Genomic DNA, 144,179 nt, shown 5'->3' with positions numbered 1-144,179 from the left:
TGAGTTACTTAATAATACAATTAAGGGTGAATCAAGCAGTTGAAAATGGCACTCTCTAGTAAAGGGCCTGATTCAGCAGTGGACGCTAATGCAGCTGCAGAAATATGCTAAAATTCAAACCTTGAGGGGACAATCAGCCGACTTAACAGCAGAGCTGATGGAAATGCGCAAGAAATGCGCCAACTAACATGGCAAAAGTCTGCCACTTCATCAGGAACGCCGTACGGTCCGGATCAGAGAAGAGCCACGGATAGATACGATGCCCAAGGATGACCCATCTGTCGAGGATGCAACCAGAGTGGCCACATTGAACGAAATTGCAGCTATCACGAGCCATTAAACTCAGAAGTCCTGGGGTCGACGACCAGCCCTCAGGAGAGACAGACGGAATAGGTCCATTGTTGGAGATAGGCAACCCAGAGATGTGAATCGAAGCCCATTATCACAGAACCACATAAAATTTGTGAGCACTCCACCTGCAGGAAGAATTTCTGGAAAGGTCGTATGGTTCCACGTGGGATGCGGCTATGGATTCATCAACTGGGATGACACCAAGGAAGACATGTTCGTCCATTACACTGCTATCAAAAAGAACAACCCAAGAAAGTACTACGCAGTTTGGGGGCTGGAGAGACGGTAGAGTTTGATTTTGTTGAGGGAGAGAAAGGCCTACAAGCAGCCAATGTCATCGGTCCTGGTGGTTTTCCAGTACAAGGCAGCCGATATGCCGCCAATCATAAACGTTATTGGCGCTATTCACATCACAGAAGTTCTCCACGCAATTACAAGAGAGACCTCGATGACCAGGTGGGTAATAAACCATCAGCTGAAATAGATGAATCCGTCCTGGACAAACAAAGAGAAACAGTGTCGCAGAGTCCGCAGAACGTAATTAGGCCACAACCTTCTCCCAAACCAGAGCCCGAAAGCGAATCTACAGCGGAGGACATCTATCCTAAAACAAATTATCTCAATCCGGAAAATTCAAATGTCGTTGAAGGAGAAACAGACAACGAAAGGGTGATTCACACGGCTGTGGCGGAGGAATCAGAAATGACTAAACCCCAATGCCCAGATTCAGCTACACTGAAGTTTGAATCTGATATCCCTACCGATACTCCTAGTACAGCTAAGGAAGCAGTGACGTATCTCTTCCCAGAGTGGCATCGTCCAGACTACGAGTACATCACGATAAGCTCTAGACAGGTAGCCGCAATTTTGAAACAGGCATGTAACAAGACCGGGAGACACAAAAGGAACTCTGGGCCTGATTCAGACCCGGTCGCAAGCGCTGTGCGCTTGCAACCGGGTCGATGGTGGGCCAGTGAGTACTCGCGGCGTGCGCACTGCGTGTGTGCGAGCCCCGGAGCGAGCGCAAAAAGCGCTCGTTCCGGGACTCACTACAAAAGGGGCGGCTGTCGATGTTGATCGACAGCTCGACCCCTTTTGTAGGCGTGGCGGGGGGGTGGCTTCACAAACGGAGGTGTTCCCATGCGAACGCCTGCCGTTTGTGGGCGGCCTCACTGACATCACCAGTGTTTGTCACCAGTGATGTCAGTGAGAGAGCTTCCAGCTCTATTAGAGCCGAAAGCTCTCTGGGGTTTGCGGCCACGAGACCCTACCACAAGGGTCTCGACGCAAGCCCGATGGTCGCGATGGTCTTGACCATCGCGACCATCATCATGGCCGCTCGCATAAGCTGTGGGTGGTAACCCACAAATATGCGAGCGGCCAAGAGGCCGCAACTTAAAAATCAAGCACCCGCCCTCATTCAGAGCGAGCGCTCGCTTTTTGCGAGCGCCTCTGAATCAGGCCCTCTACCCATTAGGTACAGGCAATAGAATGCTCAGTAACTGTTGTAGCTGCTTAAAAGTATCAAATTAAATTGCCACTGATGTAATTGTTGAGAGTAACATTTGTGACTAACTGTTGTTCTTGCTACAATTGTTACAGAGTAGCTAAAAAGGTGATAGTTGCAAATACATTTTGCTGAAACTTAGGAAAGGCAGATGCATGGGGACATGCATCATTCTAGCGGGGGGGAATGTGATACCCCTAAAAGTGTTTGCTGTTTAATAAAAAAAAAACATTGCCATTTGTAGTGAGATATATATATAAATATATATATGTCAGGTCCATAAATATTGGGACATTGACAGAATTTTCATATTTTGTCCTCTATTCACCACCACAATGGCTTTGAAATGAAACAAACAAGATGTGCTTTAACTGCAGACTTTCAGATTTAATTTGAGGGTAATTACATCCAAATCAGGTGAACAGTGTAGGAATTACAACGGTTTCTATATGTGCCTCCCACTTTTTAAGGGGCCAAAAGTAATGGGACAAACTAAACAATCCTAAATCTAACTTTCACTTTTTAAAACTTTGTTGCAAATCCTTTGCAGGCAATTACAGCCTGAAGTCTGGAATGCATAGACATCACCAGACGCTGGGTTTCATCCCTGGTGATGCTCTGCCAGGTCTCTACTGCAAATGTCTCAGTTACTGCTTGTTCTTGGGGCATTTTCCCTTCAGTTTTGTCTTCATCAAGTGAAATGCATGCTCAATCGGATTCAGGTCAGGGGATTGACTTGGCCATTGCATAACATTCCACTTTTTAGCCTTAAAAAACTCTTTGGTTGCTTTTGCAGTATGCTTCGGGTCATTGTCCATCTGCACTGTGAAGCGCTGTCCAATGAGTTCTGAAGCATTTGACTGAATATGTGCATATAATATTGCCCGAAACACTTCAGAATTCATTCTGCTGCTTTTGTCAGCAGTCACATCATCAATAAATACAAGGGAACCAGTTCCATTGGCAGCCATACATGCCTACGCCATGGCACTACTAACACCATGCTTCACTGATGAGGTGGTATGTTTTGGATCATGAGCAGTTCCTTTCCTTCTCTTCTCTTCCCATCACTCTGGTACAAGTTGATCTTTGTCTCATGTGTCAATAGGATGTTGTTCCAGAACTGTAATGGGTTTTTTAGATGTTGTTTGGCAAAGTCTAATCTGGTCTTCCTGTTTTTGTGGCTCACCAATGGTTTGCATCTTGTGGTGAACCCTCTATATTCACTCTTGTGAAGTCTTCTCTTGATTGTTGACTTTGACACATATACTCCTACCTCCTGGAGAGTGTTCTTGATTTGGCCAACTGTTGTGAAGGGGTTTTTCTTCACCAGGGAAATAATTCTTTTGTCATCCACCACAGTTGTTTTCCGTGGTCTTCCGGGTCTTTTGGTGTTGCTGAGCTCTCCAGTGCGTTCTTTCTTTTTAAGAATGTTCCAAACAGTTGATTTGGCCACACCTAATGTTTTTGCTATCTCTCTGATGGGTTTGTTTTGATTTTTTCAGCCTAATGATGGCTTGCTTCACTGATAGTGACAGCTCTTTGGATCTCATATTGAGAGTCGACAGCAACTGATTCCAAATGCAAATGTCACACCTAGAATCAACTCCAGACCTTTTACCTGCTTAATTGATAATGAAATAACGAGGGAATAGCCCACACCTGTCCATGAAATAGCTTTTGAGTTGATAGTCCCATTACTTTCGGCCCCTTAAAAAGTGGGAGGCACATATTGAAACTGTTGTAATTCTTACACCGTTCACCCGATTTGGATGTAATCACCCTCAAATTAAATCTGAAAGTCTGCAGTTAAAGCACATCTTGTTTGTTTCATTTCATTTGTGGTGGTGAATAGAGGCCAAAATGTGAAAATTCTGTCAATGTCCCAATATTTATGGACCTGACTGTATATAAATTAGGGGTGTGCACCGGCCACTTTTCGTGTTTTGTGTTTTGGTTTTGGATCTGGATCTTTCTTCGTGTTTTGGATCTGGATTGGTTTTGCCAAAACCACCCTTCCGTGTTTTGGGTTCTGGGTTTTGTGTTTTGGATTTGTATTTTTTTGAAAAAAAGCATAAAAACAGCTAAAATCACAGAATTTGTAGGTTTTTCTGCTCCTATGCTATTATTAACCTCAATAACCTTAATTTCCACTCATTTCCAGTCTATTCTGAACACCTCACACCTCACAATAGTGTTTTTATGTCAAAAAGGTTGCACCGAGGTAGCTGGATGACTATGCTAAGCGACACGAGTGGGCGGCACAAACACGTGACCCATCTAGGCGTGAAACTGCAGTGGCAGACAGGATGGCAGTTTGAAAAACTAGGCCCCAAACTGTACATAATGCAAAGAAAAAAAAGAGGTGCAAGATGGAATTGTCCTTGGGCCCTCCCACCCACCCTTATGTTGTATAAACAGGACATGCACACTTTAACAAACCAATCATTTCAGCACCAGGGTCTGCCACACGACTGGCTGAAATGATTGGTTCGTTTGGGCCCCCACAAAACAAGCTGGCAATTAATCTGTCCCTGCACAAACTGGCTCTATGGAGGCAAGATGTCATCCTCATCCTCCTCATCCACCGATTCCTCACCCTCTTCAGTGTGTACATCCTCATCCTCACAGAGTATTAATTCGTCCCCGCTGGAACCACAGGTCCCTCTGTACGTTCTGGAGGCTGGTCTCCCTGGAAGAGTTGATAATTCATTTTATGAACATCATCTTCTCCACATTTTGTGGAAGCAACCTCCTACGCCTTTCGCTGACAAGGTTCCCGGCTGCACTAAACACTCTTTCGGAGTACACACTGGAGGGGGGGCAACTCAGGTAAAATAGAGCCAGTTTGTACAGGGACCTCCAAATTTCTTCTTTTCCCTGCCAGTACAGGTACGGACTGTCTGACATGCCTACTTGGATGCTGTCACCGATGTAATCCTTTAACAGACAGATGCACGCTTGTCGCTGCTGCTTTGAGGATGCAAGTGCGGCTACAGCCCACACAATTCACAAAGACAGAAAAAAAAAAAGAATATTTTTATTGTTTGTGGAGCGCACTTTGAGGGTTACACCACCCTTTAACAGACAGACGCACGCTTGTCGCTGCTGCTTTGAGGATGCAAGTGCGGCTACAGCCCACACAATTCACAAAGACAGAAAAAAAAAGAACAATATTTTTATTGTTTGTGTAGCACACTTTGAGGGTGTCACCACCCTTTAACAGACAGACGCACGCTTGTCGCTGCTGCTTTAAGGATGCAGGTGCGGCTACAGCCCACACATTTCATAAAGACCGAAAAAAAAGAACAATATTTTAATTGTTTGTGTAGCACACTTTGAGGGTGTCACCACCCTTTAAGAGACAGACGCACGCTTGTTGCTGCTGCTTTAAGGATGCAGGTGCGGCTACAGCCCACACATTTCACAAAGACCGAAAAAAAAAGAACAATATTTTTATTGTTTGTGTAGCACACTTTGAGGGTGTCACCACCCTTTAACAGACAGACGCACGCTTGTCGCTGCTGCTTTGAGGACAGTATCATGCAGTGACAGTAGACTTGTCAGAAATTGTTGGCACGTCCTTCAGTCCGGACCAGATGTCCAAACCAGCCCTTGACTTATGACACAGGCGCACGCTTGGCGCTGCTACTATGTTGATGCACGTGCGGCTACATCGCACACAAGTCACAAACACATTAAAAAAATAGTTTTTTATTTTTTGGAGCACTTTGAGGGTTACACCACCCTTTAACAGACAGACGCACGCTTGTCGCTGCTGCTTTGAGGATGCAAGTGCGGCTACAGCCCACACAATTCACAAAGCCAGAAAAAAAAAGAACAATGGGCCTGATTCAGACCCACTCGCGAGCGGCTGTACGCTCGCAAGTGGGTCGATGGTCTGCACTGAGCATGCGCACGACGGAGGGAGCTCCGTCGTGCGCATGCGCCAGACACGACGAGCGAAGGACTTTCCTTCGCTCGTTGTGTCCGATCAAAGGGGGCGTGCTGTCAATGTTGATTGACAGCACGCCCCCTTTGGTGGGCGTGCCGGGGGCGTGCCTCCCTGACGGGGGCGTTCCCACGGGAACGCCTCCCGTCAGAAGCCGGCCCACTGACATCACTAGTGATGTCAGTGGGAGTGATTTTGGCTCTGATAGAGCCAAAATCACTCCGGAGCTTGCGGTTGAAAACCTCAACCGCAGGCTCCGGCTCGCAATTTCGATGGTCGCGATGGTCACGACCATCGCGGCCATCAAAATGCACGCTCGTATAGCCTGTGGGTGGTGACCCACAGCTATACGAGCGTCCAGGAGGACGCTCCATGAAAAAGGAGCCCGGCCCTCATGCAGAGCGTGCGCTCTGCTCAGAGCGTACGGCTCTGAATGAGGGCCAATATTTTTATTGTTTGTGTAGCACACTTTGAGGGTGTCACCACCCTTTAACAGACAGACGCACGCTTGTCGCTGCTGCTTTGAGGATGCAAGTGCAGCTACAGCCCACACAATTCACAAAGACAGAAAAAAAAGAACAATATTTTTATTGTTTGTGTAGCACAAGTTGAGGGTGTCACCACCCTTTAACAGACAGACGCACGCTTGTCGCTGCTGCTTTGAGGATGCAAGTGCGGCTACAGCCCACACAATTCACAAAGACAGAAAAAAAAAGAACAATATTTTAATTGTTTGTGTAGCACACTTTGAGGGTGTCACCACCCTTTAACAGACAGATGCACGCTTGTCGCTGCTGCTTTAAGGATGCAGGTGGAATCTAGACGGGATTTGGAACCGGGGACACACTACCTCCATCAATTGTCTAAATCCCACTGCACTAATGGCGGATACCGGACGCACGTCTAACACCAACATAGCAGTCAAGGCCTCAGTTATACGTTTTGCTTCAGGATGACTGCTGTCGTACTTCATCCTCATCGCTAGGAACTGTTGGAGGGTCAATTGTTTAGTAAAAGTAGTGATGTTCCTACTTCCTCTCTGGGATGATGAACAACTCCCAGCAGCAGCAATAGCACTAGGAGGAAGTGGTTCTTGATCTTTCCCTATTTTATTTTTATCGGAGAAAGTTTGGTCCTCCATTTATGTTATATTGATATATACGTGCGGCTAAAGCGCACACAAACACAGAAAATATTTTTTTATTTTTGCTGGAGAATAGTGCACTTTGTGGGTTACACAACCCTTTAAGAAATGAGCCAGCCGGCTCTTTACTTATGGGACACAGGCGCACGCTTGGCGCTGCTCCTTTGTTGATGCACGTGCAGCCACAGTGCACACAAGTCACAAACACAGAAAATATATATTTTTTTGGTTTGGAGTGTACTTTGGGGGTTACAGCACCCTTTAACGGTCAAGCCAGCTGGCCCTTTACTTATGACACAGGCGCACGCTTGGCACTACTTTGTTGATGCACGTGCGGCTACTGCGCACACAATTCACAAACACAGAAAATAATTATTTTTTTGGTTTGGACTGGAGTGTACTTTGGGGGTTACAGCACCCTTTAACGGTCAAGCCAGCCGGCCCTTTACTTATGACACAGGCGCACGCTTGGCACTACTTTGTTGATGCACGTGCGGCTACTGCGCACACAATTCACAAACACAGAAAATATATATTTTTTTGGTTTGGACTGGAGTGTACTTTGGGGGTTACAGCACCCTTTAACGGTCAAGCCAGCCGGCCCTTTACTTATGACACAGGCGCACGCTTGGCACTACTTTGTTGATGCACGTGCGGCTACTGCGCACACAATTCACAAACACAGAAAATATTTTTTTGTTTGTTTGGACTGGAGCGTACTTTGGGGGTTACAGCACCCTTTAACGGTCAAGCCAGCCGGCCCTTTACTTATGACACAGGCGCACGCTTGGCACTACTTTGTTGATGCACGTGCGGCTACTGCGCACACAGTTCACAAACACAGAAAATATTTTGTTATTTGGTTTGGAGTGTACTTTGGGGGTTATAGCACCCTTTAACGGTCAAGTCAGCCGGCCCTTTACTTATGACACAGGCACACGCTTGGCACTACTTTGTTGATGCACGTGCGGCTACTGCGCACACAATTCACAAACACAGAAAAAAATATTTTTTTTGGTTTGGACTGGAGTGTACTTTGGGGGTTACAGCACCCTTTAACGGTCAAGCCAGCCGGCCCTTTACTTATGACACAGGCGCACGCTTGGCACTACTTTGTTGATGCACATGCGGCTACTGCGCACACAATTCACAAACACAGAAAATATTTTTTTTTTTGGTTTGGACTGGAGTGTACTTTGGGGGTTACAGCACCCTTTAACGGTCAAGCCAGCCGGCCCTTTACTTATGACACAGGCGCACGCTTGGCACTACTTTGTTGATGCACGTGCGTCTACTGCGCACACAATTCACAAACACAGAAAATAATTTTTTTTTTGGTTTGGACTGGAGTGTACTTTGGGGGTTACAGCACCCTTTAACGGTCAAGCCAGCCGGCCCTTTACTTATGACACAGGCGCACGCTTGGCACTACTTTGTTGATGCACGTGCGGCTACTGCGCACACAATTCACAAACACAGAAAATAATTTTTTTTTTGGTTTGGACTGGAGTGTACTTTGGGGGTTACAGCACCCTTTAACGGTCAAGCCAGCTGGCCCTTTACTTATGACACAGGCGCACGCTTGGCACTACTTTGTTGATGCACGTGCGGCTACTGCGCACACAATTCACAAACACAGAAAATTAATTTTTTTTTTGGTTTGGACTGGAGTGTACTTTGGGGGTTACAGCACCCTTTTAACGGTCAAGCCAGCCGGCCCTTTACTTATGACACAGGCGCACGCTTGGCACTACTTTGTTGATGCACGTGCGGCTACTGCGCACACAATTCACAAACACAGAAAATAATTTTTTTTTTGGTTTGGACTGGAGTGTACTTTGGGGGTTAGAGCACCCTTTAACGGTCAAGCCAGCCGGCCCTTTACTTATGACACAGGCGCACGCTTGGCACTACTTTGTTGATGCACGTGCGGCTACTGCGCACACAATTCACAAACACAGAAAATAATTTTTTTTTTGGTTTGGACTGGAGTGTACTTTGGCGGTTACAGCACCCTTTAACGGTCAAGCCAGCCGGCCCTTTACTTATGACACAGGCGCACGCTTGGCACTACTTTGTTGATGCACATGCGGCTACTGCGCACACAATTCACAAACACAGAAAATATATTATTTTTTTAGCACTTGGGGGGAGCACCCCTGATGGACAGAGCACCCCCTGGACAACACTACAGCACCCCTTTAGGACTGGGACACTGCACAGGACTTTGGAGTGGGCACAGCCCCTATGGAGAACTGACTGCACAACACAGTCCAGCCAGCCCCTATGGACTTTGAAGTAGTGGACACAGCCCCTATTAACAACAGCAGCACAACACAGCCAGCCCCTATGGACTTTGAAGTAGTGGACAACAGCAGCACTACACTACACTACACTACACAGCCCAGCCAGCCCTAACTCCCACCCTCCCTCTTCACTGTCCACAGCCGAGTGAGAAAATGGCGCCGACGCGGGTACCTTATATGGGTTCCAAAACCCGCGAGACTCGGAAGGCGGGATGATGACGTTTTGCCTCGATTTCAGATCCGAGTCAGGCGGGAAAAGTCGAGCCTGACTCGGATCGGACTCGGATCGGGGGGGTTCGGATTTCAGAAATCTGAACCCGCTCACCCCTAATATATATATAAAATCACCCCCACACAGAGGAGCTGGCTGTTCACTTCAGGTACCGGAGTTAGTGGGCACACGGCCGGGGACAGGTCAGTGCAGCCGCAGGAGAGGGGGGAGATAGAAACATAGAATTTGACGGCAGATAAGAAACACTTGGCCCATCTAGTCTGCCCTAGATTAGATGGCCCTAGGAGAAGCCTAGCATGTCCAGTGGGCTAGAGCGGCGAGTGCGGGTAGCGGGAATCGGCCCCACACGCTACCACTTCTATAAGAGAGCACCCACTGGGGCGCCAGGTAGAGGTGTGTTGAGAGCCTGAGGTGACAGGACCAGTGAAGGAGCATCGCGCTTTCCAGAGCACACTGAGGGAAGCTCCTGCTGGGACCGGTAGGCGCTGTGAGGAACCACAGCATCGTAAGGAGTAGTGCCGGCCGGCACCTGAGCAGCCAGGAACCTGTAAGGCCCTGCCGGAGGTAGCAGCGTCAGCAGGGGCCGCCCACAAGCCTACCCCTTCAAAATTGACTGGCAGCCAGCGGCTGGACTGGAGGAGAGAGCGCTGTCCTGGGTGCTATAGCTGAAAGATGAGGAGCAGGTCTGTGAGCTGCATATTAATCACACCTAACCTCACAATTTACAGTCAGAGCAGCCTGAGATAGTTTAAGAAGCCACTACACCAGCTTAAACTTGTAATTGTAATATCAGGAATAATAGACTCAGCTGAAATATTCCCAGTAACTACTAAGCAGCTTAATCTATTCCAACTTACCAGCATTAGATATTATTATAGGAACAGCCTCCTCCCCTAAAATCTCTCCCTCAGGAGAAATAGAGAGCTGAAGTAAAGAATATTTTGTAAGTGCTTTAGGAACAGTGCAGTGAGGAGACACAGCAGTCACTGTGAAATTGGACATACCCTGCAGCCAGGGGTGCTAAGAGGGGGTGAGTGGGTACAAATTGCCTGGGCTTAGTGGAGGGCCCCGGCGGGGGCCTGGGTCCGGCACCGCTTCCTCCCCTCTTACATCACAGCAGCCCAGCACATGCTGCTGTGTGCTGGGCTGCACTGGGAGACTGCTCGCGGCTGCTAAGAAGCAGCCACAGCAGTCTCCTATGCCTGTGGGGGGAGCGATCAAGCTGATTACGCCCCCCACTGGTTATGCGCGCAGTGCCGCTGCAAAACTTTTTTTTTAACCTAAGGGGGCGTGGCCACGCCTCCCGTGATTAGGCCACACCCTCTTTTCCCCAGGTGCGGCTCTTGGCGGGCCTTCTTGCAGCTTCAGTAAGGAGTATTCTGTTCTGATGGTTTGTGAAACCTTATACAGGACGTAAGGAAAAGTCCCATTTTTGTTAGTTTACCAGGAAGGAATCACAGCCTATAATCTGCAGTAAAATAGATTGTAGTTCCTGCAAAACCCAGCCCACCCTATTGCAGAGTGTGATTGAGAAGCAGGAGATTACACAGGCTTGAGCATAAGTTAAACAAGTTCAGGATCATCTTCAGGTGCTTTAAAAAACACCGTAATTCACAAGCCCAAGCTTGCAGCATTCAAGTGTCAGTGACAGTGTCAGCACTGGTGTTAGTGTAGCATCCGCAGCAGTGGATTACAGTCAGAAATCAGTACAGGATTTCCTAAATAGTGAGCCTTGCAAACACAGGAAGGCTGTTACCAGTTAGAGGGATTATTAACTCTGTTAAGCGACAACAACCCGGGGAACATTTGCAAACACTGAATACTATTTAGATAATCTCTAGCATGCAAAGAGAGAACTATAGTCTATTGCAGAGGTTCCCAAAGTCCGCCATTACAGTCCACGTTTTAGGGATATCCATGTTTGAGCACAGGTGACTTAATTAGTACCTCAATCCATTTGATTTAACCATCTGGACGCAAGCGTGGATACCCCTAAACAGTGGACTGTAATAGTGGACTTTGGGAACCTGTGGTCTATTGTGTTTTGCTTTATGGTGCACAGAGTAACTTATGGTTATAATTTTGCCATTCTTGCCATTACATGTGAATGTACTGCTATATGTTTGCCTGCATTTAACCTATTTTTTTCGCAGTCTGATCGACAATCCAGAGTTCCCGTTTAATAAAATTTGTGGATCCAAGTGTAAATTATTTGTTTAAAGTGTGTTGAACAAATCATATTGTGACTGATGTATCGTAATGCTTGTGTGAAAATTGCTTCTTAGTTAAACGAATATTGTTGAATAAATTACCCAATTGTTCAATCTATTGCCTATATCCGACTTGCATAATTGGAAATACTCCCAGACGAAGCAGAGACCCTGTGTTTGGTGTTTGGCACCACACTGTCCTTTCGGTGGGTGTTATACTAGTAACCACAAAAATAAAATATGGAACCATACGTCCCAAAATACAATCCCACATTTCAAACAAATCCTCACATATGGATAAAACATGTATTTATTTTATTAGTCGAAACAGTATCAAGCGTAAAAAATAAAAATAAATAAGCACTAATCTGTCCAAACATGGAGTCGGGGTAAAGTTCTTAGAATCTCAAACGGTTTTTTCTGTGGATTAGACTTCAACATGGGGATAAACTTAATAGAGACATTGGGCCTGATTCATTACCGATCACAACATCGATTACGCACGCAATCGGCTGATTGTTGCGTTCTACACATGCGTATGTATCTCAGTGCGCCTGCGCAAACCGTCCACTGCGATCGTGACAGTGATCGCAGTGACTATGCAGACCCATTGCAGAGTGATTGACAGGAAGTGCCGTTTGTGGGTGGTGAAGGGGGGGTGGTCAGTGAAACACGGCGTGTTAGGGCGTTTGAACGCCGTTGCAGGAGTGTGCATAAATTGGCCATATAGACTGCATTTAGCGGACTGACAGAGATCCATTAGGTCCACTCTCCCCATTCCCCTCAAAAAAATTAGCTGTTTGTCAACACTCAGACTTTTACATTTATGATACAAGAAATCCAAAAGCGACATTTGTGCGCAGTAATAGCCACCTCCCAGTCACCGGCCAGGAACGCTCATCACTTTTTCAAGACATTTCTGATACCGTGCTTATCAATCACAAATAGTCTTTGTGCATACACACAGTGTGACGCATGCACCATACCAATTTATAGTGATTTTCGTGCATGCGCAGTAGCAAAACATTGCTCAAATACGTCATCATTGGCTTTGTGTGCAGCCCTGAATCAGGCCCATAATGCATTATATACACATGTATTACGCACAAATATCAATGTTCAACATACATTGGATAAGAAATGGCTCACTTATCAGTGACCGTTACCAGCCATCCATTAATGCCAGATAACCACCTTGACAGAAATAAGAAATTGTCTTTCAATGGGTACTATAGAGTACCCAGAGGACACAAAGACAAGTATACAGAGAATATACAAACTCCACACGGCAGGGGCCATGGTGTGAATCAAACCCTGGATCTCAATGCTGGGAGGCAGTAATGCTGACCATTACACCATCCGTGTTGCCCCACAGAAAGAATGCTTGATTATGTCACTACCTGTGTCAGACTACATCCATGGGTTATACTGTTTCTTTGTTCTGCAAAGTTAGTAAGCATATACAGTATTCATGTATATATATATTATATATATATATATCTTCGAGTTTACACAGCATTGCTCCCACATATTTAATATTCAAAATATTACACCCATGCAGGGCTGCCACTAGAAATTGTGGGGCCCGGTACTAATAAAATATTCAGGGCCCCCCTGGGGAAGAGCATAGGGCAGGGAGGATTGAACCTTATTGGGGGGGGGGGGCAGGTTAGGAAAGGCTGGAGAAGGGAGAGGCACATGGGAGGGAGGGCTGTTAGGAGTAGGAGAGAGGCACAGGGCAGGGGAGGCTGTCTGGACTTGGGGGGGGGCGGTCACGCAGTGAAAGGCTGGCTGCATTAGGAGTACTTCAGCTGGTCCAGAGAGAGCGGGGACCTAGGTTGCAGGGCCACAGCAGTGCAGTTATGCACCGGCAGCCAACAAGAAAGCGTCGGAGACATTTCAAATACGGCACTGGCTGCGAGCCAATCACAGCTCGCGGATCGGCAGCCAATCAGGAGCGGCCACTGCTGATTGGCTGTCGGTCCTCGAGCAGCCAATCAGGAGCGGCCGCTGCTGATTGGCTGCTCGCGGGACAACGTTCTGCAAGCTGCAGTTCCGCGAGCTCTAATTGGCTCGTGGCTGGCAGCTTATTTGGAATGCTGCCAGTGCCTGCGCCTCGTCTTCTCTGTTGATGTTGACCACCAGGCCCCCTCTCTCACCAGGCCCGGGACTACAGACTCGACAGTCCCCCCTTGATGGCGGCCCTGCACCCATGCCACCAGTATACACAGCATTGCCCCCACAGATATCATAGGCAAACGCAGGGGGGGTTTCCCTCTGCCTGGAAACCCCCCCCCAGCCCACACCATGAGTACAATAGAAATAGTAATATAATAGAATTTTACAAGTGCTGCATGTTATTCTCACTATCACAAATGAAATAATTAGCACCACCTGTGGATCTTTTAACATGTATCAGTTAGTACTAAATAACCTGTGCATCAACTAGGAGATCTGGAAAACATTCACTGTTAGGGATGTGCTGCTATAGAGCCCAATATGTACATATATGTCCAGGGCAGTGCTAGGTCCTTCTGCTGCTCCTCCAGGCTCCCGGTCTTGCTCTAATACTCTGGAATGGTGACCACATCTAAAATAAAAACATTCAGATCAGACAGGATGACCTTACTGCCACATTTAATAGCTTATTATGATCGCTGGTCCTGTACATGATGAAATTATGACACACAATACACTTTGTATGATGCATATTAAAGCTAGTTAAGTGCTAATTCTACCCTCTTCATGGACTGGCCACACTCACTCTAAAATCAAGCATTTGGAAACCCCCCTCTAGAAATACTGCGTTTGCCAGTGGATGTTATATTCAGAATATAACACCCATGCCACCAGTATACACAGAATTGACCCCACAGATGTTATATACAGAATATTACACCCCTGCCACCAGTATACACAGCATTGCCCCCACAGATGTAATATTCAAAATATTACACCCATGCCAACACTATACACAACATTGTCCCCACAGATATAATACTACATCCATGCCACCAGTATAAACTGCACGGCTGGCCACAGCACAGATATAATACAAATAATATTTCCCCCATACCAGCAGTATGCATAGCAATACCCCCCCCCCCCCCATCTCTACCACACTCACATAGCTGGAATATATACAATATTACTCCCTTAAAAATAATATACACAACACTGCCTCCCATAGCTATAATAAACACAATATACTTTAACTCCCATACTAGCAGTACACACAGCATTTCCCCCACAGCTGTAATAAGTACATAACATAGTCACACCCATACCAGCAGTAAACACAGCATTGTCCCAGACAGATGTAATTTACACATTGTCCCATACCAGCAGTATACACTGTATTGCATACCAACAATATATATCGCTTATATATAGCCACAGATGTAATATACAGCATTGTCCCAGACAGATGTAATTTACACATTGTCCCATACCAGCAGTATACACTGTATTGCATACCAACAATATATATCGCTTATATATAGCCACAGATGTAATATACAGAATATTACTCCCACAATACTGGTATTGGGGTAATATTATTCTGTATATTACATCTGTAGGGGGAAATGCTGTGTATACTGCTGTTATGGGGCAAACATTGTGTATATTATATCTGTGTGGGCAATGCTGTATTTACAGCATTGCCCACACAGATACAATGTACACAATATTACCACAGCAGAATATATAGCATTGCCTTTTCAGGCAAAATACGTATAATATTGCCCCCGGCAATATTGCTCATGCTGTCTGTGCCTCAGCCAGTCAGCCTGCATGCCCCAGTTATTATCAGCAGCTGACCTCATCTCAGGCTGATTCTTCATGCAACTGCCGGTCAGCCCTCACGCAGCTGCCTGTGTGTATGTGCTGCTTCCGGGAGCGATGGGGCACCGTAGAGGCACTGTGTCACTATTAGTATTCCGCGCTGGGCTGCGTAGGAGGGGCTAGAGAAGCCCTTTACTGCACCGCCACGTGTAACAGCCACCATGGATGTGTGACCCACCGGTAATGTGTCTGGGTGGAAGGGGGGTCGCGGCTCATGGGGGCGGGGCCTTGGATGGCCACTGGCAGGCTGCTGTAGCAGGAACATAAAATCCTGAGATAAAAACTATGCTTCTGTATTGAATGTTGATGCCATGTGCATGGAGATTATCCACGTAAATCTACATACTTATCTAATGACAGGATAATTTTCAAGGTAAGGAATACATGGGTTTTTGGTAATGTGTGCAGCCCAGTGCTATTAATGCTAAAAGATAAGAGCACAAACTTTTATTACACTGTATTTAACTGAACAGACAATTCATGCTCAGTTCTGTGCCTGAAAAGGTTAATTTTATTTTACCAGATTAATCTTCTCCACTGAGCTTTTTTATTCTCCAGTGTGGAAACCACTAACATGGTTACTGCCTTTCTCATGATAAGTCACACGCATGTCCCTGCTGGTGGAGAGAACACATCCTCATTAACTCACTCTCACAGTAAAATGCATCTTTAATACCACTTTCAGACATATGACCTGGGAATGTCCCTGCTCAGACCCAGGTTTTTCACCTCAGCAAAGACCCGGATTTTTGCTGGAGACCCTACACCTGAGACCCGGGAAATTTTGACCCCATTCAGACATAAGCCTGTCTACCCTGGCATTCTAATAGTCAGGGCATGACAGGCTGCTCTCATGTCATGCTCATACACACATACATGTCATACACACATAAACACACATGTCACACTCACGCAATTACACACCCCTTCTCCAGCCACCAGACCTCACAACAGGCAGTGTCTCTGTAGCTTGTGTGCGCCACCTGCTTCTCCACACTGCAGCACGGACCAGACACCTTTTCAATCCATCGGGTACTTGGCCTTTACCCCTTATTATCAGGGCTCCCCAGATCCAGCGCTGACAGTGGTTTTTTAATTCTTTTTGCCCCCTCCAGGCAGCCCCACCCACAAACGGCCAATTAGAGGCCTCAAGGTGCAGCCCGGGAGTAAAATCCCAGGTTGCACCATTCAGACTTGAGCAGGGTTGTCCATCCCGGGAAATAACCTGGTCAATAGCAGGGGCCGAGCCAGGCCAAAAACCCGGGAATTTCACTATGTCTGAAAGTATTCACTTATTGTATTACACTAAGCAGTACTGCTAGAATACTGAGATGTGTTTGTCAAGTACATAAAAAAACATTTGCAGTAATAAATTCAACAATTATTTCCTATTTAAATAACAAGGAAACGGGAAAAATGGGTATAATTGCGATGATATTGAGTGAAAACATTCAATCAAATATCAGGATTTTTGCTAAATAAATTCCTAAATGCTCACTCAGGGAAGAGAGTATCCCATATATGGTCTCACAGGCCAATGAGCCCAGTGGTCAGTCCACATCTACACTGGGTACTGAATTTAATCAAATTCTGGCATGCACGCTATATATAAATAGATCAATAATATCTATTTTGTATCGTCAAGTATTTAATTGACCATATTTGATCAATCTATTTCAGGCATTTCTGTAACAATAGCGCAGGACCAGTGGCGTAAACAGAGCCGTAACTAGACTTTTGGGTGCTCTGTGCCAGAGAGAACATCGGCGCCCCCCCCCCCACACACACACATTTTGTAAATAGGGACATAAGAAAAAGGGCCATGGCCTCATGGGGAAGGGTCAGGGAAGAGATAGGGGAGGCCATGAGATGCTGGGATAAAAGAAGAGGTAGCGACAAGTGAGAATGATAATAAACAGGAAGACAGGAAAATTGACAAACCCAAACAGCCCCCCCTGCCCTGCGGCCCTGGGCGTAACTACCGTAGGTGCAGGGGGTGCAGCCGCTATAAGGCCCAGACCATCCCGGGGCCAGGCTCTCCATCAGCACCTAAAGTGTCATGCCTCGGTCTGCGCCCCCCCCGACACACTCTTCACATCCGGCACCCTCCTTACTCCCCTCTCTCCAAATTCCCAGGTCAAACAGTACTCAGAAGGATCAGTGAGGAGTGTACTGTGGATATCTAGCCCTTAAGAGGAACCTGCTGCTTTTAAAGTAGTGTCATTATGTTCATTAGGGCTAAAATACGGGCAGTGATAAATCATTCCCTACTTATGGGCCCATTAATCACAATTACAATGCGATGTGAACTCGATATTAGCACCCGTGATCGCATTGCATCGTCGGGATGTATTATAGAGCACCCGCAGGGACAGAGGCACCGAAAAGAGCCCGTTCCAGGGGAACCCTCTGCCGGCTGAATACACAATGTGCAGCCCATAGGCTACAATGGGCTACCGCCATCTTCAGATGGCAGTAGCTGCGGGGCCAATCTCTGGAATGCTTTGCATTCAGTAAATTGGGATATATGCATCCTATGGGGGATGTGGCTGCCGGCGTGAATGGACGGATCGCAGCAGATATAAGAGATACTGCTGCAGTCCCTCCTTCTGTCATACATCTGGGGAAAACTTAATATTTGCGGTTAACTCCTGAAAATGGGTCTTTTCGGGGATTAAGCCACAAATATACAATGATAACTGAGCACCTTAGACTGATGCATATTGCCTGTGAAAGCTCTTGTTTTTCCTGATCCTCACATTCTATGTAAGCAAAGTTTATTTGCATAAATACTATAGACATGTTTTGCATTAGCCTGGCATCTGCATTGAACCCAAATGTCAACAACATATGCACAATAGAAAGATTAGCAAGTCTGCTGCAAATATTATATGCATATGATATGGACAGTGCTACACCTGTTAAGACTACAGCAATAATTTCTATGACATGTCATAATTTCCTGATATTTATTTATATCAGTGAAATTTTATTTAAAAAATGTAATATACAATATATGCAATACAGGTAGTGAACATATACAATGTTAAATAGCTCCCATTGTTAAAGAAGCTACAGGATGTGTTATGGAGAATACTGTAATATATATATATATTTATATATATATATTAGCGACCCACCCCGGCTTAGCACAGAAGCAATTTCCTCTCGCCACAGCCCACTGCATCTCATAACAACCTGTGCCATGTTACCACAGTCCCCTGCATCTAACCACAGCCCCCTGCATCTTACAAAAAACCACCTGCTTCTTACTCCTGCCCTCTGCATCTCACAACAGCCTCCCGCTTCTCACTACTTCCCTCTGCATTTCTATACCGCATCCTATATTTCACCAAAGCCCCTTGCATCTTACCACAGGCCCCTGCTTCCCACTTCTGCTTCTTACCACAACCCCCTGCATCACACCACAGCACTCTGCATCTCACCACAACCCTTGCTTCTCACTCCTCCCCCTGCATCTCACCAATGTCACTATAACCCCCCCTGCTGCTGCCCTGCAGCTGGTTAGGGCCTGTCCACTGGGTTGTGCTGGGAATGGCAGGAGGATAATGGATGAGAGATTTGTAGTACAGCTACCGTAAGTATTATTAGCAGCATGACCCCGGGGCTGGTGCATCTGTGTATATTTCCGCACCCCTTCACAGCTGCCGATCATTGCGATGAGCATTGTCCTTTTTGCACAATGTACCCTATATTTCCTGTTGAGCTTCCTCACTATGGTGCCCCTGTCCAGGAACAGCGCTGACTTCCATGGGAGGTGCCTTTTGTTCACCGAGGGCGTGTGGCTGAGCGGGAACATCACGCTGAAGAAGGAGCACTTCACAGTGGAGGCATGGTGGCCGGAGTCCGTCTGCAGGTTCAGCATGGGGATGGACTATCAATGTTTTTGTTCTGAAGGTGTTTCTACCATTTGATAGTGGTGGTCCAATGTTTGCCACCGTCGAATGGAAATCATTTAATGGTGTTCTGACGGTTGATTTTTTTTTTTAAATTCCTGATAGCTATGCCTTCCCTGGCTTCTTTCTGGCTACTGTGCCTGCATCAGGGCAACTTCAGGGTTTGTTGGAGGCTGTCTCTCACTCTCTGTCTGCCTCAGACGTGACCCTGCTCAGTCCTTGTCTCCATCCCCTCTCTCTTGCTGTTTCAGCACCCTGGTCAGCTCATATACAGCAGCTTGGTGCAAGATTTTTTTTCTGTGACTTGCTTTACTAAAATTGTCACTGCTCGGCTTCCTTTTGTCACAGATGAATGGTTCATACACCTAAACCTTCTTTGACCAATGCTGTATAGAATAGTAAACAATCCCATAAAATTCAGTCTAGAGAACAGTCAGACACCTAAAAGTGGGACTTATATATATATATATATATATATATAAATTACATGGATTATAATGTGTGTGGGAGGGGCGGAGTTTCTTGCTGTTTCCAACTCTACACCATTTTGTGGGGAGTAGAGAATAAAGTGGAGAATCCTCACTGCCTACAACTGCACCCAACCTTTGGGTTCTGCCACCCTGCTGCTTATTTGAGCATTATGACTGTTGATGCAGCAATGTTTATAAACAATGTCCATGTTCTGCAATGTTCATACATGAAGAGGGGAGAGTAATTTTAGCCCTGTTCATTCTCTACGGATTCACGATTTCTGGTAATTGTCTCCCAATCCTGCCCACTTCACTAGGAAGTCAGTGGGATGCGGTAGATCAACCCACTCTTCCGAGGTGCGGGGGATCAACCAAGAAATCAGGAGTCTCCCACAATTACCGGGAGAGTAGGGAGCAAAAGTGTGCAGGAAGTGCAACCCAAGGCAGCTGCCAAAACTTAACGATCCTCAAAGTATGTCACAGTAATTCCAAGGGGCAAGCCTTGAAAGCAGCTGGTGCCTGGGAGGCACTTTTCATTGCCAGCTTTATCATATAGCCCAAGAATTGAGCACCCAGCAGAGGAGGGGCAGAAGAGAGGTCAGGGGGAATGGCATGCACCTTACATGCACCACAAATGCTGGGGCCCCTGAAAAATGGTGTGCAGTGTTCACATATGTCCTCTATTGGAATAAGTATTATACCACCCTGCCTAGGCTTGTGCAGATACCTCTTCTGGGAGGAATTTTTTTAATAGGATTTTTTCTCATTTCCTTTTCGCACAGCTCGCCAACCCCTTGTTACAGCCCTGTTGTGGGTTTCCTCTGAGTACTCCAGTTTCCTCACAGACTCCAAAAATATATTGGTAGGTTAAGAGGTTTCTGACAAAAATATTAACCCTAGTGTATGTGTGTCCATGTGAGAGTTAGCATAAATTGTAAGCTCCACTGGGGCAGGGACTGAGCGCTTCAGAATGTGTGAGCTATATAAATAACTGTTAGTAATATCGCCGATATGTACCTATAAAATTTCAAAGGACAGCTCTCCCAGTAAGAGCTGTCCTTGGCGATAGAGGGACTTCCGGGTTTATGACCCAAAAGTCCCTCTGGCATCATTCTGCACATGCGCAAATGAGGCACGCACTGCGAGGGGAATTGGGAGGGATCCGATTGTTCCCTCTCAGTGAGCGTTGTGAAAAGAAGCCCATAGGCTGCTATTGAGTAATGCTATATAATGATGCCAACAGGGTTCAAACTCCAGAATGTATCGCATTCCAGAGTTTAGTACATATGAAAAATGTGGCCAAGCCCCCCAAAATAGAATTTTCGGGGGGTTTTTACCTTAGTACATCCTGCCCAATGTATCTCTACAAAATCATGGTTAGTTCAAATATTCCTCTGAAAAAAGCTTAGTATACACACATACTAAGTATAGCTAGACATAGCATTATACTATGCAGCTGTGAGCTGTGCTTTTTTTATTATAGAGTTTGATACCAAGCAAATTTGTGAATTGAAGCTTTTACTGATATGCGTAGATGAAGCCAACCACACACTTGATATAATCATGTGCCTCTAGGTCTCTAATAACTGTTCTTTCTGCAGTAACATCACATCAGCCAAATGGGAACATATGGGATAACATGATACATTACTGGCAATGGTCTTCAGGACCTACTGGAATTATTCCCCCTCTATTCCTCTGCCAGTAGCACATGCCAATTTCAGTTATATTGGTTAGACCATATGACACTGGTATGTTTCACCATGTTTTACTGTCACAGTAAGAGCAATGACATTTGTTATATTTTTGTATTAAACATGTTTGAGTCATCCATTCAGAAACTACTCAGCTTCAGCTTTTAAAAATGGCATCTGTGGCCTCAGACAATTGTCTCACCATTTGATCAGTTGACACGGTTTTTTGGCTGATTAACTCACATATTGATCCTCACAGACAGCATCCAGGTAATATGGAACACCGGACCTGGGACATTTATTTTAATGGTACCATGGTAATGGCTGAGGTTCATGTACATTTTTTTTTCACCCAGTGCCCTCCATTAATTATAAACCACAGTATTTTGCAGGGGGAGCAAACTGTTTTCTCAATACTAAGTCACATTCCATGTAATCTTTTCTACAGTCATGTGAAAGTTTACTGAAAACATAGGGGAAAAAAACAAAGCTCAAACCTACTATGAAGTACAATATTTTCATAGCACAAAAATTCAGCAATGTTGCTTGCATTTTATTATCGATTGAATGCTTGAAGTACAGTTGTCCTGTACTTTCTTGATGGCAGGCCACATAAAAAAATTAAACATGACTACATGATGCCTTCCCTATAAGTTATTATTGTTTTTTTGTGTGAAAGTTTTTAATTTTATTAACTTGACTGTATTGCTGTAGTAGACTCCACAAGCCAATCTATATGTATTTGAGAAATGTTACCATCACCAGACCATAGTTACCTACCCTCCCGCATCTTGCAGGAGACTCCAGATTCAGTGTGGAGTCTGTTGCTGCCCCAGATTGTAAATCAAACCCCCAAATCGATCATTCAACTCAGCCGGCTCTGCTGGTGGACCACCAAGGAGTTTCTGGGCAAGGACAGTGATTTGCTGAAGTCACTATGACTGGTGCTGTTGCTAAGGGGCCCCTACGGTCCATTCGTAGCAACCCCTTGTTAGAGGCAGCAGCAGAGCATAGGTGCTCATGATCTCAGTGTTTTCTAATCTTAGCATCTGCTGCTAGAGTGAGGGTAACATTTTTTATAAGTGATCTTTAGTTAAAATACAGAAAGAAATATTACTCCCAAGTTCCTCACTGTGAACACACAAAAAAGGACAATACAACAAAAAAGTTTTAAAATGGTATTTAGGAGAATTATAGGTTCAAAAGTAATTGAACAATATATATCTAAAATAGAATATCAAAATAATGGTTACTTTGATAAGTGTGATCTAAAGGTAAGTATATTTTATTTAGCTGGTTAATAAAGTGATTTGTGGTGGACTAAAAGCAGTCTGTTTAAATAATTTATATCAGTATCCCAAATACAATTCCTTAAAGTAGCTTATGTGACTGAAAGGTATGCTGTAGTATTACAGATAAAAATCCATTCCTCGGATTGGAGTAAGTGATGTTTAATTAGAGTTCCTGGTAACCGTAATGATTTGGAGGATACTATGAAGGTATGGAAAACAGCACAGCCAATAAATATAGGTAAGGGCCTACAAGTTGCCGGCAGTCCAGTGTTTACAATGAAATAAAATCTAATACACCAAATAAAAATTATTCTCAGTCGACCCGACATGAAATATGTGCTAAGGGTTGAATTCATACATGGTCAAATTGCATTTGAAATTCATTGCATAGGCATCACATTTATCATATATATTGTGCTGAGTGAGAACAAAAAGAAATAACACAGTGAATAGTTGCAAACAAGAAATCGAGTATTGCAGGCAATAATGTTAATATCAATACTTGCAAAATTCCCCTAAATATATTGTAACTAATGTTAAATAGAAATATATAAGCATAGATATGCCCATAGATGGAGCTACAGGTACCAGCAATAATATCCCTGAAACTTGATTTCAAAAGTAAGCAAGTATGCAACAGAATTGAATTCACCAGTTAGATTTAGTATACATTACTGTACAGTATATTCAAATAATATATCATAAAGACAAAATTCAAAAAAGAGAAATTAAAATATTTAGTTACACAAGTTAATCTGGTTGAACTAAATTAGAACATTAATGTATACAAGCTGTACCATAAGGACATCTAAACAACGTTCTGTACAAAAGGGAATATTTTATGGATATTATTTGCATGTATAAAACAATACATATGGTAAACAGAGGATGTTGTTACCATCCCGGCGGTCGAGATGCCAATGCCAGAATCCCTACCGCCAGCATCCCGAAGGTAAGTATTAGGGTTAGAGGGAGGGTTAGGTATGGCATACTTGCCAACTCTCCATCATTGTTAGGGAGACTCCCTGAAATAGTAGCAATCTCCTTGTCTCCCCGAAAAGTCTAGCAATCTCCCTGATTGCACCTTACCCCCATTATGAGGCTATAATATTAAAAATAAACAGATATATACATTCAAATCAGATAATTAGTATAATTTCCCTGCATTGGTTATAAGGCACAATGATCGGTATGATATACTGACGGACGGGATGCCGGCGGTCAGAAGACCTTGGCAGGTAAGTAACCTAACCCTCCTCCTCTCCCCACCTAACCCTAACCTCCTCCAGGTGATGCCTAACCCACCTTCCCCCTGGTGGTGCCTAACCCTAACCTCCCCCCGGTGGTGCCTAACCACAACCCCCCTTCCTGCAACCTAACCCTCACCGGTCGGTGCCTAACCCCCCATCCCCAGCCTAACACGCATACTTACTTTCAGGATACCGGTGGTCGGGACACCGGTGATCTGGATGCCGACGTTAGTATCTTGATCCCTTCGAGATGCCATCGTTGGTATTCTGATGGGCGTCAGGATTCCAGCATCGGTATCCTGACGTCCGGCATCTTGACTGGATCCCCAATGATCCCTATGCAGTTTCTGAAAGTAAAAGTGTGTTTTCATGAACAAATAGATCTTACTAACTGCTTTTGAGCTCATTTACATTTGGCTGTAAGTCAATTTTATGGCACGCCTCAGATGTAGCAGTACACGTCTATTCTAACGCGCACTCATAGGTGATGCTTTCACAATCTCCCTGAAATGCTTTTTCAAATGTAGGCAAGTATGGGTTAGGGGTTAGGCACCAGGGGAAGGTTAGGGTTAGGCTGCGGGGTGAGAGGGTTAGTGTTAGGCTGCAGGGTGAAGGTTAGGGTTAGGCTGCTGGAAATGTGGGTTAGGGGGAGGGTTAGGGGTTAGGACAGTTACCTAATTGGGTCCTGATTTCTGATTGTATGGATGCCATTGTCGGTATTGTGACCGCCGGCATTCCAGAGTTTGGTACATATGAGAAATGCAGCCAGGCCCCCAAAAACAGCATTTTCTGGAGTTTTACCACATTTTTTACCTTAGTACATCCTGCCCACTGTATCTCTACAAAATCATGGTTAGTTCAAATATTCCTCTGAAAAAAACTGAATAATGGCAGCCTCTGGCACTTCTTGAATAAGCACATGGACCATCATATTCCCTATGAATCAATGCTGCGGAAAGAATACTACTGTAACATGTGAAGCTCTACAAAGGGTAAATCACTCCACTATTGCAATGTTCTTCAGCCATGCTATGAAATCAGATGAAATAAAAAGAACCTCTTCCTCTTTTGTAACTATTGTTCTAGGTATGTCATGAGGGCAGCCAAAAGAACTTCAACTCCTATATCTGAAAATGGTCCATGTCACAAGCTTTGTTCATGCTCACATACAGTAGAGTGACCAAATATATTTGGAGAAACTACCGTTATCAAGTGAATGATAAGTGTTAATGAAATCTTAGTATACACACATACTAAGTATAGCTAGACATAGCTTTATACTATGCAGCTGTGAGCTGTGCTTTTTTTTTTTTATAGAGTTTGATACCAAGCAAATTTGTGAATTGAAGCTTTTACTGATATGCGTAGATGAAGCCAACCACACACTTGATATAATCATGTGCCTCTAGGTCTCTAATAACTGTTCTTTCTGCAGTAATATCACATCAGCCAAATGGGAACATATGGGATAACATGATACATTACTGGCAATGTTCTTCAGCACCTGCTGGAATTATTCCCCCTCTATTCCTCTGCCAGTAGCACATGCCAATTTCAGTTATATTTTTTAGACTATATGACACTGGTATGTTTCACCATGTCTTACTGTCACAGTAAGAGCAATGAAATTTGTTATATTTTTGTATTAAACATGTTTGAGTCATCCATTCAGAAACTACTCAGCTTCAGCTTTTAAAAATGGCATCTGTGGCCTCAGACAATTGTCTCAACATTTGATCAGTTGACACAGTTTTTTGGCTGATTAACTCACATATTGGTCCTCCAGACAGCATCCAGGTAATATGGAACACCGGACCTGGGACATTTATTTTAATGGTACCATGGTAATGGCTGAAGTTCATATAAATTTTTTTTTACCTGGTGCCCTCCATTAATCATAGACCACAGTATTTTGCAGGGGGAGCAAACTGTTTTCTCAATACTAAGTCACATTCCATGTAATCTTTTCTCCCGTCATGTGAAAGTTTACTGTAAACATAGGAAAAAAAACAAAACTCAAACCTACTAGACCAGTGGACTTCAACCTTGGCCCTCCAGCTGCTATGGAACTACAGATCCCAGGATGCCCTGCCACAGTTTTAGCATGCTGTTATATCAAAATGGTGGCAAGGCATGCTGGGATTTGTGGTTCCACAGCAGCTGGAGGGCCAAGGTTGAAGACCCATGTACTAGACCATAGTTACCTACCCTTCCGTATCTTTCAAAAGACTCCTGATTCAGCGTGGAGTCTATTGCTGCCCCAGATTGTAAATCAAATCCCCAAATTGATCCTTCACTGTAGCTCAACTCAGCCTCCCCTGCTGGTGGACCACCAAGGAGTTTCTGGGCAAGGACAGTGATTTGCTGCAGTCACTATAACTGGTGCTGTTGCTCAGGAGCCCCTACTGTCCATTCTTAGCAACCCCTTGTTAGAGGCAGCAGCAGAGCATGGGTGCTCATGATCACAGTGATTTCTAATCTTAACATCTGCTGCTGCTAGTGTGAAGGTAAACATTTTTATGTGATCTTTAGTTAAAATGCTGGAAGAAATATTACTCCCAAGTTCCTCACTGTGAACACACAAAAAAGACAATACAACAAAAAGTTTTAAAATGGTATTTAGTAGAATTATAGGGTCAAAAGTAATTGAACAATATATATCTAAAATAGAATAAGAAAATAATGGCTACTTTGATAAGTGTGATCTAAAGGTAAGTATATTTTATTTAGCTGGTTAATAAAGTGTAAATCAAAAAAAGACAACCTGGCGCCTAGTCTAACTCGCAACTATGATAACCTGATCCAATTAATGCTGCAGCTTCCTGTTTAGAGGAAATTGCCAACCCTCTTACTTACAAAAATCAGAAAAACACAAACTGTATCAAGAAGTGCTGCAAATTGGTCAAATTACTCACACATTTATGCAATTAATACTTACGATATTATATTAAAAAATATAGATAAAATGAAAAAAATGGCCATCAATTATTCAAAATAGACAATATAATAGGTTATATCCATAAAATTCACAAATGCAGCAAACATACATATAATATTGGCTCAGTCAAGTTGGCATATACATATATCTGAAGTATTACTTAGTTCTTAGAGCCAAAAAACATCAATAGGTAACTACTAATCATTTAAAAAGAGCTCCACAATTATCTTACAAAAATAGAAAAATGCCCATACAGGTTTTAATTGCTGGTATATATGTTTCTTTATTTGACTGAAAAAAAAACATGCAATCACATCTCCACAGGTCTGATAACTACTCGTTGTGGATTAGCTCTCCTTTAAGTGAATATGGCTAATTCAATACTCCGGTTTAGGAAAAATCCCCAAATATATTGTTACAAATGTTAAATAGAAATATTTAAGCATAGATATGCCCATAGATGAAGCTAGACACGCACTTTGGGTGGACCATGACATACCCCGTCAACGGCGCACCTCTACTACCAGCAATAATCTCCCTGAAACTTGATTTCAAAAGTAAGCAAGTATGCAACAGAATTTAATTCACCAGTTAGATTTAGTATACATTATATTCAAATAATATATCATAAAGACAAAATTCAAAAAGGAGAAATTTAAATATTTACAGTTACACAAGTTAATCTGGTTGAACTAAATTAGAACATTAAAGTATGCAAGCTATACCATAAGGACATCTAAACAACGTTCTGTACAAAAGGGAATATTTTATGGATATTATATGTATGTACAAAAAATACATATGGTGAACAGGGGATGTAGTTACCGTCCCGGTGGTGAAGATGCTGGCACCAGAATCCCTACCGCTAGCATCCCGACGGTAAGTATTAGGGTTAGGGGGAGGGTTAGGTATGGCATAATTGCCAACTCTCCATCGTTGTCAAGGAGACTCCCTGACATAGTAGCAATCTCCCTGTATCCCTGAAGAGTCTAGCAATCTCCCTGATTGCACCTTACCCCCATTATGAGGCTGTAATATTAAAAACAAACAGAGATATATACATTCAAATGGGATAATTAGTATAATTTCCCTGCATTGGTTATAAGGCACAATGATCGGTATGATATACCGACGGACTGGATGCCGGCAGTCAGAAGACTGACACAGCATCCTGATAGTGAACATCCCGACAGGGGCAGGTAAGTAACCTAACCCTCCTCCTCACCCACCTAACCTTCCCCCAAGTGGTGCCTAACCCTAACCTCCCCCTGGCGGTCAGGGCCGCCATCAGGGAGACACTGCCAGTACTCCTGTACCGGGCCCAGACAGCTGAAGGGCCCGGCCACAGGCAGAGTGGATTGCTAATTAATCACCTGTCACACAGTACAGCTGACGCTGCTGTAGTGCTTACCAGAGACTTATATGAATGAATCATCGGACAGCCAAGCTGTGATGAGTCATTCATTCATTAACTCTACAGACATCACTAGCAGCACACAAGCTAGTGCTGTCAGGTGCTGGATTCCCCTAGCAATCTGTGATCCATTCTGCAGCCTGGAGGTCAGGTGGTTTTGTCATCCACACAGCCCAGGAAGAACGCTGCAGACACAGCACAGTAAGTACATGGATCTCACTTCTTGTGTCTGCAGCTCTATGTTCCCTCCCTACCACCTTCATGTCTGTCCCTGTCTGTACTTGTCTCTAGTCAACTCTGTGTAGCTTAGTATTTGTGTCTCTGTCCCTCCCCATCCCACTCCATTGATGATTTTGTCTCACACCTCCATGAGTGCCTCTATCCCTCCACTCCCCATGAGTGCCTCTGCCTCCTACTCCAAATCCCTATTGTGCCATTGCTTCTTTTCCACTTCCCATGTGTACCCATGCACCTTCTTCCCTCCCTATGAGTGCCTTTGCCTCCACTCCCACTTGTGTGCCTCTAACACCTCTTATTCCTGTGTGTCACATTACAGACCTGTCCAACTTATGGCTCTCCAGCTGTTGTGAAACTACAAGACCCAGCATACCCTCCCTTGATTAGCTGGTAAAACATGCTGGGACTTGTAGTTTCACAACAGCTGTAAAGTCACAGGTTGGTCAGGACTGCATTATGCCATCTTTCTCCCCATCCCATCTGTTCCCAATCTTTTTCTGTTGTCTGTCCACATTATTCACTTTCCTCTTATGCCATAACTTTCTACTCCCTCATCTACTGTACCACTTCTCCATTCCTTATGTCTGTCCATCCTCATCTTCTGAATTGTCTACATAGAACCCAGGCCGTTGGCTGGCAATGAGAAGAGGCATGGATGAAGGGGAAGAACAACCAAGTTCAATGCCACAATCTAAGGATACCAAGTAAGTACGATTCTCCTTTATTTAATCACTCAGCACTCTACACTACACCTTTGCACCCTCAGGGCTTTGGGAGAGGGGGGGCCCTGCTTGATCCACTTGTACTGGGGCCCATGATTCCTGCTGGCGGTGCCTAACCCCAACCCCCCCTCCCCGCATCCTAATCCAAACCCTCCCGGTCAGCGCCTAACCCTAACCCCCCCCGGAGGTCCCTAAACCTAACCCCCCCCATCCCCGGCCTAACCCGCATACTTACCTTTGGTATACCAGTGGTCGGGATGCCGTTGTCGGCATCCTGACGTCCTGCATCCCGTCCACCAGCATCTTGACTGGATCTCCAATGATCCCTATGCATAAATCATAGGGATTTTATGACATGCCTCTCAGATGTAGCAGTACACTGGGATCCTGTACCCAACCCGGTGAACAGGGCAGCATACGAAATGAACATTACATAGATATTAAGGTAAAAAAAATACATACATACACAACACCTGTACATGGAGCCATAACTATAAAATAAAGAAATCAATACATCTCAGACTAAAGGGGGATCTCTGGCAGTAGTAGACTATAGTAGACTATAGCTGCATAATCCCTGCAGATGACAGCTGAAGCAGGGACCAGTGAGTAGCGGTGGAGAGTACAAAGCTAAAGCCAGAATCAAGCAACACAGGGCCTGACTCAGCAAGGAACGCAACTGTGAATGCAATAGCAATTACACATGCAGTCTCACTGCGAAAGTATGCTAATCTATCAGCACGACATAAGGACACCCACCTTACCTTACACATATCAGTAATGTTCTAGTTGTGATGATTTAAGCCCTCCTGCTTGTAGAAGAGGTACAAAAAAAATTGAAATTGTCTCAGAAAAGTCACAGATCCCTGAGGAGAGTCCAAATGTGTCCGCGGTTGCCATGTGTAAGCCTGACCTTTCTAATACCGTACTTGAAGAGGATCCTCCTTTCACCATTTGTATGCCCTCTGCAAATGTGGGGATGAGCAGCACAAGTCAACATGCTGACGTAGAAATTGAGGATGCTTCTGTGGAATTTCACCAGAAGGATGAGGAGGATATTTACGTAGTTAGCGATAACAACAAGGATAATGAGGATGTTGATGCCGAGGATGTTTGTGTAAAAACTGTAAATCAGGCAACAGTTGTTGCCCATGGTGGGAAAAATCCCATTGTTGCCATACATGGACAAAGGACAAAAAAAATCCACTTCTCATGTGTGGAATTATTTCCACCCAAATACAGACAACCTTTGCCAAGCCATTTGTAACCCTTGCCATGTAACAGTGAGTAGAGGTAAGGACCTTAAGCATCTAGGAACCTCCTCCTTGTTATGTCACTTGCAGTACATTCATCAAATTGGAAAGGGTATTTCAAATTCTGAAACTTTGGGGACAAAAAACCAAACAACAATCAGTCCAGTGTCACCTATTTGCTCCCTTCTCTCTGGATCCAAGAGCCTGCAATCTCCACCACCAACACCTACATCATCATCAACATCCTCACTCATGATCGGAAGTAGTCCTGCATCCAATTTCATAAGAATGACTGACTCCTCTCCTTAGAAGGATCCTTGAGTGCTACGCCTGTTGCTGCTGCTGGGGGTGGATCTTCATCCCAGAAAGGGACCAAGAAGACTACTACTAGTAGTAATTAAAAAAAACAATTGACTATTAAACAGTCCTTTGATAGAGGAAGTAAGTATAACAGCTGTCACCCAGTTTCACAGCGGATCACTGATGCCATCACGGCTGTGCTAGTATTAGATGGTGAAATAATAGAAAATGAGGATGATAGTGTGGAGGAAGTGCAAAAGGAGTATGAGGGGGAAATTTGTGTCCTATCTGACGGTAACGAGGATGTTGATGATGTTGTTTGCGTAAATCAGCCACCAGTTCTTGCACATGATAAAAAGAAAGCCAGAAAAGCTACGTCTTGAGTGTGGAACTATTTTAATCTAAATTCTGACAACAGTCTGTTCCATTTGTAAAGCCAAAGTTAGCAGAGGAAGGGACGTTAACCATCTAGACACCTCCTCCCTGTTACGTCATTTGCAGCGAGTTCATGCAATTTGTATAAAAAAATAATAATAATTTGTAAATTAATAACAAGCAGTCCAGTATCAGCTACCAGCAGTTTGGACCAGCACATGCAATCTGCACCACCAACACCATCATCATCAACCTCCTCCTTTATAATTGAAGGTAGTCCTTCCACAAAATGTTTTGTGGAGGCCCATACAAACCAAGGAGTTCAGCCACGAAAGTGTCAGTACTAGTCGCTAAAGTGCTTGGTTTGTTAAACTGTGCATGTCCTTTTTAATATCCCACATAAGAGTGGGTGGGAGGGACAATTCCATCTTGCACCTCTTTCCTTTACATTTGGCACAATTTGGGGCATTGCCGACTGACATTATTATAGTTTATTAAACTGCCATCCTGTCTGACACTGCTGTGTGGCAATGTTTCATAAATATCCTATATTTTTTTAAACTGCCGTGGGTTTGTGCCGCTGCTCTGTTGCTTACTTTGGCCAGCCAGCTCGCTGCAGCCTTTGGCCTATATTGGTGAAAAATAGTAAAATCAATATTGTGAGGTGGTTAAAAATGCAAGGAAATGCTTGAAAATGATTGTTATTAAGGTTAATAATACTGTAGGAACAAAAACAGGCCCAAATTATGTGGTTTTAGCTGTTTATATCATTTTTTGGAAAAAATCCAAATCCAAAAACAAAAACAAAACCTAAAAACAAAACACCAAGGAAAAAGATCCAAAACTAGATCCAGATCCAAAACACAAGGAGATACAGATCCAAAACCAAAACACGGGGGTCGACGCACATCTCTAGTTGTGTTAACACGCTGTGTTTTCAGTTGTCCAAAAAGACTGTCCTGATCTGCGCATGCCCCATCTTTGTGCAACATGAGCGGGTTTGGATCTCAGAGATCTGAACCCACCCGAATTTATAGATCCGGGGAGAGACGAAATCTTCCGGCTCACGAGCTTTTGTCTCTGCTTCATAAGGAGGAGTCCGTGTCGGTACCATTTCACTCCTGCTGTGGAGAGTGAAAAGGGTATGGTGGGTAGTGCAGGGCTGGTGCTGTCCTGTCTGCTGTGTCCATCTGAGCTGGTGGTGTCTGCTGTGTCCATCTGGGCTGGTGCTGTCTGCTGTGTCCATCTGGGCTGGTGCTGTCTGCTGTGTCCACCTGGGCTGGTGCTGTCTGCTGTGTCCATCTGGGATGGTGCTGTCTGCTGTGTCCATCTGGGATGGTGCTGTCTGCTGTGTCCATCTGGGATGGTGCTGTCTGCTGTGTCCATTTGGGCTGGTGCTGTCTGCTGTGTCCATCTAGGCTTGTGCTGTCTGCTGTGTCCATCTGGACAGGTGCTGTCTGCTGTGTCCATCTGGGCTGCTGTGCTGTGTCCATCTGGACTGGTAGTGTGCTGCCTGTGTCATCAATTGCTGCTGCCTCAGTAAGGGGTGCTCTAGGCCCCAAGTTATGGGCAAAAAAAATAAAAATATATATAATAAAAAGTGTATTTTTTTTGTGTGTGCGTGTGCGTAAGCCGCACTTATTCAGACAGCAACCTAGTGCTGCCTGTGTCGTCAATCGCTGCTGCCTCAGTCAGGGGTGCTCTGGTCCCCAAGTTGTGGGCAAAAAACAATAAAAAAATCTATATAATAAAAAGTTTATTTTTTTTGTGTGTGTGCGTGTGCGTTAGCCGCAACTTGGCTACACTATTGCTGCTTGCTAGGTGACTCTGCTGCAAGACCGCAGTGAATATGGAGGACAGTCACATGACAGGAGAGCAAGAACCACATGTTATAGCTGCCGGCAACAGTCATGATGATGCAAGGCCATCAACGTTCTCGTCCTCTTTGAAGGCCGATACCCCAGGGCTTAAGTCAGGCCATGGACATGGAAAAGCAACTTATTTTACTTTATTAAAGAAAAATAAATCTAAAGCCAAGTTCACTTTAGATAAACAAAAATAATTAGCAATATGCCATTCACAACACGAAGTGGCAAGGAAAGGATAAGGCCTTGGCCTTTATTTATGACTGATGGTTCTAGTGATGATAGCCTTTGTGCTTGTTGTAGTAGTGGTGGTACTATAAGAAAAATGAAAGCTGTTAAGAAGAAGACGAGTAAGACAGCTCCGGAAGAATCACAAATCTCTGAGGAGAGTGCAAGTGTGTCCGCGGTTGCCATGTGTGAGCCAGACCTTTCAAATAGTGTACTTGAGGATCCTCCTTCCAACATTTGTGTTCCCTCTGTAAATGTGGGGAAGGGCAGTCAACATATTGCTGACGTAGTCATTGAGAATGCTTCTGTGGAATTGCACATGGAGGATGAGAAGGATATTTCGGTAGTTGCCACTAAGGATGATGAGGATGTTGATGATGAGGATATTGATGCCGAGGATGTCGTTTGTGTAAGTCAGGCAACAGTTGTTGCCCATGGTATGAAAAAGCCCATTGATGTTGTCATCCCGAGGCAATGCACAAAAAAATCCACTTCTCACATGTGGAATTATTTCCACCCAAATCCGGGCAACAGTTGTCAAGCCATCTGTAACCGATGCCAAGCAAGAGTGAGTAAAGGTAGGGACCCTAACCATCTAAGAACCTCCTCCTTGTTACGTCACTTGGAGTGCATTCATCAAATTCCAAACTGTATGCCGCCAAGTTCCAAAACTAAAATCGTAACAATCAGTCCAGTGTCACCTACCTGCTCCCTCTATGTGGGATCCAAGCGCCTTCGATCTTCACCACCAACACCTGCATCATCAACATCCTTATTCGTCATCGAAAGTAGTCCTGCTGCATCCAATGTTATAAGCATGATTGACTCCTCTCCTATCCGTGATTCCTCAGAAGGATCCTTGATGGCTATGCCTGTTGCTTCTGCTGCTGTGAGTGGATCTTAATCCCAGAAGGGGGCCAGGAGGAAGACTACTGTACTTGTAGTACTGTAACCAAACAATTAACTGTCAAACAATCCTTTGCAAGGGACGAACAAATATGATAGCAGTCACCCAGTTGCACAGCGGATTAATGACGCCATAACAGCTATGCTGGTATTAGATATAAGTCCAGTATCTGCCATTAATGCAGTGGGTTTTAGAGAGTTAATTGAGGTCCTGTGTCCCTGCTACCAGATCCCTTCTAGATTCCACTTCGCTAGAACAGCAATTCCCAGTCTGTACAAGGACATTAAAAAAAATCTTATTAATGTCCTCCGAAATGCTGTTGTACCCACTGTCCACTTGACCACTGATATGTGGACAAGTGGGACAGGGCAAACTAAAGATTACATGACAGTGACATCCCACTGGGTAAGTGTATTGCCTACATTAGCAACAGCAGCATCTACCAAATGCCAGCTGATTCAGAGGCAGGCTACTCTTCGTATAACTGGTTTCACTAAGAGGCATACCGCTGAGAACCTCTTAGAAAAACTCAGGGAAATCATTGCAAAATGGCTTACCCCACTTGGACTCTCCTCGGGATTTGTGATTTCTGACAATGCCAGCAATATTGTGAGAGCATTACATCTGGGCAAATTTCAACATGTCCCATGTTTTGCTCCCATAATTAATTTGGTGGTGCAACACTTTTTAAAAAATGACAGGGGCATGCAGGAGATGCTCTCCGTAGCCCGGAAAATATAGGGACATTTTAGACATTTGACAACTGCTTGTCGAAGATTGCATGACCAACAGATACTGTTGAATTTGCCCTGCCATCAGCTGAAGCAAGAGGTAGTAACTAGGTGGAAATCTAACCCTCTTGCTTCAGCGGATGGAAGAGCAACAAAAGGCCATCCAGGGCTACACAACGGCCTATGACATAGGCCATGGAGCTGGAATGCACCTTACTCAAGCGCAGTGGAGAATAATTTCCATGTTGTGCAAGGTTCTCAAACCCTTTGAACTTGCCACACGTGAAGTTAGTTCAGACACTGCCAGCTTGAGTAAGGTCATTCCCCTCATCAGACTTTTGAAAAACAGCTGGAGAAACTGAAGGAGGAGCTGAAATGGAGCGAGTCCGCTAGGTATGTTGGACTGGTGGATCAAGCCCTTGATTTGCTTCGTACGGATCCAAGGGTCATCAATCTCTTGAAATCAGATCAATATATTTTGGTGACCATACTTGATCCTAGGTTTAAGTCATACCTTGTGAATTTTTTCCAATGGACATAAATCTGAAAAGATGCAAAGAGCTGTTGGTAAAAAAATTGTCAGCTAAAGCGGCACGTGACACGCCATCATCTCCTCCTTCCGTTTCTGCGGCTGCCAGGAAAAAACTAAATTTTCCCTACAGAATTCCCGCTGGTCATGCAGATCAGCCACCAAAAAATGACATCTGGTCGGGCCTGAGAGAACTTCCTACTAATAGTGACATGTCTACCGTGACTGTGTCTGATACGGTCACCATTCACAGAATGGTGGATGACTATTTTAGGGATAACAACCAAATACGCATGTCAGACAGTCCCTTTCAGTAGTGGCAGGAAAAAGAGGCAATTTGGAGTCCCTTACACAAACTGGCTTTGCTTTACTTAAGTTACCCACCCTCCAGTGTGTACTCTGAAAGAGTTTTCAGCACAGCCGGGAACCTTGTCAGTGATCGGCATAGAAGGTTACTTCCTCAAAATGTGGAAAAGATGATGTTTATTAAAATTAATTACAAATTCCACGAGGAAGACCTGTACCAACAATTACATAAAAAAAATACAGAGGCGCCTATGGTGGATTCCAGCGGGGACAAATTTAATATTGTGGGAAGAAGAGGATGTACACACTGATGGGGATGACGAGGACGAGGACGACAACAACATCTGATGTTGTACTGTAAAGCCAGTTTGTGTATGGGATAATTTCCATGTCCAATGCACATTGGCAGCTTGTTTTATGGGGATCCAAACAAATCAGTAATTTCAGCCACAATTGGCAGTCCCTGTCGCTAAAATGATTGGTTTGTTAAACTGTGAATGTCCAGTATCATATACAACATAAGGGAGGGCCCAAGGACTATTCCATCTTGCACCTCTTTTCTCTGCATTATGTGCTGTTTGGGGCATTGCTGTCTGAATTTGATTGTTTCTGAATGTCCAGAAATTATAATGGCCACTCTCAGCATCTCCTGTATGCCCCTTTCATTTTTAAAAATGGCCACATGTTAGTGCCGCACACTGCTGTTGCTTTGTTTAGTCAGCCAGCTAGCTGGATGCAACATTTTGGCCTTAGGCCTAAACTAGATGAAAAAAATCAATATTGTGAGCTGTGAGGTGATCAAAATTGACTGCAATTGACTGAGAATAAATGTTATTAAGGTTAATAATACAATAGGAAAAAAAACAGGCCCAAATTATGTGGTTTTACCTGTTTTTATAATTTTTTGAAAAAAGATCCAAAACCAAAACACGGAAGGGTGGTTTTGCAAAACCAGATCCAGATCCAAAACATGAAGGAGATACAGATCCAAAACCGAAAACAAAACCAAAACACGGGGTCAGCGCACATCCCTATATATATATATATAATATATATATATATATATAGCTCTTCCTTGTCTTGCTCCCTCCCCCACATGATCCTCTGTCTCTCAGGTGGAGTCAGGGGCGCTGAGAGGGGGGGGAGCGGGTACTAATTATAATTACCTGGGCCCGGGCTGCGTGGAGGGGCGCGCTGCCGCCCCCCTCCCTCTTACATCACAGCAGCCCAGCACACACTGCTGTGTGCTGGGCAGCACTGGGAGACTGCTCATGTCTGCTAAACAGTAGCCAGGATTACAATGATCAAGCCCCCCACTGGCTATGCGCCGGGATGAGGGGGCCCACAGCGCTGCCCTCCCCAGCGTGCAGTGCCATTTCACGCCACTATATTTTTTTAAAGACACTGTACACATAATCTGCCTTCATTTATTTTTTTCCATAATTTCAACGAGCAATCGACAATCAGCATTATACCCCACACATATTTGCCAAAATTTAGTTTGTGTTAGTGGATATACTATATTAAACCAATGCTGTTCCCACTGAACTAGCTGGGCTTGGTTTCATAGGTTGCAAGGCAAGGCCATGATTGTCTCATCTTGTCTCGTTGCACCCTTAACCAAGCCCGGCTAGCTCAGTCGGTAGAGCATGAGACTCTTAATCTCAGGGTCATGGGTTTGCGCCCCACGTTGGGCGCTAGTTTTGCATTTTGCTGTATCATTGTATGTGGAACACTATATACCTGTTCCACCAATAGCCAGCATAACGAACTAGGACACAAAACTCACTGCAATTTCAGCAAAAACCTCCTCATTGCATTGGCCGGGAATCAAACCCAGACCTCCCGCGTGGCAGGCAAGAATTCTACCACTGAACCACCAATGCTTTACAGATGCAGAACATTCCACCTACTCGGGTACTTCATTGTATGAAACCAATGCTCTTCCCACTGAATTTGCTGGGTTTCGTTTCATAGGTTGCAGGGCAAGGCCACGATTGCCTCATTGCTCATTTAACCAAACCTAGCTAGCTCAGTCGGTAGAGCATGAGACTCGTAATCTCCAGGTTGTCAGTTCAAGCCCCACGTTGGGTGGTAGTTTTGCATTTTGCTGTATCATTGTATGTGGAACACTATATACCTGCACCACCAATAGCCAGCATAATGAACTAGGACACAAAATGCACTACCATTTCATTGGCCGGGAATCGAACCCGGGACTCCCGCATGGCAAGCGAGAATTCTACCACTGAACCACCAATGCTTTACAGATGTAAACCGTTCCACTTACTCTGGTACTTCATTGTATGAAACCAATGCTCTTCCCACTGAATTTGCTGGGTTTGGTTTCATAAGTTGAAGGGCAAGGCCACGATTGCCTCATCTTGTCTCGTTGCTCCTTTAACCAAGCCCGGCAAGCTTAGTCGGTAGAGCATGCGACTCTTAATATCAGGGTTGTGGGTTTGAGCCCCACATTGGGCGCTAGTTTTGCATTTTGCTGTATCATTGTATGTGGAACACTATATACCTGCACCACCAATAGCCAGCATAACGAACTAGGACACAAAACTCACTGCAATTTCAGCAAAAGCTCCATATTGCATTGGCCAGGAGTCAAACCCCCAAAATCCTGGCGCTTGTACCGATTAGTGTTGAACTATTTGTAATAGATATAATTATAAATATAATACTGGAGTAATGCAGCCAAGTTGCAAACTCTGTGTATATTTGCAAAAATAATAGATATAGAAAAAAACAAGAACTCAGCGCTTACACTCCAGTAAACACAACAAAGAATGATATGTATTTAGATAGTATACTAAGGACAATAACCTAGCAATGAGATGTATAAAAGTAAGCATTTATTAGCCAATACTAATACATAAAAACAATAATCTAGACAATAAAAGAGAAAAAATAAATAACATTCAAAAAATACATAAAACGCAAACAGTAAACCAATAATTGGACATGAGTGTAACCCAATTATTGGTATACCTGAACACTGTGCAGGGATCAAACCCGGCCTCCCGCATGGCAGGCAAGAATTCTACCACTGAACCACCAATGCTTTACAGAAGCAGAACATTCCACCTACTCGGGTACTTTATTGTATGAAACCAATGCTCTTCCCACTGAACTAGCTGGGCTTGGTTTCATAGGTTGCAGGGCAAGGCCACGATTGCCTCATCTTGTCTCATCTTGTCTCATTACTCCTTTATCCAATCCTGGCTAGCTCAGTTGGTAGAGCATGAGACTCTTAATCTCAGGGTTGTGGGTTTGACCACCATGTTGGGTGGTAGTTTTGCATTTTGCTGTATCATTGTATGTGGAACACTATATACCTGTACCACCAATAGCCAGCATAACAGACGGTGTAATGGTTATCATTACTGTCTCACATCACTGAGGTTGTGGGTTTGATTCCCACCACGGCCCTAACTGTGTGGGTTTCCTCCCACACTCCAAAAATATACTCATAGGTTAATTGGCTCCCAAGAAAAATTACTCCTAGTGTGTGACCATGTGATGGGGAATATAGAGTGTAAGCTCCACTGGGGCAGGGACTGAAGTGAATAGCCAAATATTCTCTGTAAAGCACTGTGGAATATGTGTGCGCTATATAATTAACTGGTAATAAATAAATAACAAACTAGGACACAAAACTCACTGCCATTTTATTGCATTGGCCGGGAATCAAACCCGGGTCTACCACTGAACCACCAATACTCTACAGACGCAGAGTCTTCCACTTACTCGGGTACTTCATTGTATGAAACCAATGCTCTTCCCACTGAACTTGCTGGGTTTGGTTTCATAAGTTGCAGGGCAAGGCTACGATTGCGTCATCTTGTCTCGTTGCTTCTTTAACCAAGCCCGGCTAGCTCAGTCGGTAGAGCATGAGACTCTTAATCTCAGGGTCCATAGGCAAACGCAGGGGGGGTTTCCATCTGCCTGGAAACCCCCCTCCCCAGCCCACACCATGACCACAATAGAATAGTAATATAATAGATTGTTACTAGTGCTACATGTTCTCAGTATCACAAATGAAATAATTAGCACTACCTGTGGATCTTTTAACATGTATCAGCCAGTAATAAATAACCTGTGCACCAACTAGAAGATCTGGAAAACATGCACTGTTAGAGATGCACTGCTAAAGAGCCCGATATGTACATATATGTCTAGGGCAGTGCTAGGTTCTTCTTCTGTTCCTCCAGGCTCCCGAACTTGCTCCAATAGTCTGGAATGGTGCCCACATCTAAAATAAATACGTTAACCTCAGGCAGGATGGCCTACTGACGCATCTAATGGCTTACTGTGATCACTGGTCCTGTATATGCTTGGAATTAATACACACAATACAGTTTGTATGACACATATTAAAGCTGGTTAAGTACTAATTCTGCCCTCTTCATTGACAGGCCACACTCACTCTAAAATTGAACATTTGGAATCCCCCCTCTGGAAATCCTCAATTTGCCACTGGGGTCGTGGGTTCGAGCCCCATGTTGAGAGGTAGTTTTGCATTTTGCTGTATCATTGTATGTGGAAATATATACCCATACTTGCCTACCCTCCCGATTTGGTTGGGAGCCTCCCGAAAATCGGGTGCCGCTCCCGACCTCCCGGGAAGGCAGGCGATCCTCTTGGCCTCGGCGATGTATCCACCCCACCCCACCCGCACTTTTAAGTAAAAACCCCGGCAGCAGGAGGGCCGGTGACGTGATTCGTGCTGAATCGCGTCATCGTGGCTCCGCCCCCGGCTGCACAATGCCATTAATCACGGCATTGTGAAGAGGGGGCGGAGCCACGATGATGCGCTCGTGCTGTCACGCTCCATGCTCCGCCGCAAACGCAGCGTCATGTGCCGGGCCCCGCCCCCTTTGGCCGCATCACGCCCCCAGCCCTGTAAGCCGACAGCTTCCTCCCGGAAGGAGGGAGCTAAATGTCGGCAAGCATGTATATACCTGCACCACCAATAGCCACTATAACGAACTAGGACACAAAACCCAGAGCCATTTCAGCAAATGCCCCACATTGCATTGGCCAGGAACCCAAGCCACCCGCGTGGCAGGCGAGAATTCTACCACTGAGCCACCAATGCAGAACATGCCACCTACTGGGGTACTTCATTGTACAGTATAGTTATGACTGTATGGTTATTATATTGAGCTTAGAAATAAACATCTCTATCACTGTGAGTAGTACAACACACTTCATCACTTGTGGCCTTCAGAGTCTTCGGATCAGCTAGATACCTGGGAACACAGACACCTGGGAACACCTGGGAACACAGATACCTGGGAACACATGGCCTCATGAAGACATACTATAAACAGCTCATTAACATACTGCTTTGTGTAGTACAGTACTATAACAAGCCTGCTGCTTTGTGCAGTACGGTACTATAGCATGATTGCTGCTTTGTGTAGTACAGTACTATAATGTGCCTGCTGCTTTGTGTAGTACAGTACTATAATATGCCTGCTGCTTTGTGTAGTACAGTACTATAGAATGCCTGCTGGTTTGTGTGGTACAGTACTATAGCATGCCTGCTGCTGTGTGTAGTACAGTACTTTAGCAAGCCTGCTGCTTTGTGCAGTACGGTACTATAGCATGATTGCTGCTTTGTGTAGTACAGTACTATAACGTGCCTGCTGCTTTGTGTAGCACAGTACTATAATATGCCTGCTGCTTTGTGTAGTACAGTACTATAGAATGCCTGCTGGTTTGTGTGGTACAGTACTATAGAATGCCTGCTGCTTTGTGTAGTACAGTACTATAACATGCCTTCTGCTGTGTGTAGTTCAGTACTTTAGCAAGCCTGCTGCTTTGTGCAGTACGGTACTATAGCATGATTGCTGCTTTGTGTAGTACAGTACTATAATATGCCTGCTGCTTTGTGTAGTACAGTACTATAGCATGCCTGCTGGTTTGTGTGGTACAGTACTATAGAATGCCTGCTGCTTTGTGTAGTACAGTACTATAACATGCCTGCTGCTGTGTGTAGTACAGTTCTTTAGCAAGCCTGCTGCTTTGTGCAGTACGGTACTATAGCATGATTGCTGCTTTGTGTAGTACAGTACTATAATGTGCCTGCTGCTTTGTGTAGTACAGTACTATAATATGCCTGCTGCTTTGTGTAGTACAGTACTATAGAATGCCTGCTGGTTTGTGTGGTACAGTACTATAGAATGCCTTCTGCTTTGTGTAGTACAGTACTATAACATGCCTTCTGCTGTGTGTAGTTCAGTACTTTAGCAAGCCTGCTGCTTTGTGCAGTACGGTACTATAGCATGATTGCTGCTTTGTGTAGTACAGTACTATAATATGCCTGCTGCTTTGTGTAGTACAGTACTATAGCATGCCTGCTGGTTTGTGTGGTACAGTACTATAGAATGCCTGCTGCTTTGTGTAGTACAGTACTATAACATGCCTGCTGCTGTGTGTAGTACAGTACTTTAGCAAGCCTGCTGCTTTGTGCAGTACGGTACTATAGCATGATTGGTGCTTTGTGTAGTACAGTACTATAATGTGCCTGCTGCTTTGTGTAGTACAGTACTATAATATGCCTGCTGCTTTGTGTAGTACAGTACTATAGAATGCCTGCTGGTTTGTGTGGTACAGTACTATAGAATGCCTGCTGCTTTGTGTAGTACAGTACTATAACATGCCTTCTGCTGTGTGTAGATCAGTACTTTAGCAAGCCTGCTGCTTTGTGCAGTACGGTACTATAGCATGATTGCTGCTTTGTGTAGTACAGTACTATAATGTGTCTGCTGCTTTGTGTAGTACAGTACTACAGAATGTCTGCTGCTTTGTGTAGTACAGTACTATAATATGCCTGCTGGTTTGTGTATTACAATACTATAACATGTCTTCTGCTCATACTTGTCAACTCTCCCTCATTGGCAGGGAGACTCCCTGAAATAGAAACAATCTCCCTGTCTCCCTGATGAGTCTGGTAATTACCCCCCATTATGAAGCACATTGTTTATTTTTTTGTCCCTACCAACTCACCATCGACCAGCAATGCGCGGCCACGTATGGACGATAGCGATATTGTCCATCGGCCATGCACGCAGGTTAACTTGCTAGATATCGAACTGGTTACTAAAGGGACCCGCTATCGCTATAAGCGTCAATGAGTTGGTGGTGTGCTGGATGATCAATATCGATCATCCAGCACAGAAGGGAGGGTGAAGGACGATCAGCCAGCGATATCGTATCGCTGGCTGATCGCTATGTGTGCATGCACCATAAATGCTTTTGGGCTTATTTTCAGTTGGATGTAAATCAATCTTATGGCACGCCTCTCATGTATTATGTAGCAAAACACGTCCACTTTAACTCGCGCTCATAGCTGTTGCTTTCCCTATCTCCCTGAAATGCTTTTTCAAAAGTAGGCAAGTATGCTTCTGATTTGTGTAGCTGCTTTGTGTAGTACAGTACTATAACATGCTTTCTGTTTGTGTGTACAGTATACTATAACATGCCTGCTGCTTTATGTAGTACAGTACTATAACATGCTTTCTGCTTTGTGTAGTACAGTATACTATAACATGCCTGCTGCTTTGTATAGTACATTATACTATATAACATGCCTGCTGCTTTGTGTAGTACAGTACTATAACATGCCTTCTGCTTTCTGTAGTACAGTATACTATACTGGATCAGCGGCTTCGGAATTCTGAAATCCGAACCCCCCCGATCCTAGTCAGGCTCGACTTTTCCTGCCTGCCTCAGAACTGAAATCGAGGCAAAACGTCATCATCCCGCCTTCCGGATCTCGCGGGTTTTGGATTCTATAAAAGGTCCCCGCGTCGGCGCCATTTCTCACTTCGGCTGTGGACAGTGAAGAGAGAGGGTGGGAGCTAGGGCTGGCTGGGCTGTGTTGTGCTGCTGTTGTCCATAGAGGCTGTGACCACTCAGTCCATAGGGTCTGACTGGGCTGTGTTGTGCTGCTGTTGTCCATAGGAGCGGCTGGGCTGTGTTGTGCTGCTGTCATAGGGGCTGGCTGGGCTGTGTTGTGCAGTCAGTTGTCCATAGGGGCTGTGTCCACTCCAAAGTCTATAGGGGCTGGCTGGACTGTGTTGTGCAGTGTCCCATAAAGGCTGTAGTCCTAGAGGGGTGCTCTAGTGTTGTCCAGGGGGTGATCTGTGCATCAGGGGTGCTCCCCCAAAGTGCACTCCAAAGAAAAAATATTTTTTTTTCTGTGTTTGTGAATTGTGTGTGCAGTAGCCGCACGTGCATCACCAAAGTAATGCCAAGCGTGCACCTGTGTCATAAGTAAAGGGCCGGCTGCCTTGACCGTTAAAGGGTGCTGTAACCCCCAAAGTGCACTCCAAACAAAATAAAAAATTATTTTCTGTGTTTGTGAATTGTGTGCACTGTGGCTGCACGTGCATCAACAAAGGAGCAGGGCCAAGCGTGCGCCTGTGTCCCATAAGTAAAGGGCTGGCTGGCTTGTCCGTTAAAGGGTGCTGTAACCCCCGAAGTGCACTCCAAACAAAATAAAAAAATATTTTCTGTGTTTGTGAATTGTGTGCACTGTGGCCGCATGTGCATCAACAAAGTAGCACCAAGCGTGCACCTGTGTCATAAGTAAAGGGCCGGCTGGCTCGCCTGTTAAAGGGTGGTGTAACCCCCAAAGTGCACTCCACAAGATAATAAACAATTCTTTTTTTTCTGTGTTTGTGTGCGAAATGTATGCGCAGTAGCCGCACGTGCATCAACACAGCAGCAGCGCCAAGCGTGCGCCTGTGTCATAAGTCAAGGGCCGGTTTGGACATCTGGTCCAGACTGAAGGACGTGCCAACAATGTCAATTTCTGACATGTCTACTGTCACTGCATACGATACTGTCACCACTGACAGAATGGTGGAGGAATTATTTTCTGTGTTTGTGAATTCTGTGCACTGTGGCTGCACGTGCATCAACAAAGGAGCAGCATCAAGCGTGCGCCTGGGTCATAAGTAAAGGGTGAGATGGCTTGTCCGTTATAGGGTGCTGTAACCCCCAAAGTGTGCTCCACAAAAAATAAAAAATTATATTTTTTTCTGTCTTTGTGAATTGTGTGGGCTGTAGCCGCACCTGCATCCTCAAAGCAGCAACGACAAGCGTGCGTCTGTCTGTTAAAGGGTGGTGTAACCCTCAAAGTGTGCTCCAAAAAAAGTAAAAAATTCTTCTTTTTTTTTCTGTCTTTGTGAATTGTGTGGGCTGTAGCCGCACCTGCATCCTCAAAGCAGCAGCGACAAGCGTGCGTCTGTCTGTTAAAGGGTGGTTTAACCCCCAAAGTGCGCTCCAACCAAAATAAAATAATCTTCTTTTTTTCTGTGTTTGTGTGTCAAATGTATGCGCAGTAGCACACCTGCATCCTCAAAGCAGCAGCGATAAGCGTGCATCTGTCTGTTAAAGGGTGGTGTAACCCTCCAAGTGCGCTCCACAAAAAATAAAAAATTCTTCTTTTTTTTTCTGTCTTTGTGAATTGTGTGGGCTGTAGCCGCAACTGCATCCTCAAAGCAGCAGCGACAAGCGTGCGTCTATCTGTTAAAGGGTGGTGTAACCCTCAAAGTGTGCTCCACAAAAAATAAAAAATTATATTTTTTTCTGTCTTTGTGAATTGTGTGGGCTGTAGCCGCACCTGCATCCTCAAACCAGCAGCGACAAGCGTGCGTCTGTCTGTTAAAGGGTGGTGTAATCCCCAAAGTGCACTCCAACAAAAATAAAACATTTTCTTCTGTGTTTGTGAATTGTGTGCACTGTACGTGCATCAACAAAGGAGCAGCGCCAAGCGTGCGCCTGTGTCCCATAAGTCTGTTAAAGGGTGGTGTAACTCCCAAAGTGCACTCTACAAAAAAGAAACAATTCTTTTTTTTCTGTGTTTGTGTGCGAAATGTATGCGCAGTAGCCGCACGTGCATCAACACAGCAGCAGCGCCAAGCATGCGCCTGTGTCATAAGTCAAGGGCCGGTTTGGACATCTGGTCTGGACTGAAGGACGTGCCAACAATTTCTGACAAGTCTACTGTCACTGCATATGATACTGTCACCATTGACAGAATGGTGGAGGATTACATCGGTGACAGTATCCAAGTAGGCATGTCAGATAGTCCGTACCTGTACTGGCAGGAAAAAGAGGCAATTTGGAGTCCCCTGTACAAACTGGCTCTATTTTACCTGAGTTGCCCCCCTCCAGTGTGTACTCCGAAAGAGTGTTTAGTGCAGCCGGGAACCTTGTCAGCGAAAGGCGTAGGAGGTTGCTTCCACAAAATGTGGAGAAGATGATGTTCATAAAAATGAATTATCAACTCTTTCAGGGAGACCAGCCTCCAGAACTTACAGAGGGACCTGTGGTGGTGGATTCCAGTGGGGACGAATTAATACTCTGTGAGGATGAGGATGTACATAACACTGAAGAGGGTAAGGAATCGGTGGATGAGGAGGACATCTTGCCTCCGTAGAGCCAGTTTGTGCAGGGATAGATTAATTGCCAGCTTTTTTTGTGGGGGTCCAAACGAACCAATCATTTCAGCCACAGTCGTGTGGCAGACCCTGGCGCTGAAATGATTGGTTTGTTAAAGTGTGCATGTCCTGTTTATACAACATAAGGGTGAGTGGGAGGGCCCAAGGACAATTCCATCTTGCACCTCTTTTTTTTCTTTGCAGTATGTCCTGTTTGGGGCCTAGTTTTTCAAACTGCCATCCTGTCTGCCACTGCAGTGTCACTCCTAGATGGGCCACGTGTTTGTGTTGCCCACTTGTGTCGCTTAGCATAGTCATCCAGCTACCTCGGTGCAACCTTTTGGACATAAAAACACTATTGTGAGGTGTTCAGTGTTCAGAATAGACTGGAAATGAGTGGAAATTAAGGTTATTGAGGTTAATAATAGCATAGGAGCAGAGAAACCCACAAATTCTGTGATTTTAGCTGTTTTTATGCTTTTTTAAAAAAAAAATACAGATCCAAAACACAAAACCCAGAACCCAAAACACGGAAGGGTGGTTTTGGCAAGATCAATCCAGATCCAAAACACGAAGAAAGATCCAAAACCAAAACACAAAACACGAAAAGTGGCTGGTGCACACCACTAACTATAACATGCCTTCTGCTTTGTGCAGTATACAGTATACTATAACATGCCTGCTGCTTTGTGCAGTATACAGTATACTATAGTATGCCTGTTGCTTTGTGTAGTACATTATACTATATAACATGCCTGCTGCTTTGTGTAGTACATTATACTATATAATATGCCTGCTACTTTGTGTAGTACATTATACTATATAATATGCCTGCTGCTTTGTGTAGTACATTATACTATATAACATACCTGCTACTTTGTGTAGTACATTATACTATATAACATGCCTGCTGCTTTGTGTAGTACATTATACTATATAACATGCCTGCTACTTTGTGTAGTACAGTACTAAAACATAACTGAAGCTTTGTGTAGTACATTATACTATATAACATGCCTGCTGCTTTGTGTAGTACATTATACTATATAATATGCCTGCTACTTTGTGTAGTACATTATACTATATAATATGCCTGCTGCTTTGTGTAGTACATTATACTATATAACATACCTGCTACTTTGTGTAGTACATTATACTATATAACATGACTGCTGCTCTGTGTAGTACATTATACTATATAACATGCCTGCTACTTTGTGTAGTACAGTACTAAAATATAACTGAAGCTTTGTGTAGTACAGTACTAAAACATAACTGAAGCTTTGTGTAGTACATTATACTATATAACATGCCTGCTGCTTTGTGTAGTACAGTATACTGTAACATACTTGCTGCTTTGTGTAGTACAGTGTACACTATATTAACATGCCTGCTGCTTTGTGTAGTACAGAAGTATGTAAAGCTTGGCCATTTATACGATGAAAGGACAGCAGCTGAAGTGAGTGGGAGGCGTCTCCCTCTGTATCTCCCTACAGAGGGAGCATGATAGCACTGTGAGTAACCCAGCGTCTGTTGCCGAGTTACTGGCTAGCAGTGGCTCCTTCATTTGCTAGAGGGTGGATTTCAAACTTTTTTCCAGGTCTTTGCAACTTAAATTTGGGAAGAGATTTATATTTACTGCCTTGGTCATTTTTTCATCTTTTGGCGAGAGATCGCCCAGCTGCCCAAGCTGACACTCCCGAGTTATCCGGAGCTTGCTGCTTTTTCCTCTATATAGATGCGTCCCCGTTGGCTGAGACTTCTGTGCGTGGTGGTCGGACTGGCAGTGTCCGCAGTGTTCTATGGTCACTACTACACATCACTCGTCATTTCTGGCAGGTAAGGGCACGCATTGGAGAAATAGGGATGGAAGTTGGAAGCTGAGCATCCCTATAATGAGGGACCTTATATGATTGACCGCCACGCAGAGTGACAGTGAGTAGCACTATCAAGTAGTAAAGCAGTAATAAAGTTAGCAATGTACTTGGAGTTTAGGTGCGTTTCAGACTCTTCTTACTGTCCTGCTGCTTGTACTGTGTTTTGTTGTCATTTGCTGAGTATCCCCCCCAACCCCTCCTCACCCCCGCTCGATCTGCTGGACCCCTTCATTGTACTAGCACTGTGTTTTGCTTTTTCTTGCAAGAGCCACAGTTCATGTAAGAAATTAATTCCAGAATGAGAGTTGATTAGAGTCCTGTTTATATAAAGAAGATAACTTCGCTTTAGGTTAATAGTATGCATTATTGCAGAACCTAGCGATATCGTATACCTGAAAAGGGAATGGAATTGAAATGCCGGCCGGTTAGGCTCCCTGGGGGTGCCTAACCCTAACCCACCCCGTGGGGTGCCTAACCCTAATCTCCCCCTAAACCTAACCCTAACCCGCTAGACTCCCTAATCCTAACCCCCTACCCCCACGGCTAACACTAAGGGTGCCCCGGACATACCTTTGTTCGTGATGTCATCCTCAGCGTTCCGGCGTCGGGATTATGATAGGCGTCAGTATATTGACGACTATCATAAATCTCTAGCCGGCATTCCGCTGTCGGGATTGTGACCAGCGGCCGACTACATCCCCTGAAAAGAACCATGGATTTGTGGATGGTCCAGGGTTATAACATGAGGTTATTTTAAGGAAATAACAAATGTCGCCACTTTCTATCCTCCTGCTAAATGCTGTCACTCCACCTGTGATAGTTATTTCACTGTAAGTACATCCCATCCTTATTTCCTGCAGTCCCCACTTTCCTTCTGTCACTTACCTGTGCTAGGTAATACCACAAAAGTAATAGTTGTCACCAGTCTCAGATCTCATAAGGGGATTTTCTTGGATAACTCACTTACGACTTACCAGTACTTTTTGGGGAAAAAAATTCCTTAAAAATCACTGAAAGTCAGGTTTAGGGGGTCTATGTACTAAAGCTTGATGAGAGATAAAATTGTGAGAGAAAAAGTATTAACCAATCAGCTCCTAACTGTCATTTTTCAAACACAGCTTGTAAAATGCAAGTTAGAAGCTGATTGGTTAGTGCTTTAGCTATCACAATTTTCTCTCACTCCAGTTTTTGATAAATATCCCCCTGGGGGCCGGATTCAGTTAGAGGCGAAAAGTGCCATTTGGAGAAAAGTTTCCGCGGATTCGGACTTTCCACCGGTTTTCAAAGTATCTCCATATTAAATTCCAGGACGATTTCATGTAAGCGGAAAGTCAATGTATTGTAATAGGCGGAAAAGTATCTCCTATGACTAGCAGGAGAAAAAAAGTGCAAAATCATTATTTTGGGGTACAAAGATGGGGAAACAACTCAGAACCCTTGGGACAGCCCCCCAAAGGACAAATCAGCAAAATAAATTTTTTTAAATTACCTCAACACCTCCAAAAAACTACTGAAATAGACTTCTTGGGGTGCTGTAAGGAGGGGTCAAGTGTTTTTGGGATTGCAGGTGCATGCATGAGGGGGGTTTTTCACGTTTTTTAAGTTCACTTTAGAGACCTAAAAATATGCTAGCACCCATTTTCGAGTACCCCAAATTGACTGGACTACTTATTTTCACCAAGAAATACTGCTTAAACTACTTAAGTACCCCAAACACTGTTATTAGGGGTATTAGTACACATCTACATTGGTTCCCTATGTTATTGTATCTTTTTTTGGGGTACAGACTGATGTCCCCACTTCTGATAATACTTCCTGCCTGTTCCGCATTCGTCGCTTTCCGTTTTTGCCTGTTTAGGAATTGAATATGGAGAAAAGCGGGGGCGTGTGTGTAAAGTTTCCGCCTCTGAAGGAGGCAGAAAGTCGGACAGGCGAAACTTTTCCGACTTTTCGCCTCTAATTGAATACGGGCCTAGATCTGAAATCAGGTATCTTCCTGTCATATCTGAAATTTACATTAACAGTACATGTCTATAATGTTAGATGTAAGTGCTATTAAATATTGTCATTTTTACAGGTTACTAATTACAGTTGTTTAAGTGGGTTACAACTTGCTATAAGGTGGTACTGTATTCCCATAATGTCACTTCTCCCACTGCTTCAGTTGTAATATTATCACTATCAATTTACATTCTGTTAAATGTTCCATACCAGCACTAAGGTTCAGTGACCAGTGATTATGCCTGTGTATAAGACTGTACATGTGAGAGAGAGAGTTTCTATTATTATTCCTGCAAATCACCATGTCCCGCAGCACAGTTTAAGAAAAAGCGCTGTGTAACAAGCGCTAGTCCTTGGGACAAGTAAAGGGAAAAGTTTTGTTGCACAATATTTGCACGTTTGGACTTCCAGTAATAGGAGCAAATTACAGGTACAGGAGCAATGAGTGAAATAAAGCTAAGTTTAGGACCTTTCTTGGTTTATAAAAGTGATATATTCTGCAGATTTTAAGGAAGGTGAGTACATGACTGAACTCCTGGTTATTACAGATTACAGTGGAACTATGCATTTAGTTTTGTTTCCTCTATGAGAATCCCAATTTCTCCTATTGCTACTAATTTTACATCTAATCTCGCACAACAATGTCCTATTCCCGGTTGTCTGTCTGGTTCTTTACATACGCTTTGGTCTCCTGAATGCACCTGCACTGCCACAGAGCAAGATTTCCTGTGTCTCATGCTGTAATTTCATTTGCCAATCTTAAGGTGCCCATCCACTAGCAGACCTCAAAACGACTGCACGATTACGACATTGTAATCGTGCGGTCGTTTATCAGTCTGTGATGTGCCTACACTGACCTACACTGACCAATCGCTCAGTGTAGGCACATCAATCATCTACAAACATGCTGAACCTGATGTTATCGTCAGGTTGTCCAGCATGTTTGCAAGATGATAGATGTCTAAACGACCAGCGGACACGCGCATCGCTGGTCGTTTTAGACAATTTTAAAAAAATCTGCAAACGTTTTTCAAACGATTATCGAATTATAACAATATCGTTCAATCGCTCAATTAAATCGTCTAGTGGTGTGGTTCTCAATCTCGGTCCTCAGGACCCAACACACTCACGTTTTCCAGGTCACCCAGCAGGTGCACAGGTGTGTTCATTATTCACTGACACATTTTAAAAGATCCACAGGTGGGGCTAATTATTTCACTTGCGATTCTGTGGGGAGACCTACAAAAAGTGGACTGTTTGGGGTCCTAAGGACCGAGTTTGAGAACCTGTGATCTAATGTATGGGCACCTTTGAACTTTAACCCCCGGACCTATCTTATTTTGTATAAATCTCACCTCCTACTGCCACTCATCCAAAAATTAATTTTTAATTGAACTTTTTTGTTCAGTTTGTCCTGGATTGTCTATTTCTCTATACAAAACCTTACTTTTTATTCTTATCGCTCAATTGTGGTGAATTTTAACCTACTATGCAGGATTGACAACTTAGATCATTCCATGGTAACTTATGTTACAAAGTGACATAGCAAATAATTAGCAATTCCTGTATACAGTTTTTCTAAAGCATGACCTTTTTTTTATTATTTTCTCAGTAAATAAAAGTAATTTCACATATATTCCTTTTTTCAATAGCCATGCATATACTTGCTATGTCACTTTGTAACGTGAGTTACCATGGAATGACCCACCGCCTGGCTCCTGTTTAAAAAATTGAAAACACCTAGTTTTATAGTTCATTGTTTAGGATGGTGTTTCCCAACTCAAGTCCTCAGGGTTCCCTAACAGTGCATGTTTTACCTAACATGGTGCATGGTATCCATTAAGGACTGACACATATTAAAAAATCCACTGGTGGAGCTAATTATTTCATTTGTGATACTGAGGAGATCTGGAAAACATGCACTGTTAGGGATCCCTGAGGAACGCTGGTTTCCATTTTAAAACAGACAGTCACATTTGCTGTTCCTTCATTCCTTTATTCAAATGTGCACTGCTCCCTGTTCTGCAGAGCTCTGATCCCTTTTCTTCTGAACAGTGCCCCCTGTTCTGTAGATAACTGCCCCCTCTTTACCTTTATGTCGGTCTCTTATAACCCAGTTTTGTTCTATTAATGTTATTTCAAATTGTAAAGCACATAAAATAATAATAAAATAAATACATAGCACTGCCTCTGATTTGCAGATCATTGCTCCCTGATCTGCAGAGCTCTGCCCTCTGTTTTGCAGATCACTGTTTCCTGTTCTACAGAGCTCTGCTCCCTGATCTATAGAGCAGTTTCACTGTTTTTTAATGTAAAACTCATCCTATCCCATAAATACATATCTGTAACTTCCCTCAGGGATTCCTGAACATATTTTCCAATATCTCGCTTATTTATCTGATTTTTATCGGAGCATTCAGCAGTACTCACACATTCGGTGCGAAGGGGGCGAACTGCAAGTGAAATGGCATAGAAAAGCCCCCTCCCCAGACTCGCACATTTTTGCTTGCTAAACGATGGGGCTGTGAACAGAAATGTGTGAGTCCAGGGCTACCATAATTGCGGCACATAGTCGCAGTTACTCGCGGGTGCGAGGATCTTGCACCTAATTGGATTGACCCCATAGCATCTCCCAGTCTGGGAGAGTCATCATTATCTGGCAACGAGACTTTTGGTGATGTTTTGTTTACACTTTATAAAACAACAACTAATGTTGACACACCAAGCTTTCACCAAAATATACATACTCACCTCACGCCCCAGCACACACTGGCTGTGCACAAGTAGCACAAAGCAAAATAACCTCTGTGCACTGTGGGAAAGTCCAGCACCTCAGTTGATGTGTTGGCAAATATTGACAACCTTATTGTATGCACTAGGAATTTGCACATGTTTATTGTTCACAGTGTTTTCATATTTTAACTGTAAAATTGTAATAAAGTAAATTTTATAGTGTTACAGGGGATGGGCAGATGGGTGGGGTGCAAATACCAAGAAGAAGGAGTCTCAACCTTCAAGTGTACAAAATACACAAATATAGTGGAAAGGGGGAGGGGGCTTGGACGGCACACCCTAAGTGCACCTCCGTTCTTTATCCCCCTTTTGTTTCTGATCAACAACTACATTTGGTTACGCTTCAAAACTGTCTGTTTAATTAGCTGTCTGTTTGGCAAGTTGTTTAATAGTAGTTAATGTTTGTATTTGTTTTATGTAAGGTTTCATATTGTTTGTATGTTATTAGAAGGTTTAGATTATGTTATGTGTTTTGGCATCGTATGGCGTTTGTAGAAGAAGATGTGTGCTCTTTTATGATTACCAGAATACAGTTATAAAGCCAAGAAAGAGTATGCCTTATTTTTATATAACAAATTTTAGTGTCCAGCTTTGAATTGTTTGTTGGTATCAGCAGAACTGCAATTTGTTCTTTTTGTACTTATTGGTATATTTACTAAAGTGAGAGTTTTTAGAAGTGGAGATGTTGCCCACAGAAGCTAATAGTGTCTAAAGCTTTTACTTAATTATTTTCTAAGTCATATAACTTACCATCCTTGTTACTCATTTATTTTGTGTTATTAGTAACTGGGTAGCATTGTGCAATATCTTAGCTAACTGACAGGTATCATCCATGTCATATTTCCCACAGGCTATTCAATATTGCAATGTGTTACCATACAGATCTTCTCAATTGAGAGAGTGTTCTTCCTAAATTTTTTCTGCTTCGCCAGGGTTGGAGTTGGTGTATGCGGTGTCTGATGTTGAAGCACTGGTTAACCAGTTAGTTGATGGAATTATTAAATATCGTGATACCTGACATATATAGCAGGTTTAATAACATAGAGACTGGCGCCAATTTCCTTGTTAGATCCAATGGTAGATCCAGATGTGCAGCTTGGAATGGTAGGAGCCTTTCAACAATGCCCCCCAAAAGACAGTTGTGGAAATACAGGATGGTTCCAGCGCTTTCTATGATCTATCCATTTACCGGTGGGTGATAGGCGCTGGACACAATTTTCACCATGGTCCTGAGGTGGTTGGATAATGCAACGTAGATCTGGATATCTTTGGGTCACTCCATAGATGGGGGAAAACACATATGACAAGTTTACATAGTGCAAATCAGTAAACCCAATACAAGGTCCTACAAGGTTAAGTAGTATACTCACCTTGAATGGGGTATGATGGAAGCCTTGGACATTTGTATTTCAAAACCGATGTCCGTCGGTTTAATATAGAGGGCCTGATTCAGACCCGCTCGTGAGCGCAGGACGCTCGCAAGCGGGTCGATGGTGCCCTAATGCGCATGCGCACGACGGAGGGAGCTCCGTCGTGCGCATGCGCGAGACCCGGCGAGCGACGGGGAATCCGTCGCTCGGGGTCTCGCACCAAAGGGAGCGTGCTGTCGATGGTGAGTGACTGCATGCCCCCTTTGGTGGGCGTGCTGGGGGCGTGGCTGCCAGACGGAGGCGTTCCCATGGGAACGCCTACCGTCTGGGTCCGGCCCCACTGACATCACTAGTGATGTCAGTGGGAGTGATTTTGGCTCTGATAGAGCCAAAATCACTCCAGGGCTTGCGGCAACGAGCCCCTACCGCAGGGTCTCGTAGCAAGCCCGATGGTCGCGATGGTCTTGACCATCGCGACCATCATCATGGACGCTCGCATAAGCTGTGGGTGGTAACCCACAGCTATGCAAGCGTCCAAGAGGCCGCTCCATTTTTAGGTAGGAGGGCCCTGATTCAGAGCGAGCGCTCTGGTCAGAGCGTCCGGCTCTGAATCAGGCCCAGAGTTTGTTGAGCTTTGTGTAGATATTTAAAACCAAAAAAATTTTGCTTGCAAAATTCCAGTAATCAAATAATTTATAGTTTATTAGTCTATAACGGTGTTATCTAATTACACCAGACGATAATAAAAAAAAATTTCATTGTTAGACATTGAAAATAATTATTACAATGAAATAACGCAATTGGGTTTAAAAAAAAAATATATATATATATATATATGTATATTAAAAAACTAGAATAAAATAATCAAAAAAATTACATGTTTCACAGAACCAACGTCTGCTTATTCAGGTTTAATAACATGTTGTCCCTTCTAGACCCCAACCTGGTCTCTATGAATGACCAGCCCCCTTGCTTGACTGACCCGTCTCAGTTAATGAGTGAATTTGAGTTCCCCAACCCTTGCTAGTTCCCCATCAGAATCTGTTATGCCTATGCCCATGCCTGTGAGTGAGGCTGCCACCAATACTTTTGCCCCGACACCTCAACGTATTCTACCCATGATTCTGCTCAGTGGAACATACAAAGTGGGTACAAATCTGGGGGTATAGATTTTTACTTACCAATTTCTTACCTACCTGATGGGATGTTGCATTTAGTAATTAGAAAGAAATGGTTATTCCCTCGGACATGGTCATATACCATCTCTATTTGAGGATTCCATAGGCGCTGTTACTTAATTACATGGTTCATTTCTTTTAAGGCCCTCATACATCAGCAATTGATTGCAGCAATCGTGCAATTTGCAATCTAATGTGTATAAAAATCTATCCCTTTTTCAATCGATTGAAAAAGGGAAAGATTTTTATACACAATCGATTGCAAATTGCACGATTGCTGCAATCAATTGCTGATGTATGGGGGCCTTTAGTGTCATGTTTTTTTTTTACGTCGGACCTATCCTCATTATCTTGGTTACGGTAAATGCTAACTGATATTTTTACACATTGTGATATATTGGATAATGAAAATGAGTTAGTTTTATATTCTTCCTTATACCCTTGTGTCTCTTGTCTCTTGATTACAATAATAGATCTTGTTCATATTGCCTTTCTAGTATTTTTCAGCATCCATTTATGTCTTTTATATCTCTATATTCTACACTTGTTTTTACATTTTATGTTATAGTTTAGTAGCATTTAGTCTAGTCTCAGAACGTGAGCTGCGGCGGTATGTCCCGTTCTTCTCGTTATGGTTGGAATATTAGAAAATTGGAGCGTTAGAAGCATCGTATCACTATATCAGTCTGTAATGAACATTTGATTTATTTTTGTTTTTTCCTCGTGTATCCTACACGAATACTTGTTAAGCTGGCCATACACGCTACAATTATTGGGGCGATCCGCCCGATATCCGCGGAACGCCCCGATAATTGTAACGTGTGTGCGGGCGACCAAGGGTTAAATATTGCTCGGTCCGGGCATGCTGGACAATCCGGCATGCCCGGACCAAGCAATATTTAAGAGGTTAACTGTCGGTACTGAGCTATATTTAAGAGGTTAACTGTCGGCCGCATCGGTCAGTGTATGCCCTGCTGCGACCAACAGACATACATTTCCTGTGTTCCTTCCCATGGAAGGAACAGGGAGATGTCTCCTTCCCCGGGGGCGGAGCGCAGATGTTGGGCAAACACACTGTGAGTAATCTCACAGTGTATGCTGCGGACATCTGCGGCTGGCAGGCTGCCAGTTATAATGTCTGTCGGTCTGACAGACATTTTATCTGGCCGTGTATGGCCAGCTTAACATATATGGCATACTGTGCCTCATGTAATTTGTCAAACACCTTTAGTTGAACGCTGTATTATCATGTCTGTTATACTTTCTCAACTTTGTATGCAATCTATTGACTACTTATGTAATTTGTATTGATGTACATGCTTCAATAAAAAGATGTTTAAAAAAAACAGAAAAAAAAAAACAGTTTATCTTCTGGAAATGGTAGATTTACAATGTTAAGCTGGGTACACACTTAAAAGATATCTGCATATCGAGGGATCTGCAGATATATCTGCAGATGATGGTTGTTCATACACACTGACCAACCATCATCTGTCTTCTGGCTGCCGGTCCCGCTGGTCGGGTGCGTGTTGCGCCCCCCTCCCCGCAGTCTCTGCAGCAAGTGTTCGGGTGGCCGGTAATTGCTGGTAAATAATACTTTATTCGGGTTGGGTAGGAGATGCCGGCGGTCAAAATCCCGACACCGGCATCTCGACACCTGTCAGCAACAGTCCTAAATATCCTAACCCTAACCCTTCTTCCCCGCTGCCTAAACCTAACCCCCCCCAGTGCCTAAACCTAACCAACGCAGCTTAAACCTAACCCTCTCCCCCCAGTGCCTTACCCTAACCCTCCCCCAAACCCCGATACTTACCTTCGGGATGCCAGGATACTAATAGGTGTCGGGATTCCGGCGCCAGCATTCTAAGCGCCGGCATCTCAACTTTCGGTATTATAACTACATGCCCTTTATTCACACTGAAATAAAACTCATCCACAGTGAGTAGATTGAACCATCAGTTATCAAACACAGGAACTCATTCAGACCCGCTCGCAAGATGCGATCACTCGCTGGCAAAAAGGGGCCGGATATTGAATTAAGCGCTCGCACTGCGTCGCGTAAGGACGCCCACTGTGTGTTAGCTCGCAAATGTGTCTGAAGACTCCCCCTTGCCACTCGCAAGACACGTCATGTCCAGGAAATGTATGATTAATCGAGATCATCGTGAGCCATCGGAGCAGCTCGCAGCCCTTGGTGTTGCCTTTCCCCGCCGCAAGTACTGCGATCAGTGCGGACTGAAATTCATGCAGGTGACATGTACAATGATGCTACTTTGCTAATTATGCACGCCCTTTAAACGGCGTTTTGGCGGCCAGTCACGCCTGCGTTCGCACATCCACTCCCCCGTTCACAAGCACCTTCCCCTGTTACCACCCACAAATGGCACTATCTGTCACTCAAAGCAGCGACCTGATAGTGGCTTACGAGCTACCTAATGCAGATGGCAACGAATGGCTTGCGCACGAATTATACGCATGCGCAGATGGCCAAAAATCGCTCAGAGCGAGCGGGTCTGAATCAGGTCCATAGAACACACAATTTGCTAAATGGAGAAAATATTACACATTTAAATACCACTTTGATCTAATAAAGGAATGTTAAATGCTTACATTTGTGTTTTGTGTTTCATCTACATTCAAACTCGCTACATAAGGAGTCAAACTGAACAGATAAGTTTCAGAGTGGGAAAGATTGGAACAAGGAATATTGTAGCCTGGTCTGTTCTTTGGGGCTGCAGATTTGCCTGTAGCCACCAGCATCCACATGCTTTACATATTACGTCATTTAAATACATGCAAAAGGTTTACCAGGTTTTAGTTGTACACAAAGTTGCTTGTCGTTTGCCCCATTTTTTCCCCCACACATATTCATGCATACGTATGTGCACAGGAGCATCCCCAGTTTGCAGACATGTTTCAAGTCCCAAATGGTGACTACTTCCATGCCTGCAGCTTCTAAGATAGCCTGCTTCTGGGCTTGATTCAAACCAGGTTGCAAGCGCTGAACGCTCGCAACTGGGTCGATGTTGGCCCAGAGTGCATGCACACGACAGAGCCGGTTCCATCGTGCGCATGCACGAGACCTGGATAGCGACGGGCAATCCGTCGCTTCGGGTCTCACGCCAAAGGGGGCGTGCTGTCGATGTTAAGTGACATCACGCCCCCTTTGGTGGGCGGGCCGGGGGGATGGCTGCCCAGACGGAGGCGTTCTCCGCCTGGGGGCGGCCCCACTGACATCTCAAGTGATGTCAGTGGGAGAGCTTTCGGGCTCTGTTTGAGCCGAAAGCTCTCTGGGGCTTGCGGCCAGGAGACCCTACCACAAGGGTCTTGTCGCAAGCCCGAAGGTCGCGATGGTCTTGCCCATCGCGACCATCATCCTGGCTGCTCGCATTAGCTGTGGGTGGCACCCCACAGCAATGTTGAGCGGCCAGGAGGCCGCTCCATAAAAAAAAAAGACGCCCTGATTCAGAGCGAGCGCTCTGTCAGAGCGTCCGGCTCTGAATCAGGGCCTCTGGGCCCTATTCAGACCCGGTCGCAAACGCTGATCGCTCGCAACCGGGTTGATGGTGGCCCAGAGCGCATGCGCATGACGGAGCCGGCTCCGTCGTGCGCATGCGCGAGACCCGGATAGCGGCAGGCAATCCGTCGCTCCGGGTCTCGTACCAAAGGGGGCGTGTTGTCGATGTTGAGTGACAGCACGCCCCCTTTGGTGGCCGGGCCGGGGGAGTGGCTGCCCAAACAGAGGCGTTCCCATGTGAACGATGTCAGTTGGAGAAATTTCGGCTCTGTTTGAGCCGAAATTTCTCTGGGGCTTGCGGCCACGAGACCCTACCACAAGGGTCTCGTCGCAAGCCCGATGGTCGCGATGGTCTTGACCATCGCGACCATCATCATGGCCGCTCACTATAGCTGTGGGTGGTCACCCACAGCTATGCGAGCGGCCAGGAGGCCGTTCTAAAAAAAAAAAAAAAGACCGGCCCTGATTCAGAGCAAGCGCTCTGTCAGAGCGTCCGGCTCTGAATCAGGGCCTCTGTGCACTAGAGGAACAAATGTCATCTTTTGTGTATAAGAAGTAATTGTGCAAGCAAACGGAGTATAAAGTTCAACACACTTCACCAACAGAATCAGAATGTCTTCACAGCAATTGTACAGTAACTACATCCCATACAGTAGTGCTCTAAGTAAATGATCATGTAAACTATGAATATCACTTTATTCCACAATCTCTTATGAATGCGATTGTGCATAGAATTAGGGATGTACAGTGTCTGACTGAGGCATGAAGGGACTACCAGGGAAATGCAACAGAAGGGCCCCACTGAAGAAGCATGACCTGGCATTAGGTAGGTGTGGTCATCAACTGGATGGGTGTTGCCAGATAACTTTGGGAAATAAAAGATAAAAAAATTATGAATAGACGCCAGATTCTTAAAGACAGATCTAACATTCCATAGAGTGTACAAGAATGGTGGAGCTGGAATTGTGGAGATGTAGCAGGATTGCTGGCAACTAGGAGAAGAGCAGTGGGAGGGACAATCAGGGCCCTTTTTCCCGGCATAGTAGTGCCAGTGTTGCAGATCCCAGAGGCCGCGTAAGGAGTGATGGAACCATCAGAGGAAGATGTATGGGTGAGGGGTGTATTGTGGTAAAAATTGGTGGGGGGATGGATGTAGCTAAGGGTAGCAAAACGTATCATAAGGATTAACAAAACAGCCACAGACGGGTGCACACACAAGTAACCACATACCTGCACACACAGATAACCACATGCCTGCACAGAGAGGGACACAGGTATGCTCATATCCTCACGGACAGGGGCACAGGTAAGTCCATGCCCATACAGAAAAGGGCACACACAGGTAAGCACATGCCCACACAGACAGGTGTACTCACAGGTGACCACATGCCGCACAGACAGGGGCACAGGTAATCCCATGGGCGTACAAAAAGAGGCACAAGTAAGTCCATGCCCATCCAATAGGCACTGGAAAGCCCATGTAGGCATGGGCTCCGGTAACACATGCCTACAATTACACAAGCACACAAAACTCTACTGTACAGGGAGCTGAGCTAAAACTAAAGGTAATACGGGATAGAAATGGTGACAGCTCTTCCTCTTTATAATAAAGCCAAACAGCAGAAAGTTTGTGTTATATTATATGAAATTCTATAAATGCATGTATATAAGACATTTTTATTATAGTTTTTTATTATTATTTTTAATTTTCCAATATTGGTTATACTGGGTTTGCTGTGTGCATGGAATGATTGCAACAGCCAGAGGGCAAAGGCTTATGGACTGAGGGCTGTCACAGCACACACAAATGTAGTCTCTGCAAACACACATGTAACCTCAGCACATATGTATACACGCGCCATGCAGTCTCAGCACACATCATGCAGTCTCAGCACACAAACATAGACACACATGTAGGCTCAGCACATATACATGCACACATCAGGCAGTGTCAGCACACACCACGAAGTCTCAGCACACATGCACACACCATGCAGTCTCAGTACACAAACACACATCAAGGCTTAGCACATATGCATGCACACACCATGCAGCCTCAGCACACATGCACAAACGGATGCAGTCACATTACTGGCGGCCGAAATCCCGACGTAGGAAGCCAGACACGGGACTAAAGATAGATGTAAATCCTGATGCCTTTCTTTATCCCGATGCCGAAATCCGTGCGCTGTCATCCCGAACTAAGGTAATCGGGCGCTGTTAGGTTTTAGCTGCTGGGGGGCTGGGTAAGGTTTAGACACCCTTGGGAGATTAGGGTTAGGCACCCCTCGGGAAGGGTTAGGCTACGGGGAGGGGGGCTAGGGTTATGCACCCCTCCGGGACGGTTAGGTTTAGAGTACGGGAAGGGTGTTAGGGTTAGGCACCACCGGGGGGGAGGTTAGCGTTAGGCACCACTAAGGGAGGGTTAGGGTTGGCGGGGGATAGGGGAGGGTTAGGGTACTCACCGGCCCCTGTCGGGATTCTTCACAATCGGGATGCCAGCATTGGTTTGATTGCTGGCATCCCATCCAACAGTATATCATACTATTCCGCACACACCATGCAGTCTCAGCACACATGCACACACCATGCAGTTTCAATAGACATGCACACACCATGCATTCTCAGTAAACAAACATAGACAAATATGTAGACTCAACACACACATACATACATGTAGCCTCAGCACATACAGTGCATCCGGAAAGTATTCACTACGCTTCATTTTTTCCACATTTTGTTATGTTAGAGGCCTTATTCCAAAATGGAATAAATTCCATTTTGTCCACAAAATTCTACACACAATACCCCATAATGACAACGTGTAAAAACTTTTTTGTCGATTTTTGCAAATTTAATAAAAACAAACAAAGAAATCACATGTACATAAGTATTCACAACCTTTGCTCAATACTTTGTTGATGCACCTTTGGCAGCAATTACAGCCTCAAGTATTTTTGAATATGATGCCACAAGCTTGGCACACCTATCTTTGGGCAGTTTCGCCCATTCCTCTTTGCAGCACCTCTCAAGCTCCATCAGGTTGGATGGGAAGCGTCGGTGCACAGCCATTTTCAGATATCTCCAGAGATGTTCAATTGTATTCAAGTCTGGGCTCTGGCTGGGCCACTCAAGAACATTCACAGAGTTGTCCTGAAGCTACTCCTTTGATATCTTGGCTGTGTGCTTAGGGTCATTGTCCTGCTGAAAGATGAATCGTCGCCCCCAGTCTGAGGTCAAGAGCGCTCTGGAGCAGGTTTTCATCCAGGATGTCTCTGTATATTTCTGCATTCATCTTTCCCTCTATCCTGACTAGTCTCCCAGTTCCTGCTGCTGAAAAACATCCCCACAGCATGATGCTGCCACCACCATGCTTCACTGTAGGGATGGTATTGGCCTGGTGATGAGCGGTGCCTGGTTTGTTCCAAACATAACGCCTGGCATTCACGCCAAAGAGTTCAATCTTTGTCGCATCAGACCAGAGTCCTTCAGGTGCATTTTGGCAGACTCCAGGTGGGCTGCCATGTGCTTTTTACTAAGGAGTGGCTTCCGTCTGGCCACTCTAATATACAGGCCTGATTGGTGGATTGCTGCAGAGATGGTTGTCCTTCTGGGAAGGTTCTCCTCTCTCCACAGAGGAATGCTGTAGCTCTGACAGAGTGACCATCGAGTTCTTGGTCACCTCCCTGACTAGGGCCCTTCTCCCCCGATCGCTCAGTTTAGATGGCCGGCCAACTCTAGGAAGAATCATGGTGGTTCCGAACTTCTTCCATTTACGGATGATGGAGGCCACTGTGCTCATTGGGACCTTCAAAGCAGCAGATATTTTTCTATACCGTTCCCCAGATTTGTGCCTCGAGACAATGCTGTCTCGGAGGTCTACAGACAATTTCTTGGACTTCATGCTTGGTTTGTGCTCTGACATGCACTGTCAAGTGTGGGACCTTATATAGACAGGTGAATGCCTTTCAAAATCATGTCCAATCAACTGAATTTACCACAGGTGGACTCCAGTTAAGCTGTAGGAACATCTCAAGGATGATCAGTGGAAACAGGATGCACCTGAGCTCAATTTTGAGCTTCATGGCAAAGTGAATACTTATGTACATGTGATTTCTTAGTGGTTTTTTTTTTATTAAATTTGCAAAAATCTCAAAAAAACTTTTTACACATTGTCATTATGGGGTATGGTGTGTAGAATTTTGAGGACAAAAATTAATTTATTCCATTTCGGAATAAGGCTGTAATATAACAAAATGTGGAAAAAGTGAAGCGTTGTGAATACTTTCCAGATACACTGTACACACAACAGAAGTTAGCAGCAGGGATAAACAGCAGCGCTTCTAGGATCATCAGTGCAGCCCTCACTGTGGAATTACTGTAGTTGGCTCTTACCATTCGCCCTGCTGGGTCTCTGCAGGTGGCCAGACAAGAGCCCACTGCAGAGAGAGACCTGCCCTTGTGTATGTATGCCGCTGGTCCCTACCCCTGACAACGACTACACCGTCACCAGCCACCTGGCATCCTTTGCATCAGCTATAGGATGTTCCACAGGGGTTGCTGGGAAATGTAGTCCCTTCCACTTCTTTGACAACTGGTCACAGAGGTGAAAGGGACAACGTTTCCCAGCAACCCCTGCGGACTGTCCTTTGACTGATGCAAAGTATGCTGGCAGTTCACAGGACGACGCAGAAAGACTACACTGGCACTGCTATATAAACGGCGCCATCAGGGACATAGGCTGGACCCCATCCTCCCATGATAGTGGGCGTGGCTATAAATAGTGGGGCCCAATGGAGATCTCCCCGATTCCTCGCTGGGCCAGTCGGAGCCTGGGGATGCAAGTTTCTGTCTTTAACCAAAAAAAACCCTGAAAATCATGCATTGAGGGCTTTCTTGATGTTTTTATCTAACCCAGAGAAAGCAGGATGACTAATTCCTCTTTTGAAAAACCCTATGCGTATGGCAGATCAGCATGGAAATTCATCATGTAGCTCCCCACCGCAGTGCACGTAAAGCAGTGTGGTAAGGTTACTGAGCTAATCTGCTGGTTGTACAAGAGAGGTGAGAAGAAACAAATCTATGAGTCTATTTATTAGTGGCTCAAATCCCTAAAGAGACTATTAAATAAGACCCCTCCAAAAAGAAGATTTTCTCTCCCTGCTCAAAGCAGCGATAGACAATTTTCTTTTTGGGTATCTATCAAGAAAAAGTCACCAGGGCAACCAGTGGCCAGCAGTGGATAATGTAGAATGTAGTTTCATCACTTGCCAGGCTAGTTAGATGCCAAGTAACACATGCATAAGCTGGCTCCCGCTTATCATTACTAAGATAAAACATAATTTCCATGTTTTTCTGCTTTTATATTGTTTACTTATTGCACAGTTGGTGTAATGGTTAGCATTGCGTCACTGCCTCACAGCACTGAGGTATTGGGTTTTATTCCCACCATGGTTCTTACTGTGTGTGGTGTGTATATTCTCCCTGTGCTTCCATGGGTATTCTCCGGGTGCTCCAGTTTCTTCCCACACTCCAAAAATATACGTGTAGGTTAATTGGCTTCTGACACAAATTAACCCTAGTGTGTAGATTGTAAGCTCCACTGGGACAGGAACTGATGGCCATATAGTCTCTGTGAAACCACTGCAGACTATGTATGCACTACATAAAAAAACTGGTAATAATAATAATTTTTTCACAAACTTTAATTTTTTTTAATCTGGAACTGGAAGTCCAGGCTTCCAATCATACCTCTTTCAAACTGAAAATGAAAATCCTGGGTAATTCACTTTTACCTGGTAATTTGCTAAAAAAACTGTTTTTTTCCCCTGTGTGAAAGTACTAAATTCCCAGGTCTCCGACCCTGGTTTTTTGCGGGAATTAAGTCCCGGGTTGACCCATTCACACAGGGAAAAAACCCAGATTTTTTTGCAAATTATACCACTTTCAGACAGAAAATGGCAAAAAAACCAGATTTTTCCAGACTTTTGTCATTGTTTTGCCATTCTCTGTCTGTACTCCCCTTCAGAAAGAAGAGTACATTTCCAGGTCACAAATTTCAACCCAGTAATTTGCTAATTTACACGGGTATTTCGTCTGTCTGAAAGGGTCAACCCGGGACTAAATTCTCGTGTCTCCGACCCTGGTAAATTCCTGGGTCGAAGACCCGGGATGACCCTTTCAGACTTAAAAAGGTCCCATGTAAATTACCAAATTACCGGGTTGAAATGTTTAACCCGTTAATTTGGTCTTCTATCTGAAAGGGGTATTACTGGGTAAAAGTGAATTACGCAGGATTTTCATTTTCCTGTGTGAAAGGGGTATCAGACAGAAAATGGCAAAAACCTGGCACGCAAAATGGCAGGTATAAGTTGGATTTTTTGCCATTTTCTGTCTGAAAGTGGTATTACAGTGGGCATGCAGAAGCTGATAACCTGGTTCACACATGCACCCCCTTGCACCTAACTGGCCTTGCAAGACAACTCTATCAGCTACTGGCCAGTATCACTGTAACGTTCAACATCACTTTTGATTAAATAAGCTAATGTATGTCATTGTGTACCGTTTAGTTTACTAATATATTGATTATTTATATACAGTTTACACTTACAACATATACACGATATATGAGATGAGATATTTACATAAACAGATTACCTGACATATTACCTGCCCAGTCATGATCACTGAAGAGATTAGGTTTCACACCTGTGGAATGTGCCCCTGAGCAATATCCATTATTACAGACATGGATGCAGTATTATTCTGCAAGGTTCAACTTTTCTCACTGAAATACGATTTGTGGTAGTTGGAGTTGAATACGCTTAAATGGTTTTCCAATTAAATACTGGTAGTTTGCTGTTGCCTGAAGTTGCCACTTAAATGACCTTTAGGTTACAGTATACACATAGGGACATATTCAATTGGGTGAGAGAATAGCAAAAACCCGCACATGCAAGGTTTTTCCTGCAGGCGCAGGTTTTTAGCTATTCAATTAGGTGCGTGACTTCTTTTTGTTTTGTGCCGGGAGGTTTTTTTTCACGCACCTCCAGAGCAAGTGTGATTTTTCCTAAAAACATAATCAGTGGGACTTGCTCTGGCACCCCGGCGTCACCCCCCCTTAGGACTAATTAAGCAATTTATACGTTTCCAATTAGCTTAATTAGTCCTTAATTACATACCTGCTACAGCGCTGTCTTCTGCATCCAGCTCTTCTGCAGTAGGGTGAGTATGTCAGTGTGTGTGGTGTTTGTAAGTGTGTATGAGTGTGTTTGTGTGTATGAGTGTGTGTGACCCCCACTGCCAGTGTGCCCCCCCAATGTCTGTGTGGCCCCTGGAATGTGCGCTGGGAAAACTACATCTCCCAGCAGCCCTTGCCCCTCCCACCAGCCCTTGGAGCCCCCGGGACTCCCAGCAGCCCCCTCTCCAGTAAGAAGAGAGAGAGGAAGCCACCGGGAGCCGTGGAGACCCCCGGCCAGGTAGGTGAAGATGTACGCTGCGTGGGGTTTTCAGAGCTGAAAACCCTGCGACCACTATTTTTTTAATTGAATATCCCGGGTATCAGGAGCGCGCATAACCGCAGTATTCCAAAATTGGGCACGAGGGGCGCAAGGTTTTTTCCTCGCTAAACCTCGCGCCCAATTGTAAATGCCCAATACCATTCTATTAGACCTGTATAAGAAGGAATATAACGACTAGTAAGAATGTGACATAGACACACAGTGGCTGACGCAGATTACAATTTAATTTTGAGCATTAACCATATAACTAAACACAGGCACTAGTAAAGACACAATCCTTTCCAAATGCAAGTAATTAACATACTAGTGTGCTTAATACCTTGGCAATTTAGGGCAAGTGTTATACTGTAGGTATTGCTCCCCTTTTTTTACTTGTATTGACAGATAATGTTAGGAGTGTAAGGATCTTGCTAAGGAAGAGCTTTGTGTATTATAGGGGTCTATTTACTAAGCAGTGTTAGGAGACAGAGTGAAAAGTGATAAGAAAGTGATAAGGTGCCAGCCAATCAGCTCCCAACTGTCATCTCACAGGCTGTGTTTGAAAATTGACAGTTGGGAGCTGATTGGCTGGCACCTTATCACTTTCTTATAATTTCTCATTATGGGGTCTATTTACTAAGCAGTGTTAGGAGACAGAGTGAAAAGTGATAAGGTGCCGGCCAATCCGCTCCCAACTGTCATTTTTCAAACACAGCCTGTGAGATGACAGTTGGGAGCTGATTGGCCGGCACCTTATCACTTTCTTATCACTTTTCACTCTGTCTCCTAACACTGCTTAGTAAATAGACCCCTCTGTCTCCTAACACTGCTTAGTAAATAGACCCCTTAGTTAGAAGTGAGATTTTGTCACTACATTTTGTGGAAAAAATCAAAACAAAACATAGAGCTGGCAGGTCTGGTATGTCCTAATTCCAGTGGAGCGTGTTAAAGCCTCTGTAATACCTCATACTATACTCTAGTGGTACGTACACATGGAGCAATATAAATGTGCTATTTGAACTATTATGATATCGTTATCGTTTAAATTGTTAATTTTTAGGACCCTACAAACTCACCAATGACCTGCGATGCGCGGGCATGTATGGTCGATATCGACAATCGCCCGTGCATGCAGGTCAACTTGCTCGATATCGAGCAAGTTACTATAAGGACCCGCGATCATTGATCGCGGGTCGTTATAGTCATTGGTAGGTACATGGTGTGCTGGATGATCGATATCGATCGTCCAGCCCACCCGGGAGATCAAACAACGATATCGTTATCATTGTCGATTGTCCCGTGTGTACTAATTTTTAATTGTTTATCTAGTTGTCATTTGTCCAATGAGCCACAATTAGGATCATTTTTGAAAGTAAGCTGAGCTGCTGTGGTCTGGACCCTGTTTATCATAACCTTTTCAAGTAAAATAGTGCTGATTTATTTACCATCTCTATGCTGGTTTATTTACTATCTCTCCATCTCACATTAGTCTGCGCATTATACTGGGACATTCCACATGGGGTCTATTACAATATTATAAAGGAGAAGACAAGTCACCAATGTCACCATAAAGCACACCACAGCCCTGAGACACCTAAAGCCTGAAGAGCTTCCTGATCTGGGTATGGGTACTTAATTAGCAAATATGCTGGAGTAACTACACACTTTCAATGTATATAACTGCAGGATAAAAGCTTATCCACAATGGAATGCAGTCACCATGTTGACATTCAAAATGTTGTTAATCATTATGTCGTCACTAGAATGTCAATAGTTATAATGTTGACATTGTTGAAATTTCATGTCGACATCTACAGCATGTTGGCATGTGAAATACTGACATACTGCAGAATGCCGACATTAGGGTTGGGCTGTGGGGGAAGGGATAGGGTTAAGAGGAGGAGGGTTATGGTTAGGTTTGAGGATAGGGGTTAGAGAACTACTGGATCAGATTACACTACCAGAACTCTGCATCACCTGACACTATTGGACACGGAAGACAATGCTGCATCGCCAGAGCTGAACAGAGGTAAGTGATCGCCACACTCCCGGGTCCCACTGTTGGTCGATATTCTTAACATGCCAACATTTCATCAAGGTCGACATGCTAAAAACGTCCACATGCATTTCGATATTAAGTTAGTGTTGATATTCTCATGTCAGCATGTTGATGTCAAAACATGCTGAACTCATGCACAAATCATAGTTTGCAACTGCCTCTAGTTTCCAGTCCTACGTTTAATAATGTGTGCTTATTTTTCAATATTGGCCAACTGCACAATTCAATTCCTCTTTTTCTGCTTGTTAAACACAATTCTTATTATTTATTTCTGAAGAGCATATTTAGCATTTATCAGAATAGGGGCTCCAAAAAGTATAATTAATTTTCACTGCATATTGCGGAGATGACAAATTAGTTTTCGGGACTGCAGTAGTTAACAAGACCAAAAAGGAGCGCTATAATAGCGACTTCGACAAGAGCTTGTCCCGGGGAAGAGATTTGCAGTAACTTTACTGCTGGTTCCAACATTTTATATAGCTGGGATAAGGAGAGCAAATCTCCCTGCTGGGGAATGGTCAGAAGATCACTCTCCGGCAATAGTCTCCCCTCATAGGTATAGTGTGGATGAAGATGACATTGAGAAAAATAGGGACTGTGGTCTGCCATGTTCGTTTGCCTATCACTGGAGATTCTCTGATATTACTTGTGTTAGGCTATTCATAAAAAGGCAGAATACTTACATCATGTGGAAACTGCCATTTTCCTATGATTCTGGGGGGAAATTAATGAATAGGCTTCTTATTCTCTAAGCTTTAGAAAAGAATATTGAGTAGAAATTTTGCTTATTCAAAAAGTATGTTACATTCAAACTCAGGAAACTCGAGATGATGGGACTTCTAGTGCTTCAAGTCGCCAAGATAGTATAAGGGTTAGTGTGCTTTATGGCACCTGCTATACTGCAATGTCTGCAACTATAACAAGATGAATAGAAGTAAAGCTGTATGAACCTATGCTGGTAGTTATTTTCAAACAACACATTGCTGTCAAATATGAAAACAAAACAAAAACAACAACATTATTTAATAGTTGAGTATTCAGGTGCAGAAACGCTACAAGTGTACTTGTTGTATCTGAGCATGGTTACATTATGCAAAAGAAAGCTGGCGTGTGTGCAAAGCAGGATATGTTCAGTATCCCGTCACATGGGATGCTGGCGCTTAGAATACCAGCGCCGGAATCTCGACACCTGTTAGAATCCCGGCGCCGGCATCCCGTACCCAAAGGTAAGTAGTGGGATTGAGGGGAGGGTTAGGCACTAGGGGGAGAGTTAGGGATTAGGCACCAGGGGGAGGATTAGGTTTAGTGTGCAGGGAGGGAGAGGTGAGGTTTAGGCACTAGGGGAGAGGTTAGGTTCAGGCACCGGGGATGGCGGGTTAGGGTAGGGAGAGGGGGTGGGATTTAGGATACTGACCGACTGGTGTCGTTAGCCTAACCCTGTCGGGAAGCCGGCGTTGGGATTTTGACTGCCAGGATCCCGAGCGCCGGCATCCCGTACCTATCCCGTGCCAAAAATATGGAAAGTCTAGCACAGGTCACATTTGTTATCATTTCTCATGCCATCGTCCAAGCAAAGCATGCAGCTGTAACATGGGAAATGTCAGTAATTCAATATGTATGATGAAGAATCCAATAAATAAAATGAAACAAACGCTGGTGCATTTGTGTACTTAGACAATCAGTGGGTGAGAAATGAATGTTATCGTCATGAAGCAAACTCCGCCGTCTAGTATTCAGCAAACTCCAAAAACGGAAAGTTATTGGAGTTTGCTTGCGTGAACCAACGCCATCTTCACAGCAATAGAGAATCACATTGCACTTGAAACACAAGAGTCTGAATTATAGGCTGCATAATTGCTGGTAGATGATCCTGATCCACTTATTGTTATAAACCTACATTGTCATTGTAAGCTGTTTGTAATAGAGACCTTGTGCTAATTGTTTTCTATATGTATACTTGCTGCTCTATACATTGTATGTATACATTATATGCATGGGGTCTATGTGGTGATATAGACACCCATAGGTTTCAATCTCTGCAGGAAATAGAATGACTGGGGCTGCCCAAGTGCTGGGCTTAAGACACGTGATTGTCACTCCATACAGTACGTATTCTGTTGTCTCTTTATGTGCTTGCTATCACTTCTTCCCTCTGGCTTCACTCAGCTCAAACCCCCATCTGTTGTTATTGGTGTAATCCAGACACACAGCAGAGTAGAATTCCACACAGATGGGTGTCATAACTCGCCCTCTGCTCATTCCTCTCAGCTGCAAATGTCACAGATCTACTGTCCCCTCTTATGTTTCCCCCAGTCACACATCTACCAGTGTCCCTGCCAACATGCCGTGCCTTGCCAAGTCCTCCAACTTTTATTTCTTTACAAGACACAGATATAGTGGTGACCTCTCTATGCCCTGAGGCATTATGTGAGCTTACTGTGTATTATTTGAGGCAGACAAATACACGTTGAATGAAGCAAGCACATGTAATGATACATACACACGGACAGATTTTGCTTCAGATCTGTACAATAACGATTTTAAAAATCTGAAGGAAAATCTGACATATCTGACATGTTTGTCAGATGAACGATGCGCGTTCCCGCTTGTCAGATAACAATATCTGACATCTGATGTGTTTGTAGTCAGATTTGGACGATTCCATTAATTTTAATGCAGTCAGAAGTCGTTCAAATTGTTCAATCGTTTATCTGACACATCTGACCGTGTGTATGCACCATTACTTTTCATAATCTTTCTCATGACAGCAATTTTGTGGCTGAATTGTTTTGGACACTTTTAGATCTCAGACATATATTGCTGATCTGCACTGCACCAAATGCATTCCAGAAAAGTATCAATGTGTGTGCAGGATGATTACATAGTTATTTTTTGTAATGTGAACCTATATGGGAAGCTGATACATTTAAAGATTTCTCACAATTCTGCAGTAAGTTTTCTGCTGCAATCTAGAAAAAAATAGAAAATCTCTGTGACTTATGTTGGGTTAACAAATATATTGCATACGATCCAAGAAGAATCTGAAAGTTCATAACATAACTGTTACTTTTTGTTGGCATGCATTACAGTAATATATATATATATATATATATTTATTTATTTATTTTTTTTTGCAGTAGTTTACGGTCAGGGCAAGGACCTGCTACCTTTTATAAGGAGTTGGATGGGATCTTACATTCCCCAAATATCCAGCCGGAACAGGAAAGGTGAGAATTGAGACTGAGGTGTTTCTACAAGACATTGATTGCTCTGTAAATAATGTAGGATGAAAGAATTCTGACTTTGCTCTGAGGTTTTGTTGCTTTCTTGTAGGAGAGGTGACAAGAAGACATATGTGACACTGACAAAGAAGGCAACTGAATCCAAGGTAAACATGTTGCTGCCAATTTAAGGTGGTTATGTGATATTTGCACTATTGGTGTAACATAATTGTACATGTAATGTTATTTTTCTCTGGACGCATGTATGGTTGCTGACAGTTTATTAATTCTAAAGACAATGCCAGTTTTTAAAGAATTTTCAGTACTGTATATATTTTTCCTGGAAACGTCTGCTAAATGCAATTTGCATTATGTATTCTTATTCTTTAAATTCTGAAAACTAATATTTATTAAAGTATGCGAAAGATATGATGTTGCAGAGGTGTCTGTAAAGTGAGGGCGACCAGAGTTGGGTTCATTTAAAAATCACGTACTTACAGTACCTTGTAGTGCATTCACATTAGCATAGATACACCATGAGCATTACACAGCAAATGGTATATGTATGGTAAACAATAATATTTTGCTGAGTACAATTCCCTTATCAGTACATAGTCTTTTATTCTTGTGCTGGGCATACACTGCCAGATAAAATGTCTGTCAGACCGACAGACATTTTATCTGGCTGCCTGCCAGCCGCAGATGTCGCCGGCATACACTGTGAGAGAAATCTCAGTGTATAGCCCGACATCCGCGCTCCGCCCCCGGGCGAGGAGACATTTCCCTGTTCCTTCCATAGGAAGGAACACAGGAAATGTCTGTCTGTCGGTCGCGCTGGGCATACACTGCCCGATGCGGCCAACAGTTTCCCGGGTAAATATCGCATCGGGCGGGCATGCTGGACAATCCAGCATGCCCGACCGAGCAATATTTAACCCTCGGTCGCCCGCATACACGCTGCAATTATCGCGGTGATCCGCCGATATCGGGCGGATCGTCCCGATAATTGCAGAGTGTATGGCCAGCATAAGTAATTAATAAGTCAAATATTTGGCGTAGTAACTGAACCATCTAGAACATTTAGACCTAGGGGGAATAAGCCTCCGATTTTGAAAAAAACTGGTGAGGTTCAATTTGATGTAACAGAATGCGAAGAGAGGCAAAGTCGCCAGAATCATTCTTGACTTAAAAAAAAAATTGTGATGGCGACTTGCATTAAGTCAAACATTCAAGTAATCTATGTACTAGCCTGCAACTTGTAAACCCACCGGAAATTAACAGAAGAGGTTCTTCTGGGTGCGAGATTACTCCAATTACATGCATTTTATGCTATCTATTCAGGCAGAGTATAATAAAGAGCCACATTAAACATATATATTACTTTGCCACTATGTCAAACTTTATTAAGGGGCCCCAAAATATAATAAATATCTTGAAGGGCCATAATTATTTAATATACTTATTATTGGGGAAATAATGTAAAGAAAATAAGAAAATTTAAATTATGAAGACAGTAATATTTTTATGTTGAGGTAATATTAATTAATAATAGAAGTACCTCAATGCTGGCACTTGTAGCGCCACAAGTTTGTAATATAATTGGTACTTCTATCATTAATTAATTATTATTACCCCAATTAACATAAAACAATTTTTTCCATATAATTTTAAATGTTATTATTTTTAAACAGTATTGCCTCGAATAATAAAATATTTATGGCTCATCAATATTTTTATTATTTTATCTTAATTGTATTCTTATTAGTGACAAAGTAAGGCAAATGTTAAACTGCCTGTAGTGTGAGCAATCTCACTGGACAGAGCAATTTTCTGGTGAGTTCTGGAGAGTTTTAAGCAAGTTTCTGGTGAATTTGTCCTTTCTTACCTGCCACAAATCAGTAAAACTTGCCATCTGTTGCATCTGTTGACTTTGGAAATTGCTGGAATCTCACTGCGATTTCCAGTGAATTTTGCATCCTACTGCATTCCCCCCCATTCTCTGTATTCTATCACACCTCAATTTTGCACAATCCATTAGGCAGTGACATAATTTCTTACAGAAACAAGTACTGATGTTATCTTCACACTTTATACCATTCTTTTCTTCTCTGTTTTTTTCTGCTATTAGCACACTTTGTTAGTCACATAGATTCTTTCATTCACGAAAAAGACCTACTTCTACATTTCTATCCCATGAGTCTTTATAAATATCACTAATTTTAAAGCTCATGAGGGCCATGCCCAAATGTGTCACTTTATTATTTCCTAGTATTTCACTCAAAGTGCATGGTTTCAACTTGCTTTCTTTGCAGAAAATGAAGAGGTACAGAATCTTTTATCATATTACTGTACATATGAGTATGAAAGGATTTGATAAAGGCTAAATTGCAGGAATTATATTTCCTAAATAGCAGCTTCCTGACCAGTCTCCTGGTAGCACTAGGCAATATTTTGTTCCACAAATAAAATAGCATGCCATGCTAGTACTTATATTTTGTGCTGAATCACAACGGCTATATTCAGTGTCTCTTGTAGCAATTAGATTGGATCCTATGGAGATGTAACATTGACCATCTTCAACTAGGCAAGAGAAGTTTCTAATCCCAGATACATAGTTTTGTTAAACTGTTTGGCTCTAGTCTCTGGTCTCTTTTCCAAACGACCATGTTACTGAAAAAGGTTGGGTGGCATCTTGTAGAGCACTATTATAAAAAATCTGTCCAATTGAAAGAGACAAGCATCACTGGTATATCACATATACAGTAGGGATGTGCAGGCTCGGATAGGTTCGAGTTTGCACGTGGAGTTCGGATTTTTCCCTCCAAAAAAACGGAACTCAGAACGAGGCAAAACGTCATCTTACATGGACGAACATCATCATTCCTGGACAAAAGACCAGGAATGATGATGTTCGTCCATGTAAGATGACGTTTTGCCTCGTTCTGAGTTCCGTTTTTTTGGAGGGAAAAATCCGAACTCCACGTGCAAACTCGAACCTATCCGAGCCTGCACATCCCTAATATACAGGCATATTTATTAAACAATATTTGCGGATGTTTTTGGGGTATACCCACAAATCTTAAATATACTCAGGAGTTTAACATGGAGGGACCACAGCAGATATAGCTCCGATAGATGCCGCGGTCCCTCCATTTTCGTCCACAAAGCGGAGACTACTATTCAGTCAGATTTACCAGGCTCCGTAATGAGAAGAATTACAGAGCTTGGCCCCGGCTGTTAGCACCATCTGAAGATGACGTTATCCTATAGTAGCCAACGGGCTACTATAACGCTGATCCTTTTGAAGAGGGATCCTCTGGATCCCTCACCATCAGCCCCCACTGACACATGAGTTGGCCAACTTCCGCGCATGTGCAGTACAAGCGGAAGACCTGAACTAGGAGGCAGTGTGATAGCATACGCTATTAGTCCGCTTCCGGCTCTTCGCCAGGACAGGCTCTTATCGGAGCACAGGTCCCAGGAAGAACTATGAAATTTGCGTGAAATTTTTTATTTTCATGATGCGAATTTAGATATAAAAAAATGATCACATTCACATAAAAAAATAGTGATTAATAGGACCCATAGAAGGTATGTAGTCAGATTGCTGACATGGTCTGAATTCTACATTCTAAATGTCGACACAACCGTTACATTATGTCGACCGTGAACACTTAGTAACTAATGAAAACTAAGCGTAACATTTAAAATGGATATGCTTAGTGTAGTGATGAAAATGCTCATGTTGATTTGCAGATACCCAGAGAGAATACACCAGATCGGGTTAATGTGGTAAATGCTGATAATGTATTGTCTTGTGCCACTGTAGCCAGTAATTCTGCCAATGCATGCATCACTGCTGGGGATAATGTGCCTATGTGTGGGAGTGACCAGAAGGAACCTGATATAGTTTGGAATTATGTAGATAGTGGTGTGTGTAGTGAAGGTAATGTCACACGCTAATGGGTTAGAAGGTAAAACTGTTTTCCTCCTGGTTGGTGAGTATCTGCTCAATCCGTCAGAAAAGTCATCAGCATCATGACTATATTATATCACATTAACTCTCTCTATTCCTATTACCTTATATTTTCTGTCAGTACTTATCAGTACCCACTAATAACGGTGCCAAGCAATGCCTCTATGTAATGCTGGGGCGTATATTAGACACTTGAATTGTGTTTGACTGGACATAGCCACGTAAATGTATCTTCTTGCTTGTGTCTTTTCCTACATACATGTGGAGCTCCAATGTGTCCCACTGTAAATGAAGCACTACATGCCCATAGGCATTTCCTCACAAATAGGGCATGCATGACAATACTGTCAAGCAGGAGTTGTACAATTTGGTACAGACCAGTCCTGGTTGTTCCAATGGCTTACCTAGTGTAGTATGACAGAGCTGCAGCCGGCATTAGTATTAGCCAAGACATTTCCTTAGGAGAAATCTTTGCATATTTTGAGGTGTTATCTTCTTCTGTTCCAATCATTAAATCCACTATGTTTGCAATGGCATACAATCGCTCGATCTGCATACGTAGTTGCACTAGCTTTCACTACTAAATCAGGCCCACTGAGCGGACTAGAAACATCTATAATAGTGATAGTTTCAGAGGAAAGCAAAACCAAAGAAAATTTAGAATATATCAACACAGATCTAGAAGCTTATGGGGCTTATGTAATAGGGTGCGAGCTACAGCTGCTGCAGGAACTCCTGTGAGTTTTCCCGTATTTTTAAAGCAACAATCATTTTAAAGGCAAAACCAAGCTGGTTTTGCCTTTAAAATGATTCCCACTTTAAAATACGAAAAGACTTGCAGGGGTTCCCGCAGCTGGCACCCTATTACACAAGCCTCCACGGGGTCTATTTACTAAGCTGTGTTAGGAGATAAAGTTAAAGTGAATGGTGATAAGGTACCAACCAATCAGCTCCTAACTGGCATGTCACAGGCTGTGTTTGAAAAATGGCAGTTAGGAGCTGATGGCTGGTACCTTATCAACGTTCACTTTATCTCCTAACACAGCTTAGTAAATAGACCCCCATATCTCTATGAAGCACTCTACCTTTGTTCTAGTCCAGTACAACTAATGAGAGAACTCGATTGGTCTAAGCCAACCAAAGGTCCTTTAGTTATATCACTAGAACCACTAAGTTGTCGTTAGGGTTGAAAACTTAGTGAAACATACTGTAGAAGGCTTCTTCAGTCGTTAATCTATTTGGACATTGTGTTTTCCAATACTTTATTGTTCGACAGTAGCATAGGCATTGGAACGGGTGGGGAGCAAGGGGGCGGCTCACCCTCCACAAAAAAAAAATTTGAAAGGCGGCGGCCGCATACGGTCACGGGCCATGCTGTGTAGCAATAGGCTGCACGGCCCCTGCATTTCACGGAGGCAGAGCCGGCCCTAGTCATAGGCATAATAAGCAAATGCCTAGGGGCGACTGGAATGCTTAGGGGCATTCCAGGGCTCTGCCACGGTTCCCTCCCACCACCGGCGCTGCATGCCCCTCCTCCCTACCCTGCTGCTGCCGCGATCGGAGCACAGCTCCGATCGGGCAGCGCAGTGGCCAGTTGAGCCGCCCAGGTCAGAATGAGCTTCTGTCCAGAAGCTCATTCTGGCTACAGGATGAAACAAGATGGCCGCGGGAGGGAAGTTGTTAGGGGGCACCAGTCAAAATTTTGCCTAGGGCACCAAATGGGCTAGGGCCGGCTCTGCACGGAGGAGGAGGTGTAATGTGCGGTCGGAATGATATTATTGCCCACCCTCAACATAAAATAGTTCCGACGCCCTGGACAATAGTATCTGGTACTCAGGACACTCCGATGTTGAAATACTCCCACCTTTGCCTTACCTCTGCCTCTTTCACATTCCCCGTCTTCTCTCACTGTGCCGTCCTGATGCTATAATTCTGGATAACTGAATACCATGTCTGTTGTAGTCTGCCTAAGTTAACTACAGATAGTTCCTTTTAATTCTGTTTTATTATGTATTTTAGACCAATATGTTGTCTATGATTAGGCAACTAATCATCTATGGGAGGTGCATTAGGACATTTCTCCTGCCATATTCTCTTTATAACTTTTCTCAAATAGCACGAACATCACCAATCAAAATAAGTTATCCTTTCAGAAGGTTCAGAAGGTTCAGATCCAGAATCTCTTTTAAAGCTGCCAGAAAGCAGCTGAGAGCTGTACAATCACAAAGCTTAGAGGCCTAATTTTTTGTAATTGGTTAGAGGTTAGTTGCTAGGTAGATTCTTTTGTTCGTTTATATTGATTGGTCAAAAGAGTTAGCCTATGGGTATGGTTTGGGGCGTGCACCTTTAAGGGGGCTATTTAAGGAGAGATTTGAATTTGGTCCAGTCTCTTTTCAGTTTGGAAGTCCCACCCACCCGCCCAAAGCTTTTGATTTTATCTGTTTGTCTTACTAACATTTTAGTACAGTTAAGCAGAGCCAGAAGGCTGGAAGGCACTACTAGCCAGCAGCCACATGTGGCATAAGTGGTAGTGGGGCACTTGCCCTTTTGAAGGACGGTGGGTGTGTCCTACCTGTCACGGTCTGTGTAGTTCTCCTCTCTACCTCTGATGTCGGTTTTGCCTGAGGCCTGTCTAGCCTATTCCATTCTGGCTAGTCTTGATTACCCTAATCAAGTAGCCGTGGGTTGCACCTGGGAACTAGCTTTATATTCCCTCAGAACTGAGCACTCAGTGCCAGGTCATCTAGTCTACCTCTGTGACTGTGCTCCAAGTTCCCAGATATCCTCTGCTTGTTTACTACCTTGGTTTTTGGCTCACTTCTACCAAGTTTTCTTCTGCTTCCTGTGTAAGTTATCCTCGACATTAATTAATTAATCAATTTCAGGAGGGGAGTCCAGCATCTTGGCTTCTCACAGCACGGCCTCTGCATTTGATCATAAGAACACTGCTGTACTTAAGAAATTTGGCCCATGTTCCCATCAGCCTTTAGGGAATCCATCCATCTCAGTCGCAGACTCTCATCTGCCCGTATATTTGGAAGAGTCATCTTATCAGCAGGCTGCCGATCTCGACAGTATCGCCCTTGCCTTCAGGCATGAGGTCCCGTCTGCCCTTGCCTTCGGGCATGAGGTTCCGTCTGCCCTTGCCTTCAGGCATAAGGTCACGTCTGCCCTTGCCTTTGGGCATGAGATCCCATCTGCCCTTGCCCATGGGCATGAGGTCCTGTCTGCCCTTGCCTTCGGGCATGAGGTTCATCTACTGTTCTGAGTGCCGCAGTGTCAGTTGCCAGTCCTTGTGCTGCTCTCTCTACTTTTTATTTTAGGGTCAACCAGTTGTCTGAGGTTCCTGCCCAGACGGGGCTATCTGAGGTTCCTGCCCAGCCAGGGCTGTCTGAGGTTCCTGCCCAGCTGAGACTGTCTGAGGTTCCTGCCAAGCCGGGCTGTTTAAGGTTCCTGCCCAGCCTGGGCTGTCTGAGGTTCCTGCCCTGCCGGGGCTGTCTGAGGTTCCTGCCCAGCCGGGGCTGTCTGAGGTTCCTGCCCAGCCAGGGCTGTCTGAGGTTCCTGCCCAGCTGAGGCTGTCTGAGGTTCCTGCCCAGCCGGGCTGTTTAAGGTTCCTGTGAAGATGGGCGGTAGAACTGCGCTCTCGTTGACCAGGGGGTGGTGTGTTGTGGTTTCGGGGTGCTGCACCTTTGTGTGGGAGTACCTTTCCCGCACTGAAAACGTATGGGGGTAGGGGGGTAAGGTGCGCTCTTCCTGCTAGTAATGGTGATGACTTGTGTGTGTTTGTGAGTGGTGTTAATAAGAATGTTTCTTCTGGTGGTGGTGATGTTTTGGGAGTGAGGAGGGTGTGATTGGGTATGGAGTGTAGTTTGGAGTAATGTGAAAAGGGGAATGGAATAGGATCAAAATGAGACCAGCGAGACACAGTAATTTTGGGCAAAATCTTTTATTGAGTAGTCACAATGCTGCTCTGTTAAGATCCCGGGCAGGTGGGTGGGGTTCAGTGATGAGTGGTGATGAGACTGGGGAGGTAGGTGGACCCTTTTAGGGGGCTCCTTCCCGTGCGGTTCAGTGACCTTGCACGTCACCCCTGCTGGACCTATGGTCAACAGTCTAGGAAGTCTCGGGGGGTGGGGGGATTTGCAGAGTGGGTTGGAACACCTGTGCGGCGTCCCGCGTGTTGGTGTGAGTCTTGGCAGTACTTACCTACCGGTAGGTTTTTTGTTATGGTGATGTAGGTCGACGTTGCGGCCGTTGTAGATAGGTTGGAAGCTGCAGGTTTGTTGGTGAGCTGGATCAGCGTGTTGCTGGTGTGCTGCAAGTGCACGGCTGTTCTGATTGGTCTGCGGAGGTCAGCGACCGTAGTATGCAGCTGAAATTGGCTCTTGGTCATGCCGCTGGTGGTGCGGAGCCAGAGGTGTGGATGGGTGAGCTGCTGGGAGGCTGGGTTGCAGCGTGTGTGCTGGGACCACCCCTGGGGGGTGGTCTGCCCGGGATACTGATTCAAAAAAAGCCAGGGAGGAGGGGAGATGTGGAAAGTGTGACCGGGATGGAGCTGGTCACTGGCGATGTTGGCTGGGCGGACTTGCGGCCGGATGTGCGGGATGCTCTTATCACTGACGGTCCCTCGTGGAAATGGAGATCGACGGTGGAGACAACCCTGGCCAGGAGTGAGTTGCTGAGCTCGCCTGGGAGCAGGGGGGAGAGGGGCTGGTCCGGGGTGGAGCCGGTCACTGGAGGTGTGAGCGGTGCGGACCAGCAGGCGGGTGGGCTGAGAGCTTTCTGCACTGGTGGTCCCTGGTGGGGATGGGGATCTTTAGTGGAGGTCAGCCTGGATCGGTGTCGGGTTTGATGTGAGGGTCTCCAACGCGTTTCGGCACAGGTGCCTTCTTCAAGGAGGTGTTTAAGGTTCCTGCCCAGCCTGGGCTGTCTGAGGTTCCTGCCCAGCCGGGGCTGTCTGAGGTTCCTGCCCAGCCAGGGCTATCTGAGGTTCCTGCCCAGCCGGGGCTGTCTGAGGTTCCTGCTCAGCCAGGGCTGTCTGAGGTTCCTGCCCAGCCAGGGCTGTCTGAGGTTCCTGCCCAGCCAAGGCCATTTGAGGTTTCTACCCAGCTAAGATTCCAGACCAGCAAATGTCTCCTGCCCAACCACGGTCATCTGAGTCTGCTTCCCTTCCAGTGTCATCTGAGGTTCCATCTCAACCCCCTGAGTGTCCAGTTAATACCCAGCCATATATTTGCTTCGATGGGGATATTGGCCAGTTTAGCACTTTAGTGCGACAATGCATCAGGTACTTTCAAGAACCGACCTCCGGCTCGGTCACTCCAGCTTGGATAGTGGGTTATCTTCTTCTACCCTTCAGAGGGGAAGCCTTGGAGTGGGCCAATCCATTAATGGAATCAAAAGATCCAATTCTTCAAGATCCCCTAGCCTTCTGTGATGCGGTATTTCAGAAGTTTGGTTTACCTGCTGCTCAGTCCTCTGGGTGTCCTTTGGCAGTCCAATCTTCCAAGTGTCCAACTGCTCCTATAAAATCTCCCACATGCTACAGTTCTAAGCCTGCAGAGCCTGTACATCATTCACAAGTTTCTATGAAAATCGGGTATACTTCACTCGATTTTTCTTCTGACCATTTGGTGGATTCAGATTTTGCAAAAACGCTACCTGGTCCCGATGTTACCCAAGGAAGTAAGTGGTTGTTGCAAACTATGGATTTGGACTCTGACTCAGAGTGAATTTGTGGATGATTCTGGTCTTGTACTTGGGGATCCCATATTACCAAGTCATGTCTTCTCCTCTGAAGAAATCTCAACATCCTTAAAGGGGTCTAAAGGTTCTCGGAAGAGGAGAAAGAAGAAAAAGAAATAACTGTCACGGTCTGTGTCGTTCCTCCTCCCTACCTCTGGTGTCGCTCTTGCCTGAGGCCTGTCTAGCCTATTCCATTCTGGCTAGTCTTGAAAACCCTAATCAAGCAGCAGTGGGTTGCACCTGGGAGCTAGCTTTATATTCCCTCAGAACTGAGCACTCAGTGCCAGGTCATCTAGTCTTCCTCTGTAACTGTGCTCCAGGTTCCCAGATATCCTCTGCTTGTTTACTACCTTGAATTTTGGCTCACTTCTACCAAGTTTTCTTCTGCTTCCTGTGTAAGTTATCCTGGACATTATTATTATTATTACATTGCACCAACTTACCTGGACTTTATTTATCTGTATATCAGTTACTCTGGACTTTTTATTTCTTCATCAGTATTATATTACATTGCACCAACTTACCTGGACTTGTTTATCTGTATATCAGTTACTCTGGACTTTTTATTTCTTCATCAGTATTATATTACATTGCACCAACTTACCTGGACTTGTTTAATTGCATATCAGTTACTCTGGACTTTGTTGCTATCAGCAAATACCACGTTTGCTTCACATCAGGATCTATTTATGCAGTGCATTGCTACCTTGGACTTCTGTATATAACTTTGCATATCCAGTCCGGTTCCATCCGGTCCTGCCAGTTTACCTGTATTCATCGGCTCCCTGTTTATAGTTCCATTCCGAAACCAGTGATTATCTGTCTGCATTGTTCTGTTCAAACTTGACCATTTCAGCATTCATGAGTAAACCTTGTTGTTTAATAAATTATTATTTCAGTACACCTGACTGCTGTATTAACCTTATTTTGAGTACTTCATGCACACGCACACACAAAGAACCCTGGATTGTGACACTACCCCTGCGCTAGGACAGAGGGTGCTTCCTTACAGAGCGTCCATACTGTGCTATAGTCATACCTGCCGACTTTCTGGCTGCTCCTTCCGGGAGGAAGCAGCCAGATCGGCAGGACAGGGGGGGGGCGTGGCCGAGACCAGGGGGAGTGGCCGGCCGGGTGACATCACCTGTGGGCGTGGCGGGGCGGAGTCACGGGATCGCGTCAGTTTGGCCCCGCCCCGCTACACAATGCCGATAAAATAGGCATTGTGAAGCAGGGGGCGGGGCCAAAATTATGCGAATCGCGTCACCGCCCCCCCCCCCGCTGCGGGGGCTGCAGGAGTTATAGCGGGGGGATAGGAAGGGTGAGCGGCAGCCGGGAGAATTGCCTGCCTTCCCGGGAGGTCGGGAGCGGCACTCGATTTTCGGGAGGCTCCCGACCAAATCGTGAGGGTAGGCAAGTATGGCTATAGTAAAGGGTGGTGAGTCCTACACAGCGCGGGTTATGCCTTTATAGAGGGGAAGGGGGCATTTTAGTTGTCCTCCAATTTTTTAAGAGAGTCAATTGGCTACAGAAGGTTCTCGGTAGCGTCCTTTGTTTACCACCCTTATTAAATTAAAATTTGGTCATTACAATTAATAAATAACGTTGATCTTTAATCCAATGCAGTGGTGTCATTGTCGTTATTTTTAGTGTTAAGTTAGCTTAATGGTTTGTATTCAAAGGTCAATTGCAATAAATTAATGGACGCCTCATAAAACCTCAGAAAACTGTTATTGATTCCTCCTTGTTTATAGTTTTTTTATTTTGGGTTACAAAGAAGAAAAGAGAAAGGGAGTGTAACAGGGACATCACTGCAGATATCCTAAGACATAAAGCGCACAGCACATTACAATAACTGTACTGTACATTGCATAATTGTACTGTGGGCTTGATTCTGAGTTATACGTTATGCACACAGCAGCTGTGTCCTTCGATGCAGAACTTTGTGCAAATATGCTAATGCTGCAGGCAGGGGTGTATCTAGGGGTCCAAGCGCCCCTAACAAAGGAAGGGACTGCCCACCCATATTTCAAATTTTGAAATAGGGATACATACGTGGCAATCTCAGGACTTGACATTAAATATAGATACAGGTGATAAACCTAGTTACTGGAACTGTCGAAGCAGGGGTATTTTAAGAGAGGAGGGGGCCTACTCAGTACGGGCCCCCTCCTCTCTCGTGCGGTGCCATGGTGCGTACCGCACACCATTCACCCATTATAGATAGGCCCGTATGGTCAACGTTTCAGTTTTATTACAAAAATGTTGTCATATTTTTGTAATAAATTTAGTTTTGTTATACAAAATTAAACGTTGACCATACTTGGACAGTTCCAGTATCTCTGTATGTTTATCACCTGTGTCTATATTTCTGTAGTTAAGTTTATATTTTTTTTGGTGGCACCCAGGCAGGTTGTGTTGGTCTAAGGAAGAGTGATGGCATTGGAATTGAACATTATATATATATATATATATATATATATACACTGTATACATACAGTATATATACATATATATATATATATATATATATATATATATATATATACACAATCCAAACGGCTCGGCACTCACTATAATCTGATGTAATGGACCTGGGTGCTCGCTGAAGAATGAAGTATATAAAAACGAGGTGCAAAGGCACTAAACGTGACAAACACACAGCGTCACTCCAGGATTTTGAAAAATATATTTACTGCAAATACAACGTTTCAAGGCCTTCTGGCCCTGTCGTCAGGTATACAAAACATGTTTTGTATACCTGACGACGGGGCCAGAAGGCCTTGAAAACGTTGTATTTGCAGTAAATATATTTTTCAAAATCCTGGAGTGACGCTGTGTGTTTGTCACGTTTAGTGACTTTGCACCTCGTTTTTATATATATATATATATATATACAGTGTATACATACAGTCAGGTGCATAAATATTGGGACATTGACAGAATTTTCATATTTTGTCCTCTATTCACCACCACAATGGCTTTGAAATGAAACAAACAAGATGTGGTTTAACTGCAGACTTTCAGATTTAATTTAAGGCTAATTACACCCAAATCTGGTGAATGGTGTAGGAATTACAACGGTTTCTATATGTGCCTCACACTTTTTAAGGGGCCAAAAGTAATGGGACTATCAACTCAAAAGCTATTTCATGGACAAGTGTGGGCTATTCCCTCGTTATTTCATTATCAATTAAGCAGGTAAAAGGTCTGGAGTTGATTCTAAGTGTGACATTTGCATTTGGAATCAGTTGCTGTCGACTCTCAATATGAGATCCAAAGAGCTGTCACTATCAGTGAAGCAAGCCATCATTAGGCTGAAAAATCAAAACAAACCCATCAGAGAGATAGCAAAAACATTAGGTGTGGCCAAATCAACTGTTTGGAACATTCTTAAAAAGAAAGAATGCATCGGAGAGCTCAGCAACACCAAAAGACCCGGAAGACCACGGAAAACAACTGTGGTGGATGACAGAAGAATTATTTCCCTGGTGAAGAAAAACCCCTTCACAACAGTTGGCCAAAAAAGAAGAACACTCTCCAGGAGGTAGGTGTATATGTGTCAAATTCAACAATCAAGAGAAGACTTCACAAGAGTGAATATAGAGGGTTCACCACAAGATGTAAACCATTGGTGAGCCACAAAAACAGGAAGACCAGATTAGAGTTTGCCAAACAACATCTAAAAAAGCCATTACAGTTCTGGAACAACATCCTAAGGACAGATGATACAAAGATCAACTTGTACCAGAGTGATGGGAAGAGAAGAGTATGGAGAAGGAAAGGAACTGCTCATGATCCAAAACATACCACCTCATCAGTGAAGCATGGTGGTGGTAGTGTCATGGCATGGGCATGTATGGCTGACAATGGAACTGGTTCCCTTGTATTTATTGATGATGTGACTGCTGACAAAAGCAGCAGAATGAATTCTGAAGTGTTTCGGGCAATATTATATGCTCATATTCAGTCAAATGCTTCAGAACTCATTGGACGGCGCTTCACAGTGCAGATGGACAATGACCCGAAGCATACTGCAAAAGCAACCAAAGAGTTTTTTAAGGCTAAAAAGTGGAATGTTATGCAATGTCCAAGTCAATCCCCTGACCTGAATCCAATTGAGCATGCATTTCACTTGATGAAGACAAAACTGAAGGGAAAATGCCCCAAGAACAAGCAGGAACTGAAGACATTTGCAGTAGAGGCCTGGCAGAGCATCACCAGGGATGAAACCCAGCGTCTGGTGATGTCTATGCGTTCCAGACTTCAGGCTGTAATTGCCTGCAAAGGATTTGCAACAAAGTATTAAAAAGTGAAAGTTAGATTTAGGATTGTTTAGTTTGTCCCATAACTTTGGGCCCCTTAAAAAGTTGGAGGCACATATAGAAACCGTTGTAATTCCTACACCATTCACCTGATTTGGATGTAATTACCCTCAAATTAAATCTGAAAGTCTGCAGTTAAAGCACATCTTGTTTGTTTCATTTCAACACCATTGTGGTGGTGAATAGAGGCCAAAATATGAAAATTCTGTCAATGTCACAATATTTATGCACCTGACTGTATACTTTATAAATATATATGTGCTGTATAAATAAATATATGTAATGTATATACTGTATACATATATATACTTTATAATATATATATATATATATACACATACACACTGCATAAATAAATACATTTAGAAATCCTTACCTACTTTGCAGATCAGGATTCCGGGAGCTGCCGGAAAGGACTTGCTTCTTTCATCTTCGGGGGACGGGCAGACAATAGCCGGCGTTAGGTCCCACCCCCTTTTCAAGAAACCCCTGCAATTCGCAAATCGCGTCATTTAGCCTCGTCCACTCCTTGCGGACCCGCAAACGTCTACATTTAATTCTTGTAAAAATATATTTAACATACTTAGAACAGTGCGCCACTTGTACATCCCAAGGCGGTACTAGTGCTGTAGTGCAAAATCATGCACGGTTACTGGCGCCTGTGTTTGGCACCTCATCGCACTACAGGAAAGAAACTCAAAAGAAACTACAGCTCCAGGCAGCAAGGGCTGTGGGGAGCTGTAGTTTATTTAGAGTTTCTTCACCCTAGTAAGAGGCGTGCCAGACACCGGCGCAAGTTTCAGTCTTGTCTGCTGTGAGTCTCCGGACCAGGATAAGGTGAGCACACCGACACCAGCTACTATCCCCTGACCGCGGGTGGCACCGTTGGGCAGTGCCCCTCCTTGGCTGGTGCCCCTGGCGAGTGCCATCTTGCCTAAGGGGTAGATACGCCCCTGGCTGCAGGAGATGCGACTGTGTCAGGGAAAGCCCAGCCTGGCGTGGTCACATCTGATACCAATACACCAGGCAAGTGGTTAATGTTTTTGGATGTTTTTGGGGGTTACCCACAAATATTAAGTATCCCACAATTATCCCTTGATAATAAATAGATCCCAAAGACACAGCTCAATAATTCAATAGATACATTATAGAGTAATTTGTGAGAGGTTTATGAGGTGCAAGGGAGTATCATCAGGGCCAGATCACTTGTTAGATGACTAAGGACCCCAACAATTGACTAAAGGGTGATCCACATAGAGCAAATATCTTGCATAGGGTCCCATGAGGTCCTAATTTGGCTCTAAGTGTACTTAATGATTTAACCACTGCAGTGCTAAGGATGAGGGGCACTCATTCTCAGCATATACCATAAAAGTGTCAAGTACATGTCCCACTCATCCTTTGCATTGAAGGCGTTCAAAGGGAGGAAAAAGGCACTTATAAATCTCACTCTGATTATCCACCTACAATGATGCATACAACTATACATATGACAAAATAAATATATTTAGTTATGTGCACACAATATGGGAGCAGTTATGGCCATCGTTGCATTCAACTCTGCAGATCCTTCCTTCTCCGCGGTGCCATTTTCCCAGTGACCTCTTCTGGAAGATGGCGCCATGCAGTGAAAGCCAAGATGCTGGCACTGTGCCTTTGCTCTCTTGTGCACATGTACAATCTTCCCGAATATCACTAGTAGGAATATGGCTCCACGGAGGGACCCTCTTCACTTACAGGAGCAAGGTAAGATACAGAGCTGGGGGGTTCCACTGGTCAGAGGAGGAGGCCCGTGCTACTGAAGAAGCTGTGGGACCTGTCACAGCGAAACGCGTTTAGCTCCCCACCTACATTTTATACAGCACCTTATACCTTTGTGGATTTGTTCCGGACTGGCATCACTGCATCTACTCTGCAGCCTCTACCCCACATCGTCAGCACGCCAGTGCAGCAACTCCTGCATTTATTTCAGGCTGTGGACATTCCAACTGAGTCTGGTAAATAAACCATTAGCTGGACATTATTCCGGATACATACGCATAGGCCAGTGACTGTTGCTATATATTATTATTATTATTACATTTTATTTATAGGGCGCCACAAGTGGTCCGCAGCGCCGCACATACAGTAAAGGGTTCACAGAACATTACATTACAAATACAGTAACCAAAATATAAACAGAACACAAGTAACAATTAGCAACACAATTCTCCATACACAGTACAGCTGGGAAGGTGAAGGCTGTCATAGAAGTACTAAAGAAGGCTGTGAGACAGTGGGGAGGAGGACCCTGCTCCTAGGAGCTTACAATCTATTGACATTTGTCATTTGGACTGAGTTTACTGCCGTCCCCAAGAGACTTTTATACATTCTTCCTTGATGAGCGGATGTTTACAATGTTACATGTGCTATATATGTAATTTTATCCATGTGCATATTATTACTATTTTATATTTTTAGGAATAAACTGGTGATTTTTTTCTTCCAATCAAGCCATATAGAGTATTCATTCTTTTAATATAGACAAGTTCCTATATTACTGTATTAATTATTACAGGAATTTCTTTTTTTATTCATTGGTATTGTTATTCTTTTCACTTTTATTCACTTATACTGATTGTTTAATGGGCTGCACATTGACACAGTGTTTAGTATAGCTGACTCACACTGCTTGAACAATTTGTAGCTCCCTTTATGTGCTTGCAATAAGTATGTTTACTCAATATTACTATTATATTGTTGATTTTTAAGGTGCAACAATGCTGTGTAGAACAGGACAGTGGTGAGAAGAGAGCATACGTAAAAGAAGAACAAACAAGTATTGCTACATAAATGCAGACATGACAATAAACGGTTGTCAGGGTAGCTTATAATGTTTAGTGAGAAAATGCCAAATGATCCAAGAGGAACAAGTGTAACTGGATATTGGGTGAGTTGTGAAGGTGAACCAGTGTGAGCAGTATAGGTGGGAGTAGAGGAAACTCTCATTTAAAAAAATGGGGCTTTCAAAGAGCATTTCTTTTTTTTTTAAGGTTGGGGGAGAGTCTGATCAGGTATGACAGGGGGAATTCCATAGGTAAGTAGTGGCATATTCAGGGCTGGGGTGTCTGGCCCTCTCTGCAAAATATAATCTTGCGCCCTCCTCTTTCTTAGTTTAACATTTACTCATACAATACTTCAATAATCTTTTAGTTCATAATAAATTGCAGTTAATACAAATATAGGAATAACAGTATTGAAATGTCACAGCATGTCAGTAATCCTCAGACGACTGACCAAGCATGCTCAGACTTGTAGTTTCATAACAGCTGGGAATCCATAGAGTTTATAGATTGCAGAATATTACACCCATATAGATAGCATAACATTATCCAATATACATTTCACCACATTACACACACATATAGATTGCAGAACATTAGACCCATATACTTTGCAGGACATTACACCTATATACACTGCACAGAAGTATTCCCATATATACTGCACAGCATTACACCCATATGCACTGTACAGCATTAATCCCATGTATACTGCACAGCATTGCACCCATATAAACTGCAGGGCATTACACCTATATACACTGCACAGCATTACTCCCATATATACTACACAGCATTACACCCACTTACAGTGCAGGGCATTACACCCATTACACTTCAGGATATTACATTTATGTACACTGCAGGGCTTTCTACCCATATACACTATACAACATAGTTACAGTGACTAATGCTTACCGTGCTTGCTGTTAAATTTTTTCAGCACTCTCCCTGTCTGCAAGGGAGCAAGGTACAATCTGCAAACTACTTGCCACTATAGAAGTGTATTCAACAGTGGCAGGTTTTTTGGACACTGTAGGGAAGACTTACTAAGGCTTGGAGAGAGATAAAGTGGAGATAGATAAAGTACCAACCAATCAGCTCCTAACTGTCATTTTTCAAACACAGCCTGTAATGTGGCAGTTAGGAGCTGATTAGTTGGTACTTAATCTCCCTCCCAATCTTGATTCCAGTGTGACAGAAAGGAGCAGAAGCAGTCATCACCCCTGCCGGCTATAGATAGTTTTAAACGGTTTTTCAGCGCATCCCATTTGCCTCTTGCGCCCTTGCCTTGCTTACTGTGTCCTCCAGGCACTGATCATGGGAGATTTCTTGTAGATGGTACTGAAAGGTGGAAATCATAGAGGTGGAGAGGCACAGATCATAGGCAGATCTAAGAGGGAGTGAGAGAAAATGTTTTTATATAAGGTGTGAGAGGTACAAAGGCATGGGGTAAATGTAATAGCCTGTGGACTGCAGGCATTGGGGAGTCCCGTGCTAGACTGACCCATGTTTTAAAGTACAACAAGATCGGGTGCTAGTAAAGTGGTAAATATATGGAATTAAAAAAAAAATATCAGCAGCAACACCTAAAGAGCCCGTGTTAAGCTCTTAAAAAGTTTATAAATAAGCCACTAAAATATCAATCACAATAATATTGTGCTAGTTAAATATAAAAAGTTACTTTTGTAAAGAACACTTTGGAATGCCAGAAATCATACAGGACGCTTTCCTTTTAAATAATTTTTATATAACTAAAAGATAATTTGAAATTACAGTGAACAAATCACATACAATCAGCATAAGTAATGCACATGCATATTATATCAATTATGTATGAAAAACAGCCATATTTAAATTGGCCTACAATATATATAATAAAATATACAGACACCAGGTGCTAAAATGACTATCACGATATATTTTCTAGTGCATATAAAGCTGACATATATCTGATCTAAAAAATGAGCATCTTAAAATTATCCGATCGGTATGAGCCAGTGAAATCAGAATAAAAGTCAATGGACTTATTTAAGCAGCAGGATGAATGGTGCTCAATCCTGAAATCACACCATGTATAAATTCAGACTGGGGGGTAAATTTACTAAGATGGAAGTTCTGTTAAGAAGTGATGTTCCTCATAGCAAGCAATCAGATTCTACTTCTAATTTATCTAGCACCTTCCAGAAGGTAATACCTGGAATCGGATTGGTTGCTATGGGCAACATCACTTCTTAATAGAACTCCCATCTTAGTAATTTTACCCCTGGTAGCATTTCAGTTCTTTATTATAGAGCCTCTTTCTGTCTCGTCCGCACCAATGTACTGGTGGTAACAAAGTTTCAGTCAATTCACCTAAAAAGCAGAAACAATAAATGGTGCTAGGAAATGTATCTTACCACATTGTAATGGTGGAGTCTGTTTTAGCTTAAACTTGTTACTCCTGATGTAAACATAGAAGATATACATTGTAAAGCAGGACATATGTACGTAAATGAGCTATTTCCTGCACACGATCGGGGAGCAAATGCTTCCAACTCTACAATGCCCCATTGTGGTTTACATTTTAGTTTGGTTTTGTGCACAACTATTTTCCCTTTGTAACCCCACCAAAACAATATATTTTTTTATAGTAATATAAATGCTAATCAAAGTTTCCAGATACGAAAAAAGTATTATATTTACAAACAAAGTAGGAGTCTAAGCAAAGTTGCTTGCGCTCAAACCACTTGGTAAAGCAGCTGGACAAGTCCGAAGCAGGTATGTCTTATACATGCTGGATGAGGGTCTCCACTGCAGTTTCCGGTGACTCAAAACGAATCTCACGCATCTTGCGCCTGATTTGTGGGAACATAAGGGGGCCAAGTCTAGACTGTATGGCGGGTGACCAAGCTCCTGGATGCATTCACGGGCCAGAAATTCCACCACTGTCCTGGACTTATGGGCAGGTGCTTTGTTGTAATGGAATAGAGAACCACAAGCTCAAGTTCTTTGATGGTGCCTGGAAATGGCTTCCAGCTCTTGCGTCAGGCATTGGTTGCGTATCAGTCCCCAGTGATGGTGCGCTGCCACACATGTGGTATAGTAGCTACATGACCTGTCTTGGCTACAAATTTTCTTGGCCACGCTGCACTCATGTCAGAAATTCTGTGGTGGCGCACCTCCAACTGGGGTCCACTGGGCCGACGGTGGTTTGGTCCTGGGTCGAAACTGTAGATCCAGGATTCATCACCACTGATGATTTCCTAAACAGCGTTTGAGTGACCACCATCAAACCTGGTCAGCATGTTGCGGTACCAAGTCACCCAAGCCTCCTCCTCAGCTGATTGGGTACCCAGTGTGCAGAAACCTTGCTCAGGCCAAAGGCTCTGTCAGAGTGGCTGCATATGTATTTCACGGTTGTTACATTATTTTTTGCCTGGTATTATAGTGTTCATTTTCTTAGATTGGCAAGCTATAATATAGATCTTTATTCTGATTTCCTTTTTTAAAAAATGTTGTTCCTGTCTTCTAAGTACTTGGTAGTCTCTGCACCTAAAGGTGAGAGATTTGTGTGCCTTATGGTAGACATTAATTATTACTTGTACCCATCTTAAAACTTACTATTTAATCACAAAAGAAAAGAAATTGTTGAAATTATTCCTAAATGAAAAAAAAACCTGATAAATGCAAATGGTTTTTAATTCTGCTTTTACAGCAGCTCACACATTGGAAAGTAGAAGAAAAAAATATTTGGAGTTTGTTCCCAGAGTAAGGATTAAGGAATAACTATGGGCCTAATATAAAGATGGAAGCAATACCGATGTTTACGCAGTTGAGCGATTATTGGTGATGTGCGCAATCGTCAAGTTTCATTACTGCTGTCGCTCGCAATGAGGACTTATTCGAAAAGTGATTGACAGTCAGGGAACATTTGTGGGTAGCAACGGGGACGATGACACTGAAACGCAGGCAAGTTGCAACCGTTTTCGTTGCTTGTCTCAGCTTGTGAATGCGATCCCATATGCAGTAAGAATGGCTCCGGCATCCCAGTAACCATAGGGTTATGCAGAAGTCCGATAATCAACTGAACTGCCACCAATGTTGCATCTTTTGTACACAGTCACTTGGATTTGCAAAGCCGCCATTGGATGTCTCAATACAAATTGTGGCGGTTGCAACATTTGTACAGTTTCGCGCAGTCGCTTTATACACATTTGCAGCACTGGTGGTATTAGCATACATCTCTGAGTCAGGCCCTATGTACCATACTTAGTTCCAGTGGCACAACTAGGGCACAGCAAGCGGGGCACGTGCCCTGGGCGCCGTGGGACCAGCAGCGCGGGGGGTGGGTGCCGCCGGCCACGGTGCCGGACCGTCCTAGTTAGCCAGTGTAGTGCCGACCGCAGTGAGTGCGGTCAGCACTACACATTTACACAGGACCAGCGCTAGGCTTCCCAGCGCCGGTCCTGTGCTGCACAGCTGAGCCCCTTCCCTCCCCCTGAGCGCTTGCCCAATAGCGCCAGGAGGAGGGTGGCAGGCGAGCTCATGCTGTGCATAACACACACATCGCCGCCAGCGCTGGCGGCGATGTGTGTGTTAATCAGCAGCCAATGAGAGTCAGACAGACTCTCATTGGCTGCTGCACACACATCTCCGCCAGCGCTGGCTGCGATGTGTGTGTTAAAGAGCAGCCAATGAGAGTGAGAAGAGCCGGCTCCTGCAGTGGGTAATGGGAGAAACGTCATGACGTCTCTCCCATAATGCAGAGCGCGCCAGTCCGGGAGGACTGACCTGCGGACGGCGGCAGGAGCCGGAGCATAGATTAAGGTAAGTTTTTTATTTTTTTATTTATTGTGTCATTTTCAGTCTGTATTTGTCGGGGGGTGGACACTTATACTGGGGCACTGCATCAGGGGGGACTACTGGGAGGGGACTACTACTTCGGGCACTGCTTCGGGGGCAGATTCTACTGGGGGCACTGCATTGGGGGGGGCACTACTATGGGGGCACTGCATCGTGGGGGACCACTACTGGGGACTACTACTGGGGGGGACTACTACTGGGGGCACTGCATCAAGGGGGACTCCTATTGGAGGCACTATATAAAGGGCACTGTATAGGAGGGACTACTACAGGGGGCACTGCACAGGGGGGACCACTACAGGGGGCACTGAATAGGGAGAACCACTACAGGGGGTACTGCATGTGGGGGATCACTACTGGGGCTTGCATATGGGGGATCACTACTGGGGGCACTGTATAAAGGGAACTAATGGTGGGCTGCATAAGGGGGACTACTACAGGGGGAACTGTGTAAGGGGTACTGCATATGGGGGATCACTACTGGGGGCACTGTAAAAGGGGCACTACTGGGGACCTGCATAAGGGGGATCACTACTGGGCACTGTATAAGGGGAACTAATGGAGGGCTGCATAAGGGGGACCACTACAGGGGGCACTGTGTAAGGGGCACTGCATATGGTGGACCATTATTGGGGGCCTGTATAAGGGGAACCAATCGGGGGCTGCATAAGAGGGACCACTACTGGGGGCACTGCATCAAGGGAGACTCCTACTGGGGGCACTATATAAAGGGCACTGTATAGGAGGGACTACTACAGGGGGGACCACTACAGGGGGCACTGAAAAGGGAGAACCACTACAGGGGGCACTGCATAGGGGGGATAACTACTGGGGGCCTGCATAAGGGGGACAACTACTGGGGGCACTGTATAAGGGGCACTGCATATGGGGGATCACTACTGGGGGTCTGCATATGGGGGATCACTACAGGGGGCACTGTATAAAGGGAACTAATGGTGGGCTGCATAAGGGGGACTACTACAGGGGGAACTGTGTAAGCGGTACTGCATATGGGGGATCACTACTGGGGGCACTGTAAAAGGGGCACTACTGGGGGCCTGCATAAGGGGGATCACTCCTGGGGGCACGGTATAAGGGGCACTGCATATGGGGGATCACTACTGGGGACCTGCATATGGGGGATCACTACTGGGGGCACTGTATAAGGGGAACTAATGGGGGGCTGCATAAGGGGGAACACTATAGGGGGCACTGTGTAAGGGGCACTGCATATGGTGGACCATTACTGGGGCCTGTATAAGGGGAACTAATCGGGGGCTATATAAGGGGGACCACTACTGGGGGTACTGTATAAGAGGCACTACTGGGGGCCTGCATAAGAGGGACCACTACTGGGGGCATTGTATCCTGGGGTACTATATAAGGGGTACCACTGGGGGTCTGCATAAGGGGGATCACTTCTAAGGGCACTGCATAGGGGGGACTGTATAAGGGGCACTGCATTAGGGTGCATATGGAAAGAAATGTTCCCAGTGACATGAAAGGGGTGTGTCATGTTGACAAGCCCCATTTTTCAGTAGCCACGCCCCTTGTGACCAAGCCCATTTTTCGCGCACATAGGGGGAGGGCTATATTTTAAAATTTGTCCTGGGCTCCGAATACCCTAGTTACGCCACTGCTTAGTTCATACATGTTCTTGATATAGGAATATCATCCCATATTGTCTTTCTTAATAAAGAGGGTTCCACTGAGTTTCCTCAGTTTCCATGCATTGATCAAAAAGTATACTTCTTTGACAGAGCCAATTCATGGACCTTTCTCAATTCACTCAAGCGTATGCTTGCAATCACCACTTCCATTTCTCTGTAGTGTTGCATTGTCCTTCCTGTGTGACAATATTTAGTACAGACTTATACAAAAATCACTTGTACCAGAAATGCAACTTCATTGTAAAGTATTAAAATCCATTCATTATTAACTCAACATGCATCTACATAGCTGGTTAGTCAGGACAAACAAGGGTGAGAAGTAGTTAGCTCTGGCAGGTCAGCCGTTAGATGTAAGACCCTAAATAAGGATTTAAAATGGTCCCTTACAGTATCTCTTTTGTTGTGCTGAGACAACACCCATCGACGATGGTTTTACATCATTGGCAAAAAAACTTTGATGGTTGAGCCATCAGTGGTTGTCTATGCTTCCCGAATCCCCTGCGGCCCAGTCCAAGCCTGATTATTTACTCATATTTAGAGCTGGCACTGCTGTAGGCATCATGAGTGTGTATTCCCTAAATTGGTAATCATACATTGCACATACTCTATCATGGCATCATAGTGGCAAATACTTGGGTCATCAGTTTGATTTTAGCCATGTCCTATCTATGTGGAGTTTGTATGTTCTTCCCGTGTTTGTGTAGATTTCCTCGCACAGCCCAGAAACATACTGGTAGCCTAAACTGCTTCTGATAAAATGGAGTGTGTTCTGTTGTAGTCAGACTGTAAGCTCCAATGGGGCAGGGTCTGAAGTGAATGATTCCATATTTTCTATACGATTGTTGCTATATACATTAATAATAATATAAGTCAGGTCTTCCTCTAGACAACTTTACATCCTCCACCTTTACTAATGGAGCATACACACAGTCAGATTTGTCAGATCTGTCAGATGAACGATTGAACGATTTTACCAAAGATTTGAACGATTTGAACAACTGAACGATTTTTGACTGCATTAAAATGAATGGAATCGCCCAAGTCTGACTGCAAACACATCAGATGTCAGATATCGTTATCTGACCATCGGGAATGCGCATCGTTCAAATCGTTCATCTGACAGATCTGACAGATATGTCAGACATGTCAGATTTTCCTTCAGATATGATCGATTGAACGATTTTTTAAATTGTTATCGTTCAGATCTGAAGTAAAATCTGTGTGTATGCACTATTAGAAACATAGATTACTAGTAAAATCAAAGTTCCAAACAAAGAAAATTAAATGAAACAAAAAATTTAAACATAAAACTATAGGGGGTGAATCAATTAGCCACAGGCCTTATTTCACAGCTTCAGCTCATGGGTAAAGTGCCTAGAGCTATTCAATTAGGTGCTCGTGTTAAGCCCATGACTAACCCCAAGGCACCACTTAACACAGATTTCTACTCGCACTTAGGCCCTGATTCAGACCCACTCGCAAGCGGCTGTCCGCTCGCAAGTGGGTCGATGGTCTGCACTGAGCATGCGCACGACGGAGGGAGCTCCGTCGTGCGCATGCGCCAGACGCGACGAGCGAAGGAAAGTCCTTCGCTCGTTGTGTCTGATCAAAGGGGGCGTGCTGTCGATGTTGATTGACAGCACGCCCCCTTTGGTGGGCGTGCCGGGGGCGTGCCTCCCTGACGGGGGCGTTCCCAAGGGAACGCCTCCCGTCGGAAGCCGGCCCACTGACATTACTAGTGATGTCAGTGGGAGTGATTTTGGCTCTGATAGAGCCAAAATCACTCCGGGCCCTGCGGTTGAAAACCTCAACCGCAGGCTCCGGCTCGCAGTTTCGATGGTCGCGATGGTCACGACCATCGCGGCCATCAAACTGCACGCTCGTATAGGTTGTGGGTGGTGACCCACAGCTATACGAGCGTCCAGGAGGACGCTCCATTTTTATGGAGGGCGGCCCTCATTCAGAGCGTGCGCTCTGCTCAGAGCGTACGGCTCTGAATGAGGGCCTTAACCCACCAGCTAAAGCCACGCCTTAAATTCAGTGACTAATTAGATTCCCCCATAGTGTGTCTTGTACAGTGCTTCTCTAGACATATGCATAGTCTGCATAGTAAATAGAGCCCTGCTGTATTATCCTCTATACCTCTAAACATCACCTCTATCATCACGGCTGGTGTAATGGTTAGCATTACTGCCTCACAGCACTTTTGGGTTTGATTCTCATCACAGCCCTGTGTGGCGTTTGTATATTCTCCCCGTACTAGTGGCGGTTTCCTTCTACAATCCAAAAATATAATGGTAGGATAATTAGTTCTCAAAAAAAATTAACCCTAGTGTGTATATGTGGTAAGGAATTTATATTCTAAGCTCCAATGAGGCAGAGACTGATATGAATCGACAAATAGTCTGTGTAATGCGCTGCAGAATATATATTCGCTATATAAATTACTGTTAAGAAATAAATATTTGCAAGGCAGTGATCGGGGCTTGTTAATGTGAATAGTGCAATCATGACCACTTCATTAGTCAGAGAGGGGATATCTGTATGAATTAGATGAAAGCAGGCCCTTCTATGCTTGGGATGTATGGCACACAAATAAAAATTAACATTAAATATATTTATTTTGTGTCTTTTATTTTACTCATACAAATAATGTTTTTGGAAGACTGCTTGCATTGGGATATAAGATGTAGGCCCATTTAGGAAAATGCCAGTGACAGTTTTCCTGCTGCTGCACTATGATCCTTGTCTGTTTATGCCCTCTTAGGTACATCCTGCACCTGCCTGTTCCACGTCTCTCCGTCTTCGTGCACAAAATGATACATATTTTAGACATTTGTTTAATTTTGACATCCCACTGCTTATGTGGGACAGTCACATGACCGAAGACACCAAGAAAGAACTCAGCCAGAGACCGATGCCTTATGGCTGGAAGGATCTTCCCCAGGAAGGTAATCCAAGTTTCCTCAGCCTAGAGATTTTTTAATGTAAGCTAGACTGAATAGACTGGACAGTTTGGATATTGATCCGCACAGTTAGACCATTACTAGTAAATCAATTCAACCTCAGCAAGTAAAGTCCCATAAAGTCAGAGTTTAAAAACTACTCAGATAAAATCACATAACCAGTCCTTGATATATCAGTCCCATTAGCAAGGTCTCCATGCAGCATAAGTTGTAAGGGCCCTCGGTGTGTATAAATGCAATATAAGTCCCAGATCATGTAGATGGTCCTTAAAGGAATCCAGATGTCACAGTGTCAATTCAGCAAATAGCCTAACGCTTTTCCCTGAGGAAAGATCCCTCAGCTTCCTTAGAGGCAAATGTGAGAGGTGTAAGTGTGAGAGGTGTAAGTCTGAGAGCCCTTAAGAGAGTGAACGTAGCTTAGAAGGACACAATAGCATCTCCAGGACTTGATCAAGTGGAATTTGGGGTGCACAATTTGGAGGCTTTTAATGTTCTTTAGATCTTTGTGAAATCTAGACCTTTGTCTATAGCTGTAGGTGACACTATAATGATGTAGTCTAGTTTTCTAAAGCCGTAGTCAGCTCTTCCCACTCTCTGCACAGCAGGTAGCCTTCAGTGCTGTGCGTGAGTCTGGACACAGCACAGCCTATATACAGCAGAGTACAGTGCAGCATACAACAACGTGCACCCCCTATACAGTGCTGCAGGGAAGCTAAGCTTCTTTTAAATGGTGCTTTCTAACAATAACAGTAGCATAATGCAAATATGTGCATGTCATTTTATTGTTAATTGGGGAATATAAACTTAGCCTATCTTTTCACATAGTTAATTTCAATAGTTCTATTACATTTTTCAGCAACTATTTCAACAACAATGCTTTTCTTTATATTGTATGTACTGTACACACACAACTCCTGTAGTACAAATAAATATGCATTGAGCAGGAGTTGTGTGTGTAGAGTACATACAATATATAGAAAAGCATTGTTGTTGAAATAGTTGCTGAAAAATTTTATAGAACTATTGAAATTAACTATGTGAAACGATAAGCTAAGTTTATATTCCCCAATTAACAATAAAATACCATTCATGCCCTGCATTACAGCCACACCTATATGTACTGATGTTATTGATATCACTCCTCCAAACACAGTACTTTGACATTGCTATTACTGTGCTGGCACATTCCAATTGTACAAACAATAGTCACCTTCCCTCTCCCTCCTTTCTGTTGATCACTGTACAAATTCCTAACAGTCCCATACCACTAACCAAGAATGATCTATCATTGAACCAGCCATCATATACACAGTGAACTCACACTAAAACATTCAAAGCTTTCTATACTGTATGTCCCACTCTGCATTCTAGAGAGGAGGGTACAAGTACCACTTAGTGGAATTGCAGAATGAGACATTTCAATCCCTCTGCATATCAAATCTCTAAACAATGAGATTCCTTATTTTTAAAAGAGCTGCCCCTAGAGACACACACAGGGCTTCTATGTGCTAAACTCTCGGAGATGGGGTCACCAAAACCACAGTTGTGGGTGTTAGTATTAACCATTTCAAGGGTCAGGAAAAAGGAAAAGATCGCTATAACACTATATTATGTTGCTGGTTTATGCAATGTTGAATTGATTAACTAGTCAACAAGTAATGTTTCAGACAATATAATGGAAACAAATAATCAGTTATAATATTGTAATAGCAATTGTATTATTATCCATCCCTACTCATGAATCTTAGAGAATATGGTCCACTTAGGACTTATTACCCATCTTTTCTGCCCTACTAGCTTCTACAATAACTTGCTCCTAATCATCTTGTATTATGGCTGCCCCACTAGCAACCAACCAGCTAGATACAGATTTTGCAGTAAGTAGTATGAATACTTTCTTAAAGATACCTGAAGGAACAATGCCCTAGGCACTGAGAGACTTAATAGGCGTCAGCAACAGACAATCAGGGATAACATCAGACTGCGAGTGGGATGTATCAAAGTTAAACATACTGTAAAACCTCTGAAAAATGCAGTTTTATGAGATTTTATGAGGTTTGCCCATATGGCTTGCCATTTATATTAAAAAGGGTCCATAGTAGCATGGACCCGCAGCACAGCAAGCCCCATAGAACTAGATGGTTTTGACTATAGGATCCCTCTTCATCCCCCTGGCGATTGCGCATTCGCAATAGGACTTCCAAGTCATAAACCCAGAAGTCTTCTCAATGCAAGGAACAGCTTTTATCGGAAGAGCTGTGCCAGCAGGTAAGTGTAACTGCATATTGGCGATCACGGATGCTGGTATGCAGACGCAAGAGGGCGGGTGTATCCCTTCCTGAGTGTGCTGAAGCATTAAGCAAAGTGAAGGCTCACAGAACCAGGAGTAGGTTGTCTGACAAAGCCACACATACAGACAAACAACAGAGAAAGACAAGCACCAAATTTGTATCAGACCACATTAACAATCTTGGAACTGATATAGACCCTTAAACCTCTAGCAATGATCCATGGAGTCAGTCTTTGAATATTCTTAGGCCTATAGCAGTTGCTTCTACTGGAGGAGTCCTCCAATGTTCCGGTGTTCCCAGACAGTTACACCAAAAGACAATTAATGCTTATAGGACAAAGATAAAATAAGTATAAAAGACTATAGACAACCATACAGACAGGAATAATCGGAGAAAAGGACAGCAGATGTGGAACAGGATTACAGAATACTTACAGGACAGCACAGACAACAGACAAAGCCAGACAAGTAGAGGAAACAAATCAAAGCCAGAACCACACAGAGGCAGAACAGAAGGCATATTCATGTAAGAGCTGGATGGAACAGGATTAAGCAGAATTTGTAGCCTAACAGTAGATCAGTGAACAGAAGGCACAGAATAGAATCTACTGAGCATAAATATATAAACCAGACAGAAGCCGGCTAGATCCATAGGCAAGCTGTAGCAACGCCTTGGTGAAGCTCTTATTTGGGGTCATAGGAAGCTTGAATAACCAACAAAACAAACTGCGCCTGGCTCGCTAACACATTGGTAACAAACATGCAAAGCCCCTGTCCAACATGAATAGCCCAGAAGCTAGGTAGCACAGTGTACAGTTCAGAGAATGTAGGGCTACATCCTGGGAGAAACTGACATATCGAATGGCAGGGGTTGGGACTGCGCTGGACCCTAGGGGATGGGCTAATATAGTTGCTGCTGAGTGTTAGTGAAGATACTACCAATCTCAATTAGTCATATAAACAGAACAAAAAGGGGGGGGGACGCTAAGCTCATCCTGTAGCCTATAAATAATCTGTACATACAATGATGGTCTTAATTAAACAGAGTGGGTTTATTTAGTGATAGATAAAACAAGGTTAAAACATATATTGTGGACAAAACTTAGTATTAAAAAGTCTAATACCGGTATGCAACATAAAATGACATATATGCTAAAAACATTTATTATAACTAGGGGTGTGCACCGGCCACTTTTCGTGTTTTGTGTTTTGGTTTTGGATCTGGATCTTTCTTCGTGTTTTGGATCTGGATTGGTTTTGCCAAAACCACCCTTCCGTGTTTTGGGTTCTGGGTTTTGTGTTTTGGATCTGTATTTTTTTGAAAAAAAGCATAAAAACAGCTAAAATCACAGAATTTGTAGGTTTTTCTGCTCCTATGCTATTATTAACATCAATAACCTTAATTTCCACTCATTTCCAGTCTATTCTGAACACCTCACACCTCACAATAGTGTTTTTATGTCCAAAAGGTTGCACCAAGGTAGCTGGATGACTATGCTAAGCGACACGAGTGGGCGGCACAAACACGTGACCCATCTAGGCGTGAAACTGCAGTGGCAGACAGGATGGCAGTTTGAAAAACTAGGCCCCAAACTGTACATAATGCAAAGAAAAAAAAGAGGTGCAAGATGGAATTGTCCTTGGGCCCTCCCACCCACCCTTATGTTGTATAAACAGGACATGCACACTTTAACAAACCAATCATTTCAGCGCCAGGGTCTGCCACACAACTGTGGCTGAAATGATTGGTTCGTTTGGGCCCCCACAAAACAAGCTGGCAATTAATCTGTCCCTGCACAAACTGGCTCTACGGAGGCAAGATGTCATCCTCATCCTCCTCATCCACCGATTCCTCACCCTCTTCAGTGTGTACATCCTCATCCTCACAGAGTATTAATTCGTCCCCGCTAGAACCACAGGTCCCTCTGTACGTTCTGGAGGCTGGTCTCCCTGGAAGAGTTGATAATTCATTTTATGAACATCATCTTCTCCACATTTTGTGGAAACAACCTCCTACGCCTTTCGCTGACAAGGTTCCCGGCTGCACTAAACACTCTTTCGGAGTACACACTGGAGGGGGGGCAACTCAGGTAAAATAGAGCCAGTTTGTACAGGGACCTCCAAATTGCTTCTTTTTCCTGCCAGTACAGGTACGGACTGTCTAACATGCCTACTTGGATGCTGTCACCGATGTAATCCTTTAACAGACAGACGCACGCTTGTCGCTGCTGCTTTGAGGATGCAAGTGCGGCTACAGCCCACACAATTCACAAAGACAGGAAAAAAAAGAACAATATTTTTATTGTTTGTGTAGCACACTTTGAGGGTGTCACCACCCTTTAACAGACAGACGCACGCTTGTCGCTGCTGCTTTAAGGATGCAGGTGCGGCTACAGCCCACACATTTCACAAAGACAGAAAAAAAAAGAACAATATTTTAATTGTTTGTGTAGCACACTTTGAGGGTGTCACCACCCTTTAACAGACAGACGCACGCTTGTCGCTGCTGCTTTGAGGATGCAGGTGGAATCTAGACGGGATTTGGAACCGGGGACACACTACCTCCATCAATTGTCTAAATCCCACTGCACTAATGGCGGATACCGGATGCACGTCTAATACCAACATAGCAGTCAAGGCCTCAGTTATACGTTTTGCTTCAGGATGACTGCTGTCGTACTTCATCCTCATCGCTAGGGACTGTTGGAGGTTCAATTGTTTAGTAAAAGTAGTGATGTTCCTACTTCCTCTCTGGGATGATGAACAACTCCCAGCAGCAGCAATAGCACTAGGTGGAAGTGGTTCTTGATCTTTCCCTATTTTATTTTTATCGGAGAAAGTTTGGTCCTCCATTTATGTTATATTGATATATACGTGCGGCTAAAGCGCACACAAACACAGAAAATATTTTTTTATTTTTGCTGGAGAGTAGTGCACTTTGTGGGTTACACCACCCTTTAAGAAATGAGCCAGCCGGCTCTTTACTTATGGGACACAGGCGCACGCTTGACGCTGCTCCTTTGTTGATGCACGTGCAGCCACAGTGCACACAAGTCACAAACACAGAAAATATTTTTTTTTTGGGTTTGGAGTGTACTTTGGGGGTTACAGCACCCTTTAACGGTTAAGCCAGCCAGCCCTTTACTTATGACACAGGCGCACGCTTGGCACTACTTTGTTGATGCACGTGCGGCTACTGCGCACACAATTCACAAACACAGAAAATAATTTTTTTTTTGGTTTGGACTGGAGTGTACTTTGGGGGTTACAGCACCCTTTAACGGTCAAGCCAGCCGGCCCTTTACTTATGACACAGGCGCACGCTTGGCACTACTTTGTTGATGCACGTGCGGCTACTGCGCACACAATTCACAAACACAGAAAATTATTTTTTTTTTGGTTTGGACTGGAGTGTACTTTGGGGGTTACAGCACCCTTTAACGGTGAAGCCAGCCGGCCCTTTACTTATGACACAGGCGAACGCTTGGCACTACTTTGTTGATGCACGTGCGGCTACTGCGCACACAATTCACAAACACAGAAAATAAATTTTTTTTGGGTTTGGACTGGAGTGTACTTTGGGGGTTACAGCACCCTTTAACGGACAAGCCAGCCGGCCCTTTACTTATGATACAGGCGCACGCTTGGCACTACTTTGTTGATGCACGTGCGGCTACTGCGCACACAATTCACAAACACACAAAAAATATTATTTTTTTAGCACTTGGGAGGAGCACCCCTGATGGACAGATCACCCCCTGGACAACACTACAGCACCTCTTTAGGACTGGGACACTGCACAGGACTTTGGAGTGGACACAGCCCCTATGGAGAACTGACTGCACAACAAAGTCCAGCCAGCCCCTATGGACTTTGAAGTAGTGGACACAGCCCCTATTAACAACAGCAGCACAGCACAACACAGCCAGCCCCTATGGACTTTGAAGTAGTGGACTACAGCAGCACAGCGCAACACTACTCTGCACTACACTACACTACACAGCCCAGCCAGCCCTAACTCCCAACCTCCCTCTTCACTGTCCACAGCCGAGTGAGAAAATGGCGCCGACGCAGGTACCTTATATAGGATCCAAAACCCGCGAGACTCGGAAGGCGGGATGATGAAGTTTTGCCTCGATTTCAGATCCGTCAGGCGGGAAAAGTCGAGCCTGACTCGGATCTGCCTCGGATCGGGGGGGCTCGGGGGGGTTCGGATTTCAGAAATCCGAACCCGCTCACCCCTAATTATAACATAAAACAAATGACATAGACTGTGTGTGCAATGATTCTATGTTGTTGCAGAGTGATAAGCCTGAGCGTTTTAGTCACTCTGTTGCAGGATAAGTTAGTCGTGGCCAGTTAATCAATGTCCTAATATCCTCTTTAGTTAGAAAGATGAAGTCAGTATGTTAGGTCCAGGTGGCTGCAGTGATTGCCGCTATAGGTTATTGGAGTATATTTCTGAGGTGAATATTTGAATTCATCATTTCTTGTACCAGCAGTACTGATTATTTCATGGGTGATGTGCAATTGTTGAAATCCTTGATTATATGCTGCTACCAAATGGGATATGTGGAATAATTCATATGCTGTCGTCTAAGGGAATATACGCAATATTTTGATTAACTGTGATACCACTAGATAATTAAATATTATGGGGGAGCAGACATTTACACCCCTCATACTCAGTGTAATTACATAACAATACTGCCTCATGGGAGATGTGCAATAATTCTATCCCTGTTTGTATACTGCATACTATTGAATAATCCCGTGCTTTTGGATTACAATACTCACTATAGAGCAAATCATACTATCCCTACTCGCACTGCATTTTATATACAGAATTCTGTATAATCACAAGAGATTTTTTCTGCGGTTAAGGACCATATAAGAACCTATATCATACCATAAAGAATTCATTACACTGGTTGTGACCGGATTTCTTGGATACATTGTATGATACATGATCTAAAAATATTATGTAGATATATATATTTTTAATACTTTCTCCAATAGTGTTTTCTTTTCCATTAATATTTCCATTAATATTTAGGTAGGTAGAAATAAAAGTTAAGTTTTAAATATTATCACAATACACCAGTTACATAAGAGTGCCCCAAAAAGGAATTTTCTCTTCTTTTTTTGCCCTTGCAGAATACCAATCAGATATACTAATATATTAATTCCTGGGAGCAGCACCAACACCATATTACTGATATGGATCTGTACCAATAATAACTTACAGTTGGCTATAATACATTACACATCACAATTACTATTCCCTTGCGGGATCTATATTCCCACTTCCCCTGTTTCCCAACCATTATATGGACTCTGAATTAAACCCTATGGGTGAAATGTATGATGTATCGCATATTACTATACGTCGCCAATGCGAAGAGAGAACTCCCAGGGTTTCTTGTAAAAAAAAAAAAGAAGCCCGTAGGCTTCAATAGACAACACCATCTATATAAGGTGTTGCTTATGGAGCTTGGTGCATACGGGCACAACGCAGCCCCGTAGAATAATATGTGGACTGCTGAGCTGTGGGTCCGCATCAGATATCTGCATGCTATAGCCACAACTGCATCTTTTGCCGCTGCGTGACTTCATCTCTATGTTAATGCCACAGCCGATAGCATTCATACAGAGATGCACACCAGCTGCGTCGCTGTACGCATTAAGATGCACCATCAGCCGCACATCGGTTGCACCATTGAACATTGCACCAGCCCTATGGAGGCACAGAATCTCCATCTGAACATGAGCGCTGAAATCAGTGCAACTGCGGCATAAGACCCAGTCACTGACCGTGACACGTCCGCATCTGGCTAGCCAATCCCCAATTGCCTCTTTCTGCATCCAAATTCATTCTGCGGCTTTTGGCAGTAACCATCGGGACGCATGTATCTGAGGCATGCACAGATTGAGAACATTGGCCATTTGCATGTGGCATTGACATCTGAATCAGGCCCTTTATGTGAACTAAAAAGCAGCAAAAGACAGATCTGATACGAATGACCTATGACATGCATCATTATGTGACTTTATTCCAATACACTAAGGGCCTGATTCAGAGCCGGACGCTATTTGCGCTCGCTCGTTCAGAAAAAGGGGGTGGCTATTCAAATGAACCGTTCGCTCTTTGCGGTCTGTTCACGCCTCTAGGTCTGAACGAGCAAACAAAACATGCAGTCGTTTTTAGGAAAAATACGCCCCCATGCCGCTCGCATCCTACTTCATGTCCACTATTTATTAGATTAATCGAGTACATCGAACAACGTATGAACTGCTCGCTATTCTTGTGGTTGGTTTTTCCTACCACTATCTTGCGAGCAGTTCTGGCTATAAAATAACCAAGTGACGTGGTCAATGACGCTGCTGTTTTAAATAAGCACACCCTTAAAACGCCCGTTTTGACCTTTAAGCACGCCTGCGTTCGGATCTCCACTCCCCGTTTTCAAGCACCTTCCCCTGTTACCAGCCACATACGCCTCATCCTGTCACTCAAAATAGCAGGCATTCGCTATTTAACGAACGCACTGACTGGTTCGCGCATGCGTATTACGATCCGTACGCATGCGCAGTTGTGCGAACATCGCTCGGACGAACGAGCGGCCGCTTACGAGCGGCTCTGAATGAAGCCCTAAGGGCCTGATTCCAAGTCACACACAATGCCAATGTTAACAGAGTTGAACAATATTTTGCTACTGTCACGCATGTAAGTTTGTGAACTAAGGGCCTGATTTAGAGGTGTACGTAAGTGGAGTCGGTTCTGCCTCTTCATCTGCAGTGGATCATAGAATGCATTCAAATGCCGCAGGTAATGAGAAGCCTACTGGCGGCTTTTCAGATTCGCTGCATGCGTCCAAAGATGCAGCATCGGGGAAACATCGCAACCATCTAGCAGACCATCGTACATCTGCGCAACCACAAGGTTGCTCAGAATGTCCTCCACAACTAAGCTGCGTAGGTCAATGAATCTGCATCTGAGGAATCAGTCAATGGCTTGGGCATGCCCCCAAAACACCAGCAACACGCCTGCATTTTAAATGCCCCTCCCCATCCCCGCTCCCAAAAGGCTGCAGACTGTCAATCAACCTGTGTCTGCAACTGCAGTGTGACTGGCATCGCAGCACCATCTCCACGCGTGCCCAGTGCAGCTCTTGCGCATGCGCACTCCAAAAAACATCGGTCACTAGCGAACGAATCGGAACTGGTCCACCTCTAAATCGGGTCCTAAGACGCAGAATTGTGGAAAAAGTAGTAAAACTGAGGAAAAAGTGCAAGTACTCTTCAGATTACTAACAACAAGGGGCCTTATTCAGCAAGGAACGCAGTTGCTTATACATAAGCAATCGGTCGATTAATTCGTACAACGCATGCGTATGCATCGCAGTGCGTGTGCGTGAGGCAGACGCTGCATTCAGAACTGCGTTCGCAGAGGCTCTGCAGACCTATGACAGAGTGATTGACAGGAAGTGCCGTTTGTGGGTGGTGACGGGGGGGGTTGGTCGGGTGAACACAGGTGTTCCAGTGTGTTTCAATGCACTTGCATGAGCGTGCATAAATTAGCCACTGGGAAACCAGACGCTGCCTGAGGTCTCATAGCGTGCGCAGAAGTTAGCAAATCCTGACCTGCTTTCACTGTGTGTATGAGTCCGATGTTACAGATTGTTTTGCTATGTTGACAAAGTATATGGATGTGAGTAAGGCGAAGTGGGCATCCTTATATCAAACTGCGAGCGCAATGCGAATGCAAACATTTAAATATTGCCACTGATATTAGCAACGCAGTGGCGTGCGTATAAGCAGAATAGTGATCAGTAGTGAATCAGGTCCAATGTTTTCAATTGAGAACGACTGTGCAATGAGTGCATGCTATTCACTGTGAATGCACTTATCTTGCATGTTATTTGTGTTGTTTTTGTGAGTCATTCAATTTATATTTTATTGTTATTGTTGTTGGTATTTCGCATTTTTATCTCCATTAGTAATAGTCCATCAGTAGCTCCACAAAATTAGAATCATTTGAATTTTTTTAAATGAATTTTAGATCTCCTTTGTGTTAGTTACTGAGAAAACAGGCTTCAGTCTAACTGTCCAATTTCTACCCGTCTAGACTTTGTTTCTACTTTAAAACTGCTGAATGATTCTGCAAACAAGGGACTGTTTGACTGGCAGACCCCAAAAGGATGCATACGCTGCGCAGTGGTGGGAAATGGGGGAATTCTGAATGGGTCACGTCAAGGGAAAGAGATAGACCAGCATGACTATGTATTCAGGTATGAGGATTAATGGATTTGAGATTTAAATTAAGTAATAATAATCAATGTTCATGTTGTGAGATCTCCCATCACTAATGTTCTATTAATTTTCTTGTGTGCATCTCTACAGTGCATATACTGTAAATATAACATGAGATGAAGGGCTACTTATGGTTGCCAGACATTGCCTTTTGGTTGGGGCAGTCCTCATTTTGGGGCTTCAGTCCTTTACAAATAGGTATTTTGGAAGATGTACAGTTATTTAACAACATAGACAATAGACCATATGTTAAACATTTTTTTTTATTCCCCCTCCCAATATCTCCCCACGTGTCTGTTTTATGTTCCGCTGACTGCTCAGGCTGAATGGGGCAGTGATAAAAGGCTTTGAGGAAGATGTTGGTATAAAAACCTCATTTTACGGATTCACAGTCAATACCATGAAGAATTCACTGATTGCTTATAACGAGTTTGGCTTCACTGAGACACCAAAAGGGCAGGTAAGAGGAGTAAATTACCAGTGCACATGAAGAAATCTAAAGTGATGTAACCACCCAACCTCAAATCTCAAAGGGAGATCAGTGGCCTACAAAATAAAATCTAAAGGGATGCAGTAACTGAGCATTGTGACTGCGGGGAACTTAAATATGTTTGCTTGTTGCCCCCTGGCCTGTTTGGTAAACACAGTCTCATGCAGAAAAGCTCAGAATAACTTTTGATAGATGTTCAAAATACTTTTGAGTTTTTATCAAGCAGAACATAATCCGGTTATCTGATGATCACATATAGTGGTGTCATTGTGAGAAGCCAGGCATTATTTGACATCAGCCACCATTTCACTCATCACTGACAAGGCCTGTCCAATCTGACCAATATTTGCCTTGCTCATGTGCCCACATCGCAGATTTGGTTCTGTGGTGATTACAACTATGTATGTCACATCTCATGAGGGCATGTTACATATATATAATTCTTACATAACCCAGATGTATTGTAGCAGTGTAGTTATATCACATGCTGAGGAAATATAATCCCTGGCTGCTTAAATCATAAAATCAGTAGGTTTAATAAAATTATAGCAATTCCCAGAGACATCTTACAACTAGGGATGTGCAGGCTCGGATTAGTTCGGATTTGCCCGCCAAATTCTGATTTTTCCCACCACAAATTGGGTCTCAGAAAGAGGCCGTCATCTTTCATGGACAAACATCATCATTCCAGGACAAAAGTCCATGAAAGATGATGTTTGTCATGAAAGATGACGTTTTGCCTCTTTCTGAGACCCGATTTTTGGCGGGAAAAATCCAAAGTTGGCGGGAAAATCCGAACTAATCCGAGCCTGCACATCCCTACTTACAACACTACAGATCTATTAAAATAATATTTTTATGGAAGGACAAATCTTGGTTATTAGCTGCAGGAGATGCTGTAGAGTTCTTCCATTTTATTTTCATTCATGATGATGACATTAATTGTGCACTAGACAAGAGGGACTATGAACTGCTTTGTCTTAAGGGGCTTTACAGTACTTAAAAATTAAAATCTTGCAAATGATCAATTTTTTATGTGGAACACAGGGGCAACCACATGCACGCGCCATCACGTGACATCACATGTATGCGTGATCCATCACAGTGCACAATAGTTTCATGTCCACCCTGCACATTTGTGTGACACACAGATATGCAGGAAGGTGAATGACTCAGGACACTGAGTACTGGAGAGCCCTCTCACAATAGGGAGCTTGAATCAGTTGCTTTGGGGCCACTTTCATTCTGCTTTGCAAGCTTGCGGTTAGCCTCTTCATGTTCCCCCATCTCTACGCCATTGTTTTAGATGTAGAATAGTGAATTTATACATTAAAGTATCTAACCAGATTAATTTAAGATTCTCCAGGTGTGATTTGTTATACTATTATATTTATTTCTACTTCAGGGTCCATAGGGTATCCACAGGATACCTTGGGGTATAGGTGTGACGTCAGTCGCAGGGCACCAAAGAGTTAAGCTTTCAGCCTCCCAGGATGCACTAGGTCCCCCTCCTATACCCCGCCCCCGGGCCAAGGCACCTCAGTTTAGTTTGGTGCCCGGCCGGAGTCGGGTGCACCTGTTGGAGTGGGGGCTAGAAGAGCCCCTGAAGCTTATTCTTCATGCAGCTGTGGCTGCACAACTGGATGTACAGCATGGACAGTCAGTCCTGACGTCCATGCTGTCTTCCCTACACCCCGCCGGTACCAGAACGCCGGTACTGATCCGGGGATGCTGGTGGGCGTCTGGGGTCACAGCTAGCGGTGACCCCAGATGCTCCGGACCATGGCCGGATTCAAGGGGGACAGAGGTAAGCAGCGGGGTCCCGCGGTGGGTCCCCGCTGATCACATGGTCCTAAGTCCCCAGGCAGGGGGCTCTCTGGGGACTGGCTGCAGCGTGGAGCCAGGCGACCAACCTGCGCTTCCACTACCCCCTGGGACAGCGGACCGCAGCAGAGCGGTAGCGCTGCGGCGTCCCAGGGGTTAAATGCATGCCAGGGGAGCGCGCCTTCCCTGTCTCACAGCCGGCGCCTCCCCCGCTGCACACAGCCCTCTCTGCACTGTGCTGACTGGTCCTGTGTCAGCGCTCCTCCCCCAGGCCAGCTTCTCTCTGCTCCTCGGCGGCCATCTTCTCTGCAACGCATGGTGAACGCTGCTGGAAGTCTGGAAGGAAGCATCGTGGTCTGGGTCCCCCCGCATACCTCTCCTCCGCTGTGGCTCAGGTCTGTGTATGCAGCGCTGTGTCCTACCAGGCCCTGTGTCTGTGTAGTTGAGTGATCAGCGCTGTTAGTGCAGGAATTGTTATTTCTCTGCATTGTATGTGACTGTGCTAGCGCTGCCTGTAACTTTTCTTCTCTAAACTGTCAGCTTTATTACTGTCCCTGTTCTTTCTGCTAAAGCCCTTGCGGTGCGGTGCTGCAGGGTGGTCTCTCGCCTATTTAATACTTAATTGGTGAGAGAGGTCACATACGTGGTGCCATCATGTCTGAAAGTGATTTTCCCCTCCGGCTACAGTGTACCACGTGCAAAGTACCGTTAGCGGAGGGGGAGGGTAGCGCGGAGGGCCTTTGCCGGCAGTGTTTGTCCATGGCGCGGCCTATTACGGTTACAGCACCGGTACAGGAGCCGCCCTGGGCTTGTTTCGCTCAGTCGTTAACAGCTTTAGTGGGCCAGTTAGCTCCGCAGCCCGCGTTTACTCCGATGGGTTTGTCCCAGCAGTCTGTGGTGTCGTCACCCATGCAGGGGTTCCCACGACAATTGGTGGTACCCCACAGTCTCCCTATTTCCCCGCTCCCGGGTTCTCAGGAGCCAGCGTGGGTTAACTCCCTGACGAGTTCTGTACAGCACTTGTCGGATGTGTTGCAAGGGGAGTCTGTGATGCGGCCTCATAAAAGGCCGGTGGCGTCTCTGTCCGCTCCTTATGAGGATGACGAAGGGACGTCTGATGATGGGGAGATTCTGGATCCTTACGATCAGGAACCTTTCCATACTAAGGACGCTGATGCTAAGTCCAAAGTATATATTCCTGGACTTATTCGGGCGGTCCGCACAGCCTTGGTGATTGAGGACGAAGTTCCCCCAGCGGCTAAATCTAAGTATGCCTTTTTCAAAGATGTGAAGGGCGATGCCACAGTCTTTCCTCTTTCGGGTCAGTTGGTGGACCATTTAGAGGAGGCGTGGAAACAACCTGGCAAAAGATACCAGCCGCAGAGACGCCTGGCGGTGGCTTATCCGTTCGCGGATAATTATTTTGCTAAGTGTGAATCCCCTCCACAGGTGGATTCTCACGTGACCCGTCTTGTCCGTAGTGCCACATTGCCGATGCCATCCATGTCCTCCCTTAAGGATGCTACGGACCGCAAGGTAGAAATCTGCCTGAAGTCCGCTTATTCCCTTGCAGGGGGGGCAGCACGGCCGGCTATGGCCATTTGCTGGGTTGCCAGAGCGATGGAGCGCTGGGCGGATTCATTAGAGGCTTCTTTTGAATCCGACTGTCCGGCCGAACAGGCGGAGTTGATTGGCAATCTCCGTGATTCGGCCACCTACATCAACGAGGCGGCTCTAGACATTAGTACTTTGGTGTCTAGAATTTCTTCAGCAGCGGTAGCTGCTCGTCGCACCTTGTGGCTGCGATCCTGGAAGGCGGACGCAGATCCAAGAAAGGTCTGGAAGCGTTGCCGTTTACCGGAGAAGTTCTCTTCGGTCCGGATCTGGATAAGATTGTGGCCACGCTGGCGGCAGCCAAATCTGCTTGTCTCCCGTCGGCCGCTGCTCCTTCTGGTTCTGGACCATCGTCCTTTCGGTCATCTAGGGCCCAGGGCAGGCCCAAACCACAGTCGTTTCCTCGACAGGCTGGCCCTAAGAAATCGGTCAAGCCCCGGAAACAGGCATGGAGTACCAGACGTCCGGCCCCCAAGCCAGATGACAAGCCTGCGGCCTGACGGTCCGGGTCTCCCCTTGGGGGATCCCAGGGTGGGAGGCCGCCTGCTGCAGTTCTCCCGGTGTTGGTCGTTCACTACGACAGACACTTGGGTTCTGGAGGTGGTCTCTCACGGGTACGCCCTCTCCTTCCGGCACAGACCCCCGGCTCGATTCTTCACCACGGGTCTACCATCAGACCGGAACAAGGCTACGGAGCTGCGGAAGGTATTGCACACTATGCTCCAGGCTGGAGTTATAGTGCCTGTTCCATTCTCCCAGAGGGGCCAGGGTTTCTATTCAAATCTATTTTTGGTACAGAAACCCAATGGGTCATATCGTCCGATTCTCAACCTCAAAGCACTCAACAAGTCTTTGCGGGTCCCGAAGTTTCGGATGGAGACCCTACGGTCCATCATTCTGGCGCTGGAACCTGGGGACTACATGGTGTCATTGGACATACAGGACGCTATGGCGGTCATGGCGGCTTCTCTGCGGCTGCAAGGAGTCCGCATGTTGCCGTACTTGGACGACCTGTTATTGGTGGCAGGATCTCCAGAGCTCCTGTTACACCACTTGGACCTGACCATTGCACTGCTGCAACGGCACGGCTGGCTAATCAACTGGCAGAAGTCCACTCTAATCCCGTCTCGGAGGATTCTGCATCTTGGAGCCTTATTGGACTCGGGACAGCAAAGGATCTTCGTGACGGAGGACAAGATCTCTGCTTTACAGTCAAGGGTGCGCAGTTGTCTGCACAGCCGCCGGGTGTCCTTACACTCGGCGATGAGGTTACTGGGCTCCATGGTGTCGGTTTTTCGACATGGTGGAATACGCCCAGTTTCACTCCAGACCTCTGCAGCACCTGATCCTGTCCAAGTGGAACGGGCTGCCTCAGTCTCTGAAGTTCCAGACGATTGTGCTCACCCCGGAGGTTCGCCTGTCCCTTGCGTGGTGGTTAAAGACGACCCACCTCAACAAGGGACGTCCGTTCTGGGTTCCAAATTGGGTCCTGTTGACAACGGACGCCAGTCTTCGGGGCTGGGGAGCAGTTTCGGGTCCACACTTGTTCCAGGGCAGGTGGACACCGACAGAAGCGGAGCTTCCAATAAATATCTTGGAACTCCGTGCGGTCTTCAATGCTCTCCTGCAGGCACAGCGGTTTCTCCAGGGTCACCCGGTGCAGGTCCAGTCGGACAATGCTACCACCGTGGCCTACATAAACAGGCAAGGAGGAACTCGCAGTCGGGCGGCTCTCGTAGAGGTCTCTCGGATCCTGGTTTGGGCGGAGCGCAATCTTCCGGCCATATCAGCGGTCTTCATCCCGGGAGTGCTAAATTGGGAGGCGGACTTTCTAAGTCGCCAGGACGTTCATCCAGGGGAATGGTCCCTGCACCCGGACGTTTTTCAACTACTGGTGGACAGGTGGGGTCTTCCAGAAATTGACCTCATGGCGTCCCGGCACAACAACAAGTTGCCGGTGTACGGGTCTCGCACAAGAGACGAAGGGGCGTCTCTGGTGGATGCTCTGTCCGTCCGGTGGACGTTCAGGTTCGCATACCTGTTCCCTCCGGTCTCCCTTCTTCCACGGGTAATCCGGAAATTCAAACAGGAAGGAGGGACGCTCCTGTTGATAGCTCCCGCGTGGCCCAGACGGCACTGGTTCTCAGACCTTCAGGGTCTGTCCGTGGACAGTCCTCTGCGGTTGCCGCTACGACCGGACCTTCTGTCTCAGGGTCCTTGTCTTCACCCGGACCTGACTCGGCTGTCTTTGGCGGTGTGGCTGTTGAGACGGCCATGCTGAGGTCCTGGGGGTTTTCCAGCTCTGTGGTGCGTACCATGTTACGAGCTCGGAAACCGTCTTCCGCGAGGATATACCATCGCGTGTGGCATACGTTCTTCCAGTGGTGTCGACCGAGAGGTTATGCACCGCGGGAGTTTCGTCTGTCTCGGATTCTCGCCTTCCTGCAAGCGGGACTAGATCATGGGCTTCGCCTTGCTTCTTTGAAGGTACAGGTTTCGGCCCTATCTGTCTGGTTTCACCGTAGGATTGCTACAATCCCGGATGTGCGCACCTTTATGCAAGGTGTTCTCCGTATTCAGCCGCCCTTTGTTCCACCTGTGGCGCCTTGGGATTTGGCTGTGGTCCTGAGGGCTCTCCAAGGACCGCCGTTTGAACCACTGGGCTCAGTGGATATTAAATGGCTAACAGCTAAGACTGTTTTCCTTCTGGCCGTTGCTTCAGCCAGACGTGTTTCTGAGTTAGGGGCTCTTTCTTGTAGACCCCCTTTCTTGGTTTTTCATGGGAACAGGGCAGTGCTCCGCACTCGGCCCGAGTTTCTTCCCAAAGTTGTTTCCCAGTTTCATGTTAACGAGGAAATAGTTGTTCCGGCCTTTAACTCACCGGGTCTTTCCGTGGGTGAGGCCTCTTTGGATGTTGTGCGGGCCTTAAGGACTTATGTTGACCGCACTTCTTTGTTTAGGAAGTCGGACGCTTTGTTGTCCTCTATGGCTTCTGTAAAAAGGGTTGGCCTGCTTCAAAGCAAACTTTGGCAGCCTGGATCCGTATGGCTATTTCTGAAGCTTATCTTCATGAAGGCCTACCGGTCCCTCCTTCTCTGAAGGCTCATTCCACTAGGTCTGTGGGTCCTTCGTGGGCAGCTCGACGTGGTGCCTCGGCAGTTCAGATCTGCAAGGCTGCTACGTGGTCTTCTGTCCATACCTTCGTGAGGTATTACAGGTTTGACACCTTCGCCTCTCAGGATGCTTCCTTCGGGCGGCGGATTCTCCTTTCTGCACAGGAGCGTCCCCACCCTTAAAGGATACTGCTTTGGGACATCCCCAAGGTATCCTGTGGATACCCTATGGACCCTGAAGTAGAAAATATGAGATATGGTAAGAACTTACCCTTGTTATCTCTATTTCTACGAAGTCCATAGGGTTCCACAGGACTCCCGCCCTGTCGCACCTGTGCTGCAGATGGGCTTTGCTCTGGTCACCGGTTTTCCGTCTCCCTCTGGTGAGAATGTGATTCTTGTATGTGTCCAGATCTTTGTTCTCTCTCTTCCTTCTCCTCCTCCGGCCTATGGCTTGGTAACTAACTGAGGTGCCTTGGCCCGGGGGCGGGGTATAGGAGGGGGACCTAGTGCATCCTGGGAGGCTGAAAGCTTAACTCTTTGGTGCCCTGCGACTGACGTCACACCTATACCCCAAGGTATCCTGTGGAACCCTATGGACTTCGTAGAAATAGAGATAACAAGGGTAAGTTCTTACCATATCTCATATTTTATATGTGTTACAACTACAATTTATACGAGTTACAACTGAAAGCTTCTAATCAATACTAAGTATCTGTGTATTGGTTAGTAGTGGTTATATTACATATGGGGACTAACCACAATGATCTACATTTATATAATGCACTTCAGAAATAAATTTAAATCAACTACAATGAATAAATGATATAGATGTAGCGACACAATGTATAAATGTGGCCATTAATTACTGAGTGCCAATGTGAAATTGCCACTGCCATCATAGCCCACTGGTGCTTGGAGGGGTAGAGGTCAAACTGTTTTTTCCCTCAAATATTAATTTCCTGAGTGGCGTATAGTGTACTTGGTCTACACTTGCCTGCCTCTTCTCACCGCCATCCAGCCATGCCAGAGGTGCGTACAGGCCTGCATACATACATAGGCATGCTTCTTTTGTGAGCATGCACAGAACCATTTAGCATATTTTAAGTTAAACAGACGTAGGTCTGACCTTCCATCAGCCACAAAAATGCCCCTTCCTCTTTATAACAGGTGACAACTTTAAACATTAGGTGATGAAGCATAAAAATATGTCTAATGAAGATAGGCAGGGGCTTTATTAATAAAATATTACCATTAGGCTCTTAGTTATATATTTATAATTTAACAATGTTCTAGTTTTTAAAACATTTTAAGGTTTAACACATATATTTTTATTTTAAGATAGTGGCATGCAAAATATTCTATATATTCTAGGCACCGGGGAGGGAGGGTTAGGGTGCGAGGAGGGGGAGGTTAGGTTTAGGCACTAGGGGGGAGATAAGATTTAGGTACTGGAGAGAGGGTCTTAGGTTTAGTGTGCAGGGAGGGGGAGGTTACATTTAGGCACTAGGAAGGGGGGGTTAGGTTTAGGCACCGGGGAGGGAGGGTTAAGGTAGGGGTTAGAAAAGTACTTACCTTAGCGTCCTATGGGTGTCAGTATTCAGGCTGTCGGGATGCCGCTATCAGTATTCTGAATAGCGGAACCCCGACAGCCAAGGTATCATACCCAACCCGATAAAACATATACATTATACTGTATGTAAAAGTTGGATTTACTGTCCTTTCATGTCTAACCTATCCTTTCCATACCCTGAATTAATTATAGGGACTTCGTTACATCTTTATACCTTCTGATCTAAGGGACTATATAATGCTACGTTCCAGCATTTTAGGGGTTACTGTTCCTAGTGGTGAAGATAAAGGAGACAAGTAAGTTGGGACTGTATACTGTTTTTTTATTTAACAAATTGGTGGGAATGTAAATGATCTTATAAGTCAACTGATTTCTCCTCGCTCCCCTCATAGGCCTTCTGAATATTATGGTCCTGAGGCAACCCCTAAGAAATTCAAACTTTTGCATCCTGACTTTCTACTGTACACAAGAGACAGGTAACCAGTGCACTTATCTCCTGCTTAATGCTGAGATGCCTCAGTACACAACATCACTGTCAGAAGCAGGAATACCTACTGACTAGCAGTGGCGGCTCCAGAGGTGGAGCTGCAGCACAGTCCAAGATTCAGATAGGGGAACAACACTTACTGCCATCCTCAATGGCATCCTCACTGGAATCTTCCCTGGCAGTTGGTGTGGCTCCCCTATTTGAATTTTGGACTACGCTGCTGACTAGGATGGTGCACAGCTGGCCTTCACTTCGCAAATGCGTGAGCAGCTGGCCTAGATGCTAATGGTGAACACTTTCAACACTTGCTATGACTTCCTCATGTTTCTCATAGACCAAGGTGTGTCTGTGGCACATTTTACTAAATGACGTCAATTACTTTAAAATTTATAATATCCAGTGCTAGGAAACCTAGCTTTTGTTTTCCTTGTTTTCTTTCACTTATAGACCCCTTATTTTTGTACAAAGCTCTTCTGTCAATCTAAACTTTAAGTAGCAATAATCTCACCACAGCAACATAGGGGCATTGACCATCGGCAGGAGGTGAGGACAAGTGCTATTTGGGATGTCTTGTCATATACAGTATGAACTAAAGATGGCTGCAGGTTATGAACTAAAGATGGCTGCAGGTTATGAACTAAAGATGGCTGCATGTAAAAGATAGAGAAACAAGGTTTTTATGTGCTATCCCTGCTCTGGGCACGCCTAACCAACTAAAAGATTGAGGGTAGAGAGTTTTTATATTACACATTGCCACGGAAGGTGTTGTATCATAAAAATACTGTTTTACAGCCACTGGTCTTGCAGAATTTTTGTATTTCTCCCATGTGTTACTTCAGCTTCATTCTAATTCTCCTTCCTACAGTTTCTTGAAGTCAGACATATTAAAAACTGAGTACGCTAACTTGTACATGCCAAGTACTGGGGGGCTGATGTTGTTGACTGCGCTACATAGCTGCGATCAGGTAAAGGATCACCTTAATATGTCTTTCCTGTGTTTGATGCATTGTCGTTCCTGCCGTGATTAAAGTGTTTCTTTTCCACAGGTCGATGCATATGGCTTCATCACTGATAACTTCACTCATTTCTCGGACCATTACTATGAAAAACAGAAGACACCACTTGAGTTCTATGCCAATCATGACATGTTAATGGAAAAGAACTTATGGAAAAAACTACATGAGACAGGGATCATGAATCTATACCAACGGTAATGGGAGACAGGTCTCTCCCATAGGACTTCTGAAAGCACACAGGCATTACTCCATTTGGGAGAGTAGCACCTGAGGGGAGCTGTGAGAACCCACAAATGTGAATGGTCCACAAAATGAGAAGGATCAGTGGGATTGGCTGTGGGATAGGACATTTAACCACAATAGTGCCTTTCTTCCTGGTTACATTGCAATGACAACTTAAATATAAAATGCTTAGAATTTAAATGAATCTTGCATTATACACTGAGTAACCTTAAGATGAATGAATGTAATATTAACATACTTGAATTATGATAAACCACAACCATGCCACTTTTTTCCAGGTCAGTATTTTCTAATATTGATGTTGCAGAACTAGGCAATAACCTTGTATTTGTGCAAGTGCATCAAACAATAATGTTCAACCATAACTCAAAATTTGAGACCTGGGATGAAATATACTAAGGGGTGGATTAGTATACAGCTTGCAAACTGCCACACATCGGATTCAGTTTTCAGATCTAAATCGCAAGATATCTTATCCTGCAGTTTGGAGGCTTGGCAGTTTGCAATCCCCTAAACCACATTCCACATACAGTTTAGTCCAAGCCTCATGTTGTTTGGGCCAAACTGCTTGATAAAACTTTATGTGGAACATTCAGCTTGGTTTTGCAGTTTGCCTGTGTGGAGTTCTGGCGAGGTTTACTGTGACCTAATAGGTTGGGCAGGAGCAACCCCACCAGGACCACTAACAGAAACCAAATGGTCCTTCCTTACTTTTGATGTACAAAAAGTTCTAGCTTGCCTTAAATGTGCATAAGTGTTCTTGAATTTTCGGCACTGGTAGAACTACAAGCTCCAGCATGCACATGGATGTAAGTGCATACTTTTAATGATTTTACCAAAAGAATGCACTGTAAATGTTGCTGCCGTTATGAATTACTAAATTCTTGCTCACATTATTTAATACTTGTGGCTGCTCCTGATTAACCCCCATTATAAATAATAATGACAATTAAAAATAGTAAAGAGTGGCCCAATAAAAATAATGCATTGTTTGGCCCCATAACTTTTATTAAAATTTTGGCACACAAAAAATATTTACTTATAAATCTTTATTTCTCTGTGCCCTGTAATCCAATGTGAATTTTGAAATCCATTTTGAGAAATGAAAAGTAAATCTATGGGTAATGAACAGACTGCTCCTGAGAAGCATTTTAAAATGAGTTTGACTCCAGTAAGCCCAGCTAATTAATAACTGGGTAACCAATCAGGCTTGTCTAACCATGGTGGGCTCAGTGGTGCAAGAAACATCTCCCGGTTGGCGAGCAGTAGAAAAGACCGCTTTTAATTGGCTGCCCGACTCATCAGAAGTCATTTTGCGTCGCATGGCCCCTCATTGAGCAGTCCGTTTATTACATAAAGTTTGTTTTTGTACTCCATATGGATTATAAAATTCTTACTGAATTATGTCAGACAAAGAAAGAAAATTTATATGTAAATATGTTAACCATATTTTGTGGTATTGGTTTATGTGCTTTGATTTGCAGTTTTACCTTTAGTAAATTGCACGGTTTACATACTACACATCAATTCACATGAAAACATCAGTTTTGAAAATGCATTACTTGGAATTTTTAAAAACATTCTCTACAATATTGTCACATCATTTTGTCATCCGTTAAACATTTAAATTACTGCAAATGTTGCAGTTTTGTGCCTTATTTGTATTTATAACCACTATTATAGTGGGCAAATGTGAAAATGAATACCTCTTAGCTGCTGTTGCAATGATTACTTTTTGGTGAGCAAAGGGTTAAATGAATGTATCCTAAATTATGCTTATGTCTTAATCATTGTTTATAAAAAAATATTTTTTAAATAAATGTGTTAATAAGTAATATGTGGTATGTTTTTCTCTTATTTCATTGTTGAAAAAATGTGTCTATGCAAAAGAGGATTCATAAGGGGGCAATTACCTACATATGTTGTATTCCATGAGTAGATAAACCTGACCATTGTTTTTTCAGAATCATTATCAAAGTTCAATTTTTTTATTATTTTGTTAGTAAATACCTCAAATTTAATAATCCATGAAAGAAAAATAATTTAGCAGCACATTTATTGTCCTAAATCATGGTAGAAATGCATATGTTGGTAGGTGCCTACTGAAGAAGTTTTGTTTCCAAAGTTGCCACCATTACATATGCATCAGCTGCATGTTCTGCAAGTTCTTAGTGAGTCTGTATGCTGTAAGTGTTTACTTCAAGATTTACCTGAGAATTTGTTTGAAAAGGTTATATATAGTATTTATAGTATAGCATTTAACTTAATATTAATAAATCAAATGGCACACTCTAGCACTTTCTTAACATTTATTTTTCTATTAATACTACTGTATTTAGCATTTTAATTACACCCTTGACCTGTGTATCACTCTTTAACACATAGCTTTTGATTTATTAATATTATTATTAACACTTACTAACACAGTCTCTCACTGGTGTGCTGCCCTGGGAATTTTTTTCAATGCTTTTTATTTTTCTGATTTGATTGCGCAGCAATATAATTTTTATTACTGCTTTTATGGTCATTCACTTTATCCTATTATAAGACTCTTATATTTATTTATTTTTTTCTATTTCACCCATGTAATTATTTGGATTGCATAGTACTATGTATTGTATCATTATTGGAGTGCAAAGCTATATGGTTTTTATATTTATTTAATTCATTACTTTTAGTCCCTTGTAGAGAGAAATTTCCGCCCACTAGAAGGGCTATAGAAGGACTATAGTGCGTTCCAAGCACCGGATGTTGACATTGGGCATCACTTCCGGTTTGCGTTCCAACTGGATCGCAGTTACCAATCACATACCGGAAGTTGAAGTCAGATTTCTGCCATAAAACATAAACTAGCGGGACTATATATATGGACTTTGAAGTGCAGGGGGCTGATGTTAATTTAAGAATGTACTGCGATTAACCTATTATTTATCTTAGGATGAGTCCATGGCGCCTGAATTCCATACCGGAACACTTATTTGTATGAAGTCATTGCCATTTTTTATGTATTATATTAAAGTAGTGACTCATTTAGCCCTCTTTAGGGTACATGTACCGAGTATGTGGAGGAAGAGTGATGATGAGGAGAGGCTGGCTAGGGCAGAAATGCGTGCTATTTATGAGCTGGGAACCCTTGCACCCAAGGGGCTCAACTCTGATTTTTAATTAAAATGGTTTTTGATCTGATTAAAAGGGAGGGATTTATTCACTGATATGGATTATTTTATAGTTTGATCATTTTATAGTTTGAATATAAGTATTATCGATGAATAATAGGAAAGATTAGATATCTTAGCTAAAGAGTTTTAATATATAAGCACGATGTATTTAAGAAATTTATACTACATCTATTTGCACTCCAGGAGTGGAACGCGGAAATGAAACCTACTCCCATTGCCATTTGACGCACGTCGGAGCAACCACGTGGTGTGCGTCCCGAACGTGCGTGTCACTGGAAGTATGCGGAAGTAGACGGGAGGAGGCTGCCGGCCGGATAGGCTTATCGCCTTCACCCTGACACTGGAGGGATACACTTTTCCCTCTAGTGAGAGATTGCACCTCCAGCGCTTCCTTGGGGGAACGTGGAAGTGGACGGAGCAAAGGCTCCTGCCGGACGGACCCGTCCACACCATCAGGCACTAGAGGGAAGAAATTTAACCTCTAGTGATAGGATGTGCCCCAGTGTTTCCGGCGGAAATGATGCGTTCCAAGTTGTGGAACGCAGTGCGGTAATTTTATAATTTTATTATTTATGGGGTACTATATAAAGTGATGGAATGGAAATACACTTTGTAATGTTAAAAATGTTGATCGGGATGTTGTTGTTGTTTTACTGTGCTGTACTGCAATTATATCATAATTGATTAGGACCTTGCCACATCCAATGGAGATGGAGGGGCGGGTATTTAAGCTAGATCAGAGTTGTATATGTGTGATGCCTTAAAAAAGACCTGCGGGTTGAAACGCGTTGGTAGATTTTATTGTTTTATTGCTTTGACTATATAGGACCCATTGTGAGGCTGTTTAGTCATATATATACCCATTTGGGAATTAAAAAGATTTAATCTATCTCGGATCTAGCTGTATGATTGATTAAAGATACTCCTACGGGAAAGAACATCTGGAATTGCACGTGAGTATGGTATGCTTACCAACACTTAATTGCTGAATGTTACAAATATGGTCAGACGGTGGTTAAAGTTGGAAGATCAAAGATACCCTGTATATGTCTAACCTCTCATATATATATGTGAGTGGGGTGCGTACTAGGAACATTCCTTCCCCATCTGTTAATATCTAGATATTTCCATTATTGGGTAAAAGAACTATCGACCGATTGCTTCCCTCTTTTTCTCTTTTTATGTGCATCTCGGAACAATCGAGCGATAAAGAGAAGACGCAAGATTGGGACATAATCGGAGATCAAAACCCCGGACGTATTTGGTTTTTATATATTTTTTCTTTATATTTATTCACTTTTTAGAGCGCCTTTATCTGAGAACTTAAATTTTTTTTTGGTACTATAATTGCATTTGGTGTTGGGTGGACACTAGAAGTTTTTGTTGATATTGGCTGCTGATATTGCGCTTGAGAAGTGGGTATTCCATTTTGTTTTACTCTTTAGGGTTTGTTTAGTGAATTCTGGAGTTTAATTGTATGCCACCTTTGACCCGGAAGTGGTGGACATCTAGGGTATATATAGCACCTTTGGCTCACTTCTGTCACACTGCCTTGAGGAAGAGACCTGTATTGAAATGCATCGGAAGCTTGTGACAGAAGTGCTACCAGGATACCATTTTGGAGTTTACTTGGATCCCTGTTACAGGAAAGCAATGAGAGAGGTATCTGGACCGACCATCTTTAAACATCTACAGGCCTTTTTGTTATAGATATCTGGTAAACCTCCATCTTGTCATGTCTTGTACTATTTGCTTTATGCTTTTATTGTTATGGAAACAATACATTGAGTGTTACATATTACACAATGTCTTCCATGTGTTTTTCTCTCCATATGTTAAGAAAAATATTCCTTTGCTATTCCATATTGGAAATTCTGTGGAGATTAACGGAGAGTTACATAAACTTCCAAGGGAAGTACATTTCCATTCTATTTTTGTTCTTTTCTGTCCTGATTAGTCTGTATCATAACACGTTATATTACAATAGTGCACCTATTTTGCTAAAAATTTTCACTGCACTATTATCAGGTTATTTTGGTGTAACTGTGATCAGTGGGGTGCTGCTGCTATTTTGCTCTGTAGTGCCAGGGTTTATTTCCCATTTCCTAGCCTGAGTATAGACCGCTGTCTGCCTTCTCAGCACTTACCAGAGGTAACTGCATTTCTATACAACCACTGGCGGACATCAGTACAATATTGATCAAAGCATCCATATTACCAACCCAAGGTGAGTACTTTCCCACCATTTGATTATCCAGTGTAATTAAAAGATGGCATTAGCCTACGCGAGTCAAGCTCCGAATAGCCTAGCATGATGAATTTGGCAGTATCGCAGGCCCCATAGACTTCTATGGGGACTGCTATGCCAATTGAAAATAGAGATACCCTATTTAAACACCAGGGGGATACATAAAAATGAATATATAAATAGTAAAGTATATTCACCAAAATTATTTTAATAAATAGATCCCTAATAAGGTGATTTATTACTCCAACTAAATTGGCCTGAAACCACCACATCTGTTGGATCTGGAACAATTGAATTATCAAAATTACAAGGCACAGTCCTCCAAGTAATAGCGTGTACAAAATACTCACAAATGTATAGTAGTTCACACTCAGTACTACAATACAAACGTAAAAAAGTAAAAGCAGTGAACCGAACAAGTGATCTTACTAACAAAGATAGAGGAAAATCCCAAATACATCAACTCCAGTCATTGTGACTCATAGGTATAAATGTCACTGAATGGAATGCTGCTCAGAACATGCCTTGCTCAAACGTGTTAGGTGCAAACATAATGGCATCTGATAAGGCTGTGTGTGAGGGTTTGCTCAGTGGTAGCTATTAATGTTACACAGTGTTGTTATGTTTTGCTTATGTCTCTTTAAAGAAAAAAAAAAAGAAAAAATGTGTTGCTTTTAAGATGGGCACACACAGGTGAATCCTGCTGCCCAGGCCATGCAGCAAGATCCATTTCCAATTTGTCCACCTTTGGACAAGCAAATTCTGATTGTTCAGCGAATGACGAATGAGATCTCTGCAATTACTATTATATATAAAATGCAAATCTCTTTACTGGCCTATGGGGATGATTCAGCAAGGATCGCAATTGCAAAACTGCACGCAGGCAGCTTTGCAATTCCATCCTTGCTATTATGCAAATGCAGCAGGAGGTGCATGACACCCCCTGCTGCATTTGCAATCCTAGCACTGAAACGGAGGATGCAGGCTGGGATCACCATCGCGACCATCGGTGGTCGCGAAGGTGGACGGTGCCAGGCCGCCAGCCAGGTGAGTGAGCCTCTCCTTACTCAGGCTGGCCGGCTTGCGAGCCCAGGACACTGCATCGACTCAGTCCCTGGGCTTGCCTCTCCCGGAAAACGGGGCAGACGCTCCCGTTTTCATGAATGCTGGTCGACTCCGCCCCCGCACTGCCCCTTAAATGCCTCTACCTGTCAATCAGTGCATGCGTCTTAGCAGGACCCATTCTGCACACTCGCAGAATGGGTCTTGTGCACGCGCAGATTCCCGATACTTGAGTGCACTGCTGAATCAGGCCCCATGTGCAGTCATACATTGAGACAAAAAAAAGGGGAAAAGGGAAAAGAGCATAAGGGATGTATGTCACTGCACTGGTATGTCTACTACTGAAAAATATGTATACAGATAAACTAATTTAAAAGACTATGGGCCTGATTCAGACCCGTTCGAGAGCGCAAAGCGCTCGTAAGCGGATCGATGGTCCCCGACTGCGCATGCGCAGCCTCCAGCGTGCGCATGCACAAGACCTGTACTGCGATGCCAGCCACATCACAATGGGTCTCGCTACAAGACGGGGCGGCTGCCAATGTTGATTGACAGCTCGCCCCGTTTTATAGGCGGGATGGGGGGGTGGCTGCACAAACGCAGGCATTCCCTTAGGAACGCCTGGCGTTTGAGGGCGGCCCTACTGACATCACTCGTGATGTCAGTAGTGGACTTCCTGCTCTATTAGAGCAGGAAGTCCACTCGGGCTTGCGAGAGCTGAGACCCGACCACAGGGTCTCCTCGCAAGCCTGATGGTCGCGATAATCACGACCATCGCCAGGCCACTCGCAAAAGCTGTGGGTGTTCACCCACAGCTTAGCGAGCGGCCTGGAGGCCGAAAAAAAAAAAAAAAGCCCCGCCCTGATTCAGAGAGAGCGCTCGCAAACAGCGAGCGGCTCTGCATCAGGCCCTGTGTCCACAGGTATTCCTTAATGTAGAAAGAATATATAAACAGGTAATACAGTGTGTGGTGGTGCTACTCAGAGTTGGCGACAACAATGCAAAAAGAAGATAAAAAAAATGACCCACAAGACTCTATTAGGGAGCACTCTTATAGCCTATATAAGTATTCATTATAAAACATAACTTTTAATATATCAAATAACTTAAAATAGACTTATAAAACAGATATAATAGAAAAAGGCTTGAAAAGTATATAGATAAGGGTGCGAGGGGCTCAACCCTCTGAGGGTGGCGAAATATGAAAAGGAATAATGACGTTTAACATATAGATGACAATCACAAATACATACAATACAGAAACAATGTAACATACACCCAGGGAAAAAAAGAAAATAGCTCATAAAAAACAATGTTACTGCTTTCATGTATAAAGGTGGAGAGACTGATTTAATATTTCTCCAGTGATGTCAATCGCTGTAATTTATTCACAACAAAAGGCACTTATTAGATACCGATAGAAGAAAGGAGAGAAAAAAGTCAGGGTGTGAGAAGCCTGTATTACACAGTTCTGCTGCTTCCCATCATACCTAAAACATAGGGTGGGAAGTGAGAGACGTGTTCCACAGTAACCCTTGGAAACAACAGCCAGTTATGTTTCCCTGTTAACGCTGTTCATCTCTACTGTTCAGTGTCTTGCACCGAGGTGTATTTATTGGACAGTGAATGAGAAGTACTACTTGGCTATAGGTGGGAAAAGAACGGAGTTTGATAGATAAATCATAAATATAAATCTCCTATTAACAGTATCACTTTATTATTTCTTAGTGCAGATATTTTTGATAATCACAGAAAGGTTTATCCTTGTCACTCTTTATAGTTTTTACTAAAATAGCTGTTTCATAATAATAAAGTGTGGTTATGCATAGCAACCCATATATAAACAACATAAAGTGCAGAGGGCCTGATTCAGAGGCGGACGTTCTGACCAGAGCGCTCGCTCTGAATCAGGGCCCTCCTACCTAAACTTGAAGCGGCCTCTTGGACGCTCGCATAGTTGTGGGTTACCACCCACAGCCTATGTGAGCGTCCATGATGATGGTCGCGATGGTCAAGACTATCGCGACCATCAGGCATTGCGACGAGACCCTGCGGTAGGGTCGCGCTGCCGCAAGCCCTGGAGTGATTTTGGCTCTATCAGAGCCAAACTCACTCCCACTGACATCACTAGTGATGTCAGTGGGGCCGGACCCAGACGGTGGGCGTTCCCATGGGAACGCCTCTGTCTGGCAGCCACGACCCCGGCACGCCCACCAAAGGGGGCGTGCTGTCACTCACCATCGACAGCACGCCCCCTTTGGTGCGAGACCCCGAGCGACGGCTACCCCGTCGCTCGCCGGGTCTCGCGCATGCGCACGACGGAGCTCCCTCCGTCGTGCGCATGCGCATTTGGGTACTATCGACCCGCTTGCGAGCATCCTGCGCTCGTGAGCGGGTCTGAATGAGACCCAGAGTTCAAAGGCAGATTTAATTAACAGCAATATCGCTATTATTCATTAATGACAATTTATACTGCGGTAGCTTATCTGAAATAAGTGCATTATTACTAGCAGCTGTTATTGCATAGTACAAAGTGCAAAATTTATAGATAGACTTTGATTAGCAGCAGTGTTGTTTATAAGCTGTACTCAAATAATAAATGACATCTCTAGCAACAAGTATTACACAGTATAAAGTGCAAGGTTCAAAAAGACAATTGACAGCAATTAATGCATAGTACAAAGTGCAAAATTCATAGGTAGAATTTAATTAAAAGCAGTTTTGTATATATGCTGTTCTCAAATGATAAATGACATAAGTCCAGCACAAGTCTTTGCAGAGTATCACGTGTAATTAGCAGCAGTGTCACACACAAGTGCTCCAGAAGAGAAAGTTAGAAAACAACAAATATTGTGCACAGTGCACTGCAAAGCAACAAAGATTTATAGTACCAACAATATTGCACACATTATATATTAGGATAGTTATCACAAAGTAGAGAGGCAAATGTCAGTGTGCAGTGTTTGCATAAAGAAAAAAAGACATGTATTATTCCTATGTCTTTTAAAGAGAAACATACATCATTCCTTTAACAATTATTATTATTATTATTATCCTTTATTTATATGGCGCCACAAAGGTTCCGCAGCGCCTTACACAGTACATAAATGAGCACACAAGAAAAACAGTTAATAGTAATACAAAACAATGCAGGACAAGGACAAGGTTATAAACTCAGCTGCAAAACACAAGCAGCAGGACATGAGCAACCAGGTGGTAGGTGCCATTGTAGGGAGTTAGGAGTAAATTATACTATAAGTAGGGGGAGGAGAAGCACGTGAGGATGAGGGCCCTGCTCGTGAGAGCTTACATTCTAAAGGGGAAGGGCAGACAGACAGGGGCGACACAGAGGGGTAGATAGTGAAGAAGGAGCATGGAGCAGTGGGTTAGGATATGTGCTGCGGAATGTGTGTGTATAAGACGACCTGATGTTATGTAAAAATTAAGTCCTTCATACATCTATCTCTATGATAGAAAATAGATTGTTTGTGTTATTTACATGAGAGATGTACAAAGTAAAGTAGAAGCACTTTAATTTGTGTGTTACATTTTAGCATCTATATACAGCCTGACAAGAAATGCAGCTATTATGGGACTGTCCCGCCATCCTAATACAGTAGTGACTACTTTAGTTCCAGCTGCTGGGTGCTATGCCATGCTCCTGTGAGTGGGTGCATCTCACATGCTAGACCCACTCACAAATGGGTGCAGCCATACATGATGTGGTCCCACAGGATGTTGCAGTACCCGGGCCCAGAATTTCTCTTGGCAGCCCTGGAGGTGACAGACAGAACGAGGAGGGAATGGGGCTTAGTAGTGGGGTAACAAGACCATGGAGGGAGGTGGTTGAGAGTGGAGGTATAGGAGAAGTGGGGGAAAGAAGCAGAGGGTTGGAAGCAGACTGATGAGAGAAAAAAAAGGAAGAACAGCAAGTGGAGGAAACAGGAGGGGGAAGAGAGGGACGGATAAAGTAGAGGATTATGTGGACATAGAATATGGGGGTTGTGTGAAGTAAGGGTGTTCATGCTGTGGACAAGGTAATAATTGAGATGTAAACTGGAGTGGAGGCTGTGAGATATAGAGTCAGTGTGATATAGAGACAGTGTAATGTGGAGGCTGTGTGATGTAGAGACAGTGAGATATAGAGTCAGTGTGGATTAAAGTTGTTAAATGTTCAAAAATACATGTAAAGAACAGTGCTGCTAATGTATGAGCGCAGCTCCAAAAGTGATATATAAAGGAGAGGTATGTGAGTAGTGGGTGCAGGAATTAGTTTATAAACAAATGGTTAATGTGGATAGATGTGACACAATTGGAAAAGGCAATACAAAATGAATGAGGACAAAATTACAATGTACCCGAGCTGATCCAGTCCAAAGTGTTCTGATCAACAAAGATCAATCAACAAGAGCAGCACACAGACAGGGGAGCACTTGCAGTGTCCAAGCAGTGAGTGCAGTAAGTAGTTGCCTGGATACAGCAGAAGATGTTGATTTTGTTCATTCACATAAGTATGTTGCTTCTTGTTGTGCAGAAAGTGTTCTGGTTCTGAGTTTCGTTTTCCTCCAGTTTAACTCCAGCGTAACTCCGACTTAGTTATCAAATTGTATTTACACTTATAATCAGAACACTTGGAATCTTAACACAGACTATGGCAGCCTCCGGCTATGCAGCCTGTGGGAGCAGTAATATCTAAAGTTACAAACATGTGTCTCTGTGCTCACTGATTGGGACCCCACCCCAAAAGCTCTAACACACACTAAATTGGGATGCAATAAAGTCTAAGATAAACAATTTGTGAGAAGGGGGAGGCCAACACAGATTCACAATACATTCCTAACTTCCTTTAGATAAATTGCTCTTAGTATAGCAGTAGTTGTAATTTACCCAGTATAAATCAGAAGTTCTCTTATAGCTAGTGAGTATCCAAAATTGCTGGATTATATATCTTGTCTTAAGTGCACAGAAACCAATTTATAATTAATGGAAGTTTTAAGTTTAACCCCTGTGCTACTGCCTGTTAGAAAAAATGGCTTAAACTTTAAACAGAGAGTATATAGAAGCATTGATGTGTATCAAAAAACCAGGGACAAGTGTCCACATATAACCTGGATGTAGGGGTGTCCCACACTGCGCAGTTGAGGGGGACCCGGGGGACCGACACACGTTTCGCCTGCGTGGCTTGATCACGGACAATCAGCTACATTGTTCTTTATGAGATATTTTCTTTTTTTCCTTTGGTGTATTTTACATTGTTTCTGTATTGTATGTATTTGTGATTGTCATCTATATATTAAACGTCATTATTCCTTTTCATATTTCGCCACCCTCAGAAGGTTGAGCCCCTCACACCCTTATCTATATAATTTTCACGCCTTTTCTATTATATCTGTTTTGTAAGTCTATTTTAAGTTATTTGATATATTAAAAGTTATGTTTTTTAATTAATACTTATATAGGCTATAAGAGTGCTCCCTAATAGAGTCTTGTGGGTCATTTTTTTTATCTTCTTTTTTGCCTATGTGCAGAGTGCAGGCGGAATTTTTTGTCTGTATTTTCTTGTCCAGATTAACCCCTCCCTTACACACACCTGTAATGGGCTTATAAATTGATTTGAGCAACTACCGTTTAAAATTCTATTTTTGTTCTTTTCTGTCCTGATTAGTCTGTATCATAACACGTTATATTACAATAGTGCACCTATTTTGATCAAAATTTTCACTGCACTATTATCAGGTTATTTTGGTGTAACTGTGATCAGCGGGGTGCTGCTGCTATTTTGCTCTGTAGTGCCAGGGTTTATTTCCCATTTCCTAGCCTGAGTATAGAACGCTGTCTGCCTTCTCAGCACTTACCAGAGGTAACTGCATTTCTATACAACCACTGGCGGACATCAGTACAATATTGATCAAAGCATCCATATTACCAACCCAAGGTGAGTACTTTCCCACCATTTGATTATCCAGTGTAATCAAAAGATGGCGTTAGCCTACGCGAGTAAAGCTCCGAATAGCCTAGCATGATGAATGTGGCAATATCGCAGGCCCCATAGACTTCTATGGGGGCTGCTATGCCAATTGAAAATAGAGATACCTTATTTAAACACCAGGGGGATACATAAAAATGAATATATAAATAGTAAAGTATTTTCACCAAAATCATTTTAATAAATAGATCCCTAATAAGGTGATTTATTACTCCAACTAAATTGGCCTGAAACCACCACATCTGTTGGATCTGGAACAATTGAATTATCAAAATTATAAGGCACAGTCCTCCAAGTAATAGCGTGTACAAAATACTCACAAATGTATAGTAGTTCACACTCAGTACTACAATACAAACGTAAAAAAGTAAAAGCAGTGAACCGAACAAGTGATCTTACTGACAAAGATAGAGGAAAATCCCAAATACATCAACTCCAGTCATTGTGACTCATAGGTAAAAAAATGTGTTGCTTTTAAGATGGGCACACACAGGTGAATCCTGCTGCCCAGGCCATACAGCAAGATCCATTTCCAATTTGTCCACACGTGGACAAGCAAATTCTGATTGTTCAGCAAATGACATCTGAGATCTCTGCAATTACTATTATTATATATAATGCAAATCTCTTTACTGGCCTATGGTGGTGATTCAACAAGGATCGCAGCTTTGCAATTCCGTTCTTGCTATTATGCAAATGCAGCAGGAGGTGTATGACACCCCCTGCTGCATTTGCGATCCCAGCACTGAAACGGAGGTCGCACGCTGGGATCACCATCGCGACCATTGGTAGTCGCGATGGTGGATGGTGTCGGGCTGCCAGCCAGCTGAGTGAGCCTCAGCTTACTCAGGCTGGCCGGCTTGCGAGCCCAGGACAGTGGTGGAACTCCTGGAGACAATGGAGTCATTTGCCGCCGAGCGCCAGCCCTGAAGGGGGCACCTGGCTCCATTGTCCCCAGGAGCTGCATGGAGAAGGAGCGCCGCTGATCGGCGCTCCACCTCCATTGGCATAACTACGGAGGGTGCAGCGGGTGCGGTTGCACCCTCCATTTGCCGGGCGACCGCTGAGTGTGTTACCAGCGGGCGCCCGGCTACTAATCAAACCCCCGGCGGCAGCCGGAGGACGGAGCTCACTCTGTCTTCCAGATCCCGTAGTGCACTATGGGAGTGACGTTATGACGTCACTCCCATAGTGCCGAGGAGCGGACGCCGGGGATGGACGGCAGCAGCACTGGAGCGGGGATAAAGGTAAGTGTTTGTTTTTTTTATCTGTGTGAGCGTGAGGGGCGAGGGCTCACTACTGGGGGCAACTACAGGGGGCTCACTACAGGGGGCTCACTACAGGGGGCTCACTACTGGGGGCTCACTACTGGGTGCAACTACAGGGGGCTCACTACTGGGTGCAACTACAGGGGGCTCACTACTGGGTGCAACTACAGGGGGTTCACTACAGGGAGCAACTACAGGGGGCTCACTACTGGGGCAACTACAGGGGGCTCATTACTGGGGGCAACTACCGGGGGCTCACTACTGGATGTACTGCATAGGGGGACCACTATTGGAGGCACTGCAAAGGGGGATCATTACTGGGGGGCACTGCATAGGGGGACCACTACTGGGGGCATAGTATAAAAGGAACTGCATGGGGGGGCGGCAGCAGCTGGGGCTGGCATAGGTGCTGGGGGGGTGGTACATTTTAATTTGTGGGGGGCACCTACATTTATCTTGCCTCCGGGCACCTGGGATGAAGTTACGCCACTGGCCCAGGACACTGCATCGACGCAATCCCTGGGCTTGCTCCTCCTGGAAAATGGGGCAGACACGCCCCTGTCTCCATGAATGCTGGCCAACTCCGCCCCCGCACCCCCCCTTAAATGCCTCTGCCTGTCAATCAGGTAGAAGCATTCAAGGGCTTGCGTGCGTCTTAGCAGGTCCCACTTTGCATGCTCGCAGAATTGGTCCTACTCACGCGCAGATTCCCCATAATTGGGAATCTGCGATCAGCAGTGCACTTCAGGCCCTATGTGCAGAGTGCTGGCAGAATTTTTTGTCTGTTTTTTCTTGACCAGATTAACCCCTCCCTTACACACACCTGTAATGGGCTTATAAATTGATTTGAGCAACTACCATTTTGTGTGTTAATGTTCAGCAAAAGGGCTGACTGGCTTGATTGTAATAATTGCGAGGTCAGGTGACTGGATTAATGGATATGTGTGAAAATTACACCTCTGATTCTTATCTGATCATTCTATGAACTGATGTTTATTACGCACTCATGCAAATAGATACTTTAGCCAAAACTTCACGATATGTGCCAGTACTATAATAGGAAGGTAATTTACCTCTCCTTTAAGGAAAATTCACCTCCATTTTCTAATTCCTTCAATTTTATATACTTCTCCATAAAGATCATAATAAAAAAAGTAGCATATAGTTTTCTTTTATAGTTCTACTTACCTGAACCCTTTTTACCAGGTAAAAAGAGATAGGTGGCTGTTGATTATGGGGGTCATTGTGTAACAGATGGCTAGGGAAGGGTGGCTCTGTCGCTAGCAGCTCTAGTGGTCTCTGTGTAAGAGGTCGCTGTCAGCTGAGGGGATCTCTATGCAAAAACTATTTGGTTGTTGGAGAATGTATTTGCCCAATAGGTGCCTTGAAGTTGGAGGGGGTCTATGTACAACAGGTTTCTGATAGCTGATTATAATTTCTCTGGTAAATTTTGTTTGGCAGCTGTGGAAGTCTCCATACAATTGTTGGCTGGCAGATTGAGGGTCTCTGTGCAACAGAAGGCTGGCAGACAGGATTTATTTCTGTACAAAAGGTGTAGCAGCTTGGGATAGGGTTTATGTACAAAACTGACTGACTGCTGGTGTCTGTGTACAAGGTAACATGTGGATATCTTTTGCAACATATTGCGAGCAGTTAGGTCAAGATGGTCTCTGAACAACAGGTGGCTTGAAATTGAAAGGGATCTTCTATGCAACTGGTGGATGGCAGGTGAGTATGGGTCTCTGTACCACAGGTGGTTGGCAGCTGGTGGGGTCAATGTGCAACAGATGCTTGAAAGATGGGAGTTGTCTCTGTTTAACAGGTGGCTGACATATGGAGGCAGTCTCTATGCAACAAGTGGCTGGAAGCCAGGAGGTGTGTGTGCAACAGGTAGCTGGCAAGTGGCAGTTCAGTGTTTTTCTGTGTAACAGGTAGATGGTAGCTGGGAGGTTCTTTTTGCAAAGGGGAGGAGATGAATATATGTCTCAACATGGTAGCACCTCTTATTATGTATAAAATTAGGATGTGCAATCCAAGGGACCCTCCCCCTTTCCTCTATATTTGTGTATATAATGTACACTTGAAGGTTGAGACTCTTTCTTCTTGGTAATAGCACCTCTCCCATCTGCCCTTAGGTCATACATGCCTACCCTCCTGTTTTTCGCGGGAGGTTCCCGATTTTTCACGCACCCCCGGAAGGGAAGGCATTTCTCCCGCATTCTGCCCACTTCCTAGTGAAGTGGGCAGAGTGGGGAGAATTTCCGTGGCGATTCTTCATGAATAGCGTCATTTAGCCCCGCCCCCTATTTAAATTTAAACCAATTGTGGCAATTTGTAGTGAAGGGGCGAGTCTTAATGATGTGACCCGTCAGGCCCCGCCCCTGTCACAGCCACCAGCTTGTCCACCCCAGGCTTCTCCCAGGGAGGACAAGCAAAAGGTAGGCAAGTATGCCTTAGGTGTTCCTACATTGCTGATATTAGAATGGGCACTATTATAGGTGAGTTTTGGGTAAATTGATATAGTGTGTTAGTATTAGGGATGTTAGGGACCCATCTGATGGGGTTCACCTTGATACTTGATATGTGCTAAGATTCTTATTTATACTCCACGTTAATCACAGTTATTTTGATATTCAGTGTCCTTAGTGCTTAGTGTACACCCACATTATGTTTTCCTGCATCGCACTACATGTCTTAGCATGGTAGCAACTCTTATTATGTTTAAATTAAGAGTGTGCAGTCCAGCCCCCCCCCTTTTATCTATAAAAGGACCCCATAACAACACCAGTTTCCAGATCTAGAAATGTTGTATATGAAATTAAAAAACATTTCTAATCTAATATTGCAGAACACTCACATTTAAAATAAATTACAAGAATATCAATCCAATAAAATGGAAATCTCCTGGTAGCGTGGTCTTGGAATATGGATCGCCTTCTAGATGGCCTGGGTGCTTGTTGGCCGAAATATGAAACATACACAGTCCCGGAAACCAGCAGTTTCAATCCAAGTAGGTGTCCAAAAGTTCATAGGCAAGAGCACTCCCAGAGGTCCCAAACACCCTGCTTAATGCATTTCGAACTTGTGCAGGTTCTTCATCAAAAGCATTTAAAATTGTAGTGTTCTGCAATATTACACTTATTTTATTGTGAGAAGGTGTTGCATTACTGTCTCCCTTTTCTGTTTTGGTTTTATGTAACCTAATGAGAGGGATAGTGTATTATGTCAATATCAGTGAAAAGTAATAAGTGATTGAAGCACATTGTCCTACATCTGGTTCACATCCACTAGAAATGACTTCATCCAAACCAGGACATTAAGGATAAGCAAACTCTGAGAATCCTAAGAGGTGAATTATTTGGAGCATCCATCAGCCAAAACACATCTATTAAAAGGTTATTAGACCTGTTTATTCTGAGGACATGGGACTCTCACTATGCACTATGCTGGAAAATCCTGTCAAACCTCCGAAAATGCAGTTATCAAAGGCTTTACTGCATTTCCTCCACACACCAAGCTCCGGAAAGTGAAAATTTCCGGAGCTTGGTTCTGATAGGCAACGCTATCTTTAGATTATAGCTTCCCTCGAGATGGATCCCATAGGATCACTCCCACGGTCCCCTGTGGCTCGCAGAAGGATTCCCGGGCAGTGCTTAAAGTGGTCCTAGAGAAGTGGTGGAACTCACCCTCCCCCTTGGCAACCTTCTAAATAAAAGGGACAGCGTGTGCTTAAAAAAAGGGGTGTGGTCTCAATAGAAAGCGTTGTGGTCACAATAGAAATGGGCGTGGTCACACAATAGTATTCCCAGTTCCAATTACACCACACAGTAGCACAATCTTGATTCACCCTATTCACATTACACCACATAGTAGTGTCCCTTATTCATGTATGACACACAGCAGTGCCCCATTTACACAATGCCCACATTTGTGCCCCTTATACACAATGCCCACAGTAGTAGTGCCCCTTATAAAATGTCCACAGCAGTAGTGCCCCTTATGCAATGCCCATTGTAGTGGTGCCCCTGATGCAGTGCACCTAGTAGTGGTACCCCTTATGCAGTGCCCCTAGTAGTGGTAGTGCCCCTTGTGCAGTGCCCACAGTGGTAGTGTCCCTTATTCAGTGACTCCAGCCAGTAGTGGTACCCCATATGCAGTTCCCCCAGTAGTGGTGCCCTTTATGCAGTGCCCCCAGGAGTGGTGCCCCTTGTAGTAATGCCCCCTGTAGTAATGCCCCCTGTAGTAATGCTCCCAGTAGTAGTGCCCCTTGTAGTGCCTAGTTCTGCCCAGCATACACCAACAGGAGGTTCAACTGGGACCTCAACCCCCTAGTATGTCTTTTGGGATCCAGTGTTACCACTCCTTGAAGTTTTCGTCCAAATACATCCATCGGTCGTCTCAGAACAGGCTCCCGGGTCAAAGTTCTGTCCAGCATTCACCAAAGGGAGGTCCGACTGGGACCCTAACACCCCAAAAATCTGGGGGTTGGTTTCACATTGGTTTCATCAGTGCAGGGATGTATCGATCAAGTTATTAAGTTTTATTACGTGATGTCATCCAAATTCATCCAGAGGAAGGCCCAGAACAAGCTTCCTGGGTCAAAGTTCTGCCCTGCGCACTCTGCTGTGAGATCCGACCAGGACCCCAACCACTCCATGAGGCATCCCAGACTAATTGCCACCCTCTGTGAAGTTTTCATCCAAATCCATTCAGTGGAAGGCCCAGAACAGTCGATGTTATATAATAGCATGGATATAGGGTCAGGACGTAAAGAAAAGTGAAGGGATTTCTTAATAAAAACTTGAATGAAACATCTAGTTTTCCTATGACATGTCCAGAAATCATGGAAAGAAGATGGTTATGTTAGCCGGGTTTATCAGGCATAAAGCTGTGCTTGAAAAATATAGGGCCTGATTTAGGGGTGGACACAGTGTCGATGTTGGACACAAGCAGGCGATATTTTCAGTCTGTGCATGCATCCGAGTCACACTACGCGTGTGTCCTGATGGTTACAACCAGGGAACGCCGAGCAAATTTGGACACAGAGAGGTGGAATTTCAGTGGATGTTCCTGGGTGGTAACAGGGGAGAGGTGCACCCAGCAACTGTGACCTTTTACGCAGTTGCACTGATTTTGGCGGCCATGTTCAGAAGGACATTCTGCGCCTCCATAGGGTTGGTGCAATGTTCAATAGTGCGACCTATGGTGTCTCGTTACGACAAGCGGCAGATTAGTACCACAACCTTTGGGTGTCTCTCTATACGGATGCCATCGGCTGGATAAAATGTCACGGTGGCAGCAGTGTCTAACTCTAAATCAAACCTTGGGCTCTATTTATTAATTTAAGTGGATTTCTTGGAGCTCAGCTGAGTGTAGCCAACACATAAAGAGAGGATGATATTTAACTAATGCTTGTGGATACCCAAGAGACAGTACAGATGGGCCCAGCTAGTTTGTTGCTCTGTACGCCATGCATCTTGCACCACACGGTACGCCCTGAGTCACGCCATGCAGTATTAATCATAGCAGAACGCGGCGCAGGAAAAAGTCATAATGTGTAATGCAACTTTTGTCTACCAGGTGTCGCTTTTCCTAAACTACACTGCGCATGCGTCTGATATCCAATGCATTTTCTGTATCACCGCTCGATGATTAGCTGACAGAAACTGTGATTCGGTACACTATAGTGCAGCGTTTTCCTCATGGAATCAGAGCTGTAGAAGAATGTCTAATAGAGTTTTAAATCATTACATTAAGTGGATGAGTCCTGTACTTTTTTTATAAAAAAATTTCACACGCATGCACAGCTTTTAATGAGGCAGGATAAATATTCACTAATGCTCCCCAACCATCATTCCCTTCTATTCAATGCCGCCGAACTCAATACATTGTCCACATCTTCCCACCACCTGGAATTTCTATTCTCTTTTATGCCACTGTACTGCTGATGCACTGTGTGCTCAAGAAAGTGGTGTGCAACACTCCAGACAGTACGCCACGTAGCGCTCTGCTAGCTATGCTGTGGCGTATGAGTCTCATAGTACTCTCCATCCCCAGTGGAGCCGGTCGGGAATAACAGTGCATCAACACTGGGCTGATGCACTGTGTGCTGTACACGACAGGTGCAGATTTTGACACGGCTGGCGTGTGAGGGCTAGAGGTTTGGGTGAGCGCCTTGCAGATTGGGTGCCCCGGGTTTGAGACCTGGTAAGGGACTTTTTTTTTTTTTAAATCTTCACTACAGGACTTGGTGGTGTGTGAGTTCTGTCATTTTTACAGGTATCTTTGTTGACCAAAAAGACGTACTCCCAGCATTGCATAAAGACCGAGCAATTGAAGTTCAGTATTCTTATCCAAGCCTACTGAACTCAATACATTGTCCACAACTTCATACCACCTGGCATTTCTATGTTACTTTATGCTACCCAACAACATTCTATGCTAAGCCGCCATGCATTAGACATTGTACTGTACACATTACAGAGTCATCTCTCTGTGTGTATGGCCACCCAAGTCCCTTCACCATCTCCCCCCATCATGATGCAATACTATTCAACCTTACTGAGCTAATTGTATGGCTCACCACCATCCCCCACCATCATTCACTTCTATTCAATGCCACTGCATGCTGAGCTGAGTTAAAAATATTGTCTTGCTGTGGAACTACAGATCCCAGCAAGCTTCCCCCGCATGCTGGTACTTGGAGAACCACAACTACCAGCATGCGGGGCATTACGGTCCTGCTGGCACCTGTAGTTCCACAGCAAAATAAATCTAAAAATAAATACAAGACACTCCATAGAAAGTTATTGTTTATTAAAATATACATGCACACACGGAATGGGTATGAAGTATACTGACGCCGGCAGCCAGAAGGGAGAAGGTAAGTACCCTAACCCCCTTACCAGGTCTCAAACCCGGGACACCCACTCTGCAAGGCACTCACCCAAACCTCTATCCATCTCCAACTGATAAACACCTGAGTCTAAAGAGCCTTACTATCTGTTCTAAGAAGGTCTCTATAAACGTAACTATCTAAATTTATATCTATGAGACATAAGGAACCACAACAGTGTCTCAGGAGAGGGCCATTGCAGTTTATTATCATTTAGGGACATTACAAAGTCTCTTAACTACAAATTTGAATTTGGTAAGGAGTATTTCTCCTTCAGTTGCTGAAAGGACAAAAACCCTCCTCCTGGGTCAAACACATCTGATCAAGTCTAGACTCTTATTTTTCCAATGCGAAAAATTAACATTTTCCAAACCCGGCATAAAGACAGGATTACCCCAACTATTAATATTCTTAGGATATAGATTAGAACGATTAAGCTGTTTAGTGATGGAGAGACATTATATATGTATTAAAAAAAGAATGTTGCCCAGAATTGCAATGGAATCTTCTGTTTTGAAGATCCTTGGGAAAAGGGCTAAAAAAACAATTATTAATATCCTGATTAACAAAAATGTCTTGATCTAAAGCTGGGTACACACTAGACTTTATTTTGAACAATTTGGCCGATTCCGACGCATCGGAACAAATCGTTCAAATGGTACAGTGTGTGCCTACTATCACGATGTGGATGCGTGCTCCCACGGGTCATCCTCAGATCTTTTGTACATGCAGAAAGATCTGAAGATGTCTCTAATGATGCCATGCAGCATGGCCCCCGCTACCCCCCCCCCCCCACCGTCGCTGTCGGCATAGGCAAGGGTGTATGCCTCCGCCGGGTCCATCGTGAACGATGTTGTGCTGACTACACATCATCTGATGAGTACCCAGCAGAAGAGCCAGGCAGCATCCAACCAACATTTTGAAGGTCAGTAAAGCCAGGACCTCCCTGATCCAAATATTTATCCAGTCATATTAATCTTTCTGGGCTTTCTACCTCGCCACAAAAACTACAGAAAGAGGCGAGAGCAGAAAAAAACCGTCTGATTTAGTCAGGGTTAGCAGAAGAATGAGTAATGGATATGTAAGCAGGGGTGCCGAGAGGGGGGGGGAGCGGGTACTATTTGCCAAGGCTTCCTGAGGGGGCCCAGGGGGGGGCCTGAGTCTGGCGCCGCCCTCCCCTCACAGCAGCCCAGCATACAGCGTGTGCTGAGCTGCAGTGGGAGACTGCTGAGCAGCAGCCACAGCAGTCTCCTATGCCTGAGGGAGGGGAGCGATCACACTGATCGCACCCCCCCTGGCTTTGCGCCGGGCTGAAGGGCTCACAGCGCCCCCCTCCCCAGCGGCAAAAGTCATGTGTTGTTGATTTTTGCTCAAGGGGGCATGGCCACGCCTCCCACAGTTAGCCCATGCCTCCCTCTTCGCTCTCTACGCCCCTGTATGTATGTATGTAAGTTTAGGAAAAATAACTAATTTTATAACTTAGGGCCTAATTCAGAGCCGCTCGCAAAAAGCGAGCGTCACTCTGAATCAGGGCGGCCGCTTCTTTTTAAAAAACCTACAGCTTTTGCGAGCGGCCAGGTGATGGTCACGACCATCGGGTTTGCGGCGAGACCCATGTGGTAGGGTCTCGTTCCCGCAAGCCTCCGTGAGCTTCCTGCTCTAATAGAGCAGGAAGCTCACTACTGACATCACTAGTGATGTCAGTAGGGCCGCCCTCAAACGGCAGGCGTTCCTCCATTTTGCCAGCCACCCCCCCCCTACAATACGGGGCGAGCTGTCGATCATCGACAGCCGCCCCTTTTGTAGCGAGCCCCGGAGCGAATTAATTTCTCACTCGCTCCGGGGCTTGGGCACTGGCATTGAGCACGCCGGCGTACGCAGTGCCCCACCATCAACCAGCTTGTGAGTGCATAGCGCTTGCGAGCGGGTCTGTGTTCCTACCAAGCAATAACAGATTTATATTTTTCCAATATTGTGTCAGATCCTTTGTGTGAATATACTTCAGGGTAAAAATTCAAGTTATATAAATTGTGAAGGTTGGAGGGCATAAAAAGGCAGAGATACTTCAGTTTGTGGAAGGTTAATTTAAATGTAGTAAGAGAAGGGTAAAGATGAATATTATTGTCAAAGCCGACAAGCGGCAATACTTCCAATTTATCAACAATGATCTTATACCCAGAAAACGAACTAAATATATCAATTAAATTCATAATATCAGAGATGGAAGTTTCAGGGTCATTAGCAGCATGTCGTCAGCAAATAAAGTCACCTTACATTCCACATCTCAATTCTTATCCCCTGAAAATCTGCACAAGAACTCAATGCAATTGCCAGTTGCAAGTGCAAAGAGTAGCGGGGAAAGTGAGCAGCCTTGGCGAATACCTTTTCAAAAGAGGAATGGAGTAGAAATAAGACCATTGGAAAGGATATCAGTGGATGTATGAGTGTATGAGGCATTTTAAGGATACCCAGAACTCAACAAGTTTTCGTAGAGATGGTCCCATGTCACCATATTAAAAGCTTTTTCAGCATCCTTTGACAAAAATAAATTTTTACCCAGAAGCTCAGAGATTTCGAATAGCTACCAAAACCTTTCTGATGTTTGTTACTGAATTGTTGCATCATTACAGCCTGTTTGGCCTTTACTCCTGCTCAATGGTTAAAGATACATCGGGCCTGATTCAGCACGGATCGCAATTGCGATCGCAGCTGGGTAATCGCACGCAATGCAGCTGCGAAATTATGCTAATGCCTGTCACTGCTCAGCCAAAATAGAGACGCCCACTGCTGCTTTCTCACATCCCTAATGCCTCGTAGTCCTGTGTATACATCGGTACCAATAAGTGCATCTTTGGACGCAGCAGCGGATCACAAAAACATATACTGGGCATACTACAGACGCCTTCTGCTGCTTTTGCATATTTTAGCACAGACCCTGCATACACAAGCCTGACGACGGGGGTACTAAGTGTACTCATGTACCGGGGCTCAAGGTTTAGTTGGGCCCCTCCCAGTGAGGATGGTAATGCCCAGGGATGTGACGTCGCTGCCGGGGATCTGTTGCTGTCGATTGATGCAAGTCTCTGCCCACCTTACTATGCTTGTAGCTGCCTGCTCTGCACAAAGTCGGGATGAGCCACAGCGCTGGGATGGAGAGGTGCCAGCTGGCCCTTGCGGGGGCTGAGAATGCTGCTGCTGGGTCCAACCACCTTCATGGTTGCAGTCAGTACGGAGTGCATACACACTTTTCTCTCGAGGGGGGCCCCTCAAGGACATCGTTGTGTTGGGCCCCAAGACTTCTGTTGCCGGCCCTGGCTGTATAATACTGTCCATCTCTCAATCAGGCCTTAGATTAGTCTGTTTTAGAACCAAACAAAGGGGGATTTTAGTTTGCACCTCATGTGTTTGCAATGCAATATCTGGTACTGTCCTGCAATATTTTGCTAGCAATAGCAATTTATATCTGTGTAACATGTCTAATGGTCTATTCGATAAATAAGAGAATAGTTTCCATTTTATGTATATTAGGCTGTCCCATACGTTTATGCATTCTTTGAAATTTAAAAACAAAACAGGGAAGTAATGTTTTTTTTTAATAGAATGCATTTTTCAAGGCACTCAAATTTATTTCTAATGCTGGGCATACACTATACCAGTGGTGGCGAACCCTGCATGCAAGCTGCTGTGGGACTACATATCCCAGCATGCCCTGCCACACTTTTCGCATTCCCTAATAGCAAAACTCTGGCAGTGCATGCTGGGATATGTAGTCCCACAGCAGCTCAAGTGCCAGGGTTCACCACCACTGCACTATACAATTATCTGTCTGATATCTGTCCAATCTGGCTGGTTGGAATGAAAACCTGGTAATGTATGGGGGCAAATGACAATTGAACATTTGCTCACAAACACTGGAAAACAGACAAAAATGGACGTTCAGCCAAACTGGTTAAATAAAACAAATTTAACCAATTTGAACAATCGTTTTTGTCTGTTTTCCAGTGTTTAAAACCATATAATCGATTGTCATTTGCTCCCATACATTACCAGGTTTTCATTCCAACCAGCCAGATTGGACAGATATTTGACAGATAACTGTATAGTGTATGCCCAGCATAAGTATCTTTAATTTAACTTAATGTACCACAGTCTGATTCATAAATGTCATATAGCATTAAGCAGCCTGTGTAGTATTGTATGAAATTTAGTCCTAAACTGTGGTTGTGCACTTGTTAGATTTTCTCCTATGTGACCCTCTCTTGGTCATTATAAATG

The 144,179-nt window shown here is 44.3% G+C and overlaps 1 protein-coding gene and 1 non-coding gene across 3 annotated transcripts; both read left to right on the top strand.

Moving 5' to 3' along the window:
- The first annotated feature begins 37,600 nt into the window (after positions 1-37,600).
- On the top strand, positions 37,601-37,673 carry TRNAK-CUU (transfer RNA lysine (anticodon CUU)). The gene has a single exon. It is a non-coding gene; the product is annotated as a tRNA-Lys (tRNA).
- A 10,227-nt stretch (positions 37,674-47,900) lies between these two features.
- On the top strand, positions 47,901-121,101 carry ST6GALNAC2 (ST6 N-acetylgalactosaminide alpha-2,6-sialyltransferase 2). 2 transcript variants are annotated; one of them, XM_088458222.1, is made up of 10 exons: positions 47,901-47,956; positions 71,874-71,963; positions 72,070-72,124; positions 98,108-98,291; positions 108,722-108,884; positions 109,228-109,366; positions 117,713-117,816; positions 117,913-117,996; positions 118,873-118,972; positions 119,054-121,101. In XM_088458222.1, exons 1-10 carry the CDS (start codon positions 47,946-47,948, stop codon positions 119,219-119,221), a joined length of 1,098 nt encoding a protein of 365 aa, XP_088314348.1. In that variant the 5' UTR covers positions 47,901-47,945; the 3' UTR covers positions 119,222-121,101. The 2 variants fall into 2 exon arrangements, with proteins under 2 accessions (XP_088314348.1, XP_088314347.1); XM_088458221.1 differs by lacking the exon at positions 47,901-47,956 and adding an exon at positions 47,971-48,281.
- Positions 121,102-144,179: the final 23,078 nt, after the last annotated feature.

This window comes from Taudactylus pleione, unplaced genomic scaffold, assembly GCF_031769625.1.
Source record: "Taudactylus pleione unplaced genomic scaffold, aTauple2 ptg000817l, whole genome shotgun sequence".
NCBI lineage: Eukaryota > Metazoa > Chordata > Amphibia > Anura > Myobatrachidae > Taudactylus > Taudactylus pleione.
Note: the sequence above shows the minus strand (reverse complement) of the source record. Positions and strands in the feature narration are given on the sequence as shown.

Bases quoted from the DNA above. Each gene is read 5' to 3' on its own strand.
- ST6GALNAC2 (XM_088458221.1), top strand. From the start codon at position 48,181: ATGCGTCCCCGTTGGCTGAGACTTCTGTGCGTGGTGGTCGGACTGGCA. The intron at 109,367-117,712 runs GTAAGAGGAGTA...AATTAATTATAG, and splicing joins CTGAGACACCAAAAGGGCAG to GGACTTCGTTACATCTTTAT. The intron at 117,997-118,872 runs GTAACCAGTGCA...TCCTTCCTACAG, and splicing joins CTACTGTACACAAGAGACAG to TTTCTTGAAGTCAGACATAT.